Genomic DNA, 144,179 nt, shown 5'->3' with positions numbered 1-144,179 from the left:
GAGTTATATTCATCCTGCCTCTTTCACAGTAATTTATAGACTTTACAGTAATTTACAGACAACCAACCAAAATGAGTAATATTATTGTTAACAAACAGATAAGTACGACTAACTGTGGTAATTATGGACCTAGATTAACACTTGATTTGCTGGTTTCTTGAGATGGGTTCCTGTTATGTTTTGAGGAGCTCTAACTATCAGTGTAGGGGGAATGGGCTTTTGATCTAAGCAATACCACAGGCTACGGTCCTCCAATATCACTGCTGTACCTTCCAAGTTCAGGTCAAACATCAGTTTCTTGAGTTTCTGAGCATATTCTACACAGCACATTACCTAATATCATTTAAAAAAAATACAAATGTTCACAATTTGAAATAAATGAAAAATGCTGAAAACATATAGCAAATCAATCAGCATTGACAGTAAGAAAACATGAATGATCTAGAATGGGAATGTTAACTTTTGTTTGCTGGCCAATCTGAAAAATATATTATCACACTTACAATACTATGATTTACTTAAATCTAACATAATGAAGGCTTTGATCTCCATACAGCTATGTATTTTAGTGCAGGATAAATAGATTATATGATGCAGAATCAATTAGATAAAAATAAACCTCCCTTGATGCACATTTCTTGACTCATTGCCACCTGCAACACTCACGAGTTGTGTAGCCTGAGGCCACTTGCTTCATTTTTCAGGAACCACTGAGACCTATTGTATATGTGACATTTTATGATTGGCTCAATTTTTGTTTAATCATTGCAGTCAGCATTTATTTACCATCTTGTTAGGGGAATAATATCTGTTGAAATTGCAGTGCAAAATTACTAATTAAACAGCTACCTGTTTCCATTTCCCTAAAGGTTCAGCCAATAGCTGAGCCAAGACTGGCTGGGAGAGTCTCCGTTTTGATTTCTGGTCTGTGCTGAGTTGGGTTGAGTGTCTCTGCTAGTTGAGCAAACAGCCAACACCCAGTGTGAAGGCTCACCTGACAGTTTTCCATCTGACTTAAGATAATAGGGGGTTCAAGTGCCTGTGATAATGTCACCTGGAGAAATGGAGTTTGCCTGCTCCATTAAAGCAACATTGTGTAGGGATGGTAATAAAATGCAGCTGACACTTCATTTCAGCCCTAAATGACATAGTAAGAAATTTGATTTTGAAAGTTCTGTTTGGGTTAACATTATGGCGTTAATACCTCATTTTGTGCAGCACATCGTGACAGCTCCATAGCTGACCTGTGTGCATTCACACAAAAGTAGCGTATCACAGAAGGATACACATTCTTGTCCAAGTCTGCCATTAACACACATTAGCAAACTGTGAGTACATTGCCTGCGACTTTCCAACCATTCATGGGAACAATTGAAATACTCCACTTTATAACTTCAACTATGTTACAAATCAGTAACACAGCACAAGGATCAGGCACATCTTAAACCATAACAGAAAACTGAGCATTTTAACAATTTAATGTGAAATGTTCTTCGAGGTGCGCTAAAACATTTCCTGCCATTATTTTCCCACTGTAAATTACTACATCCACATTTATTACTTGCCATTCTGTACCTAGATTTCATACTCCAGCAGCTGTACTGTTGCAACATAGTTCTACACTTTCAGGTCAGTCAATCTGTAGCAGGGAAACATGTGTTTTTTCAGCTACTTTTCTTGACAAAATAAAAATTATATCCACACAAGTGTTTGCTGCATTCTAACCCAATTTACTTAAAGACTGCACCTGCTCTTAGTAAATGTAATATTTAATAGGACAGGGGGCGTCAGTTAGCTCAGTTGGCTGGAAAGCTGGTTTGCAGTGGATGGTGATGCCAACAGCGTGGATACAATTCCTACCCTGCCTGAAGTTACCATGAATGATTCTTCTTGTCAATCTCGCCCCTCGCCTGAAGAGTCTGACCTTTAGGTTAAACCACCACCCATTATCTCTGTCTAATGGTTTGGTAAGACTATGGCAATTTTACCTTTTTATGTGGTAGGACAGCACGAGGTTTTCTTGTGTGCCACATTTATTACCAGTCACACATCAGATATCACATTTCAGGGACTATACAGAGCATTCATTCTAATGCACTACAGGAGAAATATTGAAGTGTGTCTTATTTTAAGTAACTAGTAAAATGGAGCCAGATAAATGCAAAAGGAGGCATTAAAACTGGGTCTTTTTATTTGTTAGAATGCCAAGTGTTGAATGATATCATACAAGTCTTTTAAAACATGGGTCAAGGTAAATAGGAACAAAGTTTGCAGTCATCGAGTAGCATGGTGGATACATTACCTAACAGAGGCCTGTCCTAATGATTGAGGAGGTGAGTTTAAATTCAACTTGGCAGCTGGGGAATTTAAATTACTTGATTAAATAAATCTGGGTTTTGAAAAATACAGTGGCATGAAACTGCTAGATTTGTGGTAAACCACATTTGGTTCATGGAAGTATTATTAAGGGAAGGAAATCTGCCATTTTTACCCAGTATTGGATACATTTGACTCCTCACGCACAGTCGAGAGTGTGGTGCTGGAGAAGCACAGCCGGTCAGGCAGCATCTGGGGAGCAGGAGAATGTCCTTCTCTTACGCTCAAAGCGTCAATTCTCCTGCTCCTCGGATGCTGCCTGACCTGCTGTGCTTTTCCAGCACCACACACTCCATTCTGATCTCCAGGATCTGCGGTCCTCATGTTTCCCTAACCCACAATAACATGGCAAGCACCTAACTGCTCACTGAAATAGTTTATCAGCTAACACAGTTGGATTTCTGACCTTGACAATTACAGATGAGAAATGATTCCTTCTGAATGGGCAAAGGTATGACATAGGTTGGCATGTGGGCATGATGGGGGGGGCTGGAATTGAGGGTGAGAGTTAGGAATTTTTCCACCTCATCCTACCAAGCTCAGGAGTGAAATCCCAAGCCGAAACTTCCATCAGAAAAAACAAAATCCTAGGCCCCTGGGCTGTTGTGGGAAAGGAAGTTGCAGATGTAAGTGATTGACTAAAGAATGAGACCATTACTTGGCACAAGTGGTCAGGGATGAAGAGCATTGCCTGATATGGGCATGGAGACAGATCAAAGAGATGCTTGGAAAAGGGAATTTGTTTGATACTTCAAGAAAAAAAAGATGGCAAGCATTTGAGAAAGTGTGAGGGGACTGGAACTGATGGATAGCTCTTCAAACAAGCAGGCACAAGTTGTCTGTACAATTGATGATTCCATCATTAACAGCAGCAGATGAGCACACATTTCATTCTAAATCCTTACCATACTTAATGTTCATACATATAAGTGAAAAGAAAGGAGAGTGTCCTTCTGTTCTGGTTAACTGGTTACAACATTTGACTGGTTATCTGATTGTTATAACTTGATATGAAGACAAGCAAGCTGAATGGCCTTGTCCTATGCTATAATGACTCTGTGATAACTGCAATCAGGGTTCAAAGTTATTTAAGTGGCCCTGATCCATCCTGAGAATATGAAGGGCACTATGTAAATACATGCTCTTTCACTTTACTGAATCTTTGAAATATAGACCAAACACTCATCTTGGGTGCAGAGAAAACAACACATGAAAAATATTTTCGTGAAGAATTTGGAAAATCAGCCGCCAATGTGAGTTGTTTACTCAGCCGGTTTCCACTATAAATGGAGACGTGTGAATTTACAATGGAAAAAGTTGCATGAAAAAATGGAATAAAAATGTAACAACAGGAAGTCAAGTGGTTCAGATTGGGAATGTGTGCAGCAGTTGGATTTTTTTTTAATGTATGTGTATTATGTATATAAGAATTCCTTTGAAATATTTAATCTTATTTTGGCCTTTTCCTTTAACTGCAATCTTTTTTATTATAACCAATACAATAGATAGTCACTTTTCACAATGCATTCAGATGATTACATCTGACATTTTTTCTCTTAAATTCTCACACAGCTTACACCAAGGTAAATGCTTTGCATTTAAAGACATTTTAACTGACAATCCAAAATCGTGGAAACTATACTGAACCATGCAAAGGGATTTGCAATTCTGTTTTCAAGTTCTGAGCACATTAAGGAATCAGATCACCGATCTAATTGGTGTTCAGACTCCAAGCAAAACAGCTTCACTCTGATGTTAAAGTTAGAAAATAAATGCACTCAAAGTCCAACATTCCAAAAGTTCCCTTTCTTGGTTTCTAAAAGATATAGCAACAGCCCAAGGCAACCAGTTCTGTTTTTATTCTTCTAACAGGAGTAGGTTGTGGCCCTAAAATAACACATCATGCCTCTTTCACTCAAGTTATGGGCTGGAATTTTGAATCCCCACCTCCCAATAGCAGTGCAGGGGGTTGTGGGGAGGTAGCTAAAATAGAACAGCTGAACTTAGCCACTGAGTCCCCATCCCAATCAGACTAACTGCAGTTTTGAATCACGAGCAACAACAATATGCACGAAACCAGCAGAGTCCTTCTCCAACGAGACAGCGTGGGCTCCAATTATATTATCAAGACGTCACTGCAATATTAATCTGAGGCCCAGTAAAGGGAACAGTGGGCTGTTTCCCACAAAGGTACAGTTGTCTGCATCTGCATCCTGGACAAGAAGGAGGCCAGGAAAGTGGCTTAACAAAGCACTAGTGGTTCTTTGGGACTTGTTTAAAAAAACTTAGACTTCCACGACTTAGAATGCACCAATTCGCTTAATAAAATATGCAGTTACCTGTGTTTATTCAGAAACTCTCAAGAATAGAATAAAATCCTTTGTAAGGGACCTAACTTCCATTTACATTCTGAGGAGGAAAAGGACATAGCAATTATTGTTCAAAAGCAAAGCAATTACTTTCTATGAGATTGGCATTGATGTTGGTCAATGAAATCCAAATGGTTCTAACAAGTTGGAGCTATGTGTTCCTGTGTTATTACGTTACCTCTTATAACATGAATGCTGAGACAGAGTTCTGCCTGAGAACTAATATTAGGAGATCTGCTCTCAGAGCAACTTAATTTATTACATCGTTATCATAGACATCCATTTCAGGCTTGTCCAACAGGGTGGCCCACAGACTGCAATGTGGTTCACCAAGGGGTCTGATGTGGCCCAGGACCCCTGTTTCAAATGCAGGGAAGTGTATTTGGAAGTTTCTGCCGTTGGAAGCGATCTCTCCCCCACCTTTTGCTGCTGATGGAGTCACAGCTGTCTGTTGTGAGGAGCTGGTGAGCACTATGAATATTCCTACCTTGGTTCAGCCTGAGGCCTGGACAGTCACGAGGGCAATGGATCTGCTGGGGCAAGATGGGCAAACTGAGAGGGGCTGCAAAGGGCATGATGCCCACAAGGGGTGAAGACACTGGGCTTGGAATTGACGGGTTTGAGCGGCTGATCCAACAAGTTGATCAATTTGCCCAATGAATCGAGCTAAGACACTCCAAGTCGAGTGAGCTTTGGAAGAAGACAATACTCACATCTTCGCAAGCAACCACAGACTACTCCCCACAGCCCAAAGGGTGGAATAAACCTCTCAACCACATTCTGCATGTGAGCGATGGGGGGAGGGAGGGGAGAGTGAGTGATGGGAGGAGGGAGGGAGGGGAGAGTGAGTGATGGGAAGAGGGAGGGAGAGAGGGGAGAGTGAGTGATGGGGAAGAGGGAGGGGGAGGGAAGAGTGAGTAATGGGGAAGAGAGGGAGGGGAAAGTGAGTGATAGGGAAGCGGGAGGGAGGAAGGGAAGAGTGAGTGATGGGGAAGAGGAAGGTAAAGTAGAGAGTGAGTGATGGGTTAATGGGGAGGGGAGAGTGAGTGATAGGGAAGCAGGAGGGAGGGAGGGGAGAGTGAGTGATGGGTTAATGGGGAGTGTAGAGTGAGTGATGGGGAAGAGGGAGGGAGGGGAGAGTGAGTGATGGGGAAGAGGGAGGGAGGGGAGAGTGAGTGATGGGGAAGCGGGAGGAAGGGGAGAGTGAGTCGTGTGGAAGAGGGAGGGAGGGATTGGGGAGTGAGTGATGGAGAAGACGGAGGGAGGGTGAAAAGGGAGTGTGAGTGATGGAGAAGAGTGAGGGAGGGAAGAGTGAGTGATGGGGAAGAGGGAGGGAGGGAAGAGTCAGTGAATTGGGAAAGGGAGGGAGGGAGGGAGGTGAGAATTAGGGAGGGAGGGGAGAGTGAGTTATGGGGAAGAGAGAGGGAGGGGAGAGTCAGTCATGTGGAAGAGGGAGGGAGGGATTGGGGAGTGAGTGATGGGGAAGAGTGAGGGAGGGAGAAAAGGGAGTGTGAGTGATGGGGAAGAGGGACGGAGGGGAGATTGAGTGATGGGTTGGAGGGAGGGGAGAGTGAGTGATTGGGAAGAGGGAAGGAGGGAGGTTAGAGAGATTGAGTGATGTGGAAGAGGGAGGGAGGTGAGAGTGAGTGATGTGGAAGAGAGAGGGAGGTGAGAGTGAGTGATGTGGAAGAGAGAGGGAGGTGAGAGTGAGTGATGTGGAAGAGGGAGGGAGGAAGGGGAGAGTGAGTGATGGGGAAGAGGGAGGGAGGGGAGAGTGAGTGATGGGGAAGAGAGTGGGAGGGGAGAGTGAGTGATGGGGAAGAGGAAGGGAGAGAGTGAAAAGTGAGTGATGAGGAAGAGGGAGGGAGGGCGGAAAGGGAGATTGAGTGATGTGAAAGAGGGAGGGAGGGCAGATGAGTGATGAAGAAGAGGGAGGAAGGGAGAGGAGAGAGTGATGGGAAGAGGGAGGGAGGGGAGAGTCAGTGAATTGGAAAAGGGAGGGAGGGAGGTGAGAGTGAGTGATGGGGAAGAGAAAGGGAGGGAGGGGAGAGTGAGTGATGGGGAAGAGAAAGGGAGGGAGAGGAGAGTGAGTGATGAAGAAGAGGGAGGGAGGGGAGAGTCAGTGAATTGGAAAAGGGAGGGAGGGGAGATTGAGTGATGGGGAAGAGGGAAGGAGGGAGGGGAGAGTGAGTGATGGGGAAGAGTGAGGGAGGGTACAGTGAGTGACCAGGAGGGAGGAGATAGTGAGTGATAGGGAAAAGTGAGGGGGAGTGGAGAGTGAGTGATGGGGAACTGGGGAGGGGAGAGTGAGTGATGGGGAAGAGGGAGGGAGAGAGGGGATAGTGAGTGATGGGGAAGAGGGAGGAAGGGGAGAGTGAGTGATGGGGAAGAGGGAGGAAGGGGAGAGTGAGTCATGTGGAAGAGGGAGGGAGGGATTGGGGAGTGAGTGATGGGGATGAGTGAAGGAGGGAGGATAGGGAGATTCAGTGATGTGGAACAGGGAGGGAGGTGAGAGTGAGTGATGGGGAAGAGGGAGGCAGGGAGTGGAGAGTGAGTGATGGGGAACTGGGGAGGGGAGAGTGAGTGATGGGGAAGTGGGAGAGAGGGGAGAGTGAGTGTTGGGGAAGAGGGAGAGAAAGAGAGGTGAGTGAGTAATGGGGAAGATGGAGGGAGAGGAGAGTGAGTGATGGGGAGAGGGAGTGATGAGGAAGAGGGAGGGAGAGGAGAGAGAGTGATGGGGAAGAGGGAGGGAGGGGAGAGTGAGTGATGGGGAAGAGGGAGGGAGGGAAGAGTGAGTGATGGGGAAGAGGGAGGGAGGGGAGAGTGAGCGATGGGGAAGACGGCGAGAGGGAGGGAGGAGGGGAGAGTGAGTGATGGGGAAGTGTGAGAGAGGGGAGAGGGAGTGATGGGGAAGAGGGAGGGGGAGGAGAGCATGAAGGGGAAAAGGGAGGGAGAGGAGAGTGAGTGATGGGGAAGAGGGAGGGAGACAGGAAAGGGAGAGTGAGTGATGTGGAAGAAGGGGGAGGGAGGAAAGGGAGAGTGAGTGATGTGGAAGAGGGAGGGAGGGGAGAATGAGTGATGGGGAAGAGTGAGAGAGGGGACAGTGAGTGACGGGGAGGGAGGAGATAGTGAGTGATAGGGAAGAGGGAGGGGGAGTGGAGAGTGAGTGATGGGGAACTGGGGAGAGGAGAGGGAGTGATGGGGAAGAGGGAGGAAGAGGAGAGTGAGTGATGGGGAAGAGGGAGGGAGGGGAGAGTGAGTGATGGGGAAGAGGGAGGGAGGGGAGAGTGAGTGATGGGGAAGAGGGAGGGAGGGGAGAGTGAGTGATGGGGAAGAGGGAGGGAGGGGAGAGAGAGTGATGGGAAGAGGGAGGGAGGGGAGAGTGAGTGATGGGGAAGAGGGAGGGAGGGGAGAGTGAGTGATGGGGAAGAGGGAGGGAGGGGAGAGAGAGTGATGGGGAAGAGGGAGGGAGGGGAGAGAGAGTGATGGGAAGAGGGAGGGAGAGAGTGGTGAGTGAGTGATGGGGAAGAGGGAGGAAGGAGTGAGTGTGTGATGGGGAAGAGGGAGGAAGTGGAGAGTGAGTCATGGGGAATAGGTAGGGAGGGAATGATTGGGTAGTGAGTGATGGGGAAGAGCGAGGGAGGGAGGGGAGACAGAGTACAGGGGAAGAGGGAGGGAGGGAGGAAGGGGAGAGTGAGTGATGGGGAAGAGGGAGGGTGGGAGAGGAGAGTGTGTGATGGGGAAGAGAGACGGAGGGAGGGAGGGGAGAATGTGTGATAGGGAAGAGGGAGGGAGGGGAGAGTGAGTGATGGGGAAGAGGAAGGGAGGGAGGGAGGGGAGAATGTGTGATAGGGAAGAGGGAGGGAGGGGAGAGTGAGTGATGGGGAAGAGAGAGGGTGGGAGAGGAAGGGAGAATGTGTGATGGGGAAGAGGGTGGGAGGCTAGAGTGAGTGATGGGAAAGAGTGAGGGGAAGGTGAATGATGGGGAAGAGGGAGGGAGGGGAGAGTGAGTGAAGGGGAAGAGGGAGGGAGAGGAGAGTGAGTGATGGGTAAGAGGGAGGGAGGGGAGAGTGAATGATGGAGAAGGGGGAGAGAGAGGAGAGGGAGAATGGGAACGAGGGAGGGAGGGAAGAGGGAGTGATGGGGAAGAGGGAGAGAGAAAGAGAGGTGAGTGAGTGATCGGGAAGAGGGAGGGAGAGGAAAGTGAGTGATGGGGAAGAGGGAGAGAGGGGAGAGTGAGTGATGGGGAAGAGCGAGGGAGGGAGGGGAGAGTGAGCGATGGGGAAGAGGGCAAGAGGGAGGGAGGAAGGGTAGACTGTGTGATGGGGAAGAGGGAGGGAGGAGAGAGTGAATGATGGGGAAGATGGTGGGAGGGAGGGAGATTAAGTGATGGGGAAGAGGGAGGGAGGGAAGAAAGGATGAGTGAGTGATGTGGAAGAGGGTGGGAGGGGAGAGTGAGTGATGGGGAAGAGGAAGGGAGGGAGAGGAGAGTGTGTGATGGGGAAGAGGGAGGGAGGTGGGGAGTGAGTGATGGGGGAGGGAGGGAGGGAAAAGAGAGTGAGTGATAGGGAAGAGGGAGGGAGGAAGGGGAGAGTGAGTGATGGGGAAGAGTGAGGGAGGGTACACTGAGTGACCGAGAGGGAGGAGATAGTGAGTGATAGGGAAGAGGGAGGGGGAATGGAGAGTGAGTGATGTGGAACTGGGGAGGGGAAAGTGAGTGAATGGGAAGAGGGAGGAAGGGGAGAGTGAGTGATGGGGAAGAGGGAGGGAGGGGAGAGTGAGTGATTTGGAAGAGGGAGTGAAGGGAGAATGAGCGATGGGGAAGAGGGTGGGAGGTGACCGTGAGTGACGGCGAGGGAGGAGAGAGTGAATGATGGGGAAGGGGAGGGGGAGTGGAGAGTGAGTGATGGGGAACTGAGGAGGGGAGAGTGAGTGATGGGGAAGAATGAGGGATGGGAGAGTGAGTGATGGGGCAGAGGGAGGAAGGGAGGGGAGTATGAGTGATGGGGAAAAGGGAGGGAGGGAGGGGAGAGTGAGTGATGTGGAATAGGGAGGGAGGAAGGGAAGAGTGAGTGATGGGGAAGAGGGAGGTAGAGAGGGGAAAGTGAGTGATGGGTTAATGGGGAGGGGAGAGCGAGTGATGGGGAAGAGCGAGGGATGGGAACGGGAGTGAATGGGAAGAGGGAGAATGGGGAGAGTGAGTGAAGGGGAAGAGGGAGGGAGTTGAGAGTGAGTGATGGGTAAGAGGGAGGGAGGGGAGAATGTGATGGTTAAGAGGGAGGGAGGGGAGTGTGAGTGATGGGGAAGAGGGAGAGAGAGTGATGGGGAAGAGGGAGGGAGGGAGGGGAGAGTGAGTGATGGGGAAGAGGGAGGGAGAGGAGAGTGAGTGATGGGGAAGAGGGAGGGAGAGGAGAGTGAGTGATGGGGAAGAGGGAAGGAGAGGAGAGTGAGTGATGGGGAAGAGGGGGGAGAGGGGAGTGAGTGATGGGGAAGAGGGAGGGAGGGAAGAGTGAGTGATGGGGAAGAGGGAGGGAGGGGAGAGTGAGCGATGGGGAAGACGGCGAGAGGGAGGGAGGAAGGAGAGAGTGAGTGATGGGGAAGAGGGAGGGAGGGAGGGGAGAATGAGTGATGGGGAAGACGGAGGGAGGGAGGAGAGAGTGAGTGATGGAGGGGAGGGAGGGAGGGAGAGGAGAGTGAGTGATGGGGAAGAGGGAGGGATGGAGGAAGGGGAGATTGAGTGATGGGGAAAAGGGAGGGAGGGGAGTGTGAGTGATGGGGAAGAGGGAGAGGACAGTGAGTGACGGGAAGGGAGGAGATAGAGAGTGATGGGGAAGAGGGAGGAATGGAGAGGAGAGTGAGTGATGGGGAACTGAGGAGGGGAGAGTGAGTGATGGGGAAGAATGAGGGATGGGAGAGTGAGTGATGGGGCAGAGGGAGGAAGGGAGGGGAGTATGAGTGATGGGGAAAAGGGAGGGAGGGAGGGGAGAGTGAGTGATGTGGAATAGGGAGGGAGGAAGGGAAGAGTGAGTGATGGGGAAGAGGGAGGTAGAGAGGGGAAAGTGAGTGATGGGTTAATGGGGAGGGGAGAGCGAGTGATGGGGAAGAGCGAGGGATGGGAACGGGAGTGAATGGGAAGAGGGAGAATGGGGAGAGTGAGTGAAGGGGAAGAGGGAGGGAGTTGAGAGTGAGTGATGGGTAAGAGGGAGGGAGGGGAGAATGTGATGGTTAAGAGGGAGGGAGGGGAGTGTGAGTGATGGGGAAGAGGGAGAGAGAGTGATGGGGAAGAGGGAGGGAGAGAGGGGAGAGTGAGTGATGGGGAAGAGGGAGGGAGAGGAGAGTGAGTGATGGGGAAGAGGGAGGGAGAGGAGAGTGAGTGATGGGGAAGAGGGAGGGAGAGGAGAGTGAGTGATGGGGAAGAGGGGGGAGAGGGGAGTGAGTGATGGGGAAGAGGGAGGGAGGGAAGAGTGAGTGATGGGGAAGAGGGAGGGAGGGGAGAGTGAGCGATGGGGAAGACGGCGAGAGGGAGGGAGGAAGGAGAGAGTGAGTGATGGGGAAGAGGGAGGTAGGGAGGGGAGAGTGAGTGATGGGGAAGAGGGAGGTAGAGGGGGAAAGTGAGTGATGGGTTAATGGGGAGGGGAGAGCGAGTGATGGGGAAGAGCGAGGGATGGGAACGGGAGTGAATGGGAAGAGGGAAAATGGGGAGAGTGAGTGAAGGGGAAGAGGGAGGGAGGGGAGAATGTGATGGTTAAGAGGGAGGGAGGGGAGTGTGAGTGATGGGGAAGAGGGAGGGAGGGGAGAGTGAGTGATGGGGAGGGAGGAGATAGTGAGTGATGGGGAAGAGGGACGGAGGAGAGTGTGAATGATGAGGAAGAGGAAGGGAGGGGAGAGTGAGTGATGGGTAAGAGGGAGGGAGGGGTGAGTGAGTGATGGAGAGGAGGGAGGGTGGGAGGAAGGGGAGAGTGAGTGATGGAGAAGACAGAGGGAGGGGAGTGTGAATGATGGGGAAGAGGGAGGGTAAGTGGAGAGTGAGTGATGGGGAAGAGGGATGGGGAGTAGAGAGTAAGTAATGGGTTAGTGAGGATGGGAGAGTGAGTGATGGGGAAGAGGGGGAGGACAGTGAGTGACGGGGAGGGAGGAGTTAGAGAGTGATGGGGAAGATAGAAGGATGGAGAGGAGAGTGAGTGATGGGGAACTGGGGAGAGGAGAGTGAGTGATGGGGAACTGGGGAGGGGAGAGTGAGTGAATGGGAAGAGGGAGGAAGGGGAGAGAGATTAATGGGGAAGAGGGAGGGAGGGAAGAGTGATTGATGGGAAGTGGGAGGGAGGGGAGTGTGAGTGATGATGAAGGTTGAGGGAGGGAAGAGTGAGTGATGGGGAAGAGAGGGAGGGGAGAGTGAGTGATGGGGAAGAGGGAGGGAGGGGAGAGTGAGTGATGGGGAAGAGGGAGGGAGGGGAGAGTGAGTGAATTGAAAAAGAGAGGGAGGCAGGTGAGAGTGAGTGATGGGGAAGAGGGAGGGGGAGAGATAGTGAAGGGGAAGAGGGAGGGAGGGAGAGGAGAGTGAGTGATGAGGAAGAGGGACGGAGGGGAGTGTGAATGATGGGGAAGAGGAAGGGAGGGGAGAGTGAGTGATGGGGAAGAGGAAGGGAGATGAGAGTGAGTGATGGGGAAGGGGGGGGAGAGGGAGGGAAGAGTGAGTGATGGGGAAGAGGGAGAGGGAGTAGTGAGTGAGTGATGGGGAAGAGTGAGGTAGGGGACAGTGAGTGACGAGGAGGGAGGTGAGAGTGAATGATGGGGAAGAGAGAGGGGGAGTGGAGAGTGAGTGATGAGGAACTGGCGACAGGAGAGTGTGATGGGGAAGAGGGAGGGATGGAGAGTAAATGAATGGGAAGAGGGTGAGTGATGGGGAACAGGGAGGAAAGGAGGGGAGAGTGAGTGATGGGGAAGATGGAGGGAGGGGAGAATGAGTGATGGGAAGAGGGAGGGAGGGAGAGGAGAGTGAGTGATGGGGAAGAGGAAGCGAGTGAGGAAGGGGAGAGTGAGTGATGGGGAATAGGGACGGAGGGGAGTGTGAATAATGGGGAAGAGGGAGGGAGGGGTGAGTGAGTGATGGGGAAGAGGGAGGGAGGGGAGAGTGAGTGACGGGGAGGGAGGGAGGGGGAGTAGCGAGTGAGTGATGGGTTAGTGGGGAGGGAAGAGTGAGTGATGGGGAAGAGGGAGTGAGGGGAGAGTGAGTGATGGGGAAGAGGGAGAGGGAGTAGAGAGTGAGTGATGGGGAAGAGTGAGGGAGGGGACAGTGAGTGACGGGGAGGAAGGTCAGAGTGAATGATGGGGAAGAGGGAGGGGGAGTGGAGAGTGAGTGATGGGGAACTGGGGAGGGGAGAGTGAGTGATGGGGAAGAGGGAGGGAGGGGAGAGTGAGTGATGGGGAAGACGGAGGGAGGGAGGAGAGAGTGAGTGATGGAGGGGAGGGAGGGAGGGAGAGGAGAGTGAGTGATGGGGAAGAGGGAGGGATGGAGGAAGGGGAGATTGAGTGATGGGGAAAAGGGAGGGAGGGGAGTGTGAATGATGGGGAAGAGGGAGAGGACAGTGAGTGACGGGAAGGGAGGAGATAGAGAGTGATGGGGAAGAGGGAGGAATGGAGAGGAGAGTGAGTGATGGGGAACTGGGGAGGGGAGAGTGAGTGATGGGAAAGAGGTAGGAATGGGAGAGTGAGTGAATGGGAAGAGGGAGGAAGGGGAGAGAGATTAATGGGGCAGAGGGAGGAAAGGAGGGCAGTGTGAGTGATGGCGAAGACGGAGGGAGGGGAGAATGAGTGATGAGAAGAGGGAGGGAGGGAGAGGAGAGTGAGTGATGGGGAAGACGAAAGGGAGGAGAGTGAGTGATGGGGAAGATAGATGTAGGGACTGAGGGGAGAGTGAGAAATGCGGTAGAGGGAGGGATGGGAGGAGAGAGTCAGTGAATTGGAAAAGGGAGGGAGGGAGGTGATAATGAGTGATGGGGAAGAGGTAAGGAGGAAGGGGAGAGTGAGTGATTGGAAGACGGAGGGAGGGGAGTGTGAATGATGGGGAAGAGGGAGGGTAAGTGGAGAGTGAGTGATGGGGAAGATGGAAGGGGAGTAGAGAGTAAGTAATGGGTTAGTGAGGATGGGAGAGTGAGTGATGGGGAAGATGGAGGGAGGGAGGGGAGAGTGAGTGATGGTGAAGAGGGAGGGAGGGAGAGGAGAGGGAGTGATAGGGAAGTGGCAGGGAGGGAGGGAGAGGAGAGTGAGTGATGGGGAAGTGGCAGGGAGGGAGGGGAGAGTGAGTGATTTGGAAGAGGGAGTGAAGGGAGAATGAGGGATGGGGAAGAGGGAGGGAGGTGACAGTGAGTGACGGGGAGGGAGGAGAGAATGAATGATGGGGAAGGGGAGGGGGAGTGGAGAGTGAGTGATGGGGAACTAAGGAGGGGAGAGTGAGTGATGGGAAGAATGAGGGAAGGGAGAGTGAGTGATGGGGCAGAGAGAGGGAGGGGAGAGTGAGTGACGGGGAAGAGGGAGGGAGGGAGGGAGAGGAGAGTAAGTGATGGGGAACAGGGAGCCAGGGAGGAAAGCGAGAGTGAGTGATGGCGAAGAGGGAGGGAGGGGAGATTGAGTGAAGGGGAAGAGGGAAGGAGCGGAGAATGAGTGATGGGAGAAGGGAGGGAGGGGAGAGTGAGTGATGGGAAAGAGGGAGAGAGGGAAGGGAGAGTGAGTGATGGGTAAGAGGGAGGGAGAGAGGGAGGGGACAGTGAGTGATGGGGAAGAAGGAGGGAGGGAGAGGAGAGTGAGTGATGGGGAAGAAGTATGGAGGAAGAGGAGAGTGAGTGATGTGGAAGAGGGAGGGAGGAAGGGGAGAGTGAGTGATGGGGAAGAGGGAGGGAAGAGTGACTGATGGGAAAGAGGGAGAGGGAGTAGAGAGTGAGTGTTGGGGAAGAATGAGGGAGGGGACAGTGAGTGATGGGGAGGGAGGTGAGAGTGAATGATGAGGAAGAGGGAGGGGGAGTGGAGAGTGAGCGATGGGGAACTGGGGAGGGGAGAGTGAGTGATGGGGAAGAGGGAGCCATGGGAGAGTAAGTGAATGGGAAGAGAGAGGAAGGGGAGGGTGAGTGATGGGGAAGAGGGAGGGATGGAGGAAGGGGAGAGTGAGTGATGGGGAAGAGGGAAGGAGAGGAGAGTGAGTGATTGGGAAGAGTGAGGGAGGGAGGGGAGAGTGAGTGATGGAGAAGATGGAGGTAGGGAGTGATGGGAGAGTGAGTGATGCGGAAGAGGGAGGGACGGGAGGGGAGATTCAGTGAATTGGAAAAGGGAGGGAGAGAGGTGATAATGAGTGATGGGGAAGAGGGAGGGAGGGAGGGGAGAGTGAGTGATGGGGAAGAGGGAGGGGGAGAGATAGTGATGGGGAAGAGGGAAGGAGGGAGAGGAGAGTGAGTGATGAGGAAGAGGGACGGAGGGGAGTGTGAATGATGGGGAAGAGGAAGGGAGATGAGAGTGAGTGATGGGGAAGAGGGAGGGGGAGTAGTGTGTGATGGGGAAGAGTGAGGTAGGGGACAGTGAGTGACGAGGAGGGAGGTGAGAGTGAATGATGGGGAAGAGGGAGGGGGAGTAGTGTGTGATGGGGAAGAGTGAGGTAGGGGACAGTGAGTGACGAGGAGGGAGGTGAGAGTGAATGATGGGGAAGAGAGAGGGGGAGTGGAGAGTGAGTGATGAGGAACTGGTGACAGGAGAGTGTGATGGGGAAGAGGGTGGGATAGGAGAGTAAATGAATGGGAAGAGGGTGAGTGATGGGGAAGAGGGAGGAAAGGAGGGGAGAGTGAGTGATGGGGAATAGGGACGGAGGGGAATGTGAATAATGGGGAAGAGGGAGGGAGGGATAAGTGAGTGATGGGGAAGAGGGAGGGAGGGGAGAGTGAGAGACGGGGAGGGAGGGAGGGGGAGTAGAGAGTGAGTGATGGGTTAGTGGGGAGGGGAGAGTGAGTGATGGGGAAGAGGGACGCAGGGGAGTGTGAATGATGGGGAAGAGGAAGGGAGGGGAGAGTGAGTGATGGGGAAGAGGGAGGGAAGAGTGAGTGATGGGGAAGAGGGAGAGGGAGTAGAGAATGAGTGATGGGGAAGAGTGAGGGAGGGGACAGTGAGTGACGGGGAGGGAGGGGAGAGTGAGTGATGGGGAAGAGGGAGGCATGGGAGAGTAAGTGAATGGGAAGATGGAAGAAGGGGAGGGTGACTGATGGGGAAGAGGGAGGGAGGGGAGAGTGAGTGATGGGGAACTGGGAAGGGGAGAGTGAGTGATGGGGAAGAGGGAGGCATGGGAGAGTAAGTGAATGGGAAGAGAGAGGAAGGCGAGGGTGAGTGATGAGGAAGAGGGAGGGACGGAGGAAGGGGAGAATGAGTGATGGGGAAGAGGGAAGGAGAGGAGAGTGAGTGATGGGGAAGAGTGAGGGAGGGAGGGGAGAGTGAGTGATGGAGAAGATGGAGGTAGGGAGTGATGGGAGAGTGAGTGATGCGGAAGAGGGAGGGACGGGAGGGGAGATTCAGTGAATTGGAAAAGGGAGGGAGAGAGGTGATAATGAGTGATGGGGAAGAGGGAGGGAGGGGAGAGTGAGTGATGCGGAAGAGGGAGGGGAGAGTGAGTGATGGGGAAGAGGGAGGGAGGGAAGGGAGAGTGAGTGATGGGGAAGAGGGACGGAGGGGAGTGTGAATGATGGGGAAGAGGAAGGGAGGGGAGAGTGAGTGATGGGGAAGAGGAAGGGAGATGAGAGTGAGTGATGGGGAAGAGGGGGGGAGAGGGAGGGAAGAGTGAGTGATGGGGAAGAGTGAGGTAGGGGACAGTGAGTGACGAGGAGGGAGGTGAGAATGAATGATGGGGAAGAGAGAGGGGGAGTGGAGAGTGAGTGATGAGGAACTGGCGACAGGAGTGTGTGATGGGGAAGACGGAGGGGAGAATGAGTGATGGTGAAGAGGGAGGGGAGAATGAGTGATGGGAAGAGGGAGGGAGGGAGAGGAGAGTGAGTGATGGGGAAGAGGAAGCGAGTGAGGAAGGGGAGAGTGAGTGATGGGGAATAGGGACGGAGGGGAGTGTGAATAATGGGGAAGAGGGAGGGAGGGGTGAGTGAGTGATGGGGAAGAGGGAGGGAGGGGAGAGTGAGTGACGGGGAGGGAGGGAGGGGGAGTAGAGAGTGAGTGATGGGGAAGAGTGAGGGAGGGGACAGTGAGTGACGGGGAGGGAGGTCAGAGTGAGTGATGGGGAAGAGGGAGGGGGAGTGGAGAGTGAGTGATGGGGAACTGGGGAGGGGAGAGTGAGTGATGGGGAAGACGGAGGGAGGAGAGAGTGAGTGATGGAGGGGAGGGAGGGAGGGAGAGTAGAGTGAGTGATGGGGAAGAGGGAGGGATGGAGGAAGGGGAGATTGAGTGATGGGGAAAAGGGAGGGAGGGGAGAGTGAATGATGGGGAAGAGGGAGGGTAAGTGGAGAGTGAGTGATGGGGAAGAGGGAGAGGACAGTGAGTGACGGGAAGGGAGGAGATAGAGAGTGATGGGGAAGAGGGAGGGGGAGTGGAGAGTGAGTGATGGGGAACTGGGGAGGGGAGAGTGAGTGATGGGAAAGAGGTAGGAATGGGAGAGTGAATGAATGGGAAGAGGGAGGAAGGGGAGAGAGATTAATGGGGCAGAGGGAGGAAAGGAGGGCAGTGTGAGTGATGGCGAAGACGGAGGGAGGGGAGAATGAGTGATGAGAAGAGGGAGGGAGGGAGAGGAGAGTGAGTGATGGGGAAGAGGGAAAGAGAGGAGAGTGAGTGATGGGGAAGATAGATGTAGGGACTGAGGGGAGAGTGAGAAATGCGGTAGAGGGAGGGATGGGAGGAGAGAGTCAGTGAATTGGAAAAGGGAGGGAGGGAGGTGATAATGAGTGATGGGGAAGAGGTAAGGAGGAAGGGGAGAGTGAGTGATTGGAAGACGGAGAGAGGGGAGAGTGAGTGATGGGGAAGAGGGAGGGTAAGTGGAGAGTGAGTGATGGGGAAGAGGGAGGGATGGAGGAAGGGGAGATTGAGTGATGGGGAAAAGGGAGGGAGGGGAGTGTGAATGATGGGGAAGAGGGAGGGTAAGTGGAGAGTGAGTGATGGGGAAGAGGGAGAGGACAGTGAGTGACGGGAAGGGAGGAGATAGAGAGTGATGGGGAAGAGGGAGGAATGGAGAGGAAAGTGAGTGATGGGGAACAGGGAGGGAGGGAGAGGAGAGTGAGTGATGGGGAAGAGGAAGCGAGTGAGGAAGGGGAGAGTGAGTGATGGGGAAGAGGGAAAGAGAGGAGAGTGCGTGATGGGGAAGATAGATGTAGGGACTGAGGGGAGAGTGAGAAATGCGGTAGAGGGAGGGACGGGAGGAGAGAGTCAGTGAATTGGAAAAGGGAGGGAGGGAGGTGATAATGAGTGATGGGGAAGAGGTAAGGAGGAAGGGGAGAGTGAGTGATTGGAAGACGGAGGGAAGGGAGTGTGAATGATGGGGAAGAGGGAGGGTAAGTGGAGAGTGAGTGATGGGGAAGATGGAAGGGGAGTAGAGAGTAAGTAATGGGTTAGTGAGGATGGGAGAGTGAGTGATGGGGAAGATGGAGGGAGGGAGAGGAGAGGGAGTGATGGGGAAGTGGCAGGGAGGGAGGGAGAGGAGAGTGAGTGATGGGGAAGAGGGAGGGAGGGGAGAGTGAGTGATTTGGAAGAGGGAGTGAAGGGAGAATGAGGGATGGGGAAGAGGGAGGGAGGTGACAGTGAGTGACGGGGAGGGAGGAGAGAATGAATGATGGGGAAGGGGAGGGGGAGTGGAGAGTGAGTGATGGGGAACTGAGGAGGGGAGAGTGAGTGATGGGAAGAATGAGGGAAGGGAGAGTGAGTGATGGGGAAGAGGGAGGAAGGGAGGGGAGTATGAGTGATGGGGAAGAGTGAGTGACGGGGAGGGGAGATTGAGTGAAGGGGAAGAGGGAAGGAGCGGAGAATGAGTGATGGGAGAAGGGAGGGAGGGGAGAGTGAGTGATGGGAAAGAGGGAGAGAGGGAAGGGAGAGTGAGTGATGGGTAAGAGGGAGGGAGAGAGGGAGGGGACAGTGAGTGATGGGGAAGAGGGAGGGAGGGAGAGGAGAGTGAGTGATGTGGAAGAGGGAGGGAGGAAGGGGAGAGTGAGTGATGGGGAAGAGGGAGAGGGAGTAGAGAGTGAGTGTTGGGGAAGAATGAGGGAGGGGACAGTGAGTGATGGGGAGGGAGGTGAGAGTGAATGATGAGGAAGAGGGAGGGGGAGTGGAGAGTGAGCGATGGGGAACTGGGGAGGGGAGAGTGAGTGATGGGGAAGAGGGAGCCATGGGAGAGTAAGTGAATGGGAAGAGAGAGGAAGGGGAGGGTGAGTGATGGGGAAGAGGGAGGGGGAGGGGAGAGTGAGTGATGGGGAAGAGGGAGGGGAGATTGAGTGATGGGGTTGTTGGAGGGGGAGGGAGAGTGAGTGATGGTGAATAGGGAGGGAGGAGAGAGTGAGTGATGGGGAAGAGGGAGGGAGGGGAGAGTGAGTGATGGGGAAGGGGGGAGGGGAGAGTGAGTGATGGGGAAGAGGGAGGGAGGGGAGAGTGAATGATGGTGAAGAGGGAGGGAGAGGAGAGTGACTGATGGGAAAGAGTGAGGGAGGGGAGAGTGCGTGATGGTGAAGAGAGAGGGAGGGGAGAGTGATTGATGGGGAAGAGGAAGGGAGAGTAGAGCATGTGATGGGGAAGATGGAGGGAGGAAGGGAGGGAGAGGAGAGTGAGTGGGGAAGTGGGAGGGAGAGGAGAGTGAGTGACGGGGGAGAGGGAAGGAGGGAGAGGAGAGTGAGTGACGGGGAAAAGGGAAAGAGGGAGAGGAGAGTGAGTGACAGGGAAGAGGGAGGGGGTGAAGAGAGTCAATGATGGGAAAGAGGGAGGGTGAGGGGAGAGTGAGTGATGGGGAAGAGGGAGGGGAGAGTGAGTTATGGGAAAGGGGGAGGGGAGAGTGAGTGATGGGGGGCCAGAGTGAGTGAAAGTGAAGACGGAGAGAGCGAGGGGAGAATGAGTGATGGGGAAGAGGGAGGGAGGGGAGAATGAGTGATGGAGAAGAGGGAGTGAGGAGATAGTGAGTGATGGAGTGAGGGAGGGGAGAGTGAGTGGGAAAGAGGGATCGAGGGAGAGAGGGGAGAGTGAGTGATGGGGAAGGGGGAGGAGGAAGGGAGAGTGAACGATGGGGTTGTTGGAGGGGGAGAAGAGAGTGAGTGATGGGGAAGAGGGAGGGAGAGTAGAGTGGGTGATGTGGAAGACGGAGGGAGGGAGGGAGAGGAGAGTGACGGGGAAGAGGGAGGGAGGGAGAAGAGAGTGAGTGGGGAAGAGGGAGGGAGGGAGAGGAGAGTGAGTGACTGGGAAGAGGGTGGGAGGGAGAGGAGAGTGACGTGGAAAAGGGAAGGAGGGAGAGGAGAGTGAGTGATAGGGAAGAGGGAGGGGGTGAAGAGAGTCAATGACGGGAAAGAGGGAAGGGGAGGGGAGAGTGAGTGATGGGGAAGACGGAGAGAGGGAGGGGAGAATGAGTGATGGGGAAGAGGGAGTGAGGAGATAGTGAGTGATGGAGTGAGGGAGGGGAGAGTGAGTGGGAAAGAGGGATCGAGGGAGAGAGGGGAGAGTGAGTGGGGAAGAGGGAGGGAGAGAAAGGTGAGTGATGGGGGAGCGGGAGGTGGAGGGGAGAATGAGTGGCAGGGAAGAGGGAGGGGAGGGGCGAGTGTGTGACGGGGAAGAGTGAGGGGGAGGCGAGAGTGAGTGACAGTGAAGAGGGAGGGGGAGGGCAGAGTGAGTGATGGGATTGTTGGAGGGGGAGGAGAGAGTGAGTGAAGGGGAAAAGGGAGGGGGAGGGGAGAGTGAATAATGGAGAAGAGGGAGGGAGTCAGGGATGTGTCAGTGATGGGGAAAGGGGAGGGGATAGTGAGTGATGATGAAGATGGAGGGAGAGGAGAGTGAGTGACGTGGAAGAGGGAGGTCGGGAAGAGTGAGTGATGGGGAAGAGGGAGGGAGAGCAGAGTGAGTGACAGGGATGAGGGAGGAGAGGGGAGAGTGAGTGGCAGGGAAGAGGGAGAGGGAGGGGAGAGTGAATGACAGGGAAGAGGGAGGGGGAGGGGAGAGTGTGTGACGGGGAAGAGGGAGGGAGAGGAGACTGAGTGACGGGGAAGGGGGAGGGGAGAATGAGTGATGGGGAAGAGTGAGGCGGGAGTGAGTGATGGGGAAGAGGGAGGGGGGAGGGGAGAGTGAGTGATGGGGAAGAGCGAAGTGAGAGTGAGTGATGGGGAAGAGGGAGGGAGGGGAGAGTCAGTGACAGGGAAGAGGGAGGGGAGAGTGAGTGATGGGGAAGAGCGAAGTGAGAGTGAGTGATGGGGAAGAGGGAGGGAGGGGAGAGTGAGTGACGGGGAAGAGGGAGGGGAGAGTGAGTGATGGGGAAGAGCGAAGTGAGAGTGAGTGATGGGGAAGAGGGAGGGAGGGGAGAGTGAGTGACGGGGAAGAGGGAGAGAGAGTAGAGTGGATAATGGGGAAGATGGAGGGAGGGAGGGAGAGGAGAGTGAGTGACTGGGAAGAGAGTGGGAGGGAGAGGAGAGTGAGTGACGGGGAAAAGGGAAGGAGGGAGAGGAGAGTGAGTGACAGGGAAGAGGGAGGGGGAGAAGAGAGTCAATGATGGGAAAGAGGGAGGGCGATGGGAGAGTGAGTGACGGGGAAGAGGGAGGGGGAGGAGAGTGTGTGACGGGGAAGAGGGAGTGGGAGGGGAGAGTGAGTGATGGGATCGAGGGAGGTAGGGAGTGACAGGAATGTGTGATGGGGAAGAGGGAGGGCAGCATGAGTTATGGGAAAGGGGGAGGGGAGAGTGATTGATTGGGAAGAGGGAGGCGAGAGTGAGTGATGGGGAAGAGGGAGGGAGGGGAGAGTGAGTGATGGGGAAGAGCGAGGCGAGAGTAAGTGATGGGGAAGAGGGAGGGGAGAGTGAGTGAGTGACTGGGAAGAGAGTGGGAGGGAGAGGAGAGTGAGTGACGTGGAAAAGGGAGGGAGGGGAGAGGGAGTGACGGGGAAGAGTGAGGGGGAGGTGAGAGTGAGTGACGGTGAAGGGGGGGGACGGCAGAGTGAGTGATGGGGTTGTTGGAGGGGGAGGGGAGAGTGAATGATGGGGTTGTTGGAGGGGGAGGGGAGAGTGAGTGAAGGGGAAGAGGGAGGGAGGGGAGAGTGAGTGATGGGGAAGAGGGCGGTGGGCGGGGAGAGTGAGTGATGGGGAAGAGGGAGGGGGAGAGTGAGTGATGGTGAAGAGGGAGGGAGAGGAGAGTGAGTGACGTGGAAGAAGGAAGGAGGGGAGAGTGAGTGACGGGGAAGAGGGAGGGAGGGGAGAGTGACTGATGGTGAAGAGGGAGGGAGAGGAGAGTGAGTGACATGGAAGAGGGAGGGAGGGGAGAGTGAGTGATGGGGAGAGGAGAGTGAGTGATGGGGAAGAGGGAGGTGGAGGGGAGAATGAGTGACAGGGAAGAAGGAGGGGGAGGGGCGATTGTGTGACAGGGAAGAGTGAGGGGGAGGGGAGCGTGATTGACGGGGAAGAGGGAGGGGGAGGGCAGAGTGAGTGATGAGGTTGTTGGAGGGGGAGGGGAGAGTGAGTGAATGGGTTGTTGGAGGGGGAGGGAAGAGTGAGTGATGGCGAAGAGGGAGGGGGAGGAGAGAGTGAGTGATGGCGAAGAGGGAGGGGGAGGAGAGAGTGAGTGATGGGGAAGAGGGAGGGAGGGAGTGGAGAGTGAGTGATGGGGAAGAGGGAGGGAGGGAGTGGAGAGTGAGTGATGGGGAAAAGGGAGGGGGAGGGGAGAGTGAGTGTTTGGGAAGAACAATGAGGGAGGGAAGAGTGAGTGATGGGGACGAGGGAGGGGAGAGTGAGCGATGGGGAAGAGGGAGGGAGGGTAGAGTGAGCGATGGGGAAGAGGGAGGGGAGAGTGAGTGATGGGGACGAGGGAGGGAAGAGTGAGTGATGGGGACGAGGGAGGGGAGAGTGAGTGATGCGGAAGAGGGAGGGAGAGTAGAGTGAGCGATGGGGAAGAGGGAGGGAGGGGAGAGTGAGCAATGGGATAGAGGGAGGGAGTGGAGAGTTAGTGATGGAGAAGAGGGAGGGATGCAGAAGAGAGTGAGAGATGGCGGGAGGGAGAGAGAGTGAGTGACGGGGAAGAGGGAGGAAGGGAGAGGAGAGTGAGTGACGGGGAAGAGGGAGGGACGGAGAGGAGAGTGAGTGACCGGGAAGAGGGAGGGGATGGGGAGAGTGTGTGCCGGGGGAGGGGGAGGGGAGAGTGAGTTATGGGAAAGCGGGAGGGGAGAGTGAGTGATGGGGAAGAGGGAGGGGGGCCAGAGTGAGTGATGGAGGGAGGGAGGGGAGAGTGAGTGGGAAAGAGGGATGGAGGGAGGGAGGGGAGAGTGAGTGGGGAAGAGGGAGGGAGAGGAAAGTGAGTGATGGGGAAGAGAGAGAGGGAGGGAGAGGAGAATGAGTGATGGGGAAGAGGGAGGGAGGGAGAGGAGAGTGAGTGATGGGGAAGAGGGAGGGAGAGGAGAGTGAGTGATGGGGAAGAGGGAGGGAGAGGAGAGTGAGTGATGGGGAAGAGGGAGGGAGAGGAGAGTGAGTGATGGGGAAGAGGGAGGGAGGGAGAGGAGAGTGAGTGATGGGGAAGAGGGAGGGAGGGAGGGGAGAGTGAGTGATTGTGGAGACGGAGGGAGAGGAGAGTGAGTGACGTGGAACAGGGAGGAGGGAGGGAAGAGTGAGTGATGGGGAAGAGGGAGGGAGAAGGGAGTGAGTGACGGGGAAGAGGGGGTAGGGGAGAGTGAGTGACAGGGAAGAGGCAAGGGAGGGGAGGGTGAATGACGGGGGAGGGGGAGGGGGAGGGCAGAGTGAGTGATGGTGAAGAGGGAGGGAGGGAGAGGAGAGTGAGTGATAGGGAAGAGGGAGGGAGAGAACGAGAGGAGAGTGAGTGATGGGGAAGAGGGAGGGGGAGGGGAGTGAGTGATGCGGAAGAGGGAGGGGAGAGAGTGATGGGGAAGACGGAGGGGGAGGGGAGTGTGAGTGACGGGAATGAGGAGGGGAGAGTGAATGAAGGGGAAGAGGGAGGGGGGGTGATGGGGAAGAGGGCAAGGGAGGGGAGAGTGAGTGATGGGGAAGACGGAGAGAGGGAGAGGAGAATGAGTGAACAGGGAGGGAGGGGAGAATAAGTGATGGGGAACAGGGAGGGAGGGGGAGTGTAGAGTGAGTGATGGGGAAGAGGGAGGGAGGGGACAGTGAGTGACGTGGAAGAGGGAGGGAGGGGTGAGTGAGTGATGGGGAGAGGAGAATGATTGACGGGGAAGAGGGAGGGGGAGGGTGGAGTGTGTGTCGGGGAAGAGTGTGGGGGAGGGGAGAGTGAGTGACGGGGATGGGGGAGGGGAGGGCAGAGTGAGTGCATAGGTTGTTGGAAGGGGAGGGGAGAGTGAGTGATGGGGTTGTTGGAGGGGGAGAGGAGAGTGAGTGATGGCGAAGAGGGAGGGGGAGTAGAGAGTGAGTGATGAGGAAGAGGGAGGGGGAGGGGAGAGTGAATAATGGGGAAGAGGGAGGGAGTGAGAGGTGTGTGAGTGAATGGGAACGGTGTGGGGATAGTGAGTGATGGTGAAGATGGAGGGAGAGGAGAGTGAGTGACGTGGAAGAGGGAGGTCGGGAAGAGTGAGTGATGGGGAAGAGGGAGGGAGAGGAGAGTGAGTGACGGGGAAGAGGGAGGGGAGGGGAGAGTGAGTGACAGGGAAGAGGGAGGGGAGGGGAGAGTGAGTGACAGGGAAGAGGGAGGGGGAGGGGAGAGTGAGTGATGGTGAAGAGGGCGGGAGGGAGAGGAGAGTGAGTGATAGGGAAGAGGGAGTGAGAGGAGAGTGAGTGATGGGGAAGAGCGAGGCGAGAGTGAGTGATGGGGAAGAGGGAGGGAGGGGAGAGTGAATGATGGGGAAGAGGGAGGGGGAGGGGAGAGTGAGTGATGGGGAAGAGGGAGGAGGGAGGGGAGAGTGAGTGATTGGGAAGATGGAGGAAGGGGATAGTGAGTGATAGGGAAGAGGGAGGGAGAGGAGAGTGAGTGACGGTGAAGACGGAGGGAGAGGAGAGTGAGTGACGTGGAACAAGGAGGGAAGAGTGAGTGATGAGCAAGAGGGAGGGAGAGGAGAGTGAGTGACAGGGAAGAGGGAGGGGAGGGCAGAGTGAGTGACAGTGAAGAGGGAGGGGAGGGCAGAGTGAGTGACAGGGAAGAGGGAGGGAGAGGAGACTCAGTGACGGGGAAGAGGGAGGAAGAGGAGACTCAGTGACGGGGAAGAGGGAGGGGAGAGTGAGTGATGGGGAAGAGCGAGGCGAGAGTGAGTGATGGGGAAGAGGGAGGGATGAGAGTGTGAGTGATGGGGAAGATGGAGGGGGAGGGGAGAGTGAGTGATGGAGGTTAGGGAGGTAGGGGAGAGTGAGTGATGTGGAAGAGGGAGGGAGGGGAGAGTGAGTGATGGGGACGAGGGAGGGAGGGGAGAGTGAGTGATGCGGAAGAGGGAGTGAGAGGAGAGTGAGTGATGGAGGTTAGGGAGGGAGGGGAGAGTGAGTGATGGTGAGAGAGAGGGAGAGGAGAGTGAGTGACGGGGAAGAGGGAGGGGAGAGTGAGTGATGGGGAAGAGGGAGGGGGAGGGGAGAGTGAGTGATGGAGGTTAGGGAGGGAGGGGAGAGTGAGTGACGGTGAAGAAGGAGGGAGAGGAGAGTGAGTGATGTGGAAGAGGGAGGGCGGGGAGAGTGACTGATGGGGGAGAGGAGAGTGAGTGACGGGGAAGAGGGAAGGGGAAGGGCGAGTGTGTGACGGGGAAGAGTGAGGGGGAGGGGAGAGTGAGTGACGGGGTTGTTGGAGGGGGAGGGGAGAGTGAGTAATGGGGTCGTTGGAAGGGGAGGGGAGAGTGAGTGATGGCGAAGAGGGAGGGGGAGGAGAGAGTGAATAATGGGGAAGAGGGAGGGAGTTAGGGGTGTGTGAGCGATGGGGAAGTGGGAGGTGAGAGTGAGTGATGGAAGAGGGAGGAGGGAGGGGAGTGTGAGTGATTGGGAAGATGGAGGAAGGGGATAGTGAGTGATGGGGAAGAGGGAGGGAGGGCAGAGTGAGTGATGGGGAAGAGGGAAGGAGGGAGAGGAGAGTGAGTGATGGGGACGAGGGAGGGAGGGGAGAGTGAGTGATGCGGAAGAGGGAGTGAGAGTAGAGTGAGCGATGGGGAAGAGGGAGGGAGTGGAGAGTGAGTGATGGGGAAGAGGGAGGGAGGCAGAAGAGAGTGAGCGATGGGATGGAGGGAGGGGGGAGAGAGAGTGAGTGACGGGGAAGAGGGATGTAGGAAGAGGAGAGTGAGTGACGGGGAAGAGTGAGGGAGGGAGAGGAGAGTGAGTGACAGGGAAGAGAGAGGGGGAGGGGAGAGTGAGTGACGGGGAAGAGGGAGGGGGAGTGGAGAGTGAGTGACGGGGAAGAAGGACGGGAAGGGGTGAGTGAGTGATGAGGAAGAGGGAGGGGAGGGGAGAGTGAGTGATGGGGACGAGGGAGGGCAAGGGGAGCGGGAGGGAGAGAGGGAGTGAGGGGAGTGTGAGTGATGGAGAAGAGGGAGGGGAGAGTGAGTGATGGGGAAGGGGAGAGTGAGTGATGGGGAAGAGGGAGGGAGGGGAGTGTGAGTAGCGGGGAGGGAGGAGATAGTGTGTGATGGACGGAGGGAGGGGAGAGTGAGTGGGGAAGCGGGATGGAGGGAGGGAGGGGAGAGTGAGTGGGGAAGAGGGAGGGAGAGGAGAGTGAGTGATGGGGAAAAAGGAGGGTGAGGGGAGAGTGAGTGATGGGGAGGAGGGAGGGAGTGAGGGGAGAGTGAGTGATGGGGATGAGGGAGGGAGGGAAAGGAGAGTGACTGGGGAAGAGGGAGAGAGGGAGTGAGAGGAGAGTGAGTGACGTGGAACAGGGAGGAGGGAGGGGAGAGTGAGTGATGGGGAAGAGGGAGGGAGGAGATAGTGAGTGATGGAGGGAGGGAAGAGAGGGAGGGAGGGAAGCAAGAGTGAGTGATGGGGGACGGAGGAAGGCATGCAGGAGGTAGGAAGTGGGAGACTGGGCATGTTTGCAAAAGAAGATCAAGGAGGGGCAATGGTGTAGGTGGATAGGTGGCCAATGAGGTTCAATACAAAGCGGGAGGTGATGTATTTTGATCATTGGAACATGAAAAGGCAAGACAAAATAAACGGCACAATTTAATGGGTATGTAAGGATCGAGGGATCTGGGTATAAAGGTGTCCAGATTATTGAAGGTGGCAGGACAGATGGAAAGCAGTTAAGAAAGCACACTATGTCCTGGACTTTGATGACAGGAACATGGAGTATTTGAGCAAGAAGGTTTTGCAGAACTCATGTAAGATACAGCTTAGATCCCAGCTGGATTATTATGTACAGTCCTGGGCACCATACTGCAGGTCAAGAGTGTATAAGAAGTTTACAAGGATGTTTCCAGGGATGAGAAACTTTTGTGATTAGGAAAGATTGGCAAAGTTAGGACTGTTCTGCTTGAAGAGAAGATGGTAAAGAGAAGATTTAATAGATATTTTTAAAATTATGAATGAGCTGGATAGACTAGATAGAGAGAAGTTGTTCCAGCTGGCAAAATAATCATGAATGAGAGAGTACAAATTTTAAAGTGACTTGCTAAAAAGGCAAATGTGATGCAAGAAAGAAAGCCCTTTCACAGAATGACTAGTTCCGGTTTGGAGTGCACTGCCTGCCAGTGTGATGGAGAAAGGCTTTCAACTGAAGTTTTCGAGAACATGAAGACGCTAATGATCATGGGTGTTTTCAAACTACATATAATCGGCAAAAACCCATATTGGCAATAGTATCACAATTGAAAACTTCTTAGAATGCTTTCAAGGTAGTTTCTTAGAACAGCAAATTTTGGAATCAACAAAAGAACAGGCTAAACTAGTCTTGATATAATGTAAGAGAGCACAGATGATTGTTTCAATTGAAACAATGTGGAGGGTTATGGGAAAATGCTGAAGAATAGCACTAACCCATGATGCGCATTAAGAGAGTAGTGCAGACATGATGGGCTGAAGGGCCTCCTTCAGCATCACATTTCTGTGATTCATTATCAGGAAAAATTACCAGTTTGGATTAGAAACTGGTTTTCTGAAAGAAGGTGGCGAGTGATGGTTGATGGAAAATACTCAGCCTGGTTATGGGTGTGCCACAAGAATCCGTTTTGGGGCCACTGCTGTTTGTCATTTTTATAAATGACTCGGACACAGGAAAAGGTGAATGGGTTAGTAAGTTTGCAGATGACCCTAAAGTTGGTGGAGTGGTGGACAGTTTGGAAGAATGTTACAGGTTGCAGGGGGACTTGGATAAACTGCAGTATTGGGCTGAGAGGTGGCAAATGGAATTCAATGCAGATAAATGTGAGGTGATTCACTTTGGGAAGAATAACAGAAAGGGGCTTGGTAGTGTGGATGTGCAGAAGGATCTTGGCGTCCATATATGTAGATCCCTGAAAGTTGCCACCCAGGTTGATAGTGCTGTTAAGAAGGCATACGGTGTGTTAGGTTTTATTGAGTTTATTCAGAGGGATTGAGTTCTGGAGCCGTGAAGTCATGCTGCAACTATACAAAACACTGGTGTGGCCTCACTTGGAATATTGTGTACAGTTCTGGTTACCCCATTACAGGAAGAATGTGGAAGCATTGGAAAAGGTGCAGAGGAGATTTACCAGAATGTTGCCTAGTCTGGAGGGAAGGTCTTATGAGGAAAGGCTGAGGGATTTGGGTCTGTTCTTATTGGAGAGAAGAAGCCTAAGAGACATACAAGATGATCAGATGATTGAATAGGTTGGACAGTGAGAGTCTTTTTCCTCAGATGATGACGTTGGCTTGTGTGAGGGGGCATAGCTACAAATTGAAGGGTGATAGATTTAAGACAGATGTCAGAGGCAGGTTCTTTACTCAGAGTGGTAAGGGCATGCAACGCTCTGCCTGCCAATGCAGTTAACTCAGCCACAATAGATGCATTTAAACAGTCCTTGAATAAGCATAAGGATGATGATGGGATAGTGTAGGGTGATGGGCTTAGAATAGTTCACAGGGCCGAAGGGCATGTTCTGCACTGCATTGTTCTATGTTCTACAGTGGCACTGAGTAACCTGATGGAGCTGAGATTTAGTAAGTCTCTGGCTCTTGATAGACTTAGAATCTTAAAAGAGGTGACTAATGGACTAGATGTATTTAACTAAATTTCTCATTAACATGATATGGTGATCAGCACTGGCAAACATTGCACTGTTTGAACAATCAAAAAGAAAGTCAAGTCTACAGGGGAAACACGTAATCGATAGTTTTACAGTGCGTTAAAGTGCATGGTATAACATTCAAAATCTTTGTTAAAAACAGAGCCAGAGAGAGTTGAAGGCAGTTTTCACATAAGCAAACAAATCTGTATCAAGAGACCAATTAGCTCACTTGAGAAATATAATTTTGGCTCTGTGCCAAATCAACTTACTTATCCTTATTTAAGTTTAAAATACTAGTCTTAGACCCACTCTTTTCCCTTTCAAAGTGCAAAATGCAATTACATTATGATCGCTGCTACTTAGAGGTGCCTTTACTCTGAAGTCATGAATCAATTCTGTCACAATACACTATACCAAACTAGTTTAACCAGCTCTTTTATTGATTTCAAAATGTGCTGGATATTATTGCCAATGTGATTTTTCCAGATTATATGCAGTTTGAAAACACCCATGATCATTACTTCTCTTATAGATTTCGTCCTATATTATGGTTACTGTTCAGGGTCCTGTAAACTACTCCCACTGTGACCTATTGGCCCTTCTTTTCCTAAACACCACTCAAACCAATTCTACATGCTGACCTCCTGGACAGAGGTCATCTCTAATTATTGCACCAATACCATCTTTGACAAAGAAGTGTCGTTCTTCTGCCTTTGCCAAGTTTGTTATTCTTCTTGCTATATCCCGCAGTATTCATAACTCAATACATGTCATCCTGTAACCACATCTTTCTAACGGTTATTAGAAAATATGTATTCACTTTATTGTGTGCTATTAATTCATTTACTTTGTCATGAATGCCACTGGTAAAACCTTTAGTTTTTTTCTTATCTTTGTACCATCTACTGGAGCCTGCCAGTAAACCTTAAGCTTTGGTCTCTGTCCCTTCTTGCCATTGTCTGACTTTAACTTTTTTATTAATGTTCTGCTCTCCTGTTTTGAATTTTTTCCTTGATTTGCTAAATTTACCCATACTTGATTACTCACCTTATTTAATTTGAAACCCTCTCTTCTTCTTTAGTTACGTGGCTCATGAAAATACCAGTCCTGGTATAGTTCTGGTGGGGACCATCCCAACCCTATAGATCCTACTTTCCCCCCATGTGCCCCACATACAAGAACTCACTTCTCCCACAACTGTCTTTGAGTCACACATTGTTTTTTTTCCAGTCTTATTCATCCTATGGCAATTTGTATGTCACTCAGTTAGTAATGCAGAGATAATTTAAGTTTTTGCTTTCTAATTTAACACAACTTCTCACACTCCCTCAGCAGAATTTCTTCCCAACTTCTCTCTATGTCATTGCTACTAACCTAGTCATGGATTCCCCCTTCCGTCCCACAGAATGTTCTTCCTATTCCAGTGTAGTTATCCCAAGCCCCAGCACCAGACACACTTAAAGCCATCAGGACTTATGCTGTTTACTGCTAATAAGCCTAAATACACTGTCCTCTACTACCACTACATACTTTCTTACTCCCAAGTTTTGAATAGTTTCTTGTACCACAGTGCCATAGCCAGTTAGCTCATCCACCCTGCAGCTATTGTTCTCATCCAAACAAGTTAAAAAAAAAATCCTTCTACCTGTTAGACGGTTACAAAGGCTGAGGCTGCTGCATTTCTGCTCTCTGGATCTTTTTATCTGCCTCACTCGTAGTCATAGTCTCCTCTCTCTCTGATCATTCACCAAAGCAGAAGACCATATCTAAAATGGTGGGACCACTTCTTCAAATAAAGTGTCCTGGTAACTTTCCCACTCCCAGATGTGCCATGCTATCTGCAGTTTGGCCTCCACTTCAATACCTCAGAGCCAAAGTTCCTGCAGTCACAAGCACTTGCTGCAGATATTGTAGCTCTAACTTCTATTGTAGCTCTAACTTCAGCACGACTTGGAATCAATGTGAAGTAAACATTAGTTAACAGGAAAATGATAGTTCAAATAAAAAGGCAGATTTCACTTTAAATACTCGGTATTGCAAGAATATGAGTGACATAAGCACAAGCATTCTATTTCAGAATGTTGGGCATTACATAGCTTCAACATTCTACAATAAACTGTTCTTTATTCACACACTGTAGATCCACCGCTCTATTTCACAATAGCTTTCACCTTCAAATTTCATGGGTGTGATTATCATCAGCAAGATCCTTTTTTATAAACCCTCTCAAAATAGCTGGAACAGAAAGTCTTGTGTGCATTATGTTTATTGTTATATTATGTTCAGTGTGTATTTATATATGTAGAATCTGCAATTGTTTAAAGCTAATTAAACATTTCTTGAAATGGAGTCATTGTTGCAGTGCAAGAAATGAAGCAGCAAATTTGTGAACCATAAGCTGCCGCAAAGAGTAATGTGATGATAACCAGATAATTTGTTTGAATGATGTAGATCGAGCAATAAAAATTGGCTGAGCAACCAGGAATAACGGTCTGCTGCTCTTCAGCACAGTGTAATGGAATCTCCGAGAGAGCAACTGGAACATCAGTTTAATTTCCCATCTGAAAGAACCCACCTCTAAACATGCAACACGCTTATTACCGCACTGGATTATCAGCTATGATTCCTTTTGCTCAGGTTTCTAGGGAGGAGCTTGAATCCATAACCTTCTGCCTCAGGGGTAAGAGTACTACCATCTGAGCCACAACTGTTTGTTAAAGCTGTTATGGTCCATTCACAAGGTGCAGCTGAAAAGCAAGTTATTTTGGTCCATATACAATGCAGTTAGCTATTGGTCCATGCAGCAGAAACCTCCTTGCTACAAGATGTAAGTATAGCTAAACTGGGAGCACTCTCACCTCTGAGTCAGCCAATTATGGTGTTATGCAGAGTCTCAGGTTAGGTGGGCACCAAAGATCATGTTACATTATTTGGACAACAATGAATACTCCTAAAATACTGGCCAACACTCATGCTTCAACTGACAACAGAAACGGGTCAAATGAGATTAGTAATCTCATTGCTGCCTGTGGGATAAACTGAGTGCTATATTTGCTTACAAAGCTATAATAGCACAGTTTTGTTCTTTCTTAAGCCCTATACTGAATATAAGGCATAGCATTATAACGAGCTGCTACATAGAGAACATGATTTCAGTGCTGAATTAAGTTATAGGTTTTGATCTTCGTCAGATGATGATAATATGTTTCCTTTCCTGTTGAGCTGTCTGACATCTCATAGAATGTGTCTCCAATTCTTTAAAAATGTATCACTGAGAATAGCATTTATCAATTGTGAATTTGGACCAATAGAAATAGGCAACAAAAAAGGCCATTTAGTCCATTATGATTCTGCCATTTCTTTGCTAGAATAATGTACTGCTCTGTTTTATCTCTGCAGCGTCATTTCTTTTTGCTTCAAAAATGTAATCATTTTTACCTTATGAGATGTAACATTTTCAACCAGCTTTTGTGTCAAACCATTCTGTCATCCAACAAGTCTTTGAATTTCTTGGAGGCTCAAATATAAGCAAATTGTTGGAGATCTGAAATAAAAACAGGAAGTGCCAGAGAAACTCAGCAAACCTGATAGATTGTGTGGAGAGAGAAAAGGAGTTCCCATTTTGAGTCTAATATGACTCTTCTCTATTCTTGCCAGACATGCTGAATTCCTCTATCACTTCCTGCTTTTATTTCTTGGAAGCTCCCTCATTGACTTTTCAGTTTGTTTTCTGTTGATGACATCTCGTTAGAATTCCACAACAAAAGAAACAATATTACTTTGTTCAAAACCCATCAAACACAACATTGACAATTTTACACCAAATTTTTTAAAAATGCTTTCACTCCCTTGTAAGACATGAAATGCAATTTTCAATCTTTCATCAATTTATTTGTAAAACTCAGTTATAGATCCAAAAACAGAGAATGTTGGAAATTTATAGCAAATCAGATGGAGAACTTGATCGCTCAGTGGTTAGCACTCCTGACTCACAGCACCAGGGACCTGGTTCAATTCTAGTCTTGTATAACAATTTGTGTGGAGTTTGCACATTCTCTCCTTGTCTATGTGGGCTTCTGCCAGGTGCTCTAGTTTCTCCCCACAGTCCAAAGATGTACAGCTTAGGTGGATTGGCCATGCTAAATTGCCTTGAGTGTTCAAGGATGTGTGGGCTAGGTGGATTGGATATGGTAAATATGGGGTTACAAGGATCAGGTAGGATGCTCTTTGAAGGGTTGGTGCAGACTTAATGGACTGAATGGCCTCTACCTGCACTGTATATACACTATGATACAGAGCAAGGAGAGAAATAGATAGTTAATGTTTTGAAGAATTGTCATCAGATTTCCAGCTTCCATAGTATTTAATATTTCAAGATCGTTGTATTCATAACGTTTTGTTCTGTTCCTGATATCTAATTTCCTACATCACCAGCTTGTCCAAGGCTAGAAAGGAACAAACTCTGCAAAGCTCTTTCATTTCATAAATTCACTGATAACAGTTAATGCTACAGAAGTAAAACATAATCTCTCATTTGTGCTTTAGTGTTATGGCATTTCATTGCATTTATTCTGGGGATTGCAGAGGTGTTCTTTTTCTGCAGAAAATTCATACTCATTCTTATTTAATACCCAAACTTCTTCCCTCTCTCTTATCAAGTACCATGCAAGTATAAAGTTCTGTGTTGGCCAATGTTTATACTTGACAAGGTACTGCAATGGTTTGCTGCTGCCTTCCCCAGATAGCTGATCAGGGCTCTTTCCCAGTTTTTCTTGCCTGCCATTGGCATATGTCAGAAATGTTATTACAAAGATCCCACAGTAGACAGGCAGTGCATCATGACAGGTAATGTTCCACTATCAGAATATCACATTATTAGTAGAATTAGCCTGTTTGCATTGATTGTATCGTTGCTGGACATAATTAATAAGCACAGAACCCAGACTATGTACAATTCTGAAATCTTATGGCAGTGAAAATAATTGTTGTTGTTAATAAAACATTAATTATAATGCCTGACAAATTTATTACTGTACTTTAAATAGGTAACAAGCAGAGCAGATAAAGGTGAACCATTAGATGTAATATATTTGCTTCTTCAAAAGGTGTTCCATAAGGTAACTTAGTGAGAGCCCATGATGTTGGGAGTAGTATATTAATCTGGATTCAGGATTCACTAACTAATAAAAACAGATAATTGGGATAAAGGGGGCTTTTTTAGGATAGCAACGTGTAACTACTGAAGTGCCACAGATCTCAGTGTGGGGTCACAATTATTTTCAATCATTAGTAAAGACTTGGGCGTTGGAAGTTAATGTATTGTTATCACATTTGCAGATGACACACAAATAGATGGGAAGGCACAAAGAATCTACAGAAAGATATCGACAGGTTAAGTAAGTGAACAAAAACCTGGTAAATGGGACATAATGTGGAAAAATGTGAAGCTCTGCATTTTGGCAGGAATAATAGCAAAGCTCAATATTATTAAAATGGGAAGAGACTGCAGAAAGCTCAGCACAGAGGAGTTGGGTGTACTTATGCATGAATCACAAATGGCTAACATCCAAGTTCAGCAAGTAATCGGAGAATCAAATACAATGTTCAAAAGAAGCTTAATATAAAAACAAGAAGATATTGCTAAAACCATACAGACCACAGTTGGCATTCCATGAACAATTTTGCTCCCCTTATCTCAAAAAACAACGTACTGTCATTGGAGGCAGTCCAGAGTAGCTTCACTGGGTTGATTCTGGGGATGGAGGGGCTTGATAATGAAGTGGGGTTGAGTTGGTTGGCTTGGACTCATAGGAATCTAAAAGAATAAGAGGCAACCTTATTGAAACATACAACTTTGTTCAAGGCTTCACAGAGAAGGTTTACTGAGAGATTGCTTTCCGTTATGGGACCAGAGGGCATAATCTCAATGTAAACAGTTGTCCATTTGAGTAGATATGTGGAAATGTTTGTTTTTCTCTCAGAGAATAGTCGATCTGTGGAATTCTTTACCACAGAGGGCTGATGAGGCTGGATGATTAAATATATTCAGGATGAGATAGATAGATTTTTAATTTTTAAGGGGAATAAAAGTTTTAGGGATAAGGCAGGCAAGTGGAGCTTTGAATGGTGGAGCAGGCTTGATAAGCCAAATGGCCTATGTTTGTTCCTACTTATTATGGTGTTGTAATCTTCAAGATAATTATCTTAACAAGAGCTAGGTTTTTATGATTTTAAAGGCTGTAACTGTGACCTCTACTTCTAGACTCTCTCACAGGAGAAAGCATGCTTTCAACATCCACTCAGTCAAGTCCTCTCAGGATTTTATATGTTTCAATTAAATCACCTCTGACTCTTCTAAACTCCAGAGGATACAGGTTTTTCTTCATAAGGCAAATTGCTCATTCCAGTTAATAGTCTAGAAAACTACTCTGAACTTCTTCCAATGCATATCAGGAACGCTCAGACCATATCAAACTGACAATGGTATTTTACACAGAAACCATGTAATGAAAGATTTATAACTTGATAATCAACTTGTTTTGTTGTGTAATGAATCCTTTGGCAATCAGGTCCTGGAGTAAGACTTGAACCTGGGACAAGGAACAAGTGTAGGCCGCTCGGCTCTTCAAGCCTGCTCTTCCATTCAATACGATCACGATTGACCTGATTTTGACCTGAACTCTACATTCCTGTGTATCCCCAATAATCTTTTGTCCCCTGGTAATCATGAATCCATCTACCTCTGTTTTAAAAATATTTAACATTTTGCATCCTCTGTCATTTAAAGAAGGGTCTTCCAAAGACTCACAAACACTCTGAGAGAGAAAAAAAAGTTCCCTCATCTCCATTTGAAGTGGGCACTGCATTGCTTTTAAACTGTGACCTCTTGTTCTAGATTCTCACACAGGATCAAACATGCGCTCAACATCCATCCTGTCAGGATCTTATATGTTTGAATTATGTCATTTCTGACTCCTCTAAACTCCAGAGGTTACAGGCCTTTCTTTATAAGGGCAAACTGCTCATTCAGATAATAGTCTAGAAAACCGCTTTGAACTGCTTCCAATGCATTAACATCTTCTGTAAGTACAGTGACTTGTACTGTACACAGTACTCCAGATGTGGGCCCACCAATGCTCTGTACAACTGAAACATAATCTACTTACTCATGCATTCAATTCTGCTTGCAATAAAACATAACGTTCTATTAGCTTTCCTGATTATCTGCTGTACATGTGTTCTAATCTTCTGCATACTAACCTTCTGCAATTCATGCACTAGGACACTCAAATCTCTATCCATCTCAGAGCTGTGCAACCTCTCACTGTTCAGATAATACACTTCTATTTTAATCTTTCTGTCAATATGGATGATTTTACACTTCCCCCACATTATATTCCATTTTGCAAATCTTCTCCCACTCGCTTAACCTATCTATATCCCTTTTTAGGCTCCTAATGTCCTCTTCACAACTCACTTTCTGACCTATCTGGTAGGAAATTCAGGCTCAGAGGCAGGAATTCTACACCTGCACTCAAATCCTCCCCATACGCACTAAACTATTAGAAAATAATCATAAAAATTGTACCACCTGTATCGAGCACAAGCACCTCAGGAGATAAATTCTTAATAGGATTACAAACCTAATGTAACTGCGGGAGCTTTGGCTTTTTGTTCCTTCATCCCTTATTGAGTCCTGATGCTTTGCCTTTCTAATTTACCTTAAAGAGCAATGTTTTCTCTTTCACAACATTCCTCAACTTCACCCTCAATCACTTAATGACTTATCACCTCTGGTATTCTCAACTAGAGAAACCACAAAGACTACAGCTCGCTAAAATTTGACTAAAATGAAAAACAGTTTGCACAAACAACAAAGAGTCAGGATTAGTATTAATACTAATATAGTAGTCTTAATAAAAATATATTTTTAGGAGAACAGATCGTATTTCCTGTTGTTTAGGTTAATGATGTGTCCATATATAAGTTGATAATATTATGCTATAAATGCAGCTTTATTGTTTTCAAGTATGATATCGGAGAATGATTTAAGATTACTAATCCCAACAAAAATCGATATAAGCAAATGAATTAATAAGCAATAGGTGTAATGGCAACCTGAAAACAATTAGGTTGAGGATTGTCACAGGAAATGCTAATTCATGATCTTTTTCTCTGTCTAATACCTTTTAAAATGTAGGTATGTGAGACAGACCAAGCTACCAGCTCATTTCATGAATTATCAACTTGTTGAAAATTTGTATAGCCACATTACACATGCAAATTGCTCTGCCTGTGCAAATACCACTTGGAGATGATAAAAACATATTAATGATGGCGATAGAAGGAGGATTTGTTTCACTGCCTCGCCCGGGTCAAGCAATACATGTATTTGACGATTGTGTGTACCCAATTTTGTTGTAATTATATCAGTAAATTATTCTCCATAATCTTATTATTTTCCATCTGTTTCCTTGTGCCCAGGATAATTAGCCTTCTTCACTCGTCTAAAAACAATTCAGTTTGCTGGCCAGGAAGGGCAAAGCTCTATGATCTGTTTTGGGTTTTGCTTTATTCCCTGTATCCTTGGACTCCTCTGCAAATTAAAAAAAATCATAGACCAAATATTATCCACGCATGGCATTCAGCACAGAATTAGCAATCCCTGAACCGCTGCATTCGCCATTAGATATCTCAACTACTTTGTACATAATGTATTAATCTGTGCTAATGAATTCTGCAACCCCTGACCGGGGTGAGATGACAAAAAAATTATTACCACTTTCATAGATATGCTTTTTTCATTTCAAACTCAATTCAAATGCTTCGTATAAACAGCCTGCTGTACAAAGATACCTCATATAATTATGGTTTTTAGATGATTAGTTTATCTAGCAGCGCTTATTTCCTCTTATCCTCCAGAGTCCGAACTTAACTGCAGGCTTGGAGTTTTGAACTTAATTCCTCTCTAACATCAGAACCGAAATTAGAATTGACCTGAATATAATTGACAGATGTGACACACTCTGCATTTCAATGATGCGATTGCACTTTGCTTAGAACAGACGTGTTGGTATAAGACATATACAGAAGAAAGAAAACTGATAAGATCATCTCTAATTTACAATTATAAAATGATCATGACGTGAAATTGATCTCACAAAGATTAAGATATCCAGATGTGGTTAAGCACAAACAAAGCTTTTAAAAGGGGACCACTTCTCAAATTTTATTATGAATATTGCAGAAGTCACAAACATTACAACAAACAAATTTTGAGTTTTCAGCTGCTTCACATTATTCAAATTACATTACTGTAATTTATGCAGATAGATTCAGTAACAGGAGCTGCGCATGAAAGGAACAAAAAAAAATAGAAAAGGGTGCTTGGAAGTCTGTTACCTTCTTCCAATCTTTTAGCATTGAGTCTGTGGCAGCCAAGTCTTAGAGGCACATTGTGTCATTTCTAAAGGTGGCACTTACTGGATAAATGTATGGAGAATAATTGATTTGTTGCAAATATTAATTAAGTTAGCTTCTTCCAAGTTCTAGACAGCTAGTGTTGCAATCAGACATAAAAGAAGCCTCCAAGTTAGGAACTCAGTTGACTAAAAAGAGCTTCTGAACAATATTAAGAAAGCACTTATATATGTAGCATTCCCTTTCTGCTACATGGAAAGGATTGCAAAGTGCAATACAGTTACATTATATCAGTAGGATTAATTCCTTGATTTAGAATATGACTGGTGTTATATTTTTATGTTGTTCAAAAATGATTTAGAATCTATTCTACGTTCATGTATACACATTCATAAGTATCAAGAGTATCAGATCACTCACTACTACATAACTGCATATAGAACAATACATTAGTCTGCAGTATATGATATAATCTGAGAAATAAGTTCAAACCAGTTTCAAGATTTGAGTCTAAAAATATGATTATTTCAAGTGCTAAGTTTCAAACAAGGCATAATATACTGGCAGCAGATGTCTGTGAGTAAACGCAAACATCACAAACAAAATAAATCCTGAATTAGATTGTAAAAAAATCAAGCCAAATTAGTGCCAGAGAGAAAAGCTGAGTGAATCTTGTAAAAATGAAATGTCTGCCATTGCAATAAATACACGTGGAGATATACAACTCCAGCTCAAGAGAAATTGGAAGGCTGATAATACTTAGAAGCATTTGATAAGTTGTAACAAAAGTACCAACAGGAAAGGATCAATGATATCTTTTTGTGTGGAGGAGAGATTGCATCATTATATTGGGTCTACGATAAAGAAAAATTCCAAAGGAAGGACATACCACCCATGGATAACTAAATAAGTATTGAACTGAAGAAAAAGGCATTTAATTGTGTAACGATCAGATGATTGGTGAAAATATTAAGAATAGGTGAGAATGACTGAAAAGTGTATCAGGAGAAAGAACTTTAAGTATGAGAGGAAGCTAACTAGATATAGATAGCAAAAGTCTTGACATATAACCAAAAAGCAAAAGAATAACTATAGAGAATGCTGGTCTTCCAGAGGATGAGAATGGGGAATTAACAGAAGATAATAAGTAGACAAAATAAATAAATGTTTTGCTTTTGTCCTCGCTATTGAGTAATCGATATTGGTCAGGTGGAGGAAGGAAGTAAGGAACTTGATGGAATTACTAGGACCAAGGAAGTGGTGTTGAGCAAACTGACGGAAGTGCAGGCTGACAAGTGTCCAGGTCCCAATGGACTTCATTCTGCAGTACTGAAAGAGGTTGCTAATGAGGCAGTGGATATATTGGTGTTAATTTTTCAACCTTTGCTGGATTTTGGAAAGTTCCATTAGACTGGAAAGATGCACATATCCAGTTAAGTAGCGAGGGAGGCAGAAACCAGAAAGGTATCAGCCAGTTAGATTGACATCATCAGGGGAAAGGTATTAGAATCAATTGTTAAAGAAGTTACAGCTGGACATCTTGGACAAACTCAAGGTAATGAGGAAGAGTCAGCATGGGAAGAAAGAGAAGGGAAGTTGTAATCAATTTATTCAAGTTCTTTGAAGGAGTGACATCTGCTAGGAAATGAAATGAGCCAGTTCAGATACTGTACTTGGCATTTGACAAGGTGCCACACATAAGAAGATATTGCACAAAGTAGAACTGCACAGTGTGGAGGAGGAACATGGCAGCATGGATAGAAGACTAGCTAGCTGACAGCAAATAGGTTTTGCAAAAATTATTTTCTGATTGGCAGGAATCTGTGCTAGGTCCTAAACTTTTTCCATTTTTAATCACTGATCTACATGAATTGAGCAAAGGTATGGTAGCTAAATTTGAAGATGACACAAGGATAGGTATAAAAGTATGTTGTGAAAAGGTCACGGTGACAATGCAGAGTAACATTGACAGCATGAGTGAGTGGGTAGAAACTGGGAAAATGGAGTATAATGTGGGAAAATGTGAATTTATTCAATGTTAAGAATAAAAAGGCAGGCAACTACTTAAATGGCTAAAGACTGCAAAATTCCAAGATATGGAGGGACCTAAATGATCTTGAATATGAGTCACAAAAAAACCAGAAATCTTAGGCCAGTTAAGATGGATGTCATCAGGGAGAAGGTGTTAGAATCAATTTTCAAGGAAAGTATTTTGAAAAAGGTTAATGAAATGCTATCTTTTATAACAATAGGCTTTAAACATAAAATTATAGATGTTCTGCGTCAGTTATACAGCGCATGGGTGACAACACATCTGTAATACTGTGTATAATTTGACCTCCTTATTTAAGGAAGGATATAAATTCATTGGATGAGGTTTACTATAACAGCTGAAATGAGCAGGTTGTTTTATGAAGAAAGGTTGGATGGACTGGCCGTGTTTTTGAAGACATTTAGAAGAGTGAGTGGTGCCTTGATTGATGTTAACATGATCCAGAATGTTATAAATCCAAAGTAGATGTGGAAGGGATGCTTTGTCTTGTTGGGGGGGTCAAAGTTGAAAATATTATATTTTCTGAGGGTTGAAAGACTTTGGAAGTCTCTGCCTCAGAAGGTGGTGGAGGTAATGTCATTAAATCTTTATAAATGGGTGGTGGATAAATTCTTGCTCAAAAAGGGAATCCAAGTGTATGGTCAACAGTGAAGGAGGTTATCTAAGATTACAAAGGGATCTTGATCAATTGGGCCATAGGGTGAGGAGTGGCAGATGGAGTTTAATTTGAATAAATGCAAGGTATGGTATTTCGGTAAAACAGGGGCAGGATTTATACAGTTAATGGTAGGGTTCTGTTAATGTTGCCAAACAGACAGGTGTTCAGGTACATAGTTGTTTGAAAGTTGCATCACCGGTAGATAGGGTGGTTAAGGCGGCATTTAGCACACTTGCCCTCATTGCTCAGACCATTCAGCACAGGAGTTGGACATCATGTTGAGGTTGTGTAGAATATTGGTGAGGCCACCTTTGCAGCACTATGTCCAGTTCTTGTCACCCTGCTATTGGAAAGATATCATTAAATTGGAGAAGGTTCAGAAGAGATTTACAAGGATGTTGCCAGACTGGAGAGTTTGAGTTAGGATAGGCTGGGACTTTGTTACTGGAGTGTAGGAGATCGAGGGGTGACTTTATAGAGGTTTATAAGATCATGAGGGACATAGATAAGGAGAATAACAAAGATATTTTTCCCAGGTTGGGGAATTTCAAAACAAGGGGGCATATTTTTAAGGTGAGAGAAGAAAGGTTTAAAAGGAACATAAGGGCAACTTTTTCACAGAGATGGTGGTTTGTGAAATGTACTACTAGTGGAAATGGTAAATGCAGGTACAGTTACATTTAGAAGACATTTATACAGGTACATGATTAGGAAAGGTTTCAAGGGATATATGCCAAATGCAAGCAAGTGGGATAGTTTAGTTTGGGAAACTTGTTCAGCATGGACAAGTTGGACCGAAGGGTCTGTTCCTGTGCTGTATAACTGTATATTATCAAGCATGGATGGAAATGTGGAATTTGAAATACTAACAGTGCTGGCATGACCATATAGAATGGCAAACTAAGCTTGGATGACTGTATGTCCTACTTCTGCACCTTATTCATATATTCATATGTATTAATAGCTGAGAGATCAGTGAGATGAGTTAGATCCTGGACAAAATCTTTGATAAATTCAGCACTTGTCTCCAGCCAAAATCAAACTGCTGGATCTCTGATATGGATTTTAAAGCTTGAGGCAGAAGTCGGGTGAGACTGTTGAAGATCTTTTCATGACTTTGAGAAATTTAGCCAGCAAATATAAATTAACTGAAATGGATGAAACAGTGGTAGGTCAACTCCTGCAGGGCTTTGCAAATCCAGATGCATGCAAGATTCTTAACTCGATAGCTGAAAAATGTGTTGCTGGAAAAGCGCAGCAGGTCAGGCAGCATCAAAGGAGCAGGAGAATCGACATTTCCTGAAGAAGGGCTTATGCCCGAAACGTCGATTCTCCTGCTCCTTTGATGCTGCCTGACTTGCTGCGCTTTTCCAGCAACACATTTTTCAGCTTTGATCTCCAGCATCTGCAGTCCTCACTTTCTCTTAACTCGATAGCACAAGCTCACAGTATTGTAGCCTTTTGGCACTGCCAAAGCACATGAATCCATGAGTAGACAGCATGTTATTGCTAAATTTCTAGTCTTTGTGGTGTATTTCTGTATGTTGCACTGTCACTTCTCAGAGACTGATTCTCATGACATGGTGGTGTTGTCAACCATTTTGAGGGAAACAGCTCAGTCTAGCTTGTTACCTTTATTATATATTGTATAATAAAGCAGCTCCTGTTGGTAAATACTTTGGCCTCCTATCATTCTTGAAACATAAGTCTCCAATTTAGTTTGAGAAACGTGGTCAGCATGGATGAGTTGGACTGAAGGGTCTGTTTCTGTGCATCTAACAGAGAGAATGATGTGCTATAACTGTGGCTAACCACAAGTTCAAAAGAAAATGTCCTGCATGTGGATCAAACTACAGAGCTTGAGGAATGCTCAATCATTAGGAAAATCCCTCTAAAATAAAGAGAAAGGAAAGGGCATTAGAAGCAGAGCAAGGAAGAAACCAAAATATTCTTATCCTGGAAGATGATAGTGAGTTTGAAAACACAATAAACATTGGAACTGCACAGCTGAATGGAACATCTGGATACAAGAGTTTCCAGATGGGAAAAAAAATCACACAACTATTCAATTAGTAAAAGGGTGAAAATAAGTCCAAAATAATAAATATGAAGCTTAAGTTTAGTACTAGACCAGAGTAATATCAACCCACCCAAACTATACCAGAAGATCTATCCTGAAAATTTGAAAGGAAATGGGTGTGCAAAGAGAAATGCTCTGACACCAAGCGGTGTCATGCTGAGGGACATATGGTGAAACTGAGATTTGTCAGGAACAAGCCAAATCACACGGACACACAAGTGAAAAGATTCAAACTGCATGTTCTATGTCACTGAAACAGATGGTCCTGCTATTCTGGGACTGAATGGTTGTGAAAAACTGCAGCTGATCCGATTACATCGGATGAAAGATTTGTCATTGATGGTTAAAGTATTCCCATTGAAAAGCACCCTCCCATCAGGAGCAAAGAAGTCACTGCCAGAGTCACAGAACCGACAGATCAAGTAAGTTCTATCATTACGAGAGAAAACATGCAAAGCCAAATGAACAGGTTGCAGTCAGAAATTGAAATTCTCAAGATCAATATTGAAAAAAAGCACAAAAAGCTCTTGATAGAAAAGGAAAGAGAGCCAATTCGGAAAGATCAGGCAGCTAAAAGACCTTTTCCAAAAAAACTTTCAGCACTCTGAAATGAAAAGCTAGAATTGAAGAATACAGCCACAGGGAAACTGAAGGCTGAACAGAACATGCTGAAAGGGAGCAGATACAAAAGAAAATGCATCCTGTACAGGCTGATGAGACGGGGACGCTGAACCTCGGATGAAAACCTCAAGATCTGTGTTTCAAACAGAGGCATTTGAAAAAAGATAAGAATGGAGGTGCTGAGTGCAGGCAGCAAATTACTAACCTGTAGATATAGGTTACCACAGCTCATTACGGAGAAAGATTTACTGGAGACCAAGAACAAACTGCAAGAAATTCTGGAATGTTTAGAAGAGAGATATGAAATACAGAAAGCCAAGCAGACCAAGCACAATTGGAACCTGGAAACTTGGGGTAAGAGAGGTGCCTAGAGTGGCTGGAAGATAAATATAAGCTATTGAATCATAATGCACAGTCTAATAAGTAGTACTGCTAGGCCAAAGGCAGACTGCAAAATGCTATTTAAGTTCAGAAGAGGTACAACATTTACCACTAAGCTAGACTATGAATAGTGTTTTTGAGAAAATGAAACCAATAATAAAATTCTTAAAGTTTTAAATTTAATTAGAATGTTTATTATTAATTTTCAATAGTTTGAACATAATATAAAAACGTTCATAATTAAAAGATATGTCTATCATCACTTGATAGTACAGAACTTGAGTATTGTGAAAAAGTTGAAGCTTTTTAGTTTGCACTCCTCAGGACAGAATCATGAGGGAGCAACAATTTATATTGCATGAGACAAGGGTGTTGATTGTTGTCAAGTGGTCTCTGATCGATAGAGGTGTTGTCGTGGAGAATGAATCAGGAACATTTAACTCCCAAGCTTTGGTTAAGTTCAAACCTGACAATTTGCCTCTGATTTGTAAAGGAATGGTCCAAGGAATTGCTGTCCCCTAAGCTTTTAGTTCATTGAAGAAAATGCAATGTTTTGATATGATCTATTTGCAAAGGACAGAGACCCTCTGTCTGTAGCTTCTAGCATGCATGTGATATAACTACAATCCAACCGATAACTTTAAACTGGTTGTTAGTGTAATTCTTAGGTAGACAAACAGGAGGCTGGAAGAACACAGCAAGCCAGGCAGCATCAGGAGGTGGAGAAGTCAACATTTTGGGTGTAACCCTTCTTCAGGATTGAGGGGGGTGGATGGAAGGGGAGCTGCAGAAAAAGATGATGGCGGTGGCAACACATTAAGGTGGGGATAGGTGAATACAGTTAGAGGGTACGACCTGGTTGGTTGATGGGAGGAATGAATCTAATTGGTGGCTAGAAGGAAGGGTTGAAGGAAGAATTGAAGGGAAGGGGAGGGCCTGGCAAAGGAGTCATGTGATGAGAAGATTATTTGAAATTGAAATTGGTTTTGGCTTAGTCTAAAGTGAGTCCTTCTTAGTGTTGAAATGGGACCCATGCTGCTGGCATCATTCTATACTGCGCACCAGCCGTTCAGAATACCATTCACATTGCTACTGCAAACACAGCAGCCAAACAGCTAATTTCCTCTGTTACTCAAATTATTGAGCCAGCTTACCCTTCCAACATAATCTATGACAGACTCGATGCTTTCCAGGAATGAAACTAGTGGCCCTAGTCCCATTCCTGAGTTTGAGAGACAGAAAGTGAGCAAGGATCTGATTAGGACGGTGAGCCAATCAGCATCTTGTGTAATTTAAATTGTTGGAACCTTTGAGATTTGGTATCCTTGCAATTCAGTCCTGATGACTGCGAGATGGAAAAGATTCAACATCATTTCTCTTTTTTTTCTAATATTTTTGTGTAAAAAGACATTTATTTTTTAACAAAAGGATTAATACTATTGTCAGAGTGATTATCGCCAACAACAAAATGACCATCATGCATGCGCGGACACAGCTGTGACATCAGTTGACCACAGGAGCTGTTAGTGCATGCCCTGTTCCTGAGCAGTGACATCAGTACAAACGCATGTGTGTCCTGGGGTGGCCAGTGCGAATGCCTGTTTGCAGCCACCTCCATCTCACAGCCCATCCTGGAAAATTGCATGTGTTTTTTTTTAATGGGGTAGTGAGAGGGGGAGAGAGTCCCTTCCTGGAGCCAATATTCACACTTTTAGAAATGTCATTTTCTTCCAGAAGTGGAGATGTACTGGGCAAGTAAATTGTGGAAATTAGAGGAAGCATGCTGGGATACAGAAGAAACTCATCTCTGCAGGAGTTCCTCAGGATACTGCCCTCAGCCCAACCAATTCCAGCTGCTTTATCAATAACCTTCTCTCCACTATAAGGTCAAAAGTGGGGAAGTTCACCAACAATTGCACAATGTTCAGTACCATTCACGACTCCTCAAATACTGAAGCAGTCCATGTCCAATGCAGCAAATATTGGACAATATTTGCATCAGGACACTATTCAAAAGAGCCACAACACACTGCAGTACACCAGAACTGCGAAAAGAGGAAGAGGAACACCTATACAAGGTATTCGCCAAAAACGGATACCCACGCAACTTTATCACCAGATGCCTAAGAGATAGACCACGGAACGAGGACATGCCACAACCAAAAGGACTAGCCACACTACCATACGTCAGGAGCGTCTCAGAACTGACAGCCAGACTACTGCGACCCTTAGGACTCATAACAGCATACAAGCCAACTTCCACACTCAGACAACAACTCACTAGAACAAAGGACCCAATAGCCAGCACGAGCCAAACTAACGTAGTTTACAAAATACCATGCAAGGACTGCACTAAACACTATATAGGACAAACAGGAAGACAGCTAACAATCCGCATCCATGAACATCAGCTAGCCACAAAACGACACGACCAGCTATCCCTAGTAGCCATACACTCAGACAACCAGGAACATGAATTTGACTGGGAAAACACTACCATCATAGGACAAGCCAGACAGAGAACAGCCAGGGAATTCCTAGAGGCATGGCATTCATCCACAAACTCCATTAACAGACACATGGACCTGGACCCCATATACAAACCACTACAGCTGAAACTGACACCCGGAAGCGGCAAGAACATCCATCAACAGACACATCGACCTGGACCCCACATACAAACTACTACAGCTGAAACTGACACCCGGAAGCGGCAAGAACAAACCACTATAAATACCGGAAGAAACATCAAAGCAGCGCTTCACAGGAGGCTCCAATAGCACTGATGATGTTCCCTAGCCAGGGAACGAAACGTTTGCAGCAAAAACTTCCAGCTCGGCGAACAGAACCACAACAACGGACACCCGAGCTACAAATCTTCAACCAGACTTTAAATATTGGACAATGTCTACAAGTAGCTAAAATTGCTCAGTAACATTCACACCACACAAATGGCAGGCAATGATCATCTCCAGCAAGAGAGAATCTAACCACTGCTCCTTAACCTTTAATGCCATTACCATCACTGAATCCCATACAATTAACATCTAGGGGAGTCACTGACCAGAAACCGGACTGCTCATGTAAATATTGTGGCCACAACAGCATGCCTGAAATCAGGAATCAGGCAGTGAGTAATTCAATTCCTACAACTCAAAACCTATCCCACCATCTGCTCTGAAAATGTGTTGCTGGAAAAGCGCAGCAGGTCAGGCAGCATCCAAGGAACAGGGGATTCGATGTTTCGGGCATAAGCCCTTCTTCAGGAATCCTGAAGATTCCTGAAGAAGGGCTTATGCCCGAAACGTCGAATCTCCTGTTCCTTGGATGCTGCCTGACCTGCTGCGCTTTTCCAGCAACACATTTTCAGCTCTGATCTCCAGCATCTGCAGACCTCACTTTCTCCTATCCCACCATCTACCAGGCTCAAGTCAGGAGTGTGATTTTATGATCAGTGGAGACAAATAACTGAAAACAAAATGTAAATCTTCTTTGGTAGCACAGGACTAGAAAATATTGCTGAGCAGACTTATTTGATGAAGGTTTTCCATTTTTTTGTTTTTCTTTTTATATCCAGGAGGGCTCTGACACTTAACTGAATGGTTTCACTTATCCATCACCAAATCACCCACGGTATGTTATCGCTCTTCAACTACCACCAGTAAATGGGTGGCACAGTGGCTAGCACCGCTGCCTCACAGCACCAGGGACCCGGGTTCGATTCCAGCCTTGGGTGACTATCTGTTTGGAGTTTGCACATTCTCCCCGTGTCTGCGTGGGTTTACTCCTACAGTCCAAAGATGTGCAAGTCAGGTGAATTGGCCATGCTAAATTGCTCATAGTGTTAGATGCATTAGTCAGAGGGAAATGGGTCTGGGTGGGTTACTCTTCGGAGGGTCGGTGTGGACTGGTTGGGCCGAAGAAACTGTTGCCACACTGTAGGGACTCACTCATGTTTGCCAATTCATTAATATATGTGTAAAGCCCTTTAAGGCCAATGCAGATTATTAAAATTGAGGAAGTGGAGGGGAAACTAAATCAAAGTGGAGGTGGAAGCTCATCTGGATGACTCTTAACACAAAGATGGGAGAAAACAATGAGACAAGAGAAGATCAGAGTACAGTTGGTTAACAAGTGACCATGATCCATTAGGTAACATTGTGGATGCATACAGGAAAGTGACCATTACCCAGAGGGCTTTTCACATTGACACTCTGGACAGTGGTCACTCTCTCTCTTTTTCTCAGCGACACTGACACTCTCTGGATAGTGGTCACTCTGTTGGTCTCAGGGACACACACTGGTCCTGTCTGGACAATGGCCACTGTCAGTTACACACACTGGACAGCACTCATTCTTTCAGGGATACATTGACCTTCCCTTGGCAAAGGTCACTCTCAGGGACACAAAATGACAATCTCTTGGCAGTGGTCACTCACTCTCAGGGATAAACACTGAAATTCTTGTGATAGTAGTCACATGCACTCTGGACAGTGGTCACTCAGGGATACACACTGCCCCCCTCCGAACAGTGGTCACTCTTTCTCTCAGGGACACAGTGATCCTCTCTGGACACTGGTCACTCTCTCTTTCTCTCAGGGACTCAGTGACCCTCTCCAAACAAAGGTCACACTTGCTTTCTCTCAGAGACATTGCACTAACCCTCTCCGGACATTGGTCACTCTCTCTCTCTCTCTCTCCAGATAGTGATTTCTGTCTCTCAGGGTCACACACTGACCTTCGCCAGTGGTCACTCTCTCTCAGGGACACACACCTACCCTTGCTAAACAATGGTCTCTTTCAGGGGCACAATGACCCTCTGCAGACAGTGGTCACACATTCTCTCTCTCTCCCTCAGGGACACAGACTGATCCTCTCTGAACAGTGGTCACACTCTCAGGGACACATTGACGCTCTCTGGACAGTGGTCTCTCTCTCAGGAACATACACTGACCTTTTCCAGACAGTGGTCACTCTATCAGGGACATGTACTGGCCATGTCCGGACAGTTGTCACTCTCTCTGGGACACAATGACCCTCTCAGACAGTGGTCACTCTCTCAGGACACACAATGACCCTCTCAGTACAGTAGTTACACAATCTTTCTCAGACAGTTGTCACTCTTTCAAGGATACACACTGACCCTTTCTGGACAATGATCATTCTCTCTCTCTCCCCCCCCCCCCCCCCCCCCCCCCCCAGACAGTGGTCACGCTCTCTCTCTCTCTGGGACACACTGACCATCTCCAGACAGCATTCACTCCCAGGGATGCACATTTACCCTGGTGCGGACATGGTCATTCTCAGTGACACACACTGGCCACCTCCTCCGGACAGTGGTCACTCTCAGTGATACACACTGCCACCTCCCCCCCCCCCCCCACCGGACAGTGGTCACTCTCTCAGAGACACACACTGTCCCCTTTCCGGATAGTGGTCACTCTCTCAGGGACACACACTGCCCCCCCTCTGGACAGTGGTCTCTCTCAGGGACACACACTGCCCCCTCGCCCCCCCCCCCCGGACAGTGGTCACTCTCTCAGGGACACACACTGTCCCCCTTCTGGACAGTGGTCACTCTCAGGGACACACACAGTCCCTCCTCCGGACAGTGGTCACTCTAAGGGACACACTGTCCCCTCTCCGGACAGTGGTCACTCTCTCAGGGACACTCTGGCCCCTGTCCGGACAGTGGTCACTCTTTCAGGGACACACACTGCCCCTTCCCTCCTGACTGCGGTCACTCTCAGTGACACACACTGTCCCCCCTCCGGACAGTGGTCTCTCTCAGTGACACAGACTGTTCCCCCCCCACCCCCGGACAGTGGTCACTCTCTCGGGGATACACACTGCCCCCCCCCCCTCTGGACAGTGGTCACTCTCAGGGACACACACTGCCCCCTCCCCCTCCGGACAGTGGTCACTCTCTCAGGGACACACACTGCCCCCCCCCCCCCCCGCCTCTTCGGACAGTGGTCACTCTCTCGGGGATACACACTGTCCCCCCTCCGGACAGTGGTCAATCTCTCAGGGACACACACTGCCCCGCCCCCCCCCACCTCTCCGGACAGTGGTCACTCTCTCGGGGATACACACTGTCCCCCATCCGGACAGTGGTCTCTCTCAGGGACACACACTGGTCCCACTACGTACAGTGGTCACTCTCTCAGGGACACACACTGTACCCTCTCTGGACAGTGGTCTCTCTCAGGGATGCACACTGTCCCTCTCTGGACAGTGGTCACTCTCTCAGTGACACACACTGTCCCCCCCTTTGAACAGTGGTCACTCTCTCAGGGACACACCAATGCTCTCTGGACAGTGGTCACTCGTTAAAGGGCACAACGATCCTGCCCGGACATTGATTACTGTCTCAGGGACACACGTCACTCTCCTGACAATGGTCACTCTCAGGGATGCACACATACTCTCTCCAAACAGTGATCACTCTCAGGGACACACTGACCTTCTCCAGACTGTGTCCCTGAGAGAGTGACTACTATGACCCTCTCTCAACAGCGGTCACACACTCTTTCACAGGGACACACTGATCCTCTTCAAACAAAGGTCAAACTTTCACTGTCTCTCACTCACTCCCTCTCGCAGGGACACACACTGACCCTCTCCAAACAGTGGTCACACTCAGGGACACACACTAGCCAACACTGTACAGTGATCACTCTCTCAGGGGCACACTGACCCTCTCCGTACAGTGATCACCGTCTCAGGGACACACTGACCCTCTCCGTACAGTCATCACCGTCTCAGGGACACACTGACCCTCTCCGTACAGTGATCACCGTCTCAGGGACACACTGACCCTCTCCGTACAGTCATCACCGTCTCAGGGACACACTGACCCTCTCCGTACAGGGATCACCGTCTCAGGGACACACTGACCCTCTCCGTACAGTCATCACCGTCTCAGGGACACACTGACCCTCTCCGTACAGGGATCACCGTCTCAGGGACACACTGACCCTCTCCGTACAGTCATCACCGTCTCAGGGACACACTGACCCTCTCCGTACAGGGATCACCGTCTCAGGGACACACTGACCCTCTCCGTACAGTCATCACCGTCTCAGGGACACACTGACCCTCTCCGTACAGTCATCACCGTCTCAGGGACACACTGATCCTCCCCGTACAGGGATCACCGTCTCAGGGACACACTGACCCTCTCCGTACAGTCATCACCGTCTCAGGGACACACTGACCCTCTCCGTACAGTCATCACCGTCTCAGGGACACACTGACCCTCCCCGTACAGTCATCACCGTCTCAGGGACACACTGACCCTCTCCGTACAGTCATCACCGTCTCAGGGACACACTGACCCTCTCCGTACAGTGATCACCGTCTCAGGGACACACTGACCCTCCCCGTACAGGGATCACCGTCTCAGGGACACACTGACCCTCTCCGTACAGTCATCACCGTCTCAGGGACACACTGACCCTCTCCGTACAGTCATCACCGTCTCAGGGACACACTGACCCTCTCCGTACAGTCATCACCGTCTCAGGGACACACTGACCCTCTCCGTACAGTGATCACCGTCTCAGGGACACACTGACCCACTCCGTACAGGGATCACCGTCTCAGGGACACACTGACCCACTCCGTACAGTCATCACCGTCTCAGGGACACACTGACCCTCTCCGTACAGGGATCACCGTCTCAGGGACACACTGACCCTCTCTGTACAGTCATCACCGTCTCAGGGACACACTGACCCTCTCCGTACAGGGATCACCGTCTCAGGGACACACTGACCCTCTCCGTACAGTCATCACCGTCTCAGGGACACACTGACCCTCTCCGTACAGGGATCACCGTCTCAGGGACACACTGACCCTCTCCGTACAGTCATCACCGTCTCAGGGACACACTGACCCTCTCCGTACAGGGATCACCGTCTCAGGGACACACTGACCCTCTCCGTACAGTCATCACCGTCTCAGGGACACACTGACCCTCTCCGTACAGTCATCACCGTCTCAGGGACACACTGACCCTCTCCGTACAGTCATCACCGTCTCAGGGACACACTGACCCTCTCCGTACAGTGATCACCGTCTCAGGGACACACTGACCCTCCCCGTACAGGGATCACCGTCTCAGGGACACACTGACCCTCTCCGTACAGTCATCACCGTCTCAGGGACACACTGACCCTCTCCGTACAGTGATCACCGTCTCAGGGACACACTGACCCTCCCCGTACAGGGATCACCGTCTCAGGGACACACTGACCCTCTCCGTACAGTCATCACCGTCTCAGGGACACACTGACCCTCTCCGTACAGTCATCACCGTCTCAGGGACACACTGACCCACTCCGTACAGTCATCACCGTCTCAGGGACACACTGACCCTCTCCGTACAGTGATCACCGTCTCAGGGACACACTGACCCACTCCGTACAGGGATCACCGTCTCAGGGACACACTGACCCACTCCATACAGTCATCACCGTCTCAGGGACACACTGACCCTCTCCGTACAGTCATCACCGTCTCAGGGACACACTGACCCTCTCCGTACAGGGATCGCCGTCTCAGGGACACACTGACCCTCTCCGTACAGTCATCACCGTCTCAGGGACACACTGACCCTCTCCGTACAGTCATCACCGTCTCAGGGACACACTGACCCACTCCAGACAGTAGTCACTCGCAGGGACAGGCACTGACATATCTGGACAGAGGTCACTCTCAGGAACATTCATTGACCTTCTCAGGGACACACTGACCCTCTCCGTACAGTCATCACCGTCTCAGGGACACACTGACCCTCCCCGTACAGGGATCACCGTCTCAGGGACACACTGACCCTCTCCGTACAGTCATCACCGTCTCAGGGACACACTGACCCTCTCCGTACAGTCATCACTGTCTCAGGGACACACTGACCCTCCCCGTACAGGGATCACCGTCTCAGGGACACACTGACCCTCTCCGTACAGTCATCACCGTCTCAGGGACACACTGACCCACTCCGTACAGGGATCACCGTCTCAGGGACACACTGACCCACTCCGTACAGTCATCACCGTCTCAGGGACACACTGACCCACTCCGTACAGTCATCACCGTCTCAGGGACACACTGACCCTCTCCGTACAGTCATCACCGTCTCAGGGACACACTGACCCTCTCCGTACAGGGATCGCCGTCTCAGGGACACACTGACCCTCTCCGTACAGTCATCACCGTCTCAGGGACACACTGACCCTCTCCGTACAGTCATCACCGTCTCAGGGACACACTGACCCACTCCAGACAGTAGTCACTCGCAGGGACAGGCACTGACATATCTGGACAGAGGTCACTCTCAGGAACATTCATTGACCTTCTCAGGGACACACTGACCCTCTCCGTACAGTCATCACCGTCTCAGGGACACACTGACCCTCCCCGTACAGTGATCACCATCTCAGGGACACACTGACCCTCTCCGTACAGTCATCACCGTCTCAGGGACACACTGACCCACTCCGTACAGGGATCACCGTCTCAGGGACACACTGACCCACTCCGTACAGTCATCACCGTCTCAGGGACACACTGACCCTCTCCGTACAGTGATCACCATCTCAGGGACACACTGACCCTCTCCGTACAGTCATCACCGTCTCAGGGACACACTGACCCTCCCTGTACAGTGATCACCGTCTCAGGGACACACTGACCCTCTCCGTACAGTCATCACCGTCTCAGGGACACACTGACCCTCTCCGTACAGGGATCGCCGTCTCAGGGACACACTGACCCTCTCCGTACAGTCATCACCGTCTCAGGGACACACTGACCCTCTCCGTACAGTCATCACCGTCTCAGGGACACACTGACCCACTCCAGACAGTAGTCACTCGCAGGGACAGGCACTGACATATCTGGACAGAGGTCACTCTCAGGAACATTCATTGACCTTCTCTGGACAGTGGTCACTCTCAGAGACGCACACCGACCCTCTCTGGACACTGTTCACACTCAGGGATGCACACTGACTCTCTCCAGACAGTGGTCACTCTCAGATAGACACACTCACCCTTTCCGGACAGTGGTCACTCTCAGGGACACACACTGACCCTCCCCAGTCAGTGATCACTTTCAGTGACACGCACTGACCTTTCCTGGACAATGGTCAATCTCAGGAATGCGCCCTGGCCCTCTCCAGACAGTGGTCACTCTCAGGGTCATGCACTGACCCTCTCTGGACAGTGGTCACTCTCAGTGATGCACACTGATTCTGTCCAGGCAGTGGTCACTCTCAGGGACGTGTACTGATCCTCTACGGACAGTGGTCAAATTCAGGGACATGCACTGACCCTCTCTGGACAGTGACCACTCTCAGGGACATGCACTGACCCTCTCTGGACAGTGGTCAAGCTCAGGGACATGCACTGACCCTCTCTAGACAGTGGTCACTCTCTGGGACACATGCTGACCCTCTCTGGACAGTGATCACTCTCACAGACATGCACTGACCCTCTCTGGACAGTGGTCACTCTCTGGGACACACACAGATCCTCTCTGGACAGTGGTCACTCTCTGGGACGCGCACTGACCTTCCCCAGACAGTAGTCACTCTCATGCACGTGCATTAGCCATCCCTGGACAGTGATCACTCTTAGGGACACAATGACCCTCCCCAGACAGTGGTCAAACTCGGGGACACGCACTGACCCACACCAAACAATGGTCACTTTCAGGGATGAACAATGACCCTCCCTCGACGGTGGTCACTCTCATGCACATGCATTGGCCATCTCCAGACAGTGGCCACTCTCAGGGACACACACTGACCCTCTCTGGACAGTGGTCACTCTCAGGGACACCCACTGACCCTCTCCGGACAGTGGTTACTCTCAGGGACACGCACTGACCCTCTCCAGACAGTGGTCACTGTCAGGGACACAATGACCCTCTCCGGACAGTGGTTACTCTCAGAGACACAATGACTCTCTCCGGACAGTGGTCACTCTCAGGGACACCCACTGACCCTCTCCGGACAGTGGTCACTCTCAGGGACACAATGACCCTCTCCGGACAGTGTAACTCTCAGGGACACAATGACCCTCTCCGGACAGTGTTCACTCTCAGGGACACCAACTGACCCTCTCCTGACAGTGGTCACTCTCAGGGACACCCACTGACCCTCTCCGGACAGTGGTCACTCTCAGAGACACAATGACCCTCTCCGGACAGTGGTCACTCTCAGGGTCATGCACTGACCCTCTCTGGACACTGTTCACTCTCAGGGATGCACACTGACTCTCTCCAGTCAGTGGTCACTCTCAGAGACACACACCCACCCTTTCCGGACAGTGGTCACGCACAGGGACACACACTGACCCCCCCTCCCCAGTCAGTGATCAGTCTCAGTGACACGCACTGACCTTTCATGGACAATGGTCAATCTCAGGAATGCACCCTGGCCCTCTCCAGACAGCGGTCACTCTCAGGGTCATGCACTGACCCTCTCTGAACAGTGGTCACTCTCAGTGATGCACACTGATTCTGTCCAGGCAGTGGTCACTCTCAGGGACGTGTACTGATCTTCTCCGGACAGTGGTCAAATTCAGGGACATGCACTGACCCTCTCTGGACAGTAGTCACTCTCAGTGATGCACACTGATTCTGTCCAGGCAGTGGTCACTCTCAGGGACGTGTACTGATCTTCTCCGGACAGTGGTCAAATTCAGGGACACGCACTGACTCTCTCCAGACAATGGTCACTTTCAGGGACATGCACTGACCCTCTCCGGACAGTGATCACTCTCAGGGACATGCACTGACCCTCTCTAGACAGTGATCATTCTCTGGGACACATGCTGACCCTCTCTGGACAGTGGTCACTCTCTGAGACACACACAGATCCTCTCTGGACAGTGGTCACTCTCTGGGACGCGCACTGACCTTCCCCAGATAGTAGTCACTCTCATGCACGTGCATTGGCCATCCCTGCACAGTGGTCACTCTTAGGGACACAATGACCCTCCCCAGACAGTGGTCAAACTCAGGGACACTCATTGACCCACTCCAAATAATGGTCACTTTAAGGGATGAACAATGACCCTCTCTGGATGGTGGTCACTCTGTGGGACATGCACTGACCTTCCCCGGACAGTGGTCACTCTCATGGACGTGCATTGGCCCTCTCCAGACAGTGGTCACTCTCAGGTACACGCAGTGACCCTCTCTGGACAGTGGTCACTCTCAGGGACACAATGACCCTGTCCGGACAGTGGTCACTCTCATGGACGTGCATTGGCCATCTCCAGACAGTGGTCACTCTCAGGGACACAATGACCCTCTCCGGACAGTGGTCACTCTCAGGGACACGCACTGACCCTCTCCAGACAGTGGTCACTCTCAGGGACATGCACTGACCCTCTTCGGACAGTGGTCACTCTAAGGGACACAATGACCCTCTCTAGACAGTGGTCACTCTCAGGGACATGCACTGACCCTCTTCGGACAGTGGTCACTTTAAGGGACACAATGACCCTCTCCGGACAGTGGTCACTCTCAGGGACACCCACTGACCCTCTCCGGACAGTGGTCATTCTCAGGCTTACTCGCCTTACGTCACAGTCATGCACACAGCAGCCACACGTGACCCAATGGCGGAAACGCGTGTCACTCCATATCCGTTCCCTCGGCTTCCTTCCTCCTTCACCCCGTGCCCGTTGGTTCCGGCCTCGTGCTGCCGTGCGCCATCTTGGAGGAAGTTGTTTCCCGGGAGCCGGCGATGTGTGACTCTCGGCTGGTGAGGTAAACAAAAAAATCAAACAAATCTTCACTGATAAACGTAGAGTTTGTGACTTTAATTGTGGTGAAAGTGGTGGCGTCCTTGGCGCGAGCGTTGGAAATCGAACAGAAAAGCCGCCAACCGGAACCAGCGGGTGTTTCTCAGCCTGTCCCTTTAATGGCCCTTGTCCTGGTCCTTGTCCTCACAGCGTTTGGCAACTGTTTTCTGCTGCACGGATTTACATTGCTTTTGTTTTGTTTCCGGTGAGCTTTACCCCCGTGTTCTGAGGGGGGGTTTTTTTTTCATCCTATGTTATTTCCATTCCCCTCGCTCACCCCCTTTTCCTCGGGAAAGCTCTCCTGGATCTGCATGTCCCTGTGGGGACAGCGCCTCTTTGTACTTCCACAGAGATCACTGACATCTTTAAAACAAAGTTGTCCTATTGACTGCTGCTGCTGCTTCACTTCATTTCTGCTGCAAATACATGATGCCTCTCGCCCAGCCACTTCCCTCACTGACAGCAGTTGCCCATCGCTCGCTCTTGTTTCTTATTTCCCCCTCTCGCTGCTCTCTTTTTGCCTTCTCCCCTTCATTTTTTTCCACCGACTCGCCGTTGCATTTTTTTCTCTAACTTCATCGCTGCCCTTCACGTCAGGCGTTCAAAGGATGACCCAACTTCGCCTCGTCTATATTTCAGTATTTTCCTTGCAAATAATTTTAGAAGCATGTGTAAGTGGCCAAGTAAGAAAATAACTGAACAGAATTAAAATGAACAAATACACCAAGCCAAAGTAAATTGAATACGCTTGAGTTATAAATGAGCATGTTGCAAACAGTAATCAGAATTTAAACCATTCACAGACTAATACAGTAAATTTGAAAAGATATAGTAGCAGTTACCCCACTATTGGCATCAATTAATTTGAACTTGACCTGCAGTGTTGGATAGTATTGAATTTCAAACACATGAAATTTCAACTGGTGGGAAGAGTAGGGAAACAATCCTCTTTTGATTACAAAAGCAAAGTCTAAACTGTCATCGTCATCTAAATTTTGAGATTGAATTGTGTTCATTCATGTCTTCCAAATAGTCATTACTTTTTAAAATTATTTTTGACTTTTAGGACCTTTGCGCCATTCACACTTCTTTAGGGATGATGGGTTTTATTTACAGGTCCATTTTTTTTCGTATATTTGTAAGCAGAGAAAAGCAAAAATGGAAACAAAGTACAAGTTGAAACAAGAAAGCAAACAGACATCAAAGAAACATTTAGAAATCACTCTAAAATGCATTTAAAATAAAAGGTGAGATGGTGCTGTTTATGCTTTTGGAAACATAAATAATAAAGCAATTTAACTAACTAAAGATGTGACAATCTCTTTAAGGGGCACCGTAACAAAAATAAAATCTATGAAAGGAAACATAAAAGCAATTTCTTATCAACCTATTCAGAGATTTATTACACACCTCTGGAAAAAGTGGGACTTGAATCAGAGTCTCTGGCTCAGAGGTAGGGATGTTACCAATACACCACAAGAGCCCTCAAAGGTGGTCCAAAACTTATAAATGCAAATTAAGATGTAATTCCCAGGGCTGCTACTGCACTTAGCTTGTACTGCCCACTGATCATGAAAATCTAAAGTGTATCAATGAGTGCCATGGTGCTGAACATTATCACAGAATTTGTAGGAGGCTACATTAACTACATTTTATTGAGTTTTTGTTCACTAATGTAGTATACCTAATCTATGGGAGAGCAAGCTAGAACAAAGACATACAAGGTTTGTCCAACTTTTGGTCATGATAACATGAAAACACAGATACTGTATGCAATCTATTAGCATTATGAAGTAAGGATGAAATGTATTCTAAGGGATAGATATAAAATGACCGTAAATGGTGGGTGGTTTCAGTTGTTCCCAGATAAACTTGATTAAAAGTAATGCATGGCACGGCATTTCCACTGTGTTTTTAGTTTACTAAGAAAGGAGGCAAATCCAGATCAAGTTCTAAGAAATTAAGTAGGTTTATTATGTTATGTGAAGGAAAGGAGCAACTAGGAAGTAGAGGCAATAACATACTTAGTTTTAAAATTAAAAATAAGAAAAAGATAAACCAATTAAATAAAGAAGTTTGATTGAGGACAAAAAGTCAACTTAAATGAGCTCTTTAAAATGAGGTAACCTACTTGAACTAGAATGAAAAACTGGCCAATGAGCCCCAACATTTTCCACTGTATTCAAACAGGAGCTGATCAGTGTACAGACTGCACAAGAAAGATGGTGCTTCCACAACTGGAATTGCTTGAATGAAGCGATTTTATTGAAAGTCAAACTGGTGGATGGGAATGGGACAGGCAAGTAGATGCGTGACAAGTGTAGAGATATTAACACACAAGAATATCATCAAAATATAAAATAAAAACGTGAGGCAAAATTAAATGAAAATTCTGTCACGTAATAGAGAAATATAGTTTAAAAAAACAGAAATTGGATGAATAATTAAAAGTCAAGGTGGATTAAATAGAAATGAGAAAGGAATTCAACTTGTGGGTGGGATGAAGGGCTGGTAGAAACATTAACTGAGCCTTTGCCTCAGCTTTTTCAGTGTGGTAATGTAATTGTAAGACTATAAGTGGTGATGGAGCAATTAGATAGAATAACTATTAGAAACCTGTAATAAAAAGATAGATGTAACATATTGGAAACAGCTTAGCGTCCTCATGGCATGCACCCAAGAATGCTGAAAGAAATCATATCAGAGGCTATTACTGCAGTGCTTCAAACATCATTTGATCTCCAGAACACTGGATGGTTGCCAATGTACACCTCTGTTTAAAAGAGGGAGAGAAATAACTATAAATAAGGCTGTTAACACCTTTGGTGGGTAAACTGGTAACATAAAATCTGAACTCCCCTGGAAAGATGTACTTTAATTAAGTCCAGCCAGCATGGATTTGTAAAAAGCAAGTTATGCCTGACAAGTTTAATAATACTCTTTAAGATAATAACATAGTTTATTAGTAAGGAAATTTTATTATTTGTGTAGATAGCCTTTGCTAACTGCTGCAATGGAAGCATTCTTTAAAAAAAGACATATGTTATGAAAGAGAATGTGGCAGCACGGATAATCAGTTGGTTAAAGGACAGAGAACAAAAGTGCTTACAATTTTTTTAGGGGATTAGGTTTGTAAAAGTACAGCTAAGATTCTAAGTAGGTTTACATTCAAAGTATTGCTAAATGCTGTGGCAATATCATAGAATCACTACAGTGCAGGCAGAGGTCATTCAGCCCATTTGAATCTACACCAAACCTCCAAAGAACATCCCACCCTATCCCATAACCCCAGACCCCAGATTTACATAGTTAACCCACTTATCACTGCACACCACGAGCAAATTTAGCTTAACCAATCCACTTAACCTGCAAATCTTTGGACTGTGGAAAGAAACTATACCATCGAAAGGAAACCCACGCAGAAACGGGAAGAACATGCAAATTCAACACAATCACCCACCCAATGCTGAAATTGAATCCAGGTTCCGATGAGGCAGCAGTGCTAACCACTGTGTCAGTGGAGAGAAAAACAGTTAATGTTTTGAGTTTGATACAAGTCTTCTTTGGAGTTGGGCTAAGTTTGAATGCTGAACTATCATGTCTAAAGTCTGGGACATCCAGTACTTATTGTAATGGTAAAAATAAAGACATTTTTATTTTTGTTGCTGAGAATTGTACTGATTACATTTGGCAAAATGCTTATGGTTTTTTTCAGTAAATGCTAAAATAGGCCAAATAACTACTGGATTGGATTCTTAGAATGTAACTTGGCTCAAGTTATGATTCACTTTAATTTCGGTATAGTTTTTAGTAACTGTTGTTTCCCATGCTCCATGGTTTAGTTTACATTAAGAATTTAGAATTGTCAAACTGGATCTTTCTACAAGTTTATCAGTTTCCTGTCTGGAAGAAAATAGAGATCCTGAACCCATGTATCATCTTCTGTAGTCTCCCTGGAGACTGCCTCGCTGTTTTTAAGGATAGTAGCCATGCTGCTGATGTTGGCAGCCCAGTCAGAGGAATGGCAGCCCCCTGCTCAGGTAGGCAGGAGACCTCAAGGATCCCTCAACGTGGAAGTGCCTTCAGAAGGCACTTGTATTGTTTCAGAGGGAGAAGGGGGCCGATGAAGTGGAGTTTGTAAACCTCTATAAGGTCACCCCTCAGCCTCTGCCGCTCCAGGGAAACAGCCCCAGTCTGTTCAGCCTCTCCCCATAGCTCAAAATCTCCAACCCTGGCAACATCCTTGTACATCTTTTCTGAACCCTTTCAAGTTTCACAACATCTTTCCGATAGGAAGGAGACCAGAATTGCATGCAATATTCCAACAGTGGCCTAACCAATGTCCTGTACAGCTGCAACATGACCTCCCAACTCCTGTACTCAATACTCTGACCAATAAAAGAAAGCATACCAAACACCGCCTTCACTATCCTATCTACCTGCGACTCCACTTTCAAGGAGCTATGAACCTGCACTCCAAGGTCTCTTTGTTCAGCAACACTCTCTAGGATCTTACCATTAAGTGTATAAGTCCTGCTAAGATTTGCTTTCCCAAAATGCAGCACCTCACATTTATCTGAATTAAACTCCACCTGCCACTTCTCAGCCCATTGGTGCATCTGATCAAGATCCTGTTGTAATCTGAGGTAACCCTCTTTGCTGTCCATACACCTCCAGTTTGTTAGTTTATTTTTGATGCAATATTAACAAACTTAAAAGACCCAGTACAATCCATGGACAAAACCAACGTCAACTATAAAATTCCATGCAAGGACTGCCACAAACACTACGTAGGACAAACAGGAAGAAAGTTAGCCACCAGGATACATGATCACCAGCTAGCCACAAAAAGACACGACCCCCTCTCCCTCATAGCCCTACACACGGATGAAAAAAAAACCAATACGACTGGGACAACACATCTATCCTGGGACAGGCTAAGCAAAGACATGCCAGAGAATTCCTAGAGGCCTGGCACTCCAACCACAACGCCATAGACAAGCACCTAGATCTAGATGCCATCTATCAACCCCTCAGAAAGTGAACAGGAAATGACATCACCACAAACCCCAGGAACCCCATCCAGGAGAAAGATATAAATAGCAAGCAGGAGACAACAGCTTCGCTTCACTTGGAGGTCACCACTGATGACGTTACCTAGCCAGGTAATGAAACATCTGGATATCAAACCTACAGCTCAGCAAGCAAACCTACACCCTCACTCAAGTTTGTGAGACATGATTTGCCACACGCAAAGCCATGTTGACTATCTCTAATCAGTCCTTGTCTTTCCAAATACATGTACATCCTGTCCCTCAGGATTCCCTCCAATAACTTGTCCAGTTGTTCTGTTTGTTGAACCTACGATAAAAGGAACAATCAAATTAGGCACAATGATGCATTAATTGAAAACACAGCAGGCCAGGCAGCATCGGAGGAGCAGGAGAATTGACATTTCAGGCATAAGCCCTTCTTCACGACCGAAACATCGATTCTTCTGCTTCTTGGATGCTGCCTGGCCTGCTGTGTTTTTCCAGCACCACATTTTTCAACTCTGGTCTCCAGCATCTGCAGGCCTTACTTTTTTCACAATGATGCATTACCAAAGCATCTCATTTTACATCCTAGTCTATTTACAGCTGTTGAAGAAAACAATTGAGGTATAACATTTTGGTTATACACAATGTACTTTTGACTTAATACATGGAAGATTAGTCAGAGAGAAAACATAAGATAATATAAAAAGGAAGATTTTTCAGCTGTGTAATGTCACTGTGGAATTGAGATCATAGAAATGTTAAATTTTTGAATAATAGGTTGTGTATGATGTAGCACAGAGGAAGCCATTGGCCCATTGTACCTGCTTTAAGATAAATCCATTTATTTAGCATGTAGGCAGTTTATCTCCATAAATGTTGCTTGTGGAAATCATTCAGGAAGAGAAGTGATGTTGCAGCAAAGTATTTTATATAGCTTGTAACTGTACAAGTCAGCTACGAACTGTTTTTTGTAAATAGTGGTCATGAAATTTGATAATGTTAGAGACTGGAACATTTTGTTTTTTGGGCTATTATCAGCATCAAACATTCCCAAACTAAGGAAAATGGAGTTGGATGCCAAGCAAAATTCCCTATCAAAGCCCAACTCAAAAGAGGACTCCAACTATATTTAGATAAGTCTTTTCCTTTTCTGACATCAGCCACCTTTGATCAGATGTAGGAGGGAAGAGGAGGATGGTAGTGTTACATAAATGGGTAGAGGTAAACCGATTGAATAATCATTCTTGTCTATAGTAGAGTATTGCCATGCATTTCCATGCATTGTAATTTATGACTGGACAAAAAAAAGGACCATTTGAAAATAGCAAAACCTGGAGTTTAAGGCACTGAACTAATCATAGAGAACAAAATTGAAGAGACAAATATTGTTATTCAATTTGTTAGTCAACTGGATACAAAACATAAATGAGCATATGTTGCATAATTATCCATCCAATTTATATTTGTTGTACTCATAGTTTTCATGACAAAAACAGCAAGTACAAGCAGTTATAAGAGGCAATTTTTTCTTTGTAATTGTAAAAGCAAAACTTTCAACATACTCCAGAGGAGGTGAAAACCCAGTAATTGAAAGGAGTTAATCATGACAAACAATCTTATCACTTTGTTTTTATTAATCTTGCAGCTTCTCACTTTGAATATACAGATTTAAAGAGAAACAATAGCTATTAATTGCTGGAAATCTGAAATAAAAGATGAATTAGACAGATCAGTCAACAAAACTAAAAAATGAACATGTGGGAACATAGAAACAGAAGAAGATAATTGAACTTCTTGTGTCTGTTCCAACAATCAGTGAGATCATGGCTGATTAGTTGTATTAATTTAAATCTACCATCATTGTCTCTCTCCTAATCTTTAGCTCATGATTGTTGCAAGCTGATGCCCTATTTCCACCCTACCTTTTCTCTTAAGCTCTCCCATATTGATGGGTAAAAAATTAGGTCTGCAGATCACAGTTGAAAATGCGTTGCTGGTTAAAGCACAGCAGGTCAGGCAGCATCCAAGGAATAGGAAATTCGATTTTTCGGGCATAAGCCCTTCATCAGGAATGAGGAGAGGGTGGCAGGCAGGTTAAGATAAAAGGTAGGGAGGAGGGACTTGGGGGAAGGGCGATGGAGATGTGATAGGTGGAAGGAGGTCAAGGTGAGGGTGATAGGCCGGAGTAGGGTGGGGGCGGAGAGGTTAGGAAGAAGATTGCAGGTTAGGAGGGCGGTGCTGAGTTGAGGGAACCGACTGAGACAAGGTGGGGGGAGGGGAAATGAGGAAACTGGAGAAATCCGAGTTCATCCCTTGTGGTTGGAGGGTTCCCAGGCGGGTTGGTTGGTCCGGGCGTCCCTGAGGTGTTCTCTGAAGCGTTCTGCAAGTAAGCGGCCCGTCTCCCCAACCAACCCAACCACCCCGTGGCTCAACACTTTAACTCTCCCTCCCACTCCACCGAGGACATGCAGGTCCTTGGACTCCTCTACCGGCAAAACATAACAACACGACGGTTGGAGGAAGAACGCCTCATCTTCCGCCTGGGAACCCTCCAACCACAAGGGATGAACTCTGATTTCTCCAGTTTCCTCATTTCCCCTCCCCCCCCACCTTGTCTCAGTCAGTTCCCTCAACTCAGCACTGCCCTCCTAACCTGCAATCTTCTTCCTAACCTCTCCGCCCCCACCAGCAACGCATTTTTTCCCATATTGATGTTCATCTTGATATTTCAGTTCCTTTAGTCAGGTTATTGTCCTTTTTTTAATTCATTTGTGGGCCATGGGTGTCACTGGCTTACCAGCATTTATTGCCCATCCCTAGATGCTCTTGAGAAGGTGATGTTGAGTCCACCTGCTGTAGATTGACCTACAATGCCTTTAGAGAGGGAATTCCAGGATTTGACCCAGCAACACTGAGGGAACGGCAATACATTTCCAAGTCAGGAGCGGCACATGGAGTTTAATTTAGATAAATGTAAAGTGTGGCATATTGTTAAGGCAAATCAGGGTAGGATGTATACCTTTTAATGGTAAATTCCTGGGGAGCATTGCCAAGCAAAGAGACCTTGGGTTGCAGGTTTGTAATTCCTTGAAAGTGAAGTCACAGTAGACAAGGTAGTGAGGAAAGCATTTGGTACACTTGCCTTTGTTAGTGCATTGAGTATAAGAGTTGGGATGTTATGTTGCCATGGTATAGGACATTGGTTCGGCCACTTTTGGAGTATTGCATTCAGTTCGGTCCCCCCTGCTATAGGAAAGATTTTGTTAAACTTGAAAGGGTACATAAAAGATTTGCAAGAATGTTGTCGGGGTTGGAGGGTTTGAGCTATAGGGAGAGGCTGAATAAGCTGGGGCTATTTTTCCTGGAGTACCTGTGGCTGAGGGGTTATCTTATAGCGATTTATAAAATCATGAAGGGCATGGATAGGGTGAAGAACCAAGGGTAAGGAGGTCTAAAGCTAGAGGACATAAGTTTAAGGTGAGAGGGGAATGATATAAAAGGAATCTAATGGGCAACTTTTTTCATGCAGACGTGGTGCAAGTATGGAAGGCATCTGGATAGGTACATGAAGAGGAAAGATTTAGAGGGATATGGGCAAAATGCTGGCAAATGGTACTAGATTAATTTGGGATATCTGGCCAGCATGGACGAGTTGGACTGGGGAGTCTGTTTCTGTATGGTATGTGATTCAATGATGGCATGAGGGAACGCGTAGGTGGTGGCCTTCTCAAGTATCTATTGATCTCGTCTTTCTAGATGGAAGTGATTGTGGATTGGGAAGGTTCAAATCTTTGGTGAATTTCTGAAGTGCATTTTATCGTGCAAACTTCTACTACTGAGTGTCAATGATGGAGAAAGTGGATGTTTATGGATGTGGTGCCAGTAAGCAGGCTGCTTTGTTCTGGATGGTGTCAAGCTTCTTGGTGCTATTGAGGTGGCACCCATTCGGGCAAATGGGGAGTTTTCCATCACGCTGCTGACTTGTGCTTCTTAGAACATCCCTTTTTCTGACCTTCCAATCAAAGGATGGTCTTTCATGAAGCAGCTGAAGATGGTTGGGCCTAGGACCCCAGTCGACTGATGAGACGGTAATTGACTGTGTTGGATTTGTCCTGTGTTTTGTGTATAGGACATACCTGGGCAATTTTCTATCTTGGGTAGATGCCAGTGTTGTAACTGACTGGAAGAACCTGTACAGGGAAACGGCAAGTTCTGGAGCACAAGTCTTCAGTACTATTGCAGGAATGTAGTCAGGGCCCATAGTCCTTGCAGTATCCAGTGTCTCCAACCATTCTTAATATCAAATTTGCTGAAGACTGGTATCTGCAATGTTGGGGACCTCTGGAGGAGGCTGAGATTGATCATCCATTCGGCACTCCGGGTTGAAGATTGCTGCTACTGCGCCAGCTTTACCTTTTTGCACTGATGTGTTGGCGCTTCCATCATTGAAGGTGGGGATATTTGTGGAACGTCTGCCTCCAGTGAATTGCTTAATTGTTAGCCATCAAAGTTTGTGCGAAGATTTATCAACAGATGCCTAAGAGATAGACCACGGAACGAGGACATGCCACAACCAAAAGGACTAGCCACACTACCATACATCAGGAGCGTTTCAGAACTGACAGCCAGACTACTGCGACCCCTAGGACTCATAACGGCACACAAACCAACAGCCACGCTCAGACAACAACTTACTAGAACAAAGGAGCCAATACCCAACATGAGCAAAACTAATGTAGTTTATAAAATACCATGCAAGGACTGCACAAAACACTATATAGGACAAACAGGAAGACAGCTAACAATCCGCATACATGAACACCAACTAGCCACGAAACGACACGACCAGCTATCCCTAGTAGCCACACACTCAGACAACAAGCAACATGAATTCGACTGGGAAAACACCACTATCATAGGGCAAGCCAGACAGAGAACAGCCAGGGAATTCCTAGAGGCATGGCATTCATCCACAAATTCCATGAACAGACACATCGACCTGGACCCAATATACCAATCACTACAGCGGACAGCTGAAACTGACACCCGGAAGCGGCAAGGACAGACCACTATAAATGCCGGAAGAAACATCCAAGAAGCGCTTTGCAGGAGGCTCCACAGCACTGATGATGTCTCCTAGCCAGGGGACGAAACGTTTGCAACAAAAACTTCCAGCTCGGCGAACAGAACCACTGTTAGCCATCACTCACGATTGGATATGGCAGGACTGCTTATGCTATTTGGCACGCAAGTAATCCTGTTTGGTAGCTTCAGCAGGCATTTTCAGGAATGCCTGTTGCTGTTCTTGGTATGCCCACCTGCACTGTCCATTGAACAGGGTTGATCTTTCAGCTTAATGGTAATGGTTGAGTGGGTGAGTATGCTGAGCCATGAGGTTGGAGATTGTGCTGGGGTAAAATTCTGCTGCTGCTGCTGATGATGATGACCTACAGTGCCTCACCGATGCCCAGACTTCAGTTGCTAGATCTGTTCAAAGTCTGTCCCGTTTGGTGTGCTCATAGTGCTAAACAACACACTGGAGATTATTCTGAATATAAAAATGGAACATCCGTTTCCACAGGGACTGTGTGGTGGTCATTTACTGAAACTGTCATGGACAGATGCATTTGCAGCCGGCAGACTGGTAAGGATAAGGTCAAGTATTTTTCTCCCTCTTATTTATTCCCTCACCACCTGTTGCAGACCCAGTCTAGCAGCTATGTCCTCTAAGACCTGACCAGTTTGACCAGTAGTGCTGGTGCTGAGTCACTGTTGGTGGTGGACATTGAAATCCTCAACCCAAATACATTTTGCTCTTTTGTGTACTTCCTCAAATGTTGTTCAACATGGAGAAGTACTGATTCATCAGCTGAGGGAGGATGATACATGGTAATCAGCAGAAGGTTCCCTTGCCTAGGTTTAACCTGAAGCCAGGAAACCTGATACTGTGTTTTGTGATGAAGTTTGAAAAACAGAAGGGGGCAACAATTCTTTGGGGAGAGAGGTAATGGTACAGGAGCAGGATGAGAAGGCATCAGAGATGATTATTTGGCTATAGTCACGTAGGTGACAGTGGAACCAAGTCAGTGCACCCACCCAGCTGGACAATGGAAAAATAAATTGGGAGGACAGCAGTGTGGTCAACCATGTTGAAGATTGCATGTGCAGATCAAAGATGAGGAGGGCTCATTTACCTTTATCACAGTCACACAAGATGGCATTTGAAACATTTATTAAGAGTTGTTTTGATACTTTGTAAGACTGTTTGATAGTATTGATGGAAGGTGGCATCAACAGTGCCTTCATCAACAACTGCTCCACAATAATGTGCTCAGTGTTGCCCAGTTTGGATTCTGCCTAGGCCGCTCAACTCCTGACCTCATTACAGCCTTGGTTGGAACATAAACAAAAGAACCAAATTTCCGATGTGAAAGCGACAGCCCTTGACATCAAGGCTGCAATTGACAGTGTGGCATCAAGCAGCCCTTGCGCAAATGGAATCAGTGGGTATCCATTGGTTGGAGTCATACCTGGAACACAGGAAAACGGTTGTTGGAGGTCAGTCATGTCAACTCCAGGATGTCTCTGCAGGAGTTCCTCAGGGTAGTGTCCTAGATCCAGCCATCTAGATGTGCGTAATTGACCTTCCCTCCATCATAAGGTTAGATGTGGGGATGCTCGCTGATCACACAATGTTCAACACCATTCGCAACTCCTAAAATACTGAAGCAGTCTGTGTTCAAATGCAACAATTCTTGGCAATATCCAGGCTTGGGCAGGCAAGTGGCAAGCAACATTTGCACCTCACAAATTTCAGGCAATGACCATCTCCAATTAGAGATAATCGAACCGTTGCCCCTCGATATGCCAACAATGTTAGCATCACTGAATCCCCACTATCAATATCCTGAGGGTTACTATTGACTGGAAACTCACTGGACTCACCACATAAACACAGTGGCAGGTCAGAAGCTAAGATTACTGTGGTGAGTAACTTCACTTCCCGACTCCCCAAAACCTGTCCACCATCGACAAGGCACAGGTCAACAATGTGGTGAAATACTTCCCATTTGCCTGAAATGGGTCCAGTTCCAACAACATTAAATAAGCTTGACACGTCCAGGACAAACCAGCCCACAGCACCACATTCACTTCTTCCACCACCGATGGTCTGTAGCAGCATTGTGTACTACCTACAAGATGCACTGCAGAATTCACCAAAGATCCTTAGATAATTTTTTTCCAAAACCATGAACACCTCCATCTAGAAGTGAAGGGCAGCATAGATGGGAAGACCGCTACCTGCAGGTTCCCCTCCAGCTTACTCACCATCCTGATTTGGAAATATATCGTTGTTCCTTCAGGTTTGCTGGATCAAAATCTTGGAATTCCTTCCTGAAGGGCATCATTGGTCAGCATCCACCGCAGAGACTATAATGGTTCAAGAAGGTAGCTTACCATCACCTTCTCAAGGACAACCAGGGATAGGCAATAAATGCAGTTCAGTCAGTGATATCCATATCCCTTAATTGAATGGGGAAAACAAAGATTCCACCTGTTCACTGACAGCATTTAGCTTTACCCCACCATTTTGGTAAATAGAGTTAAGGAGAATTCAAAGGGTTTTTACAAATACATTAAGGACAAAAGGGTAACCAGGGAGAGAATAGGGCCTCTCAAAGATCAGCAAGGCGGCCTTTGTGTGGAGCCGCAGAAAATGGGGGAGATACTAAATGAATATTTTGCATCAGTATTTACTGTGGAAAAGGATATGGAAGATATAGAATGTAAGGCAATAGATGGTGACATCTTGCAAAATGCCCATATTACAGAGGAGGAAATGCTGGATGTCTTGAAACATAAGAAACCGTAGAACTCTGTGGGAAGCTAGAGAAGTGATTGCTGGGCCTTTTGCTGAGATATTTGTGTCATCGATAGTCACAGATGAGGTGCTATAAGACTGGAGGTTGGCTAATGTGGTGCCACTGTTTAAGGAAAGTGGTAAGGACAAGCCAGGGAACTATAGACCGGTGAGCCTGACATCAGTGGTGGGCAAGTTGTTGGAGGGAATCCTGAGCGACAGGATGTATAAGTATTTGGAAAGGCAAGGACTGATTAGGGATAGTCAACATGACTTTGTGCGTGGGAAATCATGTCTCACAAACTTGATTGAGTTTTTTGAAGGACTAACAAAGAGGATTGATGAGAGCAGAGTGGTAGATGTGATCTATATGGACTTCAGTAAGGCGCTCGACAAGGTTCCCCATGGGAGACTGGTTAGCAAGGTTAGATCTCATGGAATACAGGGAGAACTAGCCATTTAGAGGTAGTACTGGTTTAAAGGTAGAAGACAGAGGGTGGTGGTGGAGGGTTGTTTTTCAGACTGGAGGCCTGTAACCAGCGGAGAGCCACAAGGATCTGTGCTGGGTTATCTACTTTTCATCATTTTGTATAAATGATTTGGATGTGAGCTTAAGAGGTAGAATTACTAAGTTCGCAGGTGACACCAAAATTGGAGGTGTAGTGGACAGCGAAGAAGGTTACCTGAGATTACAACAGGATCTTGAGCAGATGGGCAAAATGGGCTGAGAAGTGGCAGATGGAGTTTAATTCAGATGAATGTGAGGTGCTGCATTTTGGTAAAGCAAATCTTAGCAGGACTTCTACACTTAATGGTAAGGTCCTAGGGAGTGTTGCTGAACAAAGAGACATTGGAGTGCAGGTTCATCACTCCTTGAAAGTGGAGTCGCAGGTAGGTAGGATAGTGAAGAAGGCATTTAGTATGTTTTCTTTTATTGGTCAAAGTATTGAGTGCAGGAGTTGGGAGGTCATGTTGCAGCTGTGCAGGACATTGGTTAGGCAACAGTTGGAAAATTGCATGCAGTTCTGGTCTCCTTCCTATTGGAAAGATGTTGTGAAACTTGAAAGGGTTCAGAAAAGATTTACAAGGATGTTGCCAGGGTTGGAAGATTTGAGCTATAAGGGGAGGCTGAATAGGCTGGGGCTGTTTTCCCTGGAGCATCAGAGGCTGAGGGGTGACCTTATAGAGGTTTATAAAATCATGAGGGGCATGGATAGGGTAAATAGACAAAGTCTTTTCCCTGGGGTGGGGGAGGGGTGGTCCACCACTAGAGTGCATAGGTTTAGGGTGAGAGGGGAAAGATATAAAAGAGACCTAAGGGGTAACGTTTACACGCAGAGGGTGGTACATGTATGGAATGAGCTGCCAGAGGAAGTGGTGGAGGCTGGTACAATTGCAACACTTAAAAGGCATTTGGATGGGTATATGAATAAGAAGGGTTTGGAGGGATATGGGCCGGGTGCTGGCAGCTGGGACTAGATTGGGTTGGGATATCTGGTCGCATGAACGGATTGGGTCGAAGGGTCTGTTTCCATGCTGTACATGTCTGACTCTGCAATCAGTGATTTCCTCAAGTAAATACTTGGAATGCCAAAGTCAATTTCTTCAATCCCATCAACAACTCTTTCCTATCCAGCAATTCCGTTGCTTTCCCTGGCAAAATCTGAAGCTGAAGTAGATACAACCCTTCTAGCATATTTGAAGCTGAGGCACGTTTTAAATCCTAACCATCCCATCACTGAAGCTGCCTATTTCTATCTCTGTATCCTCTTTCAATTGTGTCTTTGTTACTTCTCAATTTTGCTACTTCAGTAAATTCCTGATCAGCTCCTCCATATTCTACTTTTAACAAATTTAAGGTCATCTACAATCGTGTTGGATCTGTTCTGTCTTGCAACAAGCTTTATTCATCCTTAACCTTTATGCTGATAGCCTCCATTGGCTCTGAGTTGAATGATTTTTAAAATTCTCATTCTTGTTTTCAAATCGCTTGATGACTTTGCCTTTCTTTTTCACTTTAATCTTCTCCAATCCCACTGTGCTCCTTAATATCAACTCTTCTCTAACTCTGGCCACTGATTATACTTTATATTAATTGCTGCATCGTTAATGGATATCTCTTCAGCTGCTCAGACCCTACGCTCTGGAATTCCTTCCCTAATCTTCTGTGTGTTTCTTTTCTACCTTAAGTGTATTTAAATGTTATGAACCAGACCAACCCCCTTCACTTATTTCAAGGAGATAGCTTAGACCCTAAATTGTTAATGTGTTCAAAGGCAAGTGTAATTTGATTGGTTATACTGTTTGGCTTTAAGCAAAATACACTTTATTCATATGTTAGTTAAAATGCAGCAAAAAAAGAAGGAATTGAAATAACTTGACTATTGGAAAATTTAACAGAATAATAGATTATTTAACTACTTAACAACAACTGATCCAACATAGTAACATCCCATGTAAAAGCAAATTCAGTAAAATAGATTGCTGCCACAATGGCATATAAGGCATGGAGAATTCCAGCTTTTAGCCGTAACTGAGCGAAAGATGTAGCCTTATCCAGAATCAACTGCTGAAAACTAAGCTAATACCCTCATTCTGTTGAAGCTAGACTCCACCCATTTGTGCAGCTTCTATTGTTCCAACTTTTAAAACAAAAATGCAAGGCCACACAACCTGTGTATTTTATTGGTTTGGAACAGACTACTCAGTCCCTCTGTCTCAACTTCCCTTTACAAAAAAAAGGACAAAATATACATTTTAAATCTATAGTATCATCACACCTCTCTGTGAAACATAAATGATGGCTTCATTTTCAAAAACCTTTAGGTTTATGCTATTAATACACCACAATGCATATCCATTACATTGACTCTTAACCTGCAAATACTATAGTCCATTTCAATCTATTACTTCTGCCACTGAACATCTTCATCTTCCTTCTTCACTGTTGTGACAATGCATTTGTGATTACATTCTATCATTCTGCCATGTATATTATCTTCAAATTAAATGGCTGTAACAATGAACTCCATCTATGCAATTTGGTATTTTTATCCTTTATTTTTTCCAAAAGTGTTTAGGGGTTACAATCAAAATGTACAATTGTCTTAGACACATTACTGCCAACATAAATGTTGAAATGTTACAACACCAAACTCAAGGTCTCTGTCTCAATTGTGGAGTATTTCTGTTGGTGAATATGAACTTTCTGGAAAAATACTCAATAGATCTTTCTTCCCCTCACCATCTTGCAAGAGTACAGCACCAATACCCACATCACTTTCATCAATAGCTACCTTGAATGGCTTTACATAATTAGGTGTGACTCTCACTGGGGTGGAGATTAACACAGTTTTCAGCCTGTCAAATGCCTTCTGACATTCCTTCATTAAAACCTCCTTAAATTACATTCCTTACATAACTGATATTAAATTTGACCCTCAATCTAATTGTATTTCTGTTAGTAATCCATATTTAGTAAAAATTTGAATAACTCTTCTATAATCCTTTTCGCCATGATACCGTATAAATGGAATGACCTTTGGAAATCTAGTAGACACATTCATTATGGTCAACAGGTGCTGATTCCCAAGATTTGTTTTAGGTGGAGGTCCTACGCAATTAATTAAGACTCTTGTAAAAAGTCCCTCAAATGTGGGAATGGGTAAAAGAATGCTGATTTTATCACTACCTGAGCTTTTCCAATTACCTGATATGTATGACATGTTCAGCAAAATGCAACCACATTCTTATGTAGTTCAGACTAATACAAATGTCATTTTTGTTTTCAGTTTCCCTTACACCTAACTGACCTCTTACAGGTACCTTATGCTATCCACAACACCACTTTTCTATAACCCACTGGTAATACAACGTGATTAATTTCTGTCCATTTTTCATCTGCCTGAATAAGTAATGGTCTCAATTTGCTAATTAAGACTTCATTTTTAAAATAGTGACATTCTAGGAAACACTCAGATTCCACTTGTGTATGCCTTTTGATAAAACTGCTTTATTTATTCATCTTTTTATTGTAAATCAGCGAACCTATCTGAACTAAAAATATCCACTTTGTCCTCCACTTGTTCTGATTTTTTTTCTCAACCATTTGATCAAATATAGTCTCTGACAATTAAACTTCAACTTGCTTGTCTTTATTCTTTGATTTCTCCTTCTGTTTCCATCTATGTTACTACATAGTCAGGAAAATTCCGAGGATATACTTGAGTTAACACATCAGTTTCCTGATTCTCCACTGCAGTATCAACTACAGTAGGCATCACTCCCACCTGTGATCCAGCTTTATCATGACCAAGGATAAACTGTATTCCAACAACCAAGAATTTCTTTATTGCTCCTACCACCACTTCACCACTTTTCACCAGACTCTCTAACCTCACTTTACATTATGGAATACTACTCTTCTTGTCATGAATTCCACAACCCTGTCTGGCAGTACTCCTTCCAAATGACATACCCAAGTCATCAAGATGGCAGCCAAGTGGAGCTCTTGAGCAAGGCCTCCTCTGCTCCATCTGTTTCTCTTTTTTTTCCCTTTTTCATGTGTTTTTTTCCACTTTCCACTTACCTCCTGTCCTTGGATGGCATCGATGACGGCAAGCTGAGCCAGTGCAGACTCAAAGTGAGGCCCAGCAAGGACTTGAGGGACGCCCAGTGTGCACTCCCAGCCTTGAGGCGAAGGAAAGTGTGGACTCCCGGTCTCAATGCGAAGCCCAGCGTGGACCTATTTGCTTTTTTTTTCTCTCTCTCCTTTCTCTGCTTTTAAAGGACAATAATGCTGAACCTTTAACTTTATTTCTTTACTTTTCTAATTCCTACTTAAGATTTTGGACCGAGGCGTCTTCGTATCTAAAATGGTGCTGGAAATGGCGACTTTACACTTTTCACCTGTATCCATGTATTTGAGTACATGTGACAATAAAACCTCATTCTAATTTTTACCTCCTCATCTCTCATCATCAAAGAATTACTTACTCCTGTATCTCTTGAAATTTTAATTTCTTTACCTACTCTTAATAGAAACAAGTAAACCGTACCCATACAGGTAAATTCTTTAAAGAAAGCTGGTACTTTATTAACTAACCCCTGACCATGCTGTACGTTCTTTAGCAGCTCACTGGGATCTCCATTACCACTTTAGTAAGCCCTACTGGCTTATCTTGTTTTATCACGTCTGTTTTTCCAGTGCTTTTCTTAAACCACCAACACTACAATTTCATATGTCCTACTGAATTGCAGTGAAACCACCTAAGGGTTTTTACTTCTCTTCCTTCCTCATGGGTATCTTCACTATCTTTACTATTTTCCTTTACTACCTGAGGATTTCTCTTCTCCCAATTTCTATCCCTCACAAATTGCAATTGATGTCAGTAGCCAAACATTGATTTATGAATGAATTCAATCATCTGCCATTTCCGTTACTGATCTTTCAGTCTTAACTCTGCTCTTCCATGAGTTCTCCCTACTTCAAGAAGTGAATTTTTAAACTCTTCCAAAATAACAATCTCTCTAATAGCATCATATGTCTGATCTAATTTCAATGCCCTTAAGCAGCTATCAAAGTTACTTTGTTTGATTCTTTCAGACAGTATGTATGTTTGACAAGGTTCCCTTCTCAGATTCCTGAAACATTGTCTGTATGCGTCTGGCAATAGTTCATATATACGTAGGATGCTTTTTTCACCTCATCATACTGTTCAGATACTTCCTCTGAGAGTAATGCAAATACCACACTAGCTCTACTTACCAACTTTGTTTGGATCACCAGCCATTTCACTTATTTAGTCACTTGCTTCAAATAAATTATAAGACTTCTGCATTCTTCTTATCAAACTTTGGTAATGCTTGGAAATATTTAAACAAATCCCCACCAGGATTCTGGCTACAATGGGCTTGCTGTTCATCACTGTCCCCAGCACTACTCCTACTTTCTACCTTTGCCATTTTAAGTTGACTTCCATTTTTCATTGCCAACTTCTGAAGTTTGAAACCTTTCTCTTTCTGTTGGGGCTTTCCTTTATGTTTCTTTCCCCTCTGCTTTTAATCATAACTCAAACTGTTTCATTTCCTTTCCATATTCAAGCTGCTTCATTTGCAGTTGGATTTTAGCCATTTTCAGTGATTCTATTTGCATTCCTGGCAATTATAAATGCAGAGATAATGCCACAATTATCTTCCCATTCCTCATAGCCACAGGCAAGTTCAACTTAATTGCCAATTCCAAAACTTTTGCCTTGCTCGCTTTCAGTAAAACTCCTGAAGTGACTTCTTCCACCCCAAGGAAACTCTTAGTGACTGAAACAGCCATTACAACACAAGATATACCCTGTTTAAACCAACCGATTATGTCACTTGGACAAAAAAACAACGCTCACCAGTTCAATAATCTTCAACCCAACCTGAATTAGAGATTTTGATCCTGACATGAGGCCCCATTTTGTTACAAAATAGAACAAACCCTCTTCAGATATACCAAGGAATTAGCCTAGATCCTAACTTTTTCATAGTTAAAAGCAAGTTCCAGTTGTCATTCGATTTGTGACACCAGTCAGCTTTAAGCAAAACGCACAAAACTCCTACCTTGTGTTGCAGAGTTGTATTTTTTGAAATTTATTCACCGATGGGGGCAGTTAAGAGTCACATTGTTCTGGAATGGGAGCCACGTGTAGGCCAGATGAGGTAAAGATGGCAGGCTTCCTTCCCTAAAAGGCATTAGTGGACCAAATAAGTTGTTCATAATAATTGAGAGTGGCTACATAATTGTCATTAGGCTCACTCTATATCTGTAATGATGGGATTCAAAACCATGCCCCAGAACATTGATCTTGTGTTCTGGATTGCTAGTCCTATGATATTAACATTATGCCACTGTCGCCCCTTGATCAGAACAATCTCACTTTGCATGCAGGGACAGGCGTATAGCTCATGGATTGAACGAGGATGCCTCTGAGGGCTGTTTGCTTGCTCTTTTAGTGCTCTGTTCATGCTCACTCACTCTTAGACTGCCTACATGCTCCTAGCATCCTTGTTTTGACCTATCTTGCCTCTCAGCACAGTCACAGAACCAGACAGCTTGTCATGTTGATCAGCAGTCCCCAGCCAATGGGGCAGACCTCTTGCTGTATAGTACATTGCTACATCAGTCTTACACGTGCCAGCAGCTTACCCAGTTAGTGCACTTCATTTGCAGCAAGCAAACAGTCATGGCACAAAGGGAATAGTCCTTAGTGAAGTCCTTGGAGGCACTCATCTGCCTGGAGTCTCTACACAGGGCAGAGACAAATCAAGGGCAGCTTCTATTAACGTTGCAAGTGCTTGGCCAGGATCAGATGTTGGTAGGTCTCAGTTAGGGTGTCTGTGTTTCTAGGTTTTTTAGCAACCAGTCCTGAGATTTGTATGAACGCAGCTAAAGAGGTATTTAGTGAACAATCAGGCATATGGGAAATTCTCAACTGGAGCTGCCTCGTAAGATCATTCAAGGGGGTAAGCCATTTTAGTTCCTCGTTTCTGACTGATAAAGACAAGGGGAAAAAGGGAGCTGCTGCTATGGAAAGGAGTCTAGCAAACCTATTCATGGGGATTGGGGGTTGCAGGTTGGGAGGTGGAGTGAATGACAGTTATGAAGTGGAGCAACTGTATATTTTAGAGGGGGATAAAGTAAAGCATGGATGGAACAGGATCCCGTGAAGGAATGTGTGCAAAACCCAGGAAAGTGAGGTTCTTCAAGGAGTAACACTACACATTGAGTGGGCCAGTGTGAGCTCATGATCCCTGGCGACCTTTGTGATTGCTTCTCTGCTATGGATTTCCCAGCCCCGCACATTGTTGACTGTTTCATGCAATATAAACACCTTTGGCTACTGACGCCAGTCATGCTGTACAAAAGTGTGGACACCTGGAACAATGGTGGTAATTGCAGCCGTGATGTTCACATTTCCGACACACGGTGCAGCAACTTCTCTGGTCAGGCATTGCTTAACAAATTATCATGCATGCAAATTGACATTTGAGTTCACAATGTGACAGTTACAGTAGGAGCTACACAGAGATATGAGCAAACAGATTTAGTGGCACTGTGAGCATATTTAAACAACTGTGAGACTTTGGTTGCAATGTGAAAGTTGCATTGGAATGAAGAATGGTATTTGCTCAGCTAGCAGGAGCACTTTCCTCCTGAGAAGATCAGGATTCTTTCCTCTTTGGGCATGAGGGGCCTAATGTTGGGCACCCCACCACTTATTTGGCATTTATGAGTCTTTTCCCCTAAGGCTGAAAGAATAGGGGGATATGAAAATGGGTGACACCGCTGTTAATCCTGGTATAGCTGGGATAAAGATGGTTAGGTGACCTCCAGTAAATGAGTAGACAACGCAGAGGGCGTGCATGATTAGCACTGTTGGAGGGGATAACAGTGAATGAGGGAACATGTTGCTTGCAAGAGTGAACCTTAGTGGGAATCTATGTGGTAGCAGAGAGAAGTATATGATGTTTACCCTGGCTTTGCAGAGCAGGTCTTTCACCTTCTTCTTGACAGAATCTGGTGACATGATGGCCTCTGCCAGCCCTTCATGTAAAGGACAGCTGTCCTCTGCACAACACCTAGTCCTTGTTGGGGAATTGTGCTATCAATCTTCCCTTTCTGACATGGTTCCAAATTAGCCTGGTACTGAACAAGATAGCTTGAGGATGCCAGTATTTGTCTGGGTGTACAGTGGCCTTTCAAGTATGACAGGAATGCCAGGGTGTAAGTGTATCCCATGGTATCGAGTTAATGGATGATTCTTTCAGGTACAGCAAGTGGTAGACCTGGCTAGCATAAGACATTGGGGTGCCATAGGATAGGATAGGGGGTTAATGAGCCAAGTTTGGAACAGTATGGTGAGAGATGTTGCTGAGCCTCATGGAGTGAAATTCAACAAAATTGACATTTAGCCAAAATATAACATTTAACCTATGATTTATCAACATCTCTGCAATGATATGCTATTGTCTACCCTGCTTACGGTGCTGAGAGTCTTTGCATCGTTGACAGACTCTGGTATGTGACTGTGCATTTTATGTCAATAATGAACGTAGTGAATGTTGAACCTTTGGAATAGGGCCAGTTGCTTCTTTCCAGTTTGAGACTGATTATATTTGGGGGGATCTCCTTCGTCTGCGGACACCCAAAAAGCTATGAATGTTTTCTGGTTGATCACTGCATATTTCCATTATAATGGACTACATTTATGTTCTCAGAGCATTTAACTCAGGTGGTTGTGAAATTATTTATGAAATTTCCTTTAATGTATGAAATTGTGATACTTCTGCTTTTTTCTTGGAATTTCTAACTGAACTACATTAATATGATTCATAACTTCTGCACCAGTGTAAAGTGACTTTAAATTATTAACAGCATAATGGAGCAGCTGAAAAAGGCCCAGAGAGCGATTGGTTCAAATCAAGATACTGTTGACAAAGGGGTTAACAATGAAACTCTAAATCAAACAGCAATTGTTTTTAAAATTAACTTATGACAGTAAATACAAATTAATTCTGAAATTCAAATTTGTTTCTATGAAAATTCAAGCAATTATGCAAATACCCGATCAACATTGGATGTGGGAGCAGTCAAAGATGTCTTAAGATTATTATTCTGCAAGGAAGCTATTCGCATATGTAATAAGGCACACATTTGTTATGGTACTTAGTTTTGTGGCTGATATCAGAACATTCAGCTTGCAATAGCTAGGCTGCATTTATATCTTCTCCTTTGGATTTCCTTTGCTGTTTTCCTGAAACAGTGAATTCATACTGTAAGTATAGTTTACCTTCAGTATCTTGGAAACAAAACAGACAACTCTTAAATTACAGATCTGTAACCTTCATCAGTTATTCACCAATGCCATACCAATGTGGCTATTCCACATTTATAAGCCTGAATGTGAGTGATGGAAGCTATTCAACTGTACGGGAATTATGGTTGATGCTAACCTTGTTCTCAACAGTGGCACATGCAGGTTTACCAAAGAGAATCACTGAAAGGAGCAGTAGAACATTAGTGCAGTGGACAGCCAGGAGAGCAGTAAGGGTTGATGGTTACCTTCCTCCTCCAACCCTAGTGGCGGTGAAGTCAATGACAGAGCTCTATAATGCTTTCTAAAATGTGGGTCCAATAGGATTATATGCCAAGCATTTGGAGTTGTTAAGCTCCAAGGTAGCAGAGGCTGTGTTGGAGCGCTGTCTGAATATAAACACAGCAAAGTCCCTTTAAATGAACACTTTGTTTCTACTGGGCATGGCTTACTGTCCAATATTTGAAGCTGGATGTCTGCTTTGTAAAATCCAACAAAAAGGTAGCTGGTTGTTACTTTAAAATCTAGCAATCTAAGCCTGCCTCCACCATGCTTGTACGTTTCCTTCCACTCTTAGCTCTCTCCCCTCTGCTGTCTTAGCCATGGGATCATGACAGTTTTCAAGGGATAGGATCAAAATGGGAAACACTGACGCATTGGCAGTCTTAATGGGAGCAGAGATCCCAGCACCTCAGAATGGTATTTAAAATCTTGGGGTCTATGCAGTACATCATTTAAATTAATGAACATTTGTTTCTCATGTAAATTTTTCAGGTAATCTATCTTCACCATCGTACCCATTGACTAATAGTCTGGGATCATATGTTCAAATCCCACTTCAGCAGCTGGTTGAATTTATATCCAATTAACAAATCTAGAATTGGAAGCTAATCTCAGTGATGGTACTGTGTAAATATCCATCTAGTCCACTAATGTGTTTTACATGTATATTTTTATCTTCCTTTCTTGGTCTGCCGATATGTTACTCCAGACCCATAGCATCTGAAATGCCTGACAAGCCACTCCGTTATTCCAAACTGCTGCAGATACCAGATGGACTACTACAGTTGTAGATATTTTCTAAATTACTACTTTTTCAAGGCTAGGAAATACAAACTGGCCTTGCTAGGATAGCCCATATCTGTAAAACAAAGTGTAACGGTTGAAAGTAATATGAAGAGATTGTTCTTTTAATGTTGCAGAACTGAAATAATGTGAAATGCAAATTGACTTGAAACTGTTGATGAATGAAAATTAACATTTTTGGTTATTTGTTCTCTGCAGTATTCATAACAGAGGACATGAGCAGTAAATATGCTCTCAGATAGAAATCTGTTTATTGTCCCACCTCATTTCTGAAGGTTGGACCATAGACTCTTATTGGATTGGTTCACACTCGTAGACAAAGCACTGCAGTAGTTTTCCCTTGTCTTCTGCAGGATAGCTAATAAGGAAACTATCCCCCCTCTTACCACCTGCCGTTATGTATATTGAAAGGATGTGCAAACTGACAATCAACCTGTTTGTCCACGTTGTAAAAGCATCTTCCATTGTTAACAAGTCCTGGTTTTGGTTCATCTGGCCCAGAGGTAGAACAGCTACACCTCCTGTTGCATATAGAGGTAGTCTGGACAAAATGAATTGATATGTGATGAGATTGAAGTTCTGGGTGGCCTAAAATGTGCAAAGCAAATAGTTGTCAGCCAATAACTGACATTTAACCTGGTGTGATATGCGAATCTAAGGAAAAGATTATTGAAACCTTAACAATCATTATGAAGGATTCTAGGACATTAGAAAAAGAGCAGCATATTGGAAATATCCTACTTTGATGTTAAAAGTTAACATAGAAGCATTGTTTAAAATAATGAAATAGATAATGAGGAGGATTTTCAATATAATAACCTAGTAAGCAGCAGTCATCATTAATTCAGAAGGAGAAGATCCTGCTTGATTATCTTTATTCACTTGTGAATGTACAGTGGCTTGTTGATGTGATACTGGACTAGCAGCATAGAGATTCAGTTGCTTTGGGTTTATCAGCAATCTTCAAAATAAAATTTTATGATACTAGTTTCATAAATTGTCTTGGGATGATTTGAATTTACAACTTTAGTCACTGTTCTAAAATTTTGACTGATGACCAAGCCATCTACATTTGGCCTTTTCTTATAAATGTGTCTGTTTTTTGGTTTGCAACCAATTTAGACAGTGAGACACTACAGGCACAAAACCATCACTACGAAGAAAAATAAAGTGCATAGACCAAATGGGAAGAAAAGCATAATTTAATGTTTAAAAAAAGATGACAGCTTGACCCAGTGATGGTACAGTGTCACCTCTGAGTCAGAAGCTTTGAAATTCAAGCCACAGAGCAGGTCTTTGGTGCATAATCTAAATTCTATGAAATGCCAAGGGTAGTTGGAAGTATTGCCTTTCAGATAAGGTATTAAGCCAAAGCACACTCAACCTGAAATTAGGGTAGAATATCCCATTGTACTGTTCTTTGAAGATCACTTTGAGGTGCACTTCCCAGTGTTTATCCCTCAACCAACACCATGAATAAGTTAGTTAACTAACTAATTGGTTAGTTATTTTGCTTTCTGTTTACAAGACTTCAAAATATTCAGCTGTGTGTCCTTTGGAACAGACAAATAATGTTAAAGGTGCTTTATCAAAATCAAATTCACTTCATGAATTTGATCATTTTTCTGTTTTCAAAATGTTTATAACTGGTTGGAGTCTCACCCTATCCTACCTTGAAAGTGAATGTGTCAGCGTCAAAGGAAGCTCGATGACACATCACCTTCATTGAAATATTCACCACTGAATGTACCCATTGTTTCATACAGAATCAGTTCGGTACGAATGTGCATGCTATAAATTTACTATTTTTATTCAAGGCACTTTGTACCAGAAAATTGCCAGTAATGGTGGATTCCATGGATCAAAAATCCAACTGGTAAGAACATGTTCATCTACATGTTGCAATTTTATGTTTACTCGTGGTTTAAGAAATCTTGTTTAAAGCTCACTACCTTGTGTCAGTATCGCAAATACCACACCACCAAGGGAAGTAATGAGTTTAAATTATTTTCCTCAATACAGTGAATTTCAAACCTAAGCTAGTTTAATACAAAAAAAAGAAAAACAAGGAACAATTACAAAGGGGAATGAAATAAATCAAAAATACTATGGGTATGTTGAAGTGGAACAGAAGCTCGGGATTTTGGCGACCTCATAAATAGTTCAGACTTCAAAGCCCCATTGATTATGTACACTCTTGTAATACACCTAAAACCTGTCCTCTGTGCTGCAAAATGAAAAGCTGTTAAAAGTAGTCTGTTACATAGATTATGCTGCATTACACAGCAATAATTAATCATTTAGTAAAAGTGTCCTGCTTGTTTTGATTTCAAACTTTTTTTCCATGTTTTATGCCTGGAATTAAGTTTTCATTTATATAATTTAATAAAATAGATATTCAAAATAAGATTACAAAGAAATGTAAAATTTTTGTAGGGCTGGGACCCAATATTTTCTGTGGTGAGATTTGCCCTGGGAATCTATTAGCTGTGACCAGCATCTATTAGAACGATTACCAGTGACTGCGCTCAAATACTTCTTAACTATTGAATTTGCTATTGCCATGGTGGTTGTTAAGAACGTATATTCTTCTCCAAGAAATTTTACTCTTCCTATCTTGCAAGATTTTGCCTTGTTTCCTTTCTGTGTTGCCCACTTCCCATTTGTGTGTCTTTTCTTCCAGTACGTCAGCAGGACAGAGTCGCAATGAAAGTAATGTGGTTACCTCCTTGAAAGGAAAGAAAGCTGAAAATGATTTGAAAGGTGTAACTGAAGAATGTCCAGCTGGAGTTTCTCTGCAGCTGTGGAAAGTATATATTTTTTATTTTTATTATTTGAGTAATAGTTACAAAGGTATATAGTGTTTTACCTGTAATAATATGTCTCACGCCATGTACAGTACACATCTGTAAGCATAGCAGTACACTGTCTTTTAGGTCTATACTGCCAATTTACGCATTTTAAAAGCAATTTTGACAAACTGAAGTACTGAATGGCTGTTCATTACAGAGGAGGTAGTGCAAGTGACTGGTAAGGAGTTACGGAGTATTAGCAATGGTGGTGAAGGGACAGCATTTTGCATCTAAGCCCAGTTCAACAAAATGGTAATGGTGTCTCTACAACATTTTGATTTCTTGGAGAAGGAAGCTGTACTAAAGTAAGCTGCAGTACATACTGTAGATCCTACAAACAAGAGGAACAGTGCATTGATGATGAAGGGAGTTAATCTGGTGTGAATTAACTTGAGATATTAATTAAACAAACTGCTTTGACCTGCATAATGTTAAAGTTTTTTGAAGCTTGCTGCAGCTGCGCTCATCTGAGCACACCTGACTTTAGCCTTGCAGTCACTCTCTAAATTGCCTCTTTTAGGGATTCTGAGATTTCTAACCTTTCCAACTAGCTTAATCTTCTGAAAAGAGGCCATCAACCTAAGTGTTCTGCGATGATTATAATGCTTAAGTCATTCTGTGTGTCTTGGTTACTAGAACTGAATGTAGTAGTCAAAATACAGAGAGAAAAACAAACATGTTTACCAGCTTCAGCAGACTGGTCTCCATAGTAATGCTTGATTTGATGAAAAGTATGAATATAAAAATATAAGAATATAACAGCATAAGGAACATGAGCAGAATTAAACTGTAGAGCCCCATGAGCCTGCAACACCATTCACTATGATCATGGCTGATCGTCATTCTTAATTTCACTTTACTACTCACTCCCCATATCCCTTGATTTACTTACAGGCTGAAAAATCTGCTTACCCTAATATTAAATACATTCAAGGATAGAATAGTCACTGATGTGTAGAATTGTAGAGCTTCACACCCCATATTTCAGTCTTAGATGGTCAGCCGTTTATCCTGAGTCTGTTCTGCTGGGTTCTACTAGATTCCTCAGTCAGAGGAAACAACCTTGACGTGTCTTTCCTATTAGGTTTCTGAAGAATTTTGTATGTTCCAATAGGTGCCTGTTATATCCTGTATCCATTAGTGTTTAGAAGAAAGTGAGGTGATCTTATTGAAACATGAAAGATCCTGGGGAGGTTTGTTAGGTTAGGTGCTGAAGGAATGTTTCCCATTAGGGAAGAGATTAGAACTTTGGGACACAGTTTGAAAAAGGGATCTTCCAATTAAGATGACAATGGGGAGAACTTTTTTCTGTCTGAAGATTGTTAATTTGTGGAATTTTCTTCACCAGAGATTTCTGTAGGCTTGTAACGAGCATTTGTAAGGCTACATTAAACAGACAGGGAGCCAAATAAGGGAGCTGGAAAATAGGGGTCACAATCAGATGAGCACTGATCGTAGAACACCCTGAGGAGCCCGAATTGACTACGTCTGCTCCAAATCCTTAAGGTTTTATGGATTATTATGAAAAAAAGAGTACAGACTAGATTTCCTCAACCTCTCATCACAGGACAACCACACCATCCCAAGAAGCTGTATATATTAATATACAGAATCCTTCTCTTCAAAGACATAAGAAACATGTACACATATCTGCATATTACAACTTTACAAATTAAGCAATAGCCATTCTCTGGTTTATTACTTAAGGCATTTGAGTCACCCTGCCAACTTCACATTTAAATAAAATGTGGTATTTAATTATCAGTCTTCTAACTGTTGCATTCTCTTTGGGAATGCATCTTCCATTCAGAGACAACTTGCCAATAAATTAGCTCTCTTTCTCATACAATGTTAAAATTTTGTTCCCCTTTACATCAGCGAATGCCCTGATAAATACAAGATGAAAAGCTTTGACTAAATGTGACTTTTTCAGCAATATTCAAATTCTACGCTACCAACAATTCTATCTCAATTTCTTTTGCGTCTCTTTGTCTCCTTTTTGTAGCTTACATTCTCACACCCTTGCATCAGCAGCATACTTAGAAATGCTACTCTCTGTCTCTTTGTCCATACTAATACAGATAGTAAACAGCTGTGACCCCACCCCCCACCAACACTGATCCATGTTGTATTCCACTAGCTACAGTCTGCCAACCCGAAAGTGTCTCACTTTCCCCTCCTCTCTGGTGTCTGTCTGCTAACCAGCCCTCTATCCATGCTCATATATTAGCCCAACTCCAGGATCTCTTTTGTGTGATTTTTTTCTTTAATGCCTTTTGGAAATCCAAGTATGCCACAAATACTGGTTCCCTTTTAGTGACCCAATGAGTTACATCCTCGAAAACTTCTTAATAAATTTGTCAAATCTGGTTTCCTTTCATAAACCCATTTTGATCAGACAATGATTTTTTCAAGTACACTGTTAAGATATTCTTAATAAGAAATTCCAGAATTTTCCTGATGATAAATATCAGGCTTACTGGCCTATAATTCCCTATTTTCCCTCTCCCTCATTTCTGACATGTTCTACCATTAACTTTTTTCATCGGAAATAAACTCCAACGTAGAACTTACACAGAGATTTCCTAATGCTACAATGAGCCTGATATTGTTACTTGCTTTAACTGCAAAATCAATATTTTCTTAGAAATTCCAAGAATTGAAAGACCGAAGGAGTTCCATAACTAACTCTGGTATTAAAAAGAAGAGTAGACACAAGCGAAAAGCTGAAGGCGCAGGTACAGCATTATGGGGAAATTCTTCACTTCAATAAAAGTTTTAAAACAATTGTGTTGTAACTTTATTGTTGCTCATGTAATGTAAAGTAAAAAAAGAGACTGAAATTCTGTACTTTTTTAAATGAAGTGATGACTTTGTGAAACATTTTTGCTGAAATTACATACTTGAGTGAAGTTGGCACTGCACATCTCACCAGTCTTACTCTTTCTAAATCATCTGTAGTGAATCTCTGGTTATGTCTGCCATCTAGACTGCTCAAGGCTGATGCGCATTAGAATGAGAGTGCTCAACTGTAGCTTGCATTTCCCCTTCTCAGTAGGTCAACAGCAGGAAAATAACACTGCAATCTCATATTTAATTGCATTTTTCATTGACAACATGTTAAACACAGTGGTAGTATATTGACAATATTAGCTCTCAATTATGCAGATTAATATAGAATGATTAATATAGAATAGAATTCAAGCCGATGTCAATGAGTGCTAAAAGATTCTTAAGATGGTTATAAATTTAAATAATTCTAACTCATTGTATAGGTGTGTAAATATAGGCTATGTAAAATAATTAATCTCTCTTTTCCTTACCTTGGTAGTCATTATATTCTGCGAAAATGGTAATAATGAGGATTGCCCAGGTGAACATTTTAAAATACTGTAGACTATACTGCCTTGAAATCTGTTTAGTTATCTAGATTACTTACAGTGTGGAAACGGGCCCTTTGGCCCAACAAGTCCACACCGACCTGCCGAAGGGCAACCCACCCAGACCCATTCCCCAAATTTACCCCTTCACCGAACACTACGGCAATTTAACATGGCCTGTTAACCTAGCCCGCACATTTTGGACTGTGGGAGGAAACTGGAGCACCCGGAGGAAACCCATGTAGACATGGGAGAATATGCAAACATTCCACACAGATAGTTGCCTGAGGTGGGAATTGAGCCCGGGCCCCTGGCGCGGTGAGGCAGCAGTGCTAACCACTGTGCCACCATTTTTACATGTAGGTTTTTACGTATAGGTTTAGTCCAAACTTGGTGTCACGAGTATTCCAGAAGTCTTTTGGATCACAGTTGTAATGAATATGTTGATAACATTTTATTATCGTCATATAGAAGACCTGACAGAAGTAGAATCAAATTATGAGAAATCTTCCATTAAAATGAAGAAATTCAAGCAAGAGCAGAAAATAGAGAATAAAAGGTACTTAAGTGGAATTAATGTACACAAATTTTCTCAGTTTTGTTGACAATTATGTGATTATCTAATATGTTTATAATTCACCTAGTTTCAAAATTCAATACTTGCAGGTTAAATTTAAAAGTTTTTCTTTAAAAGATGCAAGGCTACTTTTTTCCTGAAAACAGTTTCATGAATGAAGTTTTGTTTGTGCAAATTTTGCCTTTCAGAGTGTGGTTTGCCAGATCATAGGGTGATTAGGGGTCAACCACATTGTTGTGGTACTAGGGACACATCCCAGATAACAGAACCCCATCCGTAAAGGACCAGATAACTTTCTGATAGATGTTAGATGGTCACCATTACCAGTACGAGCTATTATTCCAGATTTATTTATTAACCAAGAGTAAATTGCTGAGCTGTGAAAGTTTGGACCCAGGTCTCTGGATCATCAATGCAGGCATCTGAATTACTAATGTAGTGATATTACCACTATTCTACTGACCCTCAATTTTAATTTATGCAACTTATTTCTTTGATTTTAAACTTCACGTACATAACTCATTCAAGACATTGAGTCAAAACACAGATATATAGGATGGCCATGACCAATTCTGTAAAATAAGTTGATTAATTGTAACTTTGTGTGTTGATAATGTTGAGGTTTTGTTTGCTTCTAGTGATATGTTGAATGCCCAAGAGTCACATTGGAGTGAACTAAAACAATATATTGGAGCAAATGATAGATTTGAGATTCCTGCTTGTAGTGCACCTCCTTTAAAGGTAAGAATGTTTGCTTACATAGTCTACACACTGTGTGAGTTCATTTGAATTTGGATGGATTTTATCTTTGCCTTGAATGAGAAAAGCACTCCATGCAAAGTCCTTTGGAATACAGAGTCAGGAACTGAAAACTGGGGAGGTGACAGAACCCTTGGTCTAGGGGATGGTCTTGAGAATCTTTGAAATGTCATGGTTTGGAAAGGAAGTACTAAGCAATGGCCCTCTGTTGAGGACAAGGGAAAGGGGGTTAAATTGAAGGCTGGAATCAGAGGAGCTGAGCATGGAGAAGAGGGCAGAGGGCTATGGGAGGTTATCGTGATGCTTGAAACAGAGATTACAAAAAATAGAAGGTGGTAAACTTTGAGGGTAAACTTGGAAGTAATATCAAGAGAAACAACAAGACCTCTAAATATGTAAAAAGGATAATCCTGGAAACGTCCCAGAGAATTGAAAAACAGTCAATGTAACAGCTTCATTAAAAAGGGGAGACAAAATTCAGGTAATTAAAGACCAGTTAGCTTAATGTCAGTTACTGGGAACATGTTAGATTATTTTCTAAAGGATACACAGAGCATTTTTAAATACACCATATGATCAAGCAGACTCAGCATGGCTTCACAAAGGGGAAATCATACCTGACAAATTTGCTAGAACTCTTCGAGGAGGTAACAAGCAGGATGGATAAAAGGGAAGCATTGGATGTAATATATTTGGATTTTCAAAAGGCATTTGACAAGGTGTCACACATTAGGCTATTTAATAAGATAAGACCCCATGGTGTTAAAGGTGGTATATTACATGGATAAATTAATAGGCAACTAATAGAGGACGGAGACTTGGGGATAAGTGTGGCATTTTCAGGATGGCAATCTGTAGCTAGTGGAATTCCACAAAAATCAGTGCAGGGGCCACAGTTATTTACAATTTATTTCAATAACTTTGAGGAAATAGGATATACTGTAACCAAATTTGTGGATGACGCAAAAATAGACAGGCTGGCAAGTGGTAAGGAGGCAAAGAGTCTGGAAAGGGATAAAGACAGGTTAAGTGAGCAGGCAAAGACTTGACATATGGGATGTAATGTGGTGAAATGTGAAGAAATGGCGAGAAGACTAGAGTAACAATGTTACTTTAATGAAGAAAGACTGCAGTAAGCTATAGGACAGAGGGATTTGGGAATCCATGAATTACAGAAAACTCACCTAAGTTCAGTGGGTAACAGGGAATGCAACTGAAATGCTGGGCATGAATTCAAAGAGGAGAAAGTGAGGTCTGCAGATGCTGGAGGTCAGAGCTGAAAATGTGTTGCTGGAAAAGCGCAGCAGGTCAGACAGCGTCCAAGGAACAGGAAATTCGACGTTTCGTGCATAAGCCCTTCTTCAGGAATGAGGAAAGCAGGCTAAGATAAAAGGTAGGGAGGAGGGACTTGGGGGAGGGGCGATGGAGATGTGATAGCTGGAAGGAAGTTAAGGTGAGGATGATAGGCCAGGTTGGGGTGGGGGCGGAGAGGTCAGGAAGAAGATTGCAGGTTAGGAAGGCGGTGCTGAGTTCGAGGGATTCGACTGAGACAAGGTGGGGGGAGGGGAAATGAGGAAACTGGAGAAATCTGAGTTCATCCCTCGAGGTTGGAGGGTTCCCAGGCGGAAGATGAGGCGCTCTTCCTCCAACCGTCATGTTGTTATGGTCTGGCGATGGAGGAGTCCAAGGGCCTGCATGTACTTGGTGGAGTGGGAGGGGGAGTTAAAGTGTTGAGCCGCGGGGTGGTTGGGTTGGTTGGTCCGGGTGTCCCAGAGGTGTTCTCTGAAACGTTCCGCAAGTAGGTGGCCTGCCTCCCCAATATAGAGGAGGCCACATCGGGTGCAGCGGATGCAATAGATGATGTGTGTAGAGGTGCAGGTGAATTTGTGGCGGATATGGAAGGATCCCTTGGGGCCTTGGAGAGAAGTAAGGGAAGAGGTGTGGGCGCAAGTTTTGCATTTCTTGCGGTTGCAGGGGAAGGTGCCGGGAGTGGAGGTTGGGTTGGTGGGGGGTGTGGACCTGACGAGGGAGTGACGGAGAGAGTGGTCTTTTCGGAACGCTGATAGGGGAGGGGAGGGAAATATATCCCTGGTGGTGGAGTCCGTTTGGAGGTGGCGGAAATGAAGGCGGATGATACACTGTATATGGAGGTTGGTGGGATGGTAGGTGAAAACCAGTGGGGTTCTGTCCTGGTGGCAGTTGGAGGGGTGGGGCTCAAGGGCGGAGGAGCGGGAAGTGGAGGAGATGCGGTGGAGGGCATCGTCGATCACGTCTGGGGGGAATCTGCGGTCCTTGAAGAAGGAGACCATCTGGGCTGTACGGTATTGGAACTGGTCCTCCTGGGAGCAGATGTGGCGGAGACGAAGGAATTGGGAATATGGGATGGTGTTTTTACAGGGGGCAGGGTGGGAGGAGGTGTAGTCTAGGTAGCTGTGGGAGTCAGTTGGTTTATAGTAAATGTCTGTGTTGATTCGGTCGCCCGAGATAGAAATGGAAAGGTTGAGGAAGGGCAGAGAGGAGTCTGAGACGGTCCAGGTGAATTTGAGGTCGGGATGGAAGGTGTTAGTAAAGTTGATGAACTGTTCAACCTTCACGTGGGAGCACGAGGCAGCGCCGATACAGTCATCGATGTAGCGGAGGAAAAGGTGGGGGGTGGTGCCAGTGTAGCTGCGGAAGATAAGGCATTGGGGACCAGGGAAGTGAAACTCATGGAGGAGGTGGAGGGCGTGGGTGGTGTTCCAAACATAGGTAGGGAGTTCTTGGACTAAGGGGGACAGGAGCGTGTCAAGGGATGCGGAGATGAGTTCGGTGGGGCAGGAGCGGGCTGAGACAATGGGTCGGCCGGGGCAGTCAGGTTTGTGGATTTTGGGCAGGAGGTTTCCCAACGGTCCCCAATGCCTTATCTTCACCATGGACATCCAGTCCCTGTACACCTCCATCCCCCATTATGAAGGACTCCGCTCATTCCTTTCCTGCCGTTCCAATCTGTACCCTTCCACTGACACCCTCCTTCGACTGACTGAACTGGTCCTCACTCTGAACAACTTCTCTTTCCAATCCTCCCAGTTCCTCCAAACCAAAGGAGTTGCCATGGGCACCCGCATGGGCCCCAGCTATGCCTGCCTCTTCGTAGGATATGTGGAACAGTCCATCTTCTGCAACTACACTGGCACCACCCCACACCTTTTCCTCCGCTACATCGATGACTGCATCGGCGCTGCCTCGTGCTCCCACGACAAGGTTGAACAGTTCATCCACTTTACCAACACCTTCCACCCCGACCTCAAAATTCACCTGGACCGTCTCAGACTCCTCCTTCCCCGTCCTAGACCTTTCCATTTCTAACTCGGGCAACTGAATCAACACGGACATCTACTATCAACTGACTGACTCCCACAGCTACCTAGACTATACCTCCTCCCACCCTGCCCCCTGTAAAAACGCCATCCCATATTCCCAATTCCTTCGTCTCCGCCACATCTGCTCCCAGGAGGACCAGTTCCAATACTGTACAGTCCAGATGGCCTCCTTCTTCAAGGACCGCAGATTCCCCCTAGACGTGATCGACGATGCCCTCCACCGCATCTCCTCCACTTCCCGCTCCTCCGCCCTTGAGCCCCGCCCCTCCAACCGCCACCAGGACAGAACCCCACTGGTTTTCACCTACCACCCCACCAACCTCCATATACAGCGTATCATCCGCCGTCATTTCCGCCACCTCCAAACGGACCCCACCACCAGGGATATATTTCCCTCCCCTCCCCTATCAGCTTTCCGAAAAGATCACTCCCTCGTCAGGTCCACACCCCCCACCAACCCAACCTCCACTCCCGGCACCTTCCCCTGCAACCGCAAGAAATGCAAAACTTGCGCCCACACCTCTTCCCTTACTTCTCTCCAAGGCTCCAAGGGATCCTTCCATATCCGCCACAAATTCACCTGCACCTCCACACACATCATCTATTGCATCTGCTGCACCCGATGTTGCCTCCTCTATATTGGGGAGACAGGCCTCCTACTTGCGGAACGTTTCAGAGAACACCTCTGGGACACCCGGACCAACCAACCCAACCACCCCGTGGCTCAACACTTTAACTCCTCCTCCCACTCCACCAAGGACATGCAGGTCCTTGGACTCCTCCATCGCCAGACCATAACAACATGACGGTTGGAGGAAGAGCGCCTCATCTTCCGCCTGGGAACCCTCCAACCATGAGGGATAAACTCAGATTTCTCCAGTTTCCTCATTTCCCCTCTCCCCACCTTGTCTCAGTCGAATCCCTCGAACTCAGCACCACCTTCCTAATCTGCAATCTTCTTCCTGACCTCTCTGCTCCCACCCCACGCCGGCCTATCACCCTCACCTTGACCTCCTTCCACCTATCACATCTCCATCACCCCTCCCCCAAGTCCCTCCTCCCTACCTTTTATCTTAGCCTGTGGACACACTTTCCTCATTCCTGAAGAAGGGCTTATGCCCGAAACGTCGAATTTCCTGTTCCTTGGATGCTGCCTGACCTGCTGCGCTTTTCCAGCATGAATTCAAAGATAGTGGACTGTAAAAGAAGGGAGGTCTTGCTAAAACTATATGAGGCATTACACAGACCACAACTGCAGTACATTTGGTCCCTTTGTCTTAGCAAAGATTGGAGACAGTCCAGAGAAGGTTCACTCAGCTGATACTGGATATGGAAGGACTGTCTTATGAAGAGAAGTTGAGTAGGTTGTCCCTGTACTCATGGGAATGTAAAAGAATGAGAGGCAATCTTATTGAAACGTACAAGATTCTAAGGAGACTTGGTAGGGTAGATGTGGAAGGGTTGTGGGTGACCCAAAGGCATAATGTCGGAATAAGGGTCACACATTTAAGACAGAGATAAAAAGGAATTTTGTTCAGAATCTCTTGAATCTGTGGAAATCTTTACCGCAGAGGACAGTCAAAGATGGGTCATTAAGTGTATTCAAAGCTGTGATAGACAGATTTCTAATCAGTAAAGGGGAAAAGAAAGGAACATGCTGTTGAGGGTTATCATATCAGCCACACCTCATTGAATGGCAGAGTGGATTCAGTGGACTGAAAGGCCTACTACCGCTTCAACACCTTTTATAGTTTTAAGGACTTGATATGTACAAACCCACGGATTTTGCAATTAATGCATTGAAAGATAGGATGAAAGATCTAATCTAATCAAACCAGGATGGTGGATCTGAGATTTAATGCAGGACATGATACAGAAAGCAGAGTCTGAAGCTTTTCACAACCGTGGTGTTGTGTTTGACCCAGAAATGATGATCTTCCAATCGCATATCTGTACCATCAGTAAAGCCATTTATTTCCACCTCTGTAACTGATTGTTTACACTCCTATCCTAAGCTCACCTTCTGTTGAAACCCTTATTTGCTTTTGTTATTTGAACAGACTCCTGGATGGTCTTCCATTTTGCATCCTGAATAAACTTGAGCACAAGAGATTGTATTTGCTTGCATTCTATTTCATACCAAATGTAGTCAGTACCATCAGTATTTAACTTACTGGCTTACATGACTTCCAGTTAAGCAATGTTTCAGTCTCAAAAAAAACCTCACTTTTTTTGTTTCCAAATTCCTCCATTGCCTCACCCATTCCTAGTTTTGTAACCTTGAGGAGCCTTCAGTTCTGCCTAAATACCTTCCGCTGTGCGAGTACTGGCCTTTTGATTTTCTTTTTAGTTGCCAAGGCCTTAAACTCTGGAATTTCCTCCCGAAACCCCTCTGCTGCTCCACTGAATGGCTTCTTTCTGTACAATAAATGTTTCTATGTTCCTTAACTTTTCTTATCATAGAATCCCTACAGTGAGGAAAGAGGCCATTTGGCTCATTGAGTCTGCGTTGGCCATCCAAACAGCATCTCACCCAGACTTCCAGCCTCTCCCCACATATGCTGTTTTGTTCCTTTAAAACTCTTCTTAAAATGTACTTCATGGCCAAGCATTTTAATAAACTTCATTTATATCACTTTGTGGCTTTACTGTTGAACTTTGTTTTGATGCACATTGAGATATTTTACTCCATTGAAAGGTCTATACAGTATACAAATGCAGTTTGTTTTTGAGTATTGAACAGTATAAAATTGAAAGCTGGAATGCCAGCAGGGGGAGCATTAGATTAGTTAAGAATAGAGATGGAAAAAGATGTATGCAAGGGTTTCAGCAGCTGAAAGGTGGAATACTGTTTTGAAAAATTGGAAATAAGCTGTCTTGGTGATGAATAGTATGTCACATTTGAAGCTCAAATGCAGTTTGAACAGATTTAGGCTTAACAAGATTATAAAGTTTTGCTCACCCTGAGAAGGTGACTGTTCCTTCATTTGTCAGTTTCATGTTTATAGGTGAAATTACCTGAGATGAAATTAATCACTAGAGGAATGCATGAGGAGCAGATGTGTCCCAATCACCTTTTTTTCAGAAAATTATCTCTTGTCCATTTTATATCATTCACTTCCATGTCATCTCTCTTAACAAAGTACTTCGCCCCAGGTCTTCTATTGCCAGCCTAGGTTTATAGATTGCTCAGAAGATGTGTATGTAGTAATAATACTTAGGTTGCATCCTGAAGGAAATGCTAACAATCATACATAAGTTGGCAGGTTAGAATGCAACACTCATTCAAATTCCCCTTGTACATCTAATCTGAGATAAATCTGGTATAAATCAACTTGCATCAAACAATACAAAAAAACTCCAATATTGGGAAGATGCTGATTGCTGGTCTTGGGGAACAGGGTGATACATATTATTTTGCAGCTAATCTCTCCCTCCTGCCCACCATACTCAGAATGATTGTTGATTTGCCTTTTCTCATTGGCTCATTGTCATACACTGTAGTGTATGGGCAGTGTGTAGTGGGCAGTTAAAGCTCAGCATTTGCTTGTTTCGCCTCAAGAATCATAACAGCTTAATATAATCAATTGCTTATTAGCTGTGAGGTTTTAAGATAACTTTGATATTGAAGTAATAAATTTTGGTACTGGCCCAGGGAAGTGCATTGCCAATCAATAAAAATGGAGGAAGTCAACAATAAATTAAATAAATTATGCTCTTTGAAATAAGCCTTTAATTCTTCATGTGCCATAAAGCCATATGATGCTTTATATATTAACCTGCTTAACCATCAGCAGAATTGTTCACATTCAGAGAATTCATTTGAACTGTTCTGTGTACGAACAGTACTGGCAGAAGCTTACTTCTGATAAGTGCCTCCAATGCATCAAAAAGTACAAGAAAAGGAATATTTCTAACAGCAAACAAGAACTCCATAAAGAGCTGTGAGTCATGATTGGAGAAGTTCTGAAATTTAACTTTGAGACCAGTAAGACAGGAAGCAATATGGAGAATTGAATATGAGCGGTGATGACTGAATCATTAGTGGAACAAGAAGAGGTAGAGATGCATGGTTGGCCAAACCAAAGAACAGAATGCACAAACTGACAGTGGAGCTGGTGGAGAAATAAATATGTTATAGTTTAGGACTATGAAGGGATATGTGGTCATTAGTGACTTTGAAGTCAGTCTTTAGGAAATGACAAACGTACAGAGTTGACGAGGAATGATAAATAAGTGGGGTTTAATACAGAGTAGGGAAAAGATTTATAAGTAATTTGTAGCACACATAGGGTGAAACCTATTAGGCCAGTGAGGAGAGAATGTGGAAAGTTCAGTTGAAGCACACTGTGTTATGGATGAAGTTTTACTTGTTTTCTGTATTTGGATGAGTTGAAGATGATGGTGAGCAATAAAGAAACTCACTTGAAAAAGCTGCAGTAAATTTCGGGTTTATTAATTATTGAAGATGTCAGGTTTCATTCTTATGTATCAAATTATAGTCAAAGACTCACCTGCTTTCCTTCCTACATGATTGCCTCTGGAGCTCCTCAGCAATCCATTTTGGTCCCTTTCAATTTCTCATCTACAGACTGCCCCTCACCTCCATCATTTGAAAACACAACTGGTTCCACATGAACTCCAGTGACTCTCTGCTCTAGCTCAGTGTCACACTTCTAGTGACCACTTTTCTGTAACTGATTAGTGACACTGTTTATCCAATATAGGATGAGCAGAAATTCCTCCAACTAACTATTCGGAGGACTGAAAAACATGTGTTGTACAAACGATTTGAATCACAACCGCAATAATAAAACAATAATTTCAGTTTCATGGTACAAGATACATTGAAATTCTATTTACAGGATATTTTGTTTCTAAACGTGTTTTTGAAAATATTGAATTGGGGGAAAGAAGTTACATTTTTGCAGAAATACTGCCATAAAGATTGTCATGCAAAACATATTCTGCAAAAGATTTATGAAAATCATTTGTCTTGAGCACTGTGTTTCTTGTAATTCATAAGCTATTGTCTATATCTATGTAGGCATATATATAATATACACAGGTTTACGCTAATCAGTATTGTGGGTCAATATAAACCAAATGAACTACTCTGGTTCAAGAAAGCAGCTCACCACTACCTTCTCAAGGGCAACTAGAGAAGGGTTATGAAGTGTTATGAGGAGCTGGCAGGTGATTGTACTTGAGGCCCAAATGAGATCAACAATGATCATTTTGAAGGGCTGAATTGCCTACTTTTGGTCCTAGTTCTTATGTAATAAATGCTGGTCCATCAAGTGATGCCCACCTCCCATAATTTTTTTAAAATCACGAATTAGGAAACCCCTGGTTAAAGAGAATTTTCTCTTGACTTTAGCACATTGCTGCTCATTCGTATTTCACCCTTGCTCTGTCTTGTAGCCACATGTAGTCTTTCTCGTAGAATAGTTTAATAACATTCAGCTGCATACCAGAGTTAAATATTTAGACACTTTAAGACCTGAATGCCAATTGACAGTGTTAATCAGAGTGCTTTATGACACCTTAATGGCATTGTAAAGAAAAAAGACTGGATCTACTGCAGGGACTGAATTGATGGACAAGTGCTAAAAATATAATCAATGTAGAACAGGTTAAAACTAGTCCAGTAACATGCAGATTTCAGAAATTCATCCATCAGTCTGTCATTTAAACATATTTTCTGTCAGCTTTCATAAGATGCTTTAAATCTTTTTCTAATGTCTTTAGGTAAGTATCTTGTGCATGAAAAACAAATTGAACTGGTTAGTGAAATGAATAATTTGAGGTTACTTGAACATTATACAGCAAACATTTTATTAACTATTACCTGTGGGACCAGGGGTGTGCCAGTTGATCAAAAATTCTGGTTCATCAAGAGGTCCATCTAATCAATGTAAAAATGCACTCTAAATAAAAGAAGTGTAATGCAGGAGGCATACACATCACTATTATACTTCATTTACTGCATAAATCACTTGCATTGTATTTTAAGTAAAGTTGCATTACTATTTAATGGCAGAGAGACTTCTCACTCCTCAACTGACTACACTTGGGAATGCTGGGAGTACAATAATACAGTAAAGTTCTTGTATTTCATGTATATAAAACTTGCCGGTTTATTGAGGGAGCTGGTTCAGAAAATAATGGTCAAAACAAAGTTTGCTCTACATCAAAGTATCAGCTTTTAAGTACTTAGAGCTGAAATGATAAACTGTAAATCAGTCCAGTATTACACTTTTGAAACTGAAATACAAATAGGTTAACTTGTCTTGGTACAGTTAAATATTTCAGTACAGCATGCATATTCAGGTGAACTTAAGGTCAGGGTGGAATGTATTGGTGAAGTTGATGAACTGTTCAACCACCTCTTTGGAGCACGAGGTGCCACCAATATGGTCATCAATGTAGCGGAGGAAGAGGTGGGGTCTGGTGCTGGTGTAACTGTGGAAGATTGACTGTTCCACTTAACTGACAAACAGACGGGCATAGCTGGGGCCCATGCAGGTGCCCATGGCTACCCCTTTGGTCTGGAAGAAATGTGAGGATTCAAAGGAGAATTATTGAAGATAAAGACCAGTTCAGCCAACCAAATGTGAGTGTCGGTGGAGAGGTACTGGGTGGGGGATCCGTCGGGAGAGGAAGAATCGTTGGGCTTGGCGCCCCTTGTAATGGCAGATAGAAGCATATAGGGATTGTATGTCCATGTTGAAGATGTTGGGGGCCAGGGAAATGAAAGTCTTGGAGGAGATGGAGGGTGTGGGTGGTGTATCAAATGTATGTGGGGAGTTCCTGGATCGGGGGATAGGACAGTATCAAGGTATGTGAAGATGAGTTTGGTGGGGCAGGAGGAAGCCGAGACAATGGGTCGGCTGGGGGTGATGAGGTTGTGTACTGTCTGGGAGATGATGGTTTGGTGATGGAAGGTGAGGTCATGGTCAAGGGGGCAGTAGGAGGCTGTGCCTTCCAGTTGGCACCTGGCTTCAGTGGTGCAGAGGTCAGTGTGCCAAACTATCACAGCGCCCCCCCCCCCCCCCCCCCACACAGTGTGCGTGGTAGTTGAGAGATGGAGGGTGACGTCATTTACAGAAATGGCATGCACCCTGGGCATCGACAGGGTGGAGGTGGTGACTGTAGGATCCGCAGCGGGGAATGTGGCGTAAACGTGTGTTGTAGGCAATTCTGATGGCGATGTTCAGGTGAGTGGCGTCAGGAACCTCTGTATACATTGCATCATCCTCTGCCATTTCCATCACCTACAAACGGACCTTACCATCAGAGAGATATTTCCTTCCCCACCCCAGTCTGCATTCCATAAAGACCATTCCCTCTTGTCGTATCTACGCATCCCACCAACCCACCCTCCCCTCCCGGCATCTTCCCCTGCCACCGCAGGAATTGCAAAACCTGTGCCCACACGTCCTCCGTCCAAGGCCCCAAAGGAGCCTTCCACATCCGTCAGAGTTTTACCTGCACTTCCATACATATCATTTGCTCCTGATGTGGTATCCTCTACATTGAGGAGGCAGGCTGCCTACTTGCAGAACGCTCCAGAGAACATCTGCAGGACACTCGCATCAAGCAACTCCGCCACCCTGTGGCCGAAAACTTCAACTCCCCCTCCCACTCCGCCAAGGATATGCAGGTCCTGAGTCTCCTTCATTGCCAAACCCTAACCACCCAACAGTTGGAAGAAGAAGGCCGCATCTTCCGCCTTGGGATCCTCCAACCTCACGGGATCAATATGGATTTCGGCAGTTTCGTCATTCCACTCCCAATCTTATCCCAGATCCAATCTTCCAACTCGGTACTGCCCTCCATGACCTGTCCTACCTGTCCCTCTTCCTTCCCAACTATCCGCTCCACCCTCCTCTCCAAACTAGCACCATTACCCCCACCTTCATTGACCTATTGCACTCACAGCTTCCTTCCCCACACCCCCCAAGCCCCACCTCCCTCCCATTTATCTCTCCAACCCCTTGGCTCACATCTCATTCCTGATGAATGGCTTTTGCCTGAAACATCAATTCTCCTGCTTCTCGGATGCTGCCTGACCTGCTGTGCTTTTCCAGCATCACACTCTCAGCTCTGATCTCCAGCATCTGCAGTCCTCACTTTTTTCAAAGCTTTGCGCCTAGGGAACTGAAGATGTAGTCTGTAATCATTAAGCCATTAACATTAAGGCTGCTTAAGAGGTCAACATTAGAGGAACATAGGTATTTTGGAAAATTTTGGGACTGGAAGAAGATATAATGTTAGGAAGAGACTAGGCCCTGGAATGAATTGAAAGCAAGGTTGAGAATTTTATTTTCTTGACCAAGAACCAGTGTGGGATACCAAGCCAAAGGGTTGTAGATGAGCAGAGCTGGTGCACGTCACAGTATGAGTAACAGAATTTTCAATGACCACAAGTTTACAAACAATGCAGTATGGAAAACCAGCCAAAAGTGGATTGAAATAATCAGGTCTAGAGATATAGAGTATAAATGAGGGTTTCCACAATAGTTGAACTGAAACAGGGTGCAGTCTGGCTATATTACAGAAGTAGAAATAGATAGACTTGGTGATCACCCAAATGTGAGGTTGGAAGCTGATGGTAATATGTGACGCCGAGTTTGCAATCCGAGTGGCTTAAGCTTCGACCCTTGCTGTGGGCAAGGGATGGAGTCAGTAGCTAGTGATAACATTAATATTGTTGTTAGAGGGGCAAGACTTGTTGACAATAACTGACACTGCTTTATTTACCAGTAACTGGTTGTTCATAACCTTTTGTGTATATGTTTTTTTTATCATTGCTGAGTGGAGCCTTAGGTAATTGAAGTTTTACATGCTGTTATTTGCAATTCATTTATTAAACTGCTTTTTCAGACAAATCTGGAGAAAAACCTTGACGAGGCCATTGCTACAGGGGATATAGAAGAAGCAGAAAAGCTGAGTGACAGTCTAGCTGTTCGTGGGGTAAGCTGCTAAACCACAAGCCAAGAGATTTTATCTTATAAATCACATTAATATTTCTTTAACCTTTCTGCAAAGAAAACAAATATGTGAATAGAGCATACTTGGAGTCTGTGTGCTGAACTTACCCTTTAGTTTGACAGTGTCTTTCATAATCCCAACTTCAGATAGTCAGGCCAATCGCCCATGATTTATGTCTAAATGTCAGGTATAGACTGGTGTTAAGGCTACCCTTTACTGGATAGAAGCCCACAGCAGAGACTGAGAGGGCAGATATTGAAACTAACAGATAAGCAGCTCCTCTTTGTTTACTGGGACATCAGCTCAGTTCTGTCTACAGTTATGTGCTCTCTCGCAGTTATCCTTAACACCACTTCCATGACCCCCCCCAACCAGATTCCCCTTCTGTTCCTCCGTATCTCTTATGTGCTATTTATGCCACCAAAACATCCATGCATTTTCCATTCATCTCATGCCCTTTCACATTTCCAATGACTCCCTAGGTCCCCTCATTTCTCTTATTCATCTTCCATGCCCATTCAGCAAGGTCAACCACATAATAGATTTTGAAATTTGAAGAACAGTCTCCTTCACAACTGTGTAGACATTTCTCACTGGGTTGAATATTTTGGGTCTTGGCTCTCAGTCAGGCATTCATAATGAAGCCATTTAGTAAATATGAACATTGGTTCGCATGCTTTGTTGATGCAGTTGTAAGAATTTTCAGTGAAGTGATTATGGATATGAGGCATATTTTACATGTGGAGCGTATATCTCCTCTTAGAAGAGGAGATTGCATGAAGAACTAAAACATTTTTCCTCCAAATGAGAAATAAAGTAGTAACTTTTAGTTGCTAAAGTAACCAGATAGTTTCTTTGGTATTTATGAAATGCTAAACCAAACACTAAAATTACACTAAATATAATTGAAATGCAGAATGTTGTTATCTTGGGTTTCATTTTGAAAGCCAAACAATATTTTGGGAAACTTCAAATGTTCAGTGATATTTGAAGTAGCGCACTACACAGTTATGGGAGGAAAAACAGCAGCGATACTCATTTGCATTGGTTGCAGAGAGCCAAGATGACAACCTTGTGTGATTTTGTACTTTGCTTATTTTTATTAAGTATGGATATTACACCTTCTTTGCTAACTATGAAGCAATTAATATTGTGTTTGCCTTATGGGCACCTCATGGACTTCTAAATATACAAAGTTAACAGTACTGCAGCACGAAATGTAGGTTCTGCAGCATCATGGTTCACAGCGTTAATGCATTTTATCCATCAAGTGGATTTTCCTTCATCCGGTCCAGTACAGCATGTTATGGTGATGATATAGGAATGGACAGCGATATTAATGAAATGTTGAAGGAACGACCACCTGTTGATGCATTACTTTTACAGATGTGCTTCCTAGTGAATTGTTCATTGGGGCACTTTTGGAGTTGATGCTGCAGTAATACCATACCATACAATTGCAATGTTCAAAGTTATAATTTCTGTCTCATGATATATCATCCACGTGTTGGTATTTTCACTGTGCCAAAAAAGCACTGTTTTGTAGTGGGTTCTCCTCAACCAAAAGACAACCAAGAGTAATATTTTGATGAACAGAATATGCACTGATCACTGAGATTGCAAGTGGTATACATTAATTTGGCAGTATTCACAATAAGTAGTCTCGGATTGTTCCAATGCAATTGAATTATTTTTGCTTTATTTACAAAATGTGGACATGAGATTTTTTTCCTGGAACCTTGACAAAAATTTACCACCTGTGCTTCAAGGAGAAAATAAGTTACTTCAGTCATGCAGGAGAAATTCAGTCCTGCTTATTTTGAATGCTGACGAGAAAATGCTATGCTTGCAAAATGTCAGCAAGAGTACGTGCTGTCAATCAAAATGTCATGATTCATTGGCCTTCTATGGCAGCTCACCAGAATGTAAATTTTGAATAATGAAGATAATGAGTTTTTTTTTGTGTGTTCTAACCTCTTCTCCCGTGCTCAACTAGTGATAATGAAGATAAGGTTTGAGTTGTACTAAAAATTTTAATTTGTGAGTTCATATGTAAATTGAGTCCAATTAATATAATACGTGGAGATATCCTTGATGGCAACAACTTATATTCTACAATCAAGTTTAGAGGTAACCTAAATTGTTTATATATTAACCCTAAAAGCAGAGATTTGACCTGTTTGGTTTAATAAATATAAAACTAAGCTCTTAATGAAGTTAGAAAAAGCGTTGTCAAAAATAAATGGCACCACCTTGCACTCCCATACATCATCTATCCTCACACAGAGCATTTGAGCATTAACAAATCTGAAAAGATGTGAAACAACTATAACTATACGCCAAATTTACAAATCATTGGCTAATAGCTGTGAAATTACTATCACTGATATTTGCAAACAAGCATTTGACGTGTCTGCTAGATATTGGCTAAGGAGGCATGTAACTAAAGCGGACTGGAGACACCGCCTTGAAGTTAAATCAGTCTTAAAGCGTTGTGAGGAATTCAAAGAATTCAGAGGAAATTCAAGTGCTTCAGATTAAACATGTTTGCACAAAGAAAAAGGATGGGATGGTCCAATCTAGAGGCCACTGGATATCAAGAATACAATACTGAGGAAAGTCTCAAAAGTGTAGAAAATGTAGGAGTGAAATAACAAAGAAAATCATGAAAGAAAGAAAGCGGATGAAAGAATACTAGCAAATAAAATCAAGGAAAATTCAGCTATTTTATAACTAAGGAAAAAGTAGGGTCCATAAACTGCCAAATAGGTAAACCACAGTGTAGAGATGGTTCTTAATGAAGACTTTGTATCCCTCTTCCCAAAAGAGGGAGATGGTATAGGTATTATAGTTGAGGAGGAGAGCAGAAGTATGAGATATCAGCTGTGATCTGCATTAGGAAATAGGAAATACCCTTGAAAGTTGATCGATCACCAGGATAGGATCACAGATAGCGCTGACTGTGAAAGGAAGGCAGAGAGGAAATAGTGGATGTCCTGACCATCATTTTACAGTCCTCATGGATGCTGGTGTGATGCTAAAGGATCGAAGAACTATTGATCTTTGTTAAAAATGAAGTGAGGGAAAAACTGAATAATGGCAAAATGTTGAAATTTGTTCTGAAAGACACAATTACCTGCAAACATCTGCGCCCAATCAGCTTTTAAAAGTTCTTGCCTAATACCCCCATCAAAGTTGGTCTTTCCCCAATTGAGAACCTCAACTTTTAGATGGAAAAGGATAGACCAGATCTAAAAGTTGAAGTTCTAAATTGGAGAAAGGCCAACTTTGATGGGAGTATTAGGCAAGATCTTTTAAAAGCTGATTGGACCCAGATGTTTGCAGGTAAAGGGACGGCTGGAAATGGGAAGCCTTCAGAAATGAGATAACTAGAATCCAGAGAAAGTATATTCCTGTTAGCGTGAAAGGACAGGCTGGTAGGTATAGGGAATGCTGGATGACTAAAGAAATTGGGGGTTTGGTTAGGAAAAAGAAGGAAGCATATGTCAGGTACTGACAGGATAGATCGAGTGAATCCTTAGAAGGGTATAAAGGCAGTAGGAGTATACTTAAGAGAGAAATCAGGAGGGCAAAAAGGGGACATGAGATAGCTTTGGCAAATAGAGTTAAGGAGAATCCAAAGAGTTTTTACAAATACATAAAGGACAAAAGGTGACTAGGGAGAGAATAGGGCCCCTCAGAGATCAGCAAGGTGACCTTTGTGTGGAGCCGCAGAAGATGGGGGAGATACTAAACGAGTATTTTATATCAATATTTACTGTGGAAAAGGATATGGAAGATCTAGACTATAGGGAGATAGATGGTGACATCTTGAAAAATGTCCATATTACAGAGGAGGAAGTGCTGGATGTCTTGAAACACACAAAAGTAGATAAATCTCCAGGACCTGATCAGGTGTACCCTACAACTCTGTGGGAAGCTAGGGAAGTGATTACTGGGCCTCTTGCTGAGATATTTGTATCACCGATAGTCACAGGTGAGGTGCCGGAAGACTGGAGGTTGGCTAATCTGGTGCCACTGTTTAAGAAGGGTGGTAAGGACAAGCCAGGGAATTATAGACCAGTGAGCTTTGACGTCGGTGGTGGGCAACTTGTTGGAGGGAATCCTGAGGGACAGGATGTACATGTATTTGGAAAGACCAGGACTAATTAGGGATAGTTAACATGGCTTTGTGCATGGGAAATCATGTCTCACAAACTTGATTGAGTTTTTTTGAGGAAGTAACAAAGAGGATTGATGCGGGCAGAATGGTAGATGAGGGCAGAATGGTGGATGTGATCTATATGGAATTCAGTATGGCGTTCGACAAGGTTCCCCACGGGAGACTGATTAGCAAGCTTAGATCTCATGGAATACGGGGAGAACTCACCATTTGGAGACAGAACTGGCTCAAAGGTTGAAGACAGAGACTGGTGGTGGAAGGTTGTTTTTCAGACTGGAGGCCTGTGACCAGTGGAGTGCCACAAGGATCGGTGCTGGGTCCACTACTTTTCATCATTTATATAAATGATTTGGATGTAAGCATGAGAGGTACAGTTAGTAAGTTTGCAGATGACACCAAAATTGGAGGTGTAGTGGACAGCGAAGAGGGTTACCTCAGATTACGACTGGATCTTGATGAGATGGGCCAATGGGCTGAGAAGTGATAGATGGAGTTTAATTTAGATAAAAATGAGGTGCTGTATTTTGGGAAAGCAAATCTTAGCAGGACTTATACACTTAATGGTAAGGTCCTCGGGAGTGGTGCTGAACAAAGAGATCTTTGAATGCAGGTTCATAGCTTCTTGAAAGTGGAATTGCAGGTAGATAGGATAGTGAAGAAGGCATTTGGTATGCTTACCTTTATTGGTCAGAATATTGAGTACAGGGCATTGGTTAGACCACTGTTGGAATATTGCCTGCAATTCTGGTCTCCTTTCAAGTTTCACAACATCTTTCTGATAGAAAGGATTCAGAAAAGATTTACAACGATGGTGCCAGGGTTGGAAGATTTGAGCTATAGGGAGAGGTTGAATAAGCTCGTGCTGTTTTCCCTGGAGTGAATGAGGCTGAGGAGTAACCTTAGAGAGGTTTACAAATCATGAGGGGCATGGATAGGATAAATAGACAAGGTCTTTTCCCTGGAGTGGGGGAGTCCAGATCGAGAGGGCGTAGGTTTAGGGTGAGAGGGGAAAGATATAAAAGAGACCTAAGAGGCAACTTTTCCATGCAGAGGGTGTATGGAATGAGGTGCCAGAGGAAGTGGTGGAGGCTGCTACAATTGCAACATTTAAGAGGCATCTGGATGAGTATGTGAATAAGAGGGGTTTGGAGGGATATGGGCCGGGTGCTGGCAGGTGGGATTGATTGGGTTGGGATATCTGGCCGGCATGGATGGGTTGGACCGAAGGGTCTGTTTCCATGCTGCCCGTCACTATGACTCTATAAACTGTCACCTTAGGTAAGAAGAAATAAAAGCAGTCCATTTGGCTTAAAGCGATGGTTGTGTTTGACTAACTTGTTTGAGTTTTTTAAGGAGATAATAAAGGATTGATGAACATAATGAATTTGATGTCATCCTCATGGATTTTAGCAAGACTTTTGGTAAGGTCTCATATGACAAACTGGTTACCAAATAAGAAAACCATGGAATCCAGGAGAATCCATGGAAAATAAAATTGATTCAGTGACACAAAACAAATAGCAATAGTTGCTGAATAAAAACTGAAAGAACTGTGGATGATGTAAATCGGAAACAAAAATGGAAGTTGATGGAAAAGCTCAGCAGGTCTGGCTGTTTTGAGGAAGGTTCACCGGACTCAAAGCGTCAACTCTGATTTCTCAGCAATAGCTGCTGGCTGTTTTTGCGATTATCGTGGCTCAGTGGTTGTTTATGCGGAGTTTGCATATTTTCCCTGTGTCTGCATGGGTTTCCTCTGTGTGCTGTGATTTCCTCCCACATCCATAGACGTGCAGGTTAGTGCCTTGGCCATGTTAAATTGGCCATAGTGTCCAGGGAAGTTGAGGCTAGTGGATTACTCACGGGAAAGTCAGGATTATAGGGATAGGGTAGGAGCTGGGTGTGGGGAGGATGTTCTTCAGTGGGTCAGTGTGGACTCAATGGGCCGAATGTAGGGATTCTGTGATTCTGAATGGTTGTTGTCGGTAGACTTCCAGAGGGCCCAGTATTAGGTCCCATGGTGTGATACATATCAATGATTTGGATTTGAACCTAGGGAATATGATCAGGAAATTTGCAGAGGACACAAATTAATTGGGTAAACAAAAAAGTGACAAATGGAATTCATTTGGGAAGTGTGAGGTGATATATTTGGGGAGGTACATCAAAAAAACAATACATACACAATAAATGGGAGAATATTAAGATATGTAGAGGAATTGAGGGACCTTGGAGTGCATGTTAACACATCCCTGGATGTAGTAAGAGAGGTCTTCCTTTTATTTGTTCTTGAGATGTCGGCATCATCTGTCAATCCTAATTTCCCAAAGGACTGTTAAACATTATCCATATTGCTGTGGGTTTGGAGTCACAGGTAGGCCTTGTAAGGTAACGATGACAGATTTTCTTCCCTAAAAGACCTCAGTGAATCACCTGGATTTAAGGAAAATCAACCGAAGTTACATGGCTGCCATTAGGCTAGCTTTTGATTGCAGATTTTTTTTTATTGGATTCAAATTTTACTACATGTCATGATGCGATTCAAACCCACAGATCCAGGCATTAACCTGAACTTCAAGGTGACTAATCCAGTGACTTTATCATTATTTTGTAAAGTTATGGTCATCTCTTTGCAGAACAGTGTAGAAAAGATCCAGATGGTAGATACAAAGATGTTGCCAGACTGGAAAATTAGAAATGAGCAGAGATTTGATTGAGTCAAAACAAGATTTTGAGGGATATGGGTAGAGTGGATGGAAAGGACCTATTTCCCTTAGCAGAACAGTGAGTGGCTAGTCAGAGATTAAAAGAAGGATTAGAGGGGAGATTAGGAAAGAAAGTTTCACCCAGAGTCCACTGGAACTTTCTAAAAGAAATTGGCTTATGTCTGTAGAGAACTTGTTTACAGCTTTAATTGTAGAAAGCTGGGTGTGGGATTAAATTGTTTTTTCAAAGAATGAACACAGATGTACTGGGCCAAATGTCTCCCCCTTCTGTGCTCTAAGTTTCTATGATTGCACTGATGTACTCCTTGATTCCTGAAGGGGTGTCCCTCTAAAGACATTTTTTCTTTATTGGTCAACTACATTTTGATATCATTTGGGAGCTTGGCAAAGCTGGACTCAGTGGGAATTGGAGGAAACCTCTCCACTGATTGGAGGCGTATTGGCACAAAAGATGTTGCTGTGTTGAATTTCAATCATCTTTTTCCCAGACATTACTGCAGAATCCTTCAGGGTAATGTCCTAAGCCCAATCATCTTCAGATTTTTCATCCATGTGTTTCCTTCCATCATAAGGTCAGAATCGAGGAATTGTTCTCTTATGATTGTACAATAGACAGCATCATCCTCCATTATCAACTTCCTTGGGTGTTACAGTTAACCAAAACTGAATTGGACTAACTGCATAAATGAGGTGACTACCAGAATAGTTTAGAGGAATTCTATAGCAAATAACTCCCCTCCTGTCTCCCGACTGCCTGTTCCCCATCTACAAAACACAGGTCAAGAGTGTGATGTATTATTTCCCACTTGCCTGGATGAGTGCAGTTTCAAGAATACTCCATAGGTTCAGTACTGCCCAGGACAAAGCAACCTGCTTGATGGCACCTCACCCACCACCTTCAAAATTCACTTCCTTCATCTCTGATGAATAGTGTAGTAACGGTTACTGTCTGCAAGGACTGTTTGACCAATTCATGCAAGCTTCTCTGACAGCACACACCAAATCCATGACCTCTACTATCTAGAAGAATAATGGCAGGAGATGCATCGAATACCATCACCTGAAAGTTCTCCAAGCCACACAGCATTATGATTAAGGACTGTATTGCTGGTTCTTTACTGTCATTGTTCAAAATCCTGGAACGATCTTGCCAACAGCACTGATAGTATATTTACATCTCAAGGACTGCAACAGTTCAAATAGGGAGCTCATTGTCATCTCATAGGCTATTGGAAATGGGCACTAATTGCTAGCCTAATCAGCAACACCTAAATGCTATGAATAAATATGAAACATTTGACTGCTGCGTTTTGTGACCTCTGTCGGCCAAAACCTTTCCATGTTGTATATTAGCTGTCATAGTTCCTCTATTCGTGCTGCTCCTTTTCCCTTTTGGGGAAGAACAATCTCTCTATCTTCCAAAGCTTTCTGGAATTGGAGAGTTAACAAGCATGTTTTTTTTTAACTTTGTAGATGAGTAGATATTATTTATGCAGTCGTTTTCCAGTCAACCTGTTCAGAGATGCACATGTCTAGAATAGGTGGGAATGGAACCCAGGCCACCTGGATCAGAGGTAACGGCATTATCACTGCACTACAAGAGTTCACAATCAGGATTGTAAACAGAATAATGTGGACAGTTACTCGATTAGTAATGTTTTGACCTTATAACATTGATAACTTGTGCATTTTAAGTGTTGCAAAATTTGACATGGAAAAAATATGCATAAAGAGTTCCCTCATATAGCTAGAACTCATTTATGGCATCAGTAAGAAAGAATTTCAGGGAAATCCTTAGGATAAAACTTCTCATACAGTGACAACATCTTATTTTGCATGATTGAATACCTTATGGAAGTTGCTTGTGATAGAACCTTGTGCTTCAGCCAGATAGAAGTCAAAGCCCACAACTTGGGTGCATTTTGGTTATTTTGGTGAGTTCGCCTTCATACGTTGACCAACATTTGCTCTACACCCCTGCCACTGAAATAGCTTATAAAGTCACCATTATATTGTTGGAAATGGATTGCTGTGTTTCCTACATTAGAACATGACTGTCCATTTTTTTAAAAGTGCTTCTTTGGCTGTCAAGCATTTTGGGGTAAACTGAGATCATGGAATTGCTGTATAAATTAAGCAGTTCGAATAAAGCTCCTCCTGGAATTAGTTTCCAGCAATGATGATAACCTAAGTCATGCAGCAGTGCTTGTTAAGTATCATAGTATGCAGGTGGTAATATTCCAATTTTATACACTGTGCTTTGAATGTAACTTCTTTAATCTATTGTCACCAAAAAACAATGAGAAGAAAAGTTTATTTTCAGTATGGAATGATGCGATTTTGCTTTTTGCTCTTTTTCAATATGAGAATCTCCTGATTCAAAATGGCTTGACAATTACTACAGTTTTAGATTTAATGGTTGTATTTGAATAAATTAAGCCCAATGACGGCTGCCATTTTAGTAATCGTTTATAGTATTTTAATGTTTCAAGTGTTTCCCATAATGGACAATCATCATTGTCATTTGTACTACATAATTCCGAGGACATACATCATGTTAAAGCTGGGATGTAGGAGTCATCCTATTTATCCTATTTCCTGAACTGAACGTGTTCCTTACCTACACCTGCTTGGCCCAGAACTGTAATTAAGTAGTCGAGTGGAATATGTGCATTGTTTCATGCTAAATAATTTGAAAAATATCGTTTACACTGTGTTGGTATGTGATTGTTCAATTCAATTTTAACTGATATCTAATGGAAAAGATAAATAACTACTGTGCTATTTTAAGATTGCTGCAGTGATGAGGTTTTTGCTGAGCTGTTGGGAGAAATCAGCAACTTACCTGCATGACTGTGTTTTAAGATCAGAAGTGATCGCTATTGGCCTGAAGCAATCTCTTCATCTGAAATTTGGCTGAAACTCAAATTTCACATTTGATTTGTAGTTTTAGATAACTGCAGCTTCTGCAAAGGTGCCATACAGTCTGTGAGTGCTCTAGCCCACGGCAACAATCTGATTACAATAAAAATATTGACCTCATTTAATAACCTGCCAAAGTAAATTTACAGATTTTGTGTAACTTAAAGGTATTAAATTATCATTCAATGGTGAATATTTTTCACATCTGATCTTAATAATTTGAGACAAGCTGCATCTCCTTCCTAACTATAACCAAGCCTAAATTAGTTATATACGAACTTTAATCTTTCCAATGGAATGGGGACAGATCCAGATCAGTATTGAATTATTAATCTCTCAATTTCACTAAAGAGTTTATAAAAGATATTCAAAATGCTGAGCTTCAAGCAACTTTAGCAGAGCAAAGATACAGGTAATACACTGTTTGTTGACAAATGGAAGATACTTTTGACCTGCTGGTTGAACGTATTCAAGCTTAGTGGTCCCCAAAGTGGGTCGTATGTAACTAGCCTGAAATGTTCAGGGAATGATACAAATTCCAACAAGAGTTTTGACAGAATGGCTTTACTGTATGCTTCTTTCATTCTATGCCAACTATTACATAAATAGAGCCATAACTAAAATGTTAAATTTTTAAGATATTATTGTAAAGAAAATAAATTCATGTCATTTAGGTCAGAGAGATATTTATTAAGCCAGATTTCTTTACTGATTCTCAATTATAAATGTAATTAAAAATTTAAATTCTTGCACACTGCATGTAAACAATTTCACTGATACACTAAAATTCTTCTCTGATTCACTGTGAGTAATTACTCTGAGGATGTGCTAGCAGTAGTGCTGCCTAATTTTACAAATAATTCATAAGTATGATCTTCTTCTGAAATTTATTTAACTTCTTGTGTTTTCTAAAAGATTTAATTGTTATATCGTGAACATTCTTCCCTAAGAACATGAATATTTTCCTTTCACTTGTTCTGCTTCATGTGTGGCAGCCACTTTGATCTTATTCTCTGATGTTTGTTCTGTATTAGCATGTTGCATGTTTTATGCCATCTGATCATTAAAACCAACCACTTTACAGAACATATTGCAAATCAATACAAAAAGCACAGGAATATACTCTGGTCATATTAACAATACTGTAGCTTGAGGTAAGAATTAGATACATACCAATTGCTTTATGTCTAATTATAGGTTCCATACATTTGGGTAAACTAATTCTGTTCTATAGAGTATATTGACTCTCAGTATTAATTATTTAAGAAAACAGTTAAAAAAATTGAATAGAAATTTCTGATAAACTAGTCTTGTACAGACTATTTATCCTAAATTAACTCTTAAGTTCCTTTAGGATATAAACTTACATTAGGGGAATGTACTTCATTAGTTTTCACTGATTTTTAAATATTTTTAAAATTTCCCATTAATTCACTAGCAAAAAACAACTCCTGTCTGCATACATTACATATATGATACTAGCCTCCTCATTGCCTTGCTGATAACATGGAAGTGATGCGTACACAACACCGAATCAGGTTTTCAGCATCAGTCGTGGCTTGCGCTTAGATGATGCCATGAAGGATTGGCGTAAATCCATTCTAGCCTTACCAAATAAACTGCAGCAGTTAACCATTTTAAAATAAATCAAGGATTTTTTTAAAATTTAAAATTCAAAATTGCTGCTCAATTTTGTTGGGTTGTGAAAGATTCCTATCTTTACAATTATACAAATAAACATGAACGAAAACTTGAATCATATCTTCAGTTTGAAATAAGAGAGCAATTTTCACCTGGATTGTCAATGATGGAAACTCTACCTCCAAGTGGTTAGTTATTTTGGAGTATAGGCCTGATCTTAACTCTGTAAAAGTGGATGTTTTTGAACAGGTTGAAATAGGGCTCTATAATTCTATTCATGGGCTGCACGAGAGCTATGGGTGCTCAGATACTGAGTGTACTGAAGACTGAGATTAATTTTTGGACACAGGGAATTGAGGGCTTTGAGAATAGGGCTGGAAAGTCAAGTTGAGATGGAAGATTAACAATTAACTTATTAAATAGTTGAACAGATTTGAGGAGTTCCTGCTTCTATCTCTTTGTTTTATATTTGTGATGATTGAGATAAAGGGATTTTGAAAATAGAGAATGGCAAAACAAATTTGGTTGAAATATCAAAATGTTATTACTTGTAATTGTTTCAGCTTGAGTAGTTATGTTGTAGAATTCCTAAACATTGTCGATATGATTGCAAACCAGTTTGCATCTGCATAAAAGTAGTTCAGCAACTGAGGAGTCAAGTCTCCAGCATATATCCTCAGAAGATTGCAGAGCTGCCTTGAGTAGTCTTAAGCTGTTTGAGCTTTGCTCTGTGTTTAATATGACTCCAGCCATGTCTGAAGTCAAATTCGATTACTTCTGAGGGCTTCAGCTGGAAACCTTTTTAATCTCAAATGTTGAACCTTATGAAATGTTCTGGGAGATCTCATAGTCCTGTTCACATCCTTTTTAGAAGGATTTATAACTGTCTGGTAGATAGAGCCATGTGCTCATGTGTTTGTATATATGCACAGATTTCTTCTGTGCAGTAAAAGTATGAAATCAAGGTGAGAATTAGTCTAGGTTCTGAACTACACCAGATTCTGCATTTCTTAGTTTATACAGGTACATGTCAGTTGAAGGCAATGTTCCATATGTCTTGAATGTGACAATCTGAATCCTGTTTCTAAAGAAGATATAGAGATGATCTTAATTCATTATTCAAAATTAATGCAAATTATCAATTTGTCTTCAAGTATATTGTAGGGCTGTCAATTATTTTTAGTTCTTGCATTATATTTGCAGTCTTCTATCAGCTAAGTTCAGCAATCTAGTGATTCATTTGATTTTGTTTTTTTTGATCAAATGAGAGCTTTGGCAAAATATGATTGACATGAGAAATATCTAAGTATTTGACCTGGAGATAACAGTTTACAGGTTTTGAATGTTAGAATGGCTAATTATTGTGGTTTTGTTTTTGGTCTTTTGTACATGTCAAGTAACTCTTCCTGTTGCAGGAATATCTTACATAAATTATGTAGATGCTTTTGGGCTAATTAGTATACAGTGAACTAAAGCTATTTGCTAAAATAGTTGCTACCTGCTCAAACCTTTACAAAACCCATTCATGTAGTTGTACTCTGCATTACAGTGCAGTACTCCTATAAATATGCCATTATGGTTGTATTTCAAACACGATAATTTTGTGTTTGGACCGTCAATTAATTGTGAGTTTTATACACAGTCAGGTTCATGAAGGTGACCACTAGGTAGTGGATTTATTATGTTATGCAAGTTTCTACACTGTTATTTCAAGTTATTGAGCTCTTGGTTTATCAGACAGGAAAGTGTAATGGATGATTTGTTTTTTCAGAACACATTTTGAGCAAGAGAGACACTAACACTTGTGTTTTTGGTCTTAAATTACTGGAGCATGATATTGAGCTTCAATTAATGAGCTAAGAAAGTCAAGCGATAGAATTAGTTTTATTGTATTCTACTAATTGCCGAGGTAGGCAAAGCCTTTTTTTTATACTATTGATTTTTTGCAGTTTAATTAAGCAACATGTTTTCTCTTTTTAATTGCAGCCATTTTTTCAGTAAATTGAAGCCCACAGCAAAATACATATATAATTTGTTTGTAATGAGGTATTAATTGGTGGTAGTTGAAGCTTAGCACCCTCTGTTTCTTTCTTCCTGATTGCCATTTTATTACTAGTTACTCATTAATTAATCTGTTTTTCTAATTAGCTTATAAAACTGTTGTTGTAAATGCGATTGAAGTTCAAAGAGAACTAATAAGCTTTTTCTCACTTGGAAGAGCTGAGATAAAGAACATTGCAAAACATGGGGACGAGCTATGTGTTTGTCAGAAGGAATGGGGGTGGGAAAAGAAGAACATTTTAGACTTTTTAGCATTCAGACACTGGAAATTGAAAATCTGCCGTATTACCTACAAGATGAAAGGCTAATTTACACTGAATTTCACTAATTTTGCTCAACCTACGAAATGAAGAGCTGTCACCTGCTCAGTGTTGCATTGACGACTGTGCCAGTGATCCATGAAATAAGCTGCTGCATGCTTTGTTCTGATAAGAATGAACAAATCTGCACAATGTACGGTTCCCAGAATCTAATTTTCATACTTGCATGAAGGCAAAAAAATAAGCCGTTTGTAGGCTGATTAATCAGACAGTGGAGTTTTGTCTCTTTGATCTGTTTGGTCTCCTAGGTAACTTGCATAGACATTAATGCAGAGCTCCAGTAAAGACAATCAAGGAAACTGCAGACTGAACTGATAACATAATTTAATACACAAATCACAGTAGAGTTTCTACTACAAAAATGTTTATTTTAAAAGGCCACCAATCCAACCTGAGTTATTATTAAACATTTTTGCATTGTTTTTCTCTTGATGGATTTAGTAGTAATTTTTATATTAAATTGTCAGAATATTGGAAAAAAAATCTTTACTGTTCATTAGCTGCAGGTTATGCAGACGCTTTTACAAATCTTCCAAGTGGCTGTATAGATGAATGCCTCAAGGGCCCAGCAAAAGCCATGTATTTCCAGCCAGCTAAAACCCTTATCTTCAATCCAAGAAAGTACCATTAATCTTTTTGAAAGACCTTTTATGGCTTTTAATATAACCCAAATTAGAACATTTTACGCCCTTGGTTCCTGAAATACAGTGATAAAAAGCCTTTGGAGTTCAGTTCTTTTACTGCATGCTCAGACTCTGTCCTCCCCACCCTCCATTTCCATCGAGGCTGTGCCAGTTTTTTAGATTTTCAGGATGATGTGACACAATATTACCTTGACCATTAGCTTCAGGCCTATGTAGCAACATTCATTGTTTACCAAAGTCTTTAAAACATATGTAGTAGATTGTGAAATTAAGCAGCCTGTTATAATAGTGCCATTAAATCAGTGTAGCGTAAGTCAAATCATAAGATGTTGAAAAATCCAAATTCATATTGAATATTTTACTAATGTTGAACTTGAATAGTTTGAAATCTTTGCTTTTGTGGTAAAATCCAAAGGGAATTAAAAATCTCAGTGCACTACAGGATAGTCATGTTTGTTAAATACTAGCTTGATCACAGCTGTACAATCTTGTGTTTTGAATGACTGAACATACAATTAAGAACATTCTGACTGGGCATCTTATTTATTACTTGCCCTGTTCCCAGCCTCAGGCGAATCAGCTACTGTCTTTGCAGGTAAACCTGTCTCATTTCAAATGAAGAATTCTCTTTACAGCATTTTCAAGGTATATTATACATAAGAAACATGCCAATCTGGGAATTTGAAGCTAGCTTAATCGAGCTAACGGAGCCAACATATATCTTCAAACAGTTAACCTATCCCTGGCTTCATGGTACAGTATTGAGAGTTTTTGATTAGATTGATTCCCTACAGTATGGAAACAGGCCCTTCGGCCCAACAAGTCCACACCGACCCTCCAAAGAGTAACCCATCCAGACCCTCTGACTAATGCACCTAACACTATCGGCAATTCAGCATAACCGATTCACCTAACCTGCACATCTTTGGACTGTGGAAGGAAACCGGGGAGAATGTGCAAACTCCACACAGTCAGTCACCCGAGGCTGGAATCGAACCCGGGTCCCTGGTGCTGTGAGGCTGCAGTGTTAACCAATGAGCCGCCGTTCTACCCCAGTTCTTGAATGATATTTCTTGATTATATATTTGAGTTGAGGAACATTATGAAGTACACAGAAAAAAAGGCAACTCATTAGAAGAGACAACCACAAGCATAGACTTAATCACTTTTAAAAATAGCACCTATTGAATGGCAGTCAGTGAAGAATTGTCAGCTTGTGGCCTGATTTGAGACGATATTGGCATTTTAAAGGCAGACATGATCTCATGATCATTCTTTTTGACATTTTGTTGTTCACTGGTATATAGGAAATTTTTCTCACTAAGTATTCATAAATTTATGAATAAAATTTAAAGAGCAGCAATTTAAAAACATAATGGTTGTAACATATTTTCATTGGTGAACTTCCTTTGTACTTGTCAGTGTGTATTTTCCTATATTAAAATATATAAGTATCCTTAAGACTTACAAATGTTTGAACTTCATCCTCCAAACCAGTGTTTTTGTCCGTGTGAATTTCCACATGAAAAGTAGGAGATACCCAGGAGTGAGGAGATGTCTGAAAGCTTCAGATAACATTTCAACTGGAGGATCCCAATTTTTTTGCTGAGCATTCCAACTCAACCCATCCCACCCAATACCACATTGGAGGATCATGTTCCATGCATTTTCCTTTTATTGAAAGAATTTTACATAATTAGTTTAGATTAAACTTGTAACCCAGAAAATTTCAGTTCCATCACGTTAGCTATTTTAATTCTGGTGGGTGAGTGATCCAGCATCGAACTTTTTAATCATGTCTGTACCTTAACATTGCAGTGGAAGAAAGTCATCCCCTATCTCAAGGGACAATCTTGAAGAGAACAGCGCAGAATTAAAATTTTCTGGGTTACAAGTTTTATCTAAACTAATTATGTAAAATTCTTTCAATAAAAGGAAAATGCATGGAACGTGATCCTCCAATGTGGTATTGGGTGGGATGGGTTGAGTTGAAATGCTCAGCAAAAAAAATTGGGATCCTCCAGTTGAAATGTTATCTGAAGCTTTCAGACATCTCACTCCTGGGTATCTCCTACTTTTCATGTGGAAATTCACACGGACAAAAACACTGGTTTGGAGGATGAAGTTCAATCATTTGTAAGTCTTAAGGATACTTGTACTTTTTAATGTAGGAAAATAACTGGTAGGGTAATGTTTAAAGAGGGTAATGTTTGGATGTTCAACTTTCTGCCTGCTCATTCCAATATTTGTGCTTGCTGTCCTCCAGCTCGTTTAGAGATGCTGAAAATGAATGTCTCTTTTGAAGATGTTTCTTTTCTGGTTTGTGTTGCCTTGGATGATAAAGACCTCTAGTGCACTGGCAAGCTCATGATCCACATGGCAGCAATGTTACCCATTGCTTCTGCATTTCAGTGCTGTGTCATATGACACTGGCAAGTCTCATTGTAATGTTGCAACAAGGGTACTGTGCTCTCAGGGACACACAACAAGCATCTTTGCTTGCTGTCATTCTCTCTGAGCTTACTTGGATGCTTGCAGCATCCCTAACTTGTTTTGCCTTGTCTTGCCCCTTTCATCTTTAGCCAGAGAAATCGGGTTCATACTACTGCTGTTTTGCCTTGTTGTTTAGTGTAGATACACAATTATTACAGTTGGTATCAGGCCTCCATAAAGTCAAGGAGCATAGCCTTCAATCTGGCTCCCCAGCATATTAAGTCAAGGCCAGTCTCTGATACTGGTCCAGGCCCTGCCCAAGTAGTCAGAGTCAGGATCCTTTCCACAAAAGGAATGAGGAGCTGAATGTCATTCAGCACCACATCTCATTTTGACCCTTTCTGCCCTATTGTCCTCATAAACTGAGAGAATGAAAGTGAGTAGTGTGGCTATAATGATTGATGCAAGTGGAGGGTGTCCTGAGCTACTGACTGGGAAGCACAGAGGGCATGTAGGGTTAATGCTGTCCTGGATTGGGGTGGAAAGAGGTTGCAGGCTACAGTGAGCGTGGTAGAACATGAGCTTTTCTGGGAATTACAGTGAAATTACATAGACTGAGTGTGAGGTACCAGAAAGAAGATAATGGACCTTACACTGGCAGAGTGGAGAACAATGTTGATCTTGTGCATTTGACCAGATGGCTGAGACTGTGTTAACCCAGGTGGTATCTCAGACCACTCTGGCATGATCTGGTGTCATGGCTTCCACTGATGGTTCAAAGAAAAGAGGAAGTTCCACATTGACAGCAGCTGTTAAATCTGGGGCAAATATCAGGACCCATGTCGGGCAGCTGTAGTACTTGTCTGGATGCACAGCATATTTTTAAAGATAATGTGCCATTTAATTCTATGCTATCCACTGAGAGGTGAGCTGTTGTGAAAATGATGCATTGTAAGATGGGGCATATAACGTGAGAGAGGTGTCGCCAGTAATTAATGAGGTGAGTTAAAGGTACAGCAAGAGAACGTGCTAGGCAACCCCAGCAAAAAAACTTGTTACAACTTTGGACTTTGCCAGAAAAAAGTTAAGATTCAACTCTGAGTTTTAAGGGACTTTGAGTCTGACATTGATGACATTTAAGCTGAACCAACTGCTGAGCCAGTTCATGAGATATTTCTGATTTGATCCTGTCATTTAATGTGTAACTTAGTCTATGCCTGACAGCAATTTACCTGTTAATTCATGATTAATTAATGTTGACTTTGGATTTTAAAATCTGAGTGATTAAATATAATAGTAATTAGAATTTACTTTGTTTGACTTAAGTGTGGTTAAAAAATCTTGTTCCAAACCGTGCAGTCTTGTAGCTTCATTCTGTCAATAAATAACTTGAGATTTTGGATTTTTCTACTTGCCAAAGCTATCTCATGTCCCCTTTTTGCCCTCCTGATTTACCTCTTGCTGCCTTTATACTCTTCTAAGGATTCACTCGATCTATCCTGTCTATACCTGACATATGCTTCCTTCTTTTTCTTAACCAAACCCTCAATTTCTCTAGTCATCCAGCATTCCCTACACCTACCAGCCTTTCCTTTCACCCTAACAGGAATATACTGTCTCTAAACTCTTGTTATCTCATTTCTGAAGGCTTCAAGTACTTATCTAAATACTTAAAAGGTTGTGGTTCTTCCATCTCTGCCTGAGAGTGAAAGACCTTTGAAAGACAATTAAATAGTTATCCGGTAACAAAGAAATTAGCAGTGCTACAAGGAAAAGGCAGGGACAGGATGAGGTGAGATGCTGTTCCAGAGAAACAGTATGGACATAACACATACAATGGCTTCCTCCTGAATTGTAAGCATCCTCTGATTCTGTTAAAGGGCGGGGTGGGGTGGGGGGGGGGGTGCTGGTATGCACAATCAGCCATTATCAGAGAAATAGAGAATTCTGGAGGAGTTGTAGAGTTGGAGCAGACTAGGGAGGTTGGGTGGGGGGGGTAGCAATTCCATAACACAATCATTATTACTGTAGGTTGTGTAAACAGGTTTCTGCCTGCAATTACTTCTTACGAACAAAGTTTTCGGAGACGGATGCCAACGTGCGATGCCAGATACTTTCCTTGAGAAGTTACTTTCTACAGAATTGCCTCAGGCTAATCTCTCACATGTAGCAGCAAGCTAAATAGTGCAACAAATAGAAACTGAGGATATTGTCACATGCCTTAAATACTTTGCGTGACCTGAGAAGACCTGGAAGAGGAGATAAGGATGAAAATATAAAAAATAGTTGATTATCAAGAATTAAATAGAGTCTGCATAAATACAATCTTGGATTAAATCAGTAAATTCTGGCAATAGCAAGTTATCAACATCTTAGGAAAAAGAAACGTTTAACATTTCAGGTAAATAACCTTTCACCAGAAATAAGAAAATTTACAAAACGGTGTGGGTTTTAAGCATGTGAAAAGAGAGACAGAAGGGAAAAGAACAAAAGGAAAAACTTGTGATAAGGAGAAGACCAGACAGATGACATGAAACAAGAGTTAGTAGTTCAGAGCTAGAGAGAATGGTAGCCCCTAGATATTGCTGTAGGAGTTCTTTAGGGTAGTGTTTTAGTTCAAACCACCACCACTTGCTTTGTCAATGACCTCTTCTTATTATTAGATCATAAGTGGAGTTGTTCACTACAAGTACACAGGCCCTTATCCAGAATCCTTAGGGCCAGTCGATTGTCGGAATTCGGGAATTTTTGGATTTCAGAATAAATTACATTTTCACAGTGAAATAAAAACAATTACCTAACAGCAGACACGTGTAAATAGTACGAGCACTGAGACACAATTGACGCCTACCAATGCTGGGCTATGCAGCCAAGTCACATCTGAGTGATGTGGTTCAAGTGGGTGTGGAGTTGGGTCGCCTGTTTGCATGCCAAAATGATGCTCCACACTCCACGAAAAGAATTTCAGATTTCAGATCTTTTCGGATTTTGGAATTTCAGATGAAGGATTGTGTACATGTAATGAATGCACAATTCTTCTGTACCATTTACAACTGCTCTGATACTGAAGCAGTCCATATTGAAATGCAGCCAGACCTTAACAACATTCAAGCTTATGATGTTAAGTAGCAAGTAACTTTCATGCCATACAAGTGCCAGGCAATGAGAAAAAGAAACTAACTATTCACCTCTTAACATAACATTACCATCATTAAAATTGCAACTATCAACAACCTGGGCATTACAAAATAGCTGAAACTGGACTTGGTGTGTCATATACATACTGTGCATACAAGAGCAAATCAAAAGCTGAAGATTCTGCTGTTTGTAACTCTGTTCTTGACTCTCGTAACCCTTCCATCATGTATAAGGTACAAGTAAGAAGAGTGATGGAATATTCTCCACTTGCCTAGATGAGTGCAGCTCCTACAGTACTCAAGCAGCTTAACAACATCCAGGAGAAAGCAGTTTGCATGACCTTTGCATTCATTTCCTTCACCATCAATGTTACCCACCACAGTTACCTCCTTAACCCAATTTAGGATAACAGCATAATTTATAAATATTATTTGTGTTATAGATGTAAGTTGCCAAAGCATCCACATCCACGGAACAAACAGAACAAAACATCTTATGGCAAATCAAAAAAAGTAAACAAAATACATGCTAAATTGAATAATACCTGCATCCACAGTAGTTTAGCTTTGAACAGTGTCAATTAAGATACATGGAAGGTACTGTGCTATGGTCAGGAAGGGAAAATAGTATGAAATAATTGTTGGGTAGAACTACATCAGTGACGGCTGAGTCATAATCCATTTGTCATATTAGACTGCAGGCCATTCACCTTAACTGCCTGTAACAGATCTTCTTCTGCTTTGTGGTTTTAAAAAACTAGTTTCACGATTGACTCAGCTTTCAACTTGTGGTTTTCTTCATCACCATTCCCCTGAAGCTACCACAAAAACAAAATATTGCTTGGTGTGGATGCTTGCAGAAACTTCAGTTAAAAGTTTAATGTATTATGCCTGCGGCTGCAATATCAGTTTTGTGTACAATTTGCACTTTGGCATGAATTTCTTTCAGTTTTGGATTAAACATATTCTGTAATCTCATTTTGCATTAAGGATTATTGTGAAAACTGCAGGAGTAGATTAGATTCCCTACAGTGTGGAAACAGGTCCTTCAGTCCAACTAGTCCACACCGACCCCCCAAAGAGTAACCCACCCAGACCCATTCCCCATGTTTACCTCTGACGAATGCACCTAACTCTGTGGTAATTTAGCATGACCAATTCACCTAAGCTGCACATCTTTGGTGCTATGCGAGGAAACCGGACCACATCCACGCAGACACTGGGAGAATGTGCAAATTCCACACAGTTGCCCGAGGCGGGAATCGAACCCCGGTTCCTGGTGCTGTGAGGCAGCAGTGCTAACCACTGAGCCACCACGCTGCCTTGTGAAGCTTTGCTATGTATAGATGTGAATGAGGAAAATCATGTTTGTTGGAATTGTTTTGGATCAGTTTGAAAACCGAGGGCATATAGGGCTGGACCTGCAACCTTCATCAGGGAAGAGACTGGAGGTAGTGGTCAATCTGCCAGATTCCCAGCTTCACCTTACTCTTTGCAGCAGCAGTAGGACTTTCAAGTCAGCATCAGGTTTATGCAGGCAGCTGGGCGAAGCAGGTGAGAAAGACACAAGGCCCTCCTGGGTGAAGAAACTCTTAACATCCACCCTATTGTGGTCAGCTGGCTGCAAAGGCGATATTTAAATTTAGGTTTAAAAAAGTTGGAGATAAAACACCTTTATCTTGCCATCCCTTCTCCCTCACTTGCTCGTTCTCTTTGATCTTTCAATAGTTGGGTGTGAAAATTGCCAAGGCCATCAAATGTCGTGATTTTGCAAAAGTCAAACAAGAGACTGAAGCTTCTCAGCAGGCCCAAAAGAAGAAGCAACTTGCTTGGGGGTGAGTCATTCTTTACCAATTAACTTCAAACACTTTCTGTTGAATTTGCACAATAATCAATACAACAGGAATGTTTCATCTGTTACTTGTTACCTTTAAGCATCATTTTCAGCTGGCATTTGAGTTTAACTGTGAGCTTTGGATTAATGGACTGCACCAGACATTTTAGAAAAAATGGTAGCTGCTTTAGTCCATCATCCTTTCAGAAGATCAAATATACTGCATTAATTTGTAACGTGCAGTTTTTGTATGGGTTGAAGTATATGTTTTTTTACATGACTGGAGGCAAACAAAAACCTGAGTTCAGGTCCCAGCACGTTTCACGTATCCTGACCTGTTTTCAAATTTGAGGACAAGAGCAGCACACCTCAGAATATTTGGGGAGGTGCAGGAGAGAGCAGAAGGCACAGGTATTTGCCACACTTTAGAAAGTACTTTTACCTAACACTTTTGCTGACACCTATTGGAAACTGAAATCATCTCTCTGTGAAAATCCTCCGTCATCTCTCTATGAAAATCTAGTTGATATTTTGCAGGGTTGAAAAGAGTGGTACCTCAACCATCAATATCGACCTCACTGGTTCCAAATCTCCCTTCCATCCCCATCTCATTCCAGACCCATCCCTCCAACTCTGCACAGCCCTCTTGACCTGTCCTTCCTTTTCATCTTCCTTCCCACTTATCCACTCCACCCTCCCCACCCATCTATCATAATTACCTTGCACTTGAATCCATCAATTTCCTTCCCACCTATCTTCCCCCTCATCCCCAACCCCCCATTTACCTCTTATCCCCCTTCCCCCTCCACATTCCTGATGAAGAGCTTATGCCTGAAATGGTGAATCTCCTGCTCCTTTAATGTTTTAGATTAGATTACTTACAGTGTGGAAACAGGCCCTTCGGTCCACACTGATCCGCTGAAGCGCAACCCACCCATACCCCTACCCCTACATTTACCCCTTACCTAACACTACGGGCAATTTAGCATGGCCAATTCACCTGACCCGCACATCTTTGGACTGTGGGAGGAAACCGGAGCACCCAGAGGAAACCCACGCAGACACGGGGAGACGTGCAAACTCCACACAGTCAGTCGCCTGAGGCGAGAATTGAACCCAAGTCTCTGGCGCTGTGAGGCAGCAGTGCTAACCACTGTGCCACCGTGCCGCCCACGCCTGACCATGCCTGACCTGCTGTGCTTTTTCAGTGCCACCCTTTTCGACTTTGACTCTCCAGCATCTGCAGCCCTCACCTTCTCCTCGATAATTTGCAGGATGTGATGGGATAGAATATTCACAGAACTGGTTTTGTCACAATTTTTTTTCTGACATGCAGTCACCATTTAAGTGTCTTCTATAATTACGTTTAACTTTGAAATTTCACTCTTAAAATCAGTACTTAAATTTGATACATGCTCTGTCTATTAGATTTGTCTATATTAGCCAAAAATGTCTGTTTGTTTGATATTCCACTCTCCTCATTCCTGATTGGCTGAAGTGTATGTATTGTGGAAGCACAGAGAACTAGATTGTACATCAGAAGATTGGACAGGATATTAAAAAAAAATGAGCACAAAATTAATAAAAAGCAAAAGCTAATCAGAAATATAAAGAAAACATTTTTATGAATAAATATTAAAGTTAACAGTGTGACCGTTGGTTTTATAGGAAGTGGGGTTTGAGAATTAAGAATGGAAAATTAGTTGGAAGCAAAAGTTTACAGTGTGATGCAACTGAAACTGAAATTGAACTGCCATTGTACTATACACACGCACAGACCCTCCTCCCACACACACCCCTATACACATACATACACATGGGCACATGTATACATAGACACACACACACACCCTTACAGACATGCACACTCTCACATGCATCCTCTCTCAGACGTAGACCACTCTACACACACACACATACACTCTCTCTCACAGACATTTGCAACCCTCCACCCCAGACAACACACACACACTCCCATATTCACACATGCAGCCCCTCACAGACTTAAGAAACTCTACACTCACCTACGCACATATACACTCTCTCTCGCACTGACGACCCCCCACCCCAGACAGACAGACACAAAGACCCACATGTACACATATACGTTTGTGAGGTGAATTTGTACTTGCAGAGTTACATCGTAGTTTGCTCAAAAACTGCGTGAATTCATGTAAGATTCTGTTATCTCACTTTTTAGATGAGAATCAGTCTAAACATTATGGCACAGACAGAGAACACAGGGGACTAACACCTTCAACATATTGTCTGGCTAAAACTAGTTGTTACAGTTAACCTGAGAATGTAACTTCTTAAAAAAAAGTTTTGTGATTTGCACATGAAACAACTGAAACTATCATGGTACTCGAACAGATGAAAGACTCAACAAACAATCAAGGTATTTTTCAATGTGTAATTTCAGTTACATCACACTGTAAACTTTTGCTATAAATTCTGTCTCTTACAATTGTTCCTCCACAACCACCTGATGAAGGAGCAGCACTCAGAAAGCTAGTGCTTCCAATTAAACCTGTTGGACTATAACCTGGTGTTGTGATTTTTAACTTTATACACCCCAGTCCGACACCGGCATCTCCAAATCATGACTCTATAGTAGAGAATTACAGACATTCGGCACCCTCTAGGTAAAGAAATTCCTTTGCATCTCAATTTTAGATGAGTGTCCCCTTATTCTGTAGCTTTAGGTTTAGTTGAAGGGATTTTCTCGAAATGGAGAAAGGTGACCAGTAGTGTTCTGCAGGGATCAGTGCTGGGGCCACTGTTGTTTGTGATATACATAAATCTGGAAGAGGGCATTGTTGGTATGATCAGCAAGTTTGCAGGTAACATGAAGATTGGTGGAGCAGCAGAAAGCATATGGCACTGTCAAAGAGTACTGGAGAATACCTATAGACTGGAGAGTTGGGTGGAGAAGTGGCAGATGGAGTTCAATCCAGGCAAATGTGTGGTGATGCATTTTGGGAAGTCTAATTCTAGAGTAAATGGAAGAGTCTTGGGAAATGTTTATGAGCAGAGAGTTCAGGTCCGCTGTACCCTGAAGGTCCCTGGTGGATAGAATGGTCAAGAAGGCAGATGGTATGCTTGCCTTCATCGGACAGGGTATTGAATATAAGAGCTGGCAGGTCATGTTAAAATTGTACACAACTTTGGTTCAGCAGCATTTAGAATAATGTGTACAGTTCTGGTCGCCATATTAGCAAAAGGATGTGGACATTTTGGAGAGGGTGCAGAGAATGTTTATAAGGATGTTGCCTGGTATGGAAGGTGTTTGCTATGAAGAGAGGTTGAGTAGATTAGGTTTGTTTTCGTTAGCAAAAAGGAGATTCAGGGTGACCTGATTGAGGTCTACAAAATCATGAAGGGTATAGACAGGATAGATAGAAGCTTTTTCCCAGGGTGAGGGATTCAATAATGAGAGGTCACCCTTTCAAGGTGAGAGGTGAAAAGTTTAAGGGGGATACATGTGGCAAGTACTTTACACAGAGGGTGGTAGGTGCCTGGAACGCATTGCCAGCAGAGGTAGTAGAGGCAGGCATGGTAGATTCATTTAAGATGCATCTGGACAGATGTATGAGTAGGTGGAGAGCAAAGGGATACAGATGTTTAGGAGTTGGGAGGTAGGTTTAGACAGTAGATTTGGATTAGCTCAGGCTTGAAGTACAGAAGGGCCTTTTCGTGGGCTGTAAATTTTCTTTGCTCTTCGTTATCATAAACTCCCACTCACACTGACAGACACTGCATGATTCAGAAAAGAAAGTAAAATAACTATAATTTGCCAGTTTATAACCATTTCATGAAATCCTTGGACAATGAGTTGTATTACAAAAACGTAGGGCAATATTTATTGAATTCTCAAATCACTGGTCAATGCAAACAGCTTCTGCAGACCTCTGGAAACTCTTACTGACTGGATTTATTTTCTCACAACTTTTAACAAGTCGATAACTGGAGAATAACTAGAGACCAGAAACTTCCAAAAGAAAATTGCCTCCTGCCCAAAGCCTACAAATTTTGCTTTCTCTGTTTTTCCAACATGCTCTGTGGTTGGCTGGCCTGCCCCAGTCCTTCCCTTGATTGACTGTTTCAACAATTCAACAGCTGCCAATTCCTGAGCATAGCAATATCTTGGTGCCAAAATAGCTATACATTGTCCTTAGAGTAGTAGTAACTGATTTGTGTTATCCTTCCAGGCTAATTCCCAGCAGCAAACATCGGTCTTTTTTCTTTCCTCTTTTTAAAACCAGCTGCTGTTCAAAGTTCAATTCCCAACTACAACTCTCAGTTTTAAAACAAATATGAAAACAATTGTAAGAAAAATAGTGGTGGTCTCAACAATAATTTTCTTGAATACAGGAACCAAAATTGCACACAGTACAAAATTGCGTGCAATTATTTATCGCCTCACCAATAGCCTGTGCAGTTGTAACAAGACTTGCTTATTTTTAACCCCTAGCAATAAAGGGCAAAATTCAATCTGCTTTCTTGACTACTTGCTGTATCTGCATATTAGCATTTTGTGTTTCATGCACAAGAAAACCCAGATTCCTATGTGTTTACTTTTATTTTTGGAATCTCTCTCCACTTAAATGATTGCCTGCCTACATTTTGACTTGTTTTTCTGCAGAAGTATGTGACCTGACACTTTTCTGCAATAAACTCCACCTGCCAAATGTTTTGCCCTTTCATTCAATCTTACAGCATTCCCTTTCAGATTCGTAATATTTTCATCACATTGTGCTCTCCCATTTATTTTTGTTTAATCATTAAATTTGGATACATTACGCACTGCCCCTTCCTCCAAGTTATTAATATAAATATTAAATCATTGATTTAGCACTGATCCTTGTGACAATTCACCGGTCATGGCTTTCCAACCTGTAGAAGACCCATTAATTCCAGCACTCTGTTTTCTATGTGTTAACCAATCCTCAATCTATGTTAATACATTACCTCTAATACCATGCACTCCTACCTTGTGTATTAATTTTTTATGTGACACCTTATAGAGCGCCTTCTGGAAATCCAAACACACTACACTTACCCGTTCAACTCTACATATTATATCCTCAAGGAATTCCGTGAAATTCATCAAACATGACTTCCCTTTCACAAACGATGTTTATAGTTTTTGAGTACATTCAAGCTTTTCTAAATATCCTGCTCTTTCTTCCTTAATAATGGACTCTCCCATTTTCCCAACAAGAGATATTAGACTAACTGACCTATAGGTTCCTGCTGTCTTTCTCCCTTTCTTCTTGGACTATAGCATCACATTAATGGATTTACCATCTGCTGGAATCCTTCCACCTTCAGAGGGAAATTGCTAGAATCCATTATTAAAGAGGCAGGATATGTAAGAAATCCTAATATGATCAGGTGCAGTCAATATGGCTTTATAAAAACGACATTGTGTTAGACTAATTTATTCAAAATTTTTGAGGAAGAATGATAAAAGGTAACCAGCAAATGTGGTGTACTTGGATTTCCAAAAGGCATTTGTTGTGGTTATAGATCACGTGAAATATATCATGTAGAGGATAACATGTTAGCTTGCATAAAAGATTGATGAGCAAACAGTAAGCCTAGAGTAGAGATAAATAAGTCTTTTTTGGATTGATGGTTTATAACGAGTGGAATGCAACAGGAATCAGTCTTGCCAAAGTGTTGGTGACTCAAGACATGAATGGAGGGGTCAGATATATGCTAGCTACGTTTACCAGTGACACCAAGATAGTTATGAAAATAACTTATTCAAAGCAAATAGAGAATTTGCAAACAGTTATGCATAGGTTGTGGGGGGAGCAGCAGGGGGTGGGATTGTCCAGTGAAGTGCAATATGAGAAAGTATGAAGTTGTCCATTTTGGTAAGAAAAACAGAAAAACAATATATTATTTAAATGAGAGAAAAGTGTTCTGAAGTTCAGAGTGATCTGCATATGTTGATACTTAAATCATAAAATGTTAGTTTCCAGGTACAGCAAGTAATCAGGATGACAAATAAAATGTTGGTGTTTATTTGCAAACATCATGGAATATAAAAGTAGGAATGTTTTACTGGAGTACAGTTTTAGTTTCCTAATTTTAAAAATATTATAATTACATTTGATGCAGTTCATACAAGGTTGGCTCAACTTAGTTTTAGTTTCAGGTGATAATGAGGAAAGGTTTAACTGGCTGGATCTATACCCAGTGGAGTTTGGAAGAATGAGAAGTGATCTTATTAAAACATGTAGGATCCTAAGGGTCAGTTGAATACTGCAGTGATGTTTCCTCTTGTAGATGTGGCTAGAACTAGAAAATATAGTTTAAGATGAGACCTCCCTTGTAAGACAGAAAATGACGAGAACTTTTTTCCCCTATCAGCGTTCTAACTCTGGATTTCACTTCTCCAAAAAGTTGTTGATCCTATGTCATTAAATGCATTTAGAGGAGAATTGGATAGATTTTTGTTCAATAATGGAATAAGGATTATGAGAGGCAGACAGGAGAGTGGAGCTGAACCCACAACTAGATCAGCCATGATCTTATTGAATGGGCCAAGTAACCTAATCCAGTTCCTAAGTCTGATGTTCCCACTTGTTATCCAAACTTTTTACATGCTTTGTGAGCAACTGGATGAGATACTGCCCATTGAACTGCATCTCAAAAGCATGCCAGTTATTCATATGAGATAGATGAAGGAACTATCAAAAGAAAACTCCTCAAATCGCAGATATTCTAATTTCAAATGGTCCCTGAGCTTGATTTTGCAATGTGAAATTTTAATCTAGTTGCTCAAAGGGTAGTACCAGTAAGGGTTAATGTGTAACAGATCTGCTATTGGTGTATGTGTATGTGTGTGTATATAAAACAGGTTATAGAGTTAGGTATGTGTTGCAGGTTTTAACAGATACATACATGACGGAAACCTGCTGAAGAATGAGGCTTAGTGTTTTACTGTCTAGATCGAAATATGTTACTACCTTGAAGCATATAATGGACTTTTTTAATATATAATTTTGTAGACATGTCAACAAAATGAAATTGGATAGTAAATAATTGTGAGAAAAATAATTATATTAAACATACTAAGGAGCACACAGGGCCTAGCATTGCAATGATTAGAATGCAGTGTTGTTTTGCCATGCAACTGGATAACAGTTATGTACCTGATGAATATGTCTGCAGAGGTGGGACAGTTGTCTTGCAATTTGAATGTAGTTATAACACATGACTTGCATTGGAGTAAAGTAACTTTTTATCCTCACTTTCCATCATCCTCTTCTTTTTCTCAACTTCCTTTATTCTATGTTTTTTTTCTAACGCATGTCTTTTCAGCTTGGCTAATTCCAGCTGTGAGACCCAATTTCAGATTGCCTTTCTTTTAAGTGTAAATGTTGGATAATAACTTGAAGTATCTCATCCTTACAAGTTTCTGATTTTACTTCTGGCTTCAATTTACCTGCTAACTCTCCGAGTTTACCTTTCGACAAATATTTGGAATACCCCACTTTAATATTTTCCAGAAAGCTCTTAATAACTTCCAAACACCATCTTCAAATTCTATGGAATGAGCTTCACCACAATGCAGCCATTTTATGTCCAGAATTATCATATAATCATTGCCTTAAAAAGAAGGACACAAGTCCCTCTTAAATTCAGAACTCACTTCCCATAAGAGCACATAATTGTTATGATTCCAGTCGATATTACTGTTGGGCAAGTCCGATCCCATACTGAAATCTAGCTTGATAGATCCAATTTTTTGTTTTTATTGGAGAGAAGTTCTTCCACTGAAACTTAAGCATCCAATGCACAGATTCAGTTTTAACAATAAACCTGAAATTTATTATGCAAAAGACATAAAGATGATGAAATAAAATAAACAATGTCTTTAAATATAATGCAATCTAAAATATTTTGATATGCACAGTAAATTACGATGCCATCTATCCAAACACTATTGGATATTAGCTTCTCTATGACATCTATAGTCTTTTTCTAGATTATTGACACAGCTGAACAGAGGCTTTCTCAATTTCAAATAACCCTGCTGGGTCCGAACCAAATACTTCTGGTCTGGAATTTAAAATCAAAACTACAAACTTCAAAGTACAATCCTTTTACTGTGGTAATTTACTTCCTAACTAAGTCCATTCTCTAGGACAAACTGTTTCATATATCTAATTTCAAGCAGGACTTCTGTGAACTGAAAATAAATGTTTCTAAGTTTTGGATTTTCCCCTTTGTCAAAAAGAAATTCTGATGCTTCTAAACTGAAAGCACGGTAATGCTCTTTAATATTGACTCTTTATGAAATCCTGCCAATGTAAGCAAATCATTCTTATCACCCAGGGACTCCCTCACTCATAGCTGGTTTAAAAGGAACATGGCTGTAGATATAGGGACAAGTTAATCAGTAAACCCACTCATACTCTCAAACTACATGCTGCTAGTTCAAAGTCTAAAATAAATTATATAAATAGATAGATATATAAATCTCACACCTTACCAGTTACATTGTAACTTGGCTAGATGAGTGCAGGTCTTACGCCACTCAAGAAGCTGAACAATATGGGCAGCATAGTGGCTCAGTGGTTAGCACTGCTCCCTTACAGTGCCAGGAACCCGGGTTTGATTCCTGCCTCGGGCACCCGTCTGTATGGAGTTTGCACATTCTCCCCGTGTCTGCATGTCTTTCCTCCGGGTGCTCTGGTTTCCTCCCACAATTCAAAGATTTGCAGGTCAGGTGAAATGGCCACGCTAAATTGCCCATAGTGTTAGGTGCATTAGTCGGGGGTAAGTATAGGGTAGGGGAATGTGTCTGGGTGGGTTACTCTTCAGAGGGTTGGTGTGGACTTATTGGGCTGAAGGATCTGTTTCCATACTGTAGAGAATCCAATCTAATATCTAAGACAAAGCTTGATTTGTACTCCATTCATCACCTTCAACATTTACTCCCTTTAGCACCAACACACAATGGCAGCAGTGTGTACCGTCTATATGATGCACTGCAGTAATTTCCCAAGGCTCCTCAGACTGCACTTCTAAATAATAACAGCGTACAACTACAGTAACACCACTAGCCAAACTGTTACTTTAACAGGAACATTTGAGTCAAATCTAATAGTGTAATGAATATGATTTGATTTGTTTCAGAATTAGATAAATCAAAGTTATTTCAGCACTTAAATTGTTTTATTGTTTTTGAAATTTTCGCAGGCCCTCTTAAGATGTTTGCTTAATGCATCACTTGTAATAGATTCAAATCACTGAAGAGTAATGTTATCATTTGCTTAATAAAATGTTTGGAGGTGTTTTAATTGTCAGCTCAGTAGTTAGCCACTCAACAAGCTGGAGAATTGCCTTTGCACCCTCGAGGCAGCAGATAGTTGAGAGAAAATGACAGTTCCTGGATAAGTTTATATCTGACTGCACCAAGTGTATTTTTTAATTAATTTGTATCTAGGCTAGCAAACTCTTTAATCATTCATTTTGTGATTCTTATCTCTGCAAACTGTTCCTGTCAAGAATTTCTGCCAAATCCTGACCCACGATTCACAATGAAAGTGTTTTCTTCCCATTTGCACTGTCCCCAAGTTATTAAGGAAATGGTGCTGTTTGATTCTGGGCAAAAACATTGAAGTGTGACACACTAACAGTTCGATATCATGGTTATGGAGTCAGTGAGACTCAACAAGATCAATTACTATATTAATCCCAATGAGAACAGCGACTGGTAAACACAACCTGTAGTGCCATTCATACATTTCTAGGAAACACGTTGATCGTGATACAATACGACAACTTGATCAAATTCTCAATTGCACATAAACATCCATTGTATGCTGATGCAACATGTTGCTGTGCCTAACATGCAGTATAATTGCTGGTGAGATGATGTGTTACTGTGATTCCCAAATCAGGCCTTTCAAATCTTAAGTGGCATTACTTTGGTAAACAGAGATCATGAACATTTGCAAGATGGTGTTATGATCCTAACAGGTGATAATACTGCAGAGAACAGATTTCAATAGACTAAGTTTTACTTTCGCAGCTGGTTACCATGGTGGTCAGTCACTGAATTTATTCACATGAGGTTGCCAATGTCCTTTTATCAAAAAGACACAATTTAATTATACGAAAGAAATACATATATGACAATTTAAGCAGATCTTTAAATAAGCATCCAAAAGAAAATTTTGACAATATCCTAGCGATATCTTTTACAGACACACAGTCTCATTGAAGAACACTCCAATCTTAACTCTTCATTTTTTTAACTTAAGCAACATGCATTCTTTGAAATTATGTTTGAGCTCATTGTACCAAAATTACTCTCCAAGCTCTTTTTCTTAAAAAAATCCCATTCAAAGAACTAAAATCAAACCCATTTACCTTTACTTAAAAATCCAACTTCCCAGATGTTAATATATTATAATCCTTTATTACAGGGACAGAAGAAGTAAAAGATTGGAAGAATTTCTTTGTTAATCCCATGCCCCCTTATTTCTACTATTATCCTAATTATGATTTCAGGGACCTGGGGCATGTTGATTCAGTTGTGAACAATATGAAATGTGTAAAGATCTCTGTTCATGTTAGATAGTCCACTCTCAGCAAAAATTAGCAAGCCATCATGTGCATAGCAAATATGAAATAAAAATGTAACATTTTCTTTTCTTTTCACACGAACCAGATTTGAAGCAAAGAGGAGATGGGAGACAAAAAGTAACATGGGCTACATGTGATGTCATGACACCATAAGAAAATGAAGTGGTCATTGAAGTATATTAAAGCAGGTTCTCTGCCGAATCACTTGACCTGTACTTGCACTCTAAATCCAATCTTGAGGAAGTCATCTGGAAGCATTTTACAAGAACACAACAGTGGCTGTGCCCTGGTGTTTTCGTAACTACACATTAACTGGTTGTGAATGATTTAGCCTTCAGTGTCTAAAATTTGAACACAGTCAAGAAGATTGGAGGAAGATTTTGATGCAAGTTTTGGACAAGCCCTGGCATACCTTTTGGTGGAACAAATACACACAACAAAGTGGTCATTTGTTTTCTATCACCCTACAAACTGAAACAATGAAACTGCTATATTTCTACCAGAAAGGCTGTAAATTTGGAATTTGCTGTCATTTGGAAGCTCTGCCTTTGTCAGGTGAACTTTATCTGTTCTTGTGCTGTTACATCATCAAAATCCTGTCTGAAAAATGAAAGGCAAATGATCAAACTTTCACCTTCTCATGCCTCACCTCTCTAAGATGTTTTAGTCACATTCAGGTGACTCAAAGTGTCACTGTGCTACAGTGTAACTGGCAGACAGACTGTGGTGGATATATCTATTATTTAACTGTTCCAGCGTTAGCCATCTGTTGATAGAGTTCATTATATCAGTACGATCAAAATTGAACGGGATTCATAATCTCAGTCTTCTGTGGCATCATCATTATTTTGTTGATCTGATCTTATTTTTGACAATATCCTATCTGCTTGTAAATTAGAAGCAATAGATTGGGTATGTGGATTGCTTCATTTAAGTATTTTACGCAATCAAATGTCTGATAAAATAAATTGGTTAACAACTGAGAGATTTTACTTGCCTAGAATCTAGATGTTTTCTGTTAAAATTGAAACTATTAAATTCATATAAATTTATCGTTAATCAAGGTGTGTGATATTGATACAAAATAAAATGGAATATTTTTCACTTTTGGCATTCGATGTTGGCCTAAAAGAGAGCTCCTTCTACTATGTTACAGCAACATTACCCAATCCCCAATCTTACAGCAGCATAGCAACAATCAGCAATAATTTCTGAAACAGCAAACCTTAATCCCACTTTGTAATTTAAGTCAAGAGTTCATTACAGCTAGTGAATGAAATGCTACAATGTCAGAGATACCATCTTTCAAATGAGCTGTTAAATGAATTTGGTGTTCAGACAAACATAAACTATCTCATGATACTGCCTGGGTAGGATATAGAATTCCACTTGTGTCCATACAGTATTTATTGCTAATATCATGAAAAACCGATAAACGAGTGATTCATCTTGTTTTTTGGGATCTTGTTTGTTATTTGGCTACTGCATTTTCAAAAATGAAGAAATAATTAATTAGATGTGAATTAGTTTTGTGTAGATGAAAGGTGCTGTATAAATGCAAACACTTTATAAATGTTCTGATTGACGAAGGGCATCCTGATGAAGGGCTCTGGCCCGAAATGTCGAGTTTCCTGTTCCTTGGATGCTGCCTGACCTGCTGTGCTTTAACCAGCAACACATTTTCAGCTCTGATCTCCAGCATCTGCAGACCTCACTTTTTACTCATTGTTGATTTAATAGCAATTTGTGGATAATCTAAGCCCAAATTACAAGTTGAACCGCTGTGAATCTGTAAAAACAAAAGAGGTTTGGCATTTTTCTTTCTACCACTTCATAGCCAGATGTCACTCAAAAGCCTGGCTTGACATCATTGAAAGTATGCTACTCAATGGTGCCAACCAGTTGCGTGTCCTAATTTGAGAAACTCTTATACTTTGACACTCTATGAATATGTAACTGAATCTGAACTGAGGGTCTTCAGCAAAGTCTTCTCTCTCTCTCTCTCTCGGAGCCTATCTGTCCAGATTCTTTTGATTTCCTTCCACCTGTAATACTTACTCAATTTTCAGAACATCATTCCTATCTGACTTCAGTGGAGCTACAATAAAGTATTGTGTAGTCTGCATTTCAGCTCACAAGTATCACCTATTTAAGACTTTGGTTTTGAAGCATACCAATTGGTTATGTGGCTTAAAGAGTGGCAATACTGTAAGCCATTACCAAATAGAGTCCAAGAGATGTACAGCATGGAAACAGACCCTTTGGTCCAACCCGTCCATACCAACCAGATATTTCAACCCAATCTAGTCCCACCTGCCAGCACCAAACCCATATCCCTTTAAACCCTTCCTATTCATATACCCATCCAAATTCCTCTTAAATGTTGCAATTGTACCATCCTCCACCACTTCCTCCGGAAGCTCATTCCATACACATACCACCCTCTACGTGAAAACATTGCCCCTTGGGTCTTTTTTATATCTTTCCCCTCTCACCCTAAATCTATGCCCTCTCGTTCTGGACTCCCCTACCCCAGGAAAAAGACCTTGCCTATTTATCCTATCCATGCCCCTCATAATTTTGTAAACCTCTATAAGGTCACCCCACAGCCTCCGCTGCTCCTGGGAAAACAGCCCCAGCCTTTTCAGCCTCTCCCTATCGCTCAGATCCTCTAACCCTGGCAACATCCTTGTAAAGCTTTTCTGAACCCTTTCAAGTTTCGCAACATCTTTTCTGATAGGAAGCAATATTCCAACAGTGGCCTAACCAATGTCCTGTACAGCCGCTACATGACCTCCCAACTCCTGTACTCAATACTCTGACCAATAAAGGAAAGCATTCGAAGCACCGCCTTCACTATCCTATCTACCTGCGACTCCACTTTCAAGGAACTATGAACCTGCACTCCAAGGTCTTTTTGTTCAGCAACACTCCCTAGGACCTGACCATTAAGTGTATAAGTCCTGCTAAGATTTGCTTTCCCAAAATGCTGCACCTCACATTTATCTGAATTAAACTCCATCTGCCACTTCTCAACCCACTGGCCCATCTGGTCCAGATCCTGTTGTAGTCTGAGGTAACCCTCTTCACTGTCAACTGCACCTCCAATTTTGGGGTCCTCTGCAAATTTACTTACTGCACCTCTTATGCTTGCATTCAAATCATTTATGTAAATGACAAAAGTAGAGGGCCCAGCACTGATCCTTGTGGCACTCCACTGGTCACAGGCCTCCAGTCTGAAAATCAATCCTCCACCACCACCGTCTGTCTTCTACCTTAGAGCCAGTTCTGTATCCAAATGGCTAGTTCTCCCTGTATTCTGTGAGATCTAACCTTGCTAATCAGTCTCCCATGGGGAACCTTGTCGAACACCTGACTGAAGTCCATATAGATCACATCTACAGCTCTGCCCTCATCAATCTTCTTTGTTACTTCTTCAAAACACTCAATCATGTTTGTGAGACATGATTTCCCATGCACAAAGCCATGTTCCTAATCAGTTTTTGCCTTTCCAAATACATGTTGGAGGGACAGGATGTACAACTTGCCCACCACCAAGGTCAGTCTCACTGGTCTATAGTTCCCTGACTTGTCTTTACCACCTTTCTTAAACAATGGCACCACGTTTGCCAACATCCAGTCTTCCGGCACCTCATCTGTGACTATCTTTGATACAAGGATCTTAGCAAGAGGCCCAGCAATCACTTCTCTGACTTCCCACAGAGTTCTCGGGTACACCTGATCAGGTCCTGGGAAATTATCCACTTTTACCCATTTTAAGACATCCAGCACTTCCTCCTCTGTAATATGGACATTTTGCAAGATGTCACCATCTATTTCCCTACAGTCTATATCTTCCATATCCTTTTCCACAGTTAATACTGATGCAAAGTATTTATTTAGTATCTCCCCCATTTTCTGTGGCTCCATACAAAGGCCGCCTTGCTGATCTTTGAGGGGCCCTATTCTTTCCCTAGCTACCCTTTTGTCCTTAATATATTTGTAAAACCCTTTGGATTCTCCTTAATTCTATTTGCCAAAGCTATCTCATGTCCCCTTTTTGCCCTCCTGATTTCTTGATATCTCAAATTGCTAATATCTGAAGTTTTTCAATTACCTTCACTGCTAATTATACCTTATTACCTTCATTGGTCTGTGATCAATGTTTCTTTTAATATTTCTTTAAATGTCGCCTGTTTGTCATACTGTGCAGCTCCTTTAGGGTTTCTGCATTAGGATAATTTGTCCAGGTTGCATGATGAGGTTGGTTGCATGTAGCCTGCTTGTTTACACAGTTATATTCTGGATTGATCTGCAGTTGTGCTCCCATACTGCGTAAAAGCAACTTTGTCTTTGATGTCTTTGGTTGTCAGTCTAGCCAGATAATGTTGAAAATTTTTAAATTGCTGATGCTTATGAAACTTCCTAATAGCACACTTAAATGAACCTTAAACTTGAATCTTTACTGTGCAGTTCATGGCTACCTTGGGGTTGAAGGGAAGAACACAATTATTTTTAACAAGACATCATGTGGATGGGAAATATTCTATTTTAGGAGAGGAAAATTTGCAGTTGTCAGTCATTTTCTAAATAATACTGTTGTCTTGTTGGTTATGAAATGTCAGCATTGGTGTATGTGAGGACTGTGGTTTCCCAGTGGATGATGCCTCTTTGTAAACCACCTGCAGGGCAGTTTAGAAGGGGAGAAAATGGGATGAGAAAAGTTTCTGATAAATGCTTTCTGCTGAAGTGATCTGCTTGAAAGGATTACACATACCATTTTATTTTCCAGATAATAAAAGAACTGGTAATCTTTAATATTAGGATGGCTTGTTGGAACTTCCTGTCCTGTACAGGCTGTGTGTTCGGTTCGGGGGATAACCACTTAAAGCTGTTTCTGTTACCTTTATTATTATCTTATAAATAGGAAATAAGTCAACAAGAAAACGGTTGCAGCATGATTTCATAATTACTGGTCAAGTTGACTTAACCCATTGAAGCTAGCCTTATATTTTAGAATTGATTAGAATCCCAGAAAATCTATGAATTAACCTGAGATAATGTGCAAAATTAGTCTAGTTTTACTTTTTTAAGCCATTTCATGAAAGAGTGCTCCAAAATTGCTTTAAATAAAATGTTTAAGCCAGATAAAAGATAACACTAAAAGTTCAAGGGTACAGGCATTTTGACAGATAATAAAGGTCAACATTCTTATGCTTTTAATTTACTAAAATTGCAGTGTACTTTCTACATTTTACTTTTTGTACAGACTACCTCTGTTAATTTTTCTGAAGGCGTATTTCATGTTGAGACGTACACAGTGACAGTATCATGAAGGTCATGTGGATTGATCGATACATTTTAGAGTAATTGTTTTCACCTGGTTTAATGTTACAGGTAGTCCAGCTAAAAACTGCAGTTTAAAATGCAGTTGTGAATTACATGGCAGAATTACATATTTGTTTACACCCCAGGCCATTTCAGCGCAAGACTGCATTTCTTTTACAATGCTTGACAGCCTTCTGAATTACCATCAAAACTAGGCAATAATTTATATTTACAAGAAGAAACTGCAGTAAACTTGTCATACAATTCAGGGAAAAAAGACATCCACGCAGTAATTTCCATTGTAATCTTAAAGGTCCTTTTGAACAAGGTTTAAAGTGTGTTAGACTATCTCTTTTCTTATTTGACTGTTCTAAGCATAGGATTTACTTCTAATGTTCCAATAACATGCAGCAGCTTTAACTATTAGGAAGTTCTTTTATTGCCACTTAACATTGCATTTGAAACCTTCCTCATCCTGTCAGACCTCGTGCCTCTGTATTGTCTCATTCTCTTGACCAAACAAATGGCTAAGAAAGCAAAGAAATTAAACCATTTGTAAATTGCAAATCAGCATTTGCATTTTCTCCTGTATAACCTGTAAGAAAGGATTGTTACTGGGAATACTTTCGTCCTCATTACCATGCCGATATGTCTCATTTCCAACCATAAACATGGTTGCCTGATAATTACAATCCTGAATTCAAATATTTTATGTCAACTAGTCATGCATATATTATGTTAATCATCTAGCCGTTGCAATTTTACAAAAGTTTCAGGACAAGTAATTTTGTTCGTCATTTAATATATGGGGTAAATGCTTGAAACACTTTCTGACATAAATGATTTAGCCCTTAAATGAAGTAAACAATGAAAGTCAGTTCAGGACCTGCAGAAATAATTAACAATTCAGTTGAGTAAAATGTTCAATGGGTCGAATTTCTGGTGAGAATGTGTCTCCCGTTTCAGGGATCTTCCTCATGGTTTCTTCAAACAATCTTGCCACACTGCGATTGAATAGTGACTTTGATGCAGGAACTACATCTTATTCTACATCTGGTTCAAAACACGTTGCCACATTCCAAGACATGGAGCACAAATGTGAAACTATCTTGTTTTTATAGTCATTTAGTCAAATGACAGTTCAAGTTTTCTATTAACTGACTTAAGGACAATTTGTTGGCATTATAACCAACCAGAGGAATATTTGAGCACTTCATTAACCACAAAAAATGTATATGTTGCCATAGAAGGAACACTAGTAATTGAGTTACTAACTTAATTTTGCATATCATAAACTCTGTGTTTGTAAAGCTTTGGTTAAGCCTTAGCTACAAAATTGCATTCAGTTCTGGTCAGCAAACAGTAGGATTTGTGGAAAGGACCTTTTGAGAGTGCAGAGGGTATTTACCCAAGCTTCCTTCTTGGAGATCAAAAGCATTTTTCATAAATGTGTACAAGATTATGACCCATTCAGACAGAGTAGATGAAGAAAACTGAGCCTAAAGGGGTAACATAGCTTCCTTCTGTGCCATAAATACTCAACCTCAGCAAGTATAGCACCACAGCAATCATTTCAGCATCACATCCAGCAGTCTGCAACAGCACTCAGCGGCAAAGCTGTATATCTCTCAGCATCGTTTGATGTTCCCCCCACCCCCCCTTATCACTGCACAGGTGATCAGAGAAGTTATTGTCCAATAACCCCAGAACAATAGCAAGCACTTAGACCCTCACTTTCTACTGAAATGAAATTTCGGCTAAGAATTCAAAATAATATTGAATGTCAATTGAAAAATATAGGTTAATAATAGCGCAGATATGCTAAAACATTGCTCCCTAAACATTTTCCAACTGTGACCCTGTTTTGAGGTTTGAAAATTGTAGCAAAGTCCTGGTAAGAACTGAGAGTGGGGTGGGAGTGCTGTTAGAATGGAAGCATGGTTGCTATAATATGGGTGGAACTCCACACCAACCATGACTGCTCACATGAAAATTTTAGCTTGCAACCCTCCTTGGGACTCCAAACATCACTTTGGGAAGCTCTGTGCTAAAAACTTTAAGTAATGGAGAGAGTTCATGCTGTTTGATAAAGCATCGCATAATACATTTGATAGCAAAATATTTAAGTGTATGGGTTGAAAGAGACTGTTAATGGATTATTCATTGGCAGCCTAGATTCAAAATTAGCTGAGGATCAGTAGATAAACTGTGGTGGTGACCAGTTGCTTTTAGACTGAATGGAAAGATAAAGTGATGGCTTCCAGAAATTGGTGCTAGAACTACATTTGTTAATTACCTGGACCTGGGTGTACAGACTTAAATTTATAGAAAACTCAAATATAGGAAATTGTGAAGAGATAAGTATGTTCAGAAGAACATAGGCTGGTGAAATGAGCAGACACACAACAGATGAAATTTAATGAAGTGAAGTTTGAAGTGTATCATTTAAATAGAGTGAGGAGAAATATTTATAAACAAGATGGTATAATTTCAAAGTGAGTTTAGGAACAGGAGATCTGTAGCTGACAGGGTACATTAAGAAGGCGCTTAAAAAGCAAATAAGATATTTAGCTAGCAGGTTTGGAGAAGATTTGTAGCTCAGGGTGAGGTTTTGGATGACAATTTTCTGGCTGAGTTAGAAGGTTCATTTTCAGACATTTCGTCACCATACTAGGTAACATAGTCAGTGAGCCGCTGATGAAGTACTAGTGTTATGACCTGCTTTCTATTTATGTTCCTTGGGTTGGTGATATCATTTCCTGTTCTTTTTCTTAGAGGGTGGTAAATGGGGTCCAAGTCAATGTGTTTGTTGATAGAGTTCCGGTTGGAATGCCATGTTTCTAGGAATTCTCATGTGTTTCTGTTTGGCTTGTCCTAGGATGGATGTGTTGTCCCAGTCGAAGTGGTATCCTTCCTCCTCTGTATGGGAAGATACTAGTGAGAGAGGGTCATGTCTTTTTGTGGCTAGTTAATGTTCATGTGTCCTGGTGGCTGGTTTTCTGCCTGTTTGTCTAATGTAGTGTTTGTTACAGTCCTTGCAAGGTATTTTGCTTGTTAGGAGATGACCTAGAAGATACTTAGCTATTTAGACAGAAGCATTAAGTACAAAAACAAGGAAGTTTTTTAAACATAAATCATTGGTTAGGCCTGCTGTAGCCTAAAGTGCTGTGTCCATTGCTGGACAGCTCATTCTGGAAGAAAATGATATTTGACAGAGAATTCCAGGGAGATTTGTTTGAAGTATACAAGAGATTTCAATTTCTGTGATGTTAAGCGAAAAGCTGGAATTCTGCTTAGCTCAGAGAAAGTCATCATGATTTGGAGATGCCAGTGTTGGACTGGGGTGTACAAAGTTAAAAATCACACAACACCAGGTTATTGGAAGCACTAGCTCATGCTTCAAATTAAACCTGTTGGACTATAACCTGGTGTGGTGTCTTTTTTTTTAGCTCAGAGCAAGTCAAGAAGTGATTTAAAAGCGGTATTTAAAATCATGGAGAGTTTTCATTGAGTAGACAGGGAGAAATTGGCAGTAAGGTCAAGAACCAAACAACATTGATGAGAGGGAGTTGGCAAAAGGACCAATGGTGAGACTTTTTTTAAACCAGTGAGTTGTTATAGATTGGGAAGCACTGCCTGGAAGGAGAGAGGAAGCAGATGAATTAATAATGTTCAAAAGAAAATTAGATTGATAATTGAAAATGAAGAATTTGAAGGCGTATGGGAAAAGAGCAAAGAACCAGCATGGGTACAGTAGATTGAATTATGTCCTTCTCTACCGCATTATTCCACAACAATAAATTTATATCTTGAATTTATATAGTGTCTGAACGTAACAGAACATCCAGTCATTATAAAATAATTATGGGACAGCAGGTCACATAAATGAAGACTTCAACATTAAGAGAAATCTTCATGATTTCTGAAATGGACATTGTGCTAAGATGTCTTCAATTCAAAAACCTATAGCAATAGGGGAGGGTGGTAGAAAGGGATGACCTTGGCTCTTTTGTACCCAAGCTGCCTCTGCTGCTATTGACATCTAAATGTGAAGACATTTGGACTTACAAACAGTCTGGTTAATCCCCTCTGCTTACCCCAATTGAGTTTCTTTTAAGGGATATGGAGAAAATTTTATTTGAAGATGATTCATTTTACCACTTTTTCTCGTTTGTGAATTGCACAATGATAAGCAGCTTTCCTCGAGGAACAAGATTTTAAGAATCCTATTGGATTCATATGCAGAACCCAAAGGCATGTCATTATTGCACTCAAAATGTTAACTGTTTCTCTTTTTCCAGACCTGCTGAGTTTTTCTGGTTTTATTTTCATCTCCAGCATCCACAGTACTCTGCTTTTATACATATTTTTAAGAAGCATAGTCCACCTAATGTCACTATCATCTATAAGTGTATCACGTTTGCTGTACATATCATTCATTCTTAGGATATCCCGATTCTGCCATGATTCCAGGCAGCTCATTTGGATTTTTCCACCATAAAGCTACTTGAATAAAATCTCTCAGTTGAGGATGCACCTATCACATCTTCATCAGCTCCAGAAACAAAAGCTCCCCATATCTGGAATTGCACTATCATTCATCAACTCTGAGGGACAGATATTTGGGCCCAATTTTCTGTGGACAATACCACATGAGCTCTGCTGGAACAATTGAAACTGTAGTTCATACACATATAAAAACAAGCTGCATTGAGTGGTGAAGATGAGAGTCTGACAAGAACAGAGCCAAAGAATAACTGAAGGTAACAGTAAAAGAAAAGTAGCAATCTTTTATACTAATTGATAAGTTCTAGAGACATAACCACTTTTCAAAATAGGTGAAAAATGAATTTTGTCATATTGACTGTATAGCCTTATGCTCAAAATACTTTTCATCAGAATATTTTATTTGCCAAGTGAGAGGGTTATTCAGATGGAAGGCAATTATTTAACTTAAATCATTTTTATTGGTTTTCATTTATATTGTTGATTAATCAAAAAGGAAGACATTAGCAAATACTTCCGTTGAGTTAGTGTGTAATGCTTGTCTCATTCTTACACAACTGAAGTTGTGTTCTACTGATTGTTCACTTGTATTGCTGAGCCATACTTGTATTCTTGAGAAAGAAAAGCAACCCTAGGTTAAGCAAGTCACTCCATGCTGGAATAGCAAAGGGTTTGTACAATAATACCACAGAGTGCTATTTCATGGAATGATAGAATAACACAGTGGTCATTCAGCACATTGAATCTACATTGACTCTTTCAAAGCACAACTCAATTAACCCAAAGATCCTACTGTTTCACAATATGTCTGTGATTTCTGCTTCTCAGTTTTATAGATTTACTATTCTAGACTATCATTTCCTCTTACTTTAGTAATTTTTTACTTAAAACCCTTTACTGATGACTGAATGCATTGACAAATGCATTCAATTTTGTTACTACAAGCATATCTGTCAGAACTAAGTTGCACTATTTGTACTCGCATGTATA

General features: G+C 43.5%; 1 protein-coding gene across 2 annotated transcripts; it reads left to right on the top strand.

Moving 5' to 3' along the window:
• Positions 1-56,939: 56,939 nt before the first annotated feature.
• fam204a (family with sequence similarity 204 member A) lies at positions 56,940-134,336 on the top strand. Of its 2 annotated transcripts, none has more exons than XM_060842459.1 (9): positions 56,940-57,044; positions 82,737-82,795; positions 83,603-83,729; positions 86,419-86,509; positions 87,623-87,710; positions 88,367-88,469; positions 100,736-100,825; positions 122,636-122,742; positions 133,441-134,336. In XM_060842459.1, the coding sequence occupies exons 2-9, from the start codon at positions 82,764-82,766 to the stop codon at positions 133,490-133,492; spliced, it is 690 nt and encodes a 229-aa protein (XP_060698442.1). In that variant the 5' UTR covers positions 56,940-57,044; positions 82,737-82,763; the 3' UTR covers positions 133,493-134,336. The 2 variants fall into 2 exon arrangements, with proteins under 2 accessions (XP_060698442.1, XP_060698443.1); XM_060842460.1 differs by lacking the exon at positions 56,940-57,044 and adding an exon at positions 58,305-58,326.
• Positions 134,337-144,179: the final 9,843 nt, after the last annotated feature.

This window comes from Hemiscyllium ocellatum, chromosome 22 (assembly GCF_020745735.1).
Source record: "Hemiscyllium ocellatum isolate sHemOce1 chromosome 22, sHemOce1.pat.X.cur, whole genome shotgun sequence".
Classification (NCBI taxonomy): Eukaryota; Metazoa; Chordata; class Chondrichthyes; order Orectolobiformes; family Hemiscylliidae; genus Hemiscyllium; species Hemiscyllium ocellatum.
The sequence above is the reverse complement of the archived record's forward strand: the minus strand, read 5'-3'. Positions and strand labels throughout refer to the sequence as shown.

What these genes read in the sequence shown, in the direction of transcription:
- fam204a (XM_060842459.1), top strand. Translation starts at nt 82,764, where the DNA reads ATGGTGGATTCCATGGATCAAAAATCCAACTG. An exon ending in TTTCTCTGCAGCTGTGGAAA is followed by an intron (nt 83,730 to 86,418) that starts GTATATATTTTT and finishes ATATTTTCTTAG; the next exon opens with AAATTCCAAGAATTGAAAGA. An exon ending in GCGAAAAGCTGAAGGCGCAG is followed by an intron (nt 86,510 to 87,622) that starts GTACAGCATTAT and finishes ATCGTCATATAG; the next exon opens with AAGACCTGACAGAAGTAGAA.